Raw genomic sequence first — 121,896 nt, forward strand, 5'->3', positions numbered from 1 at the left:
GAATAAGGCTACTTTTGTGAGCATGAAAGGTTTTCTGTACCATAAGTAAATAAAATAAACCAAAATTATTTGAGTGTATTTTGTGTTTAATTCTTAACACAATATTTAAATATTTTCATTGCTGCGTATGTTTTATAATACAAAGGCTATGTTAGCAGAGTCGTATTCATACATAGTTTACAAATGCGTATTGATGCATGAGGGAGGGTGTGGAAATATTTTCACTCACGGGGGTGTGTGATCAACGACGTCAGTGGACCACTGCTCTGAATCTGAGGTCTGACTGTGCTCCGGATGGAACCTCTCACGGGTGTCATCTCATCTGGTTCCCACACCAAGAAGAGGCAAGTCTTACTTGGGAAGTCGTTCTCCCTGGTTGTTGGTTCAGGAAACCTGGGGCTGAGAGAAGGAAGGCAGGAAACACACTTGTGTGGTAAAAGCCGTGAGGGATTTGCCAGAACTGAAAACCGGGTCCTGGGCCTGTTCTGCCAGCTCCCTGGGTCTCACAGCGGACTCCGTGTGACACGGTGTGTCCTAACGTGGGGGCTGAAGTCCTCAAATCAGCGCTCATCCTGAAGGCAGCGTCGCGAATGCCTTCGTGGGCCCGGCGTCTAACACATAGACACGGACCCTGGCGTTTGTCTAACAGCACTTGTAAATATATACCAACAAACAGACAAACAAACAAAAAACCTGTCTGCCTTTCCCCAGAGGATCAAAATCATCCTAATGTGTATACGAGTTATTTGCATATAGTTTGTTCCCTGTGCAAGCTAAAATTATTATTTATTTTCTTTAAAGTTCATTTTTTATTTATTTTCAGAGAGAGAGAGAGAGTGAGAGAGCAAATGGGGGAGGGACAGGGAGAGAGGGAGAGAGGACCCCAAGCAGGCTCCGAGATGTCAGCACAGAGCCCAAACTCACGAACTGTGAGATCATGACCTGAGCCAAAATCGAGTCAGACGCTTAACCGACTGAGCCCCCCAGACGCCCCTAAGATTATTATGCGTAATTATCGCTTTAATTTGCCGAGGACCTTCGCATCCTGGCTCATCCTGCTGCCACAGGCAAGTGTCATCTGGCCTCCACGTTAAGGACGAAGAGATATAGGCGGGCAGAGAGGGGGGTCACAGCGGGAGGCCGCCAGGCCAGCACCCCTCAGATTTCAGCCTCTGGACCCAAGCTCTGTCCAGCAGAGCCCACGCGGCTCCTAACGCTGCAGGGCCCTGGCTGCCCAACTCGATGCACGGCCACATTCAAGGCTCTGCCTTTGGGCGAGTGACATTTGTCCCGGGGAACTCTCGGAAGGCACCGGTGCACTTGGGGGAGAGGAGTCTGTCACCCCCTGATTAGGCCGGGGTATTATTTATCCTAGTAGATTGCTTCCCAGATGGTGTAGAAAGTGGTCTAGTTTCATCCTTCCGCATGTCGCTGTCCGGTTCTCCCAACACCACTTGCTGAAGAGACTGTCTTTTTTCCATTGGATGCTCTTTGCTGCTTTGCCAAAGATTAGTTGGCCATACTTTTGTGGGTCCAATTCTGGAGGCTTCCCAGATGGTCAAATGAAAGAGATTTTGTGCCAGAGAAAACGGGACACCGTGGGCCAGTTCCACACGGCATGGGCGGGGTGGGGAGAGGCAGGGCAGCCTGCGTGGGGCCATCTGTGGGGCTCAGGGGTTTCAAAAGCCATCTCATGGGTGCGGACGTGTTTGGTGTTTGCACCGACCAAAGTGAGGAAGGAAGACAGGTGATTCCGAACCCCCATTCTGCAGACGGATTGACTGAGGCTCAGGAGGGGGAATCAGAGAACTTGCTTGAAGTCACGCAACTTGTGAGTGGTGCCTCCAAGACCTAGACCTCCAAGACCTATTCTGAATCAGCTTTTCCTTTTCATCTGTTACCAATACCTCATCTCCATGGTCCTGACGGGGGTGGGGGTGTTCTGCCTCTGAGGGGCTGTTGTGGATGCCTGTGGGGACACTTTGCTCATCTCAGTGGATGCCAGCACCTCGGTATTTAGCAGGCAAGGGCCAGGGATGGTAAGGGTTCCACAAAGTGCAGGCGCTCCCACATAATAAGTGCCTCCTGCACCTTCACAGAAAATGGTCTTACTACGTGGTTGTCATTATCTGAGCCTAGAATGCAAGTGCTACCACACAGGTGCCGAGCCAGACCGCCGCAGAGATGTGTCACCCCTGCCCCTGTGGGTGGCAGTTGGTTCCCTGGGACAGGATGCTGGGAAGGTGGATGGGGGGCTCGGCATACATTTCCCCTTTTCACATTCTCGGGGGTCCTGGGAGCTGCCTCGGCATTGGAAGGACCCGCTCTTTGCCTCTCCGCCCACGTGCAAAAGTACTTTTTAAAAAGCTATCATGGTGTCTTGGGAACTTTTGTAATCAGACATCCCTGGGCTCGAATCCTAGTTCCTCCCCTTTCTTGGGCAAGTTCCTGAACTTCTGGGCCTTGGTTTCTTTGTGTGTAAAATGGAAAACGCCTGCTTTACTTGGTCGTCCAGAAAGTCAAATGAGATAGTGCATGTGCATAAAGCACAGAAACCTGCTTATGTCCCACTCTGTTCCCTTCCCTCCTCCCTCTTCTCCCTTCTTTCAGCTGAAGGAACATTCCAGTTTGCTTCCTGTAACTCCACCTTCATTTAAACAAGAGGAGTGTAGGGGCGCCTGGGTGGCTCAGTCAGTTAAGCGTCTGACTTCAGCTCAGGTCATGATCTCGCAGTTGGTCGGTTTGAGCCCTGCATCGGGTTCTGTGCTGACAGCTCGGAACCTGGAACCTGCTTCGGATTCTGTGTCTCCTTCTCTCTGCCCATCTCTCGTTTGTGCTCTTTCTCAAAAATAAATAAATAAATGTAAAAAAAAAATTTTAAACGAGACGAGTGTATTTCTTTTTTTAATTAAAAAAATTTTTAATGCTCATTTATTTTTGAGAGAGAGAGAGAGAGTGCACATGAGCAGGGGAGGGGCAGAGAGAGAGGGAGACACAGAATCTGAAGCAGGCTCCATCCGAGCTGTCAACACAGAGCCTGACACAGGCCTTGAACCCATGGGCTGAGCCACCCAGGTGTCCCAAGAGGAGTGTATTTAGTATCAAGAATCTCTTTCTCTCTGGAGCTGTCCTTGTTTGCACCAACAAAAATCAATAAGTGCATGCCTAGCTTTCTGAGCATCTCAGGGGTGTGGGCTGCTTTAAGATTCCAAGGCAAGCCTCTGCCAGGGGCACAGGCACAGACCACCCATGCGGTCTTACAGGTAAGGCTGGAAGGCGGGCAGACAGGGTGGCCGTGGCTCCAGAGGCCACGTGAAGCTCTATCCAACCCTGGGAAGCCTGCCCAGCAGTGCTGAGCTGTGGCTGCCCCAGGACCTGGCGTGGAACCCCGGACCCCAGGCGCAGGCAGGGTGGGCAATGGGCTGACTGGCTGAGGCCACGTGGCCTGGAGAGGTAGGCTACTGTCCAGCGGACCTGAGCACGCCTACTGTCGCCTGGATTGCCAAGGCTGAACCCCACTGCCCTCCAGCTTCTGTTACTGAAGGCTTTCCTGAGGCTTCTTCTGGGACAAAGAAGACAGTGGTGCCCAGAGAAGGAGGACCCTGTGTGGCCAGGGTGAGCAGGGAGCTGTCACCTCCATTGGGAGTCCTGTCGCTAAGAGTCCCTGTCATTAAGTCAAGCTCTCGAGGGTGACCAGGCAGAATGATTTCCTTTGGGGATGCCCGGCGGGGTCTGTGTCGACCACAACAAAAGAAAGTCGTGCCAACGACAAGCCCCACGCGTGAGTTTTCCCATTTAAACAATTACTTTTAGGCAGAAGTCGTGATGTTCTTTCCAAGGAATGGGCTGTATGATGTGGTCCAAACCACAGTAATTTTCCAAGGGAACACTGGACCGCGGTGCTGCCTCGTGGGCCGGGCCTGGCTCAGACAGAGAAAGAAGAGAAAATGTGCCGTCAAAGTTAAGCTCTGGCATAACTCAGAAAAAGTAACCCCGAAGCATGGCTGAGCCTCCGTATTGATTTTCCAGGGTCTTTCCAGGGAAAGAAGTCGAGGATTGAGGTGTTTTCCCCCAAAACGAGTCAGAGTTCTTGTCTGTCTTTCACATACTTGCTGCCATCACTGGCGGCCCATGGCACGGGCTGCTGGACATCTCAGTAGAGCATGAGCTAAAGGAATCAGCGGGCAGGACCCATCAGGGTCACAGTCTGGCACAGTGTGTCTGAGAACACAGCTGGGACAGAGGGACATTCCAGTCAAGCACGCCGAGCGTCCTCTCACAACCAGGGTCCTAGAGACACTGGGAGAAGTCCTCAGGTGGACAGATGTGAGCCTGCAAAGCTGGGGTGAGCACTGCCGACTCTCAGTCATGGTGGTGGAAACAGGACGGGGTGAGGGGGGAGCCAACCAAGCTCTGCTCTGCCGTCTTCCGAGGTCACAGCATGGAAGCGGGTCACCTGACCCCATGCCCCCAGAAGCCAGGGCAGTGGTGTCACTACGTTCTTGCCGCATGATTGTGAAGAGGGGTGAAGTGTTCCTCATCCAGGTGTGAGACCTCTGACGTCTGAGCCTTCTCCTCTGCTTTCCTCTGGCCGGAAGCCAGCGTTGACCATCGGGTGATGGCCATGGCCAGAGCGGAGGGCTGAGCAGTGACTTCCTCCTGCGCAGGGCAGAGGAAGGAAAGCTCCGTCCTGGACTGTCCACTTTGAGACTGTTCCACAAGCAGGTGGTGGATGCATATGGTCTCCAGGTCTTTTTGTTGTAATGGCTTAGCTCCACCCTTACCAAGGCATGGGTGTTCACTCTATTCCCTTATTGCTTAGCATGGTACTTTATTTTTAAATGTTTGCTTATTTATCTCAAGAGAGAGAGAATGAGCACACAAGCAGGGGAGGGGCAGAGAGAGACGGAGAGAGAGAGAGAATCTCAAGCAGCCTTCACACTGTCAGTGTAGAGCCCTATGTGGGGCTCGAAGTCATGAACCATGAGATCATGACCTGAGCCGAAATCAAGAGTCGGATGCTTAACCGACTGAGCCACCCAGGCACCTGGCATGGTACTTTAGATGTAATGAGAGAGGAAAGTCTTTTTCCTTTAAGTTTATTTATTTATTTTGAGTGATAGAGAGCAAGCAGGGGAGAGGCAGAGAGAGAAGGAGAGAGAGAGAATCCCAAGCAGGCTCCACCCTATCAGCGCAGAGCCCGATGGGGGGCTTGAACCCACAAACTGTGAGATCATGACCTGAGCTGAAACCAAGACTCAAGATGCTCAACTGACCAAGCCACCCAGGTGCCCCTAAGAGAGGAAAGTCTTAATTAATTATTAAGGGTGTGCAGAATCAACGCATTTCTGTGCTCTACCCAAGGAGAAACAAGAACTTACCAAAAAAACAGTCACATAACCAAGAAATTGTTTTGTGTGCAGCCAGTTGGTTCAGTTGAACCAGAAGAATGTCCCTTCACTCGGTACAGCAGGAAATCTCAGCAGACAATGCTCGTGATGAGGAAGATAGAGGATGACGTGGTTGGTCAGATGATAAATGCCTGTCCTGGAGAGACCTGCCACCAGTAGAGTTCTCAGAGGGCCTCAGCTAGTGCTAACTGGAGACAGATGGTGCCACCCCCCCGCCCCAAACCCTCCTGTGTCACAGATGAAGGCAGCAAAGACTGGCCACTCCCTCTGATAGTGAAATGACCAGAAGTGGTCATTCTTCCACCACTAGCAAACTGATAACTTATTAAACAGTATCCTCCTGCAGGATTAAAGATTTTGCTTCCAGATAATACCATGTAAACACATGATTGGATGTTTTAATTAATTACAAACCATTAATTCTGGGGGAAAAAAAACAACCTGAACACACCAGGGAATGACCACAAATAGGCCTGTTCTGGAGGGGAGCTGACGTGTGGGTAAAGGACACACCACTGGGAGAGTCTCCTGTTTTCATGGTTTCTAGCCTGAGGTCAGGACCCAGACTGTGCCATCTGGGGCAGCTGAAAGCTGAAAATTGGCAGCCTCTCTTGTTTGAAGAACCAAAGAAGAGTTTGGGACAACCACAGCCTCTGGAAAGAAAGGAAAAGTTCTGGAAAGAGAGACACAGAGGGAGAGAAGCCCCAAGTTTTGTGCATAAACTCTGCTCCAATCTCTCACTGACCCCCAAACCAAGTACACACGGAACAAACACAAACAACTCAGATCAGAATAAAAGAACTGAATTGAGATTGGGGCCAATATCCAAGAGACAGCATTGGCAGTTTTAGTTCAACAGAGTGAATCTGTTATTAAAACATAAAGCAAAAAAAAAAAAAAAAAAAAAAAAAATCAACACTCTTCAGAGGAATATAACAGAACGCTGGGTCTCCTTGACAAAACATTCACAATTCCCAGGATACAATCCCAAACTTTACTATTTGAATGGCTCTCATCTGGGGGGCGTTTTGCTGCCAATGGGGACATTTGGCATTCTGGAGAGATATCTGATTGCTGTGACAATGGGGGTTGCTACAGGCAAGGTAGAGACCAGGAATAAACATGGTATGAGGCACAGGACAGTCCCCATGACAAAGAATTAGCTGGTCCAAAGTGTCCATAAGGCTGATGTGTTTGAAATAAAAGGAAAATATGATCCATTCTCAAGAAAATAAAACAGGCAGTGAAGACTCACCTCAAGATAACCGAGATGCTAGAATGAGCAGATAAGCATTTTAAACAGTTATTATAAATATTCTCAATGATATAAAGGGAAATATACTCATGATTAGTTTTTTAAATCTCAGCATAGAAAGAGAAAAAAAAAGGAATCTAATGGAAATTCTAGAAAAGCAAAAGATAATATCGAAATTTCAGAATTTCTTCTTAACCCTAGGGTCTTCCTACTCTGCCACCATCTTCCCTCTACCTTCAATTTCAGAATTTTTATCTGAAATTAAAAGTTTACTAAATGAGATTAACGGTAGGATGGCGATGACAGAAAGAAGAGACCGTAATCGCGAGGGCAGACTGATAGAAATTATGTGATGAATGGAGTCAGAAAGAGGCTTATAAATAAATAAATTAGAGTCTAAAGGCCCTGTGGACAAGAGCAAAAGGTCTAGTATATAAGTAATTGGAATCCCAGAAGGAAAAGAGAGAGAGGCACAGGCATATAATTGAAGAACTATGGCTGGATTTTTCTTATGCTTGCTAAAATCGCACGTGAACAAAGTGAAGAAACTCAGCAACCCCCAAGCAGGATAAATACAAAGAAAACCATGTCTGGACACATCCTAGTCAAGGTGGTGGAAACCTGATCCCCCAGGAGGGTGAGCAGGGCTCATCTGTGCACCAGAGGGGCTCTGTGATGCAAGGCCCCCAAGAGGACCTGTGATCTGTGTGGCACATGGCTTTTGGAGCAGACCGTCAGCAAGGTGCTGTCTTGTCCGGGAAGCGGTCACCCTTGTCTGTTTGCTCCTGCTCCCCAACACAGGAGGCATTAGATACCCGGAAGGGCAACTCGTTTTATTTAGAATTCCATGCAACTGGAGAATTGAATGAGGTGTGGACTGCCTCACTCATATACAGAAATTAATAACTTTCACTTATAAAGAAAAATCTGATGGAGTAAGGGATACATTTATTTTTTTTTAATTTTTTTTTCAACGTTTATTTATTTTTGGGACAGAGAGAGACAGAGCATGAACGGGGGAGGGGCAGAGAGAGAGGGAGACACAGAATCGGAAACAGGCTCCAGGCTCTGAGCCATCAGCCCAGAGCCCGACGTGGGGCTCGAACTCCTGGACCGCGAGATCGTGACCTGGCTGAAGTCGGACACTTAACCGACTGCGCCACCCAGGCACCCCTAGATACATTTATGACAACAACAACAACTCTGCTTGCTGCCAGACACAGAAGAAAACATGTAGATGGAGACGGAGTAGATGTTAGTGGGAAAGAATTCACCTTCTCATAAAGACACCAATACTCTAGTTTACTTATATAGCGAGCTCGATCCCATTTAAGATATTAGCAGCATTGGGGAATTAAAAAAAAATGGGACAAGTAGATTAGAAGGCTTATAAGGAACACACATGTGATGGGGCACCTGGGTGGCTTAGTCGGTTGAGCATCCGACTTCAGCTCAGCTCGTGATCTTGCGGTCCGTGAGTTCGAGCCCCGCGTCAGGCTCTGTGCTGACAGCTCAGAGCCTGGAGCCTGCTTCAGATTCTGTGTCTCCCTCTCTCCCTCTGCACCTCCCCTGCTCATGCTCTCAAGTTTGGATAATAAAACACTAAAAAAAAAAAAAAAAGGAAAAAGAAACACACATGTGAAATTGCTATGAACTGTTTCTGGAAAGAAAGTGATAACGCTGGTTGCCCCTGGGAGGAAGTGGTGCGCCTGGGTGCCAGAGGCTGCTGACTCACTTCACTGTATCTCGCGATGTTTCTTTATCATTTTGAGCTACGTGAAAACAAAACTTTTGAAAAAAATAAAGTTATTTTAAACACTAGTTCGGGGAGATAGTACACCTCTAAGAAAGCCCAGGGAAATACTGAAAAAGAAAAATAATATAATTTCCCATATACTAAAACATGTTACAATGTGGTGTGTGTTCATGAACAGATTGATGGAATGACCTTTAAAGTCCAGAAAACAAATACAATATTATTACATAAGTAAGTAGTATTTCAAATCGGTGAGAAAGTGTGTAATCACCTGAAAAAAAAATTTCCAGCTACCCACCCAAATTTACCAGAGTAAATACCATATGGGTAGAAGATCTGAACATGACTAACGGAATATTATAAGTAATAGAAGAAATATGGGAGGATTATCAAACCATCTCTGATTCGGAAAGACATTTTTAACTCTGACACAAAGTCTGGAGGCCAGAAAAGATCGATACATTTGACCAACCCCGCTCCCCCACCAACCACGGTATATTAGCTGGCAAACACCGCCATAAACAAAGTTCGATGATAATCAATAAATTAGAAGAAATGCTTGTGCCTCAAATAACAGAAAAATGGCTAATATATTTCATGATACGAATTTCTAACAATCAGTCTTTCAAAAGGCCAGGGATTTAATCGGAAGGTGGGAAAAGCATACGAAGAGTTTACGGGGAAAAGCATGGCTGGTTCCTTCGTGCTCAGACTCCCTGCAAGAAGGTGCAAATTGAAACAACGCCGAAATGTGATTTCTTTATTTCGCGGGTTGGCAAGGATGATTACGAACAAGGTTTGCATTCACACCGCGTTCGTGAAAGTGAGGAGGAGACAGGCAGCTTGTACGCGGCTGCAGGGGGCGTGCATTGGAACAGCCGCTGGGAAGCAGTTTTTGAGGGTACCCGGCGCGGCTGAAAGCGCACGAATTGAAAAGCCCGCAGCAATACCCGCTCCATGCGCAAAACCGCCCCTGCCCGAGCATATTTGGCATGGCATTGTTTGCCAATGAGAAACAATGGAAATAATTTGGTGTCTGTTGGCGGGGGGCCTGGTTAACTAAATAAATGTTGGTGCAGCCACGCGATAGAATACATAAAACCATTTCAAAGAACAGGGACACTCTCCGTGTACTGAAGCGAAACCGTCCCCAACATGCAAAGTAGGAGAATGAAAACCACGTGAGGAGGTGTGTGTCATGTGCCCTCATTTGCAGAAAATATGCTGTAAACGTGTATACGTACTGTGCATATCTACGCGAGTGTGTTTTTCACGCAGAATACGTCATGTCGTCAGGAAGCCGCTCAGTCTCTGGGCAGAAGGAACAACAGCCTGACAGATGGAGGTGGTGTCAGCACACGTGTGAGACATAGTCAAAGAACGACACAGAAATAAATGGAAGGGCAAAGTAAAAGAATTCTAAAATTTTCACTTACTCCTTGAGCGGTGTTTGCTTACCTTGTGTGAAGTGACCAAGTAGAGAGCGAACATACCAGGCTTAGAGCAAAAGCAAGACCAGGAGACCCGAAATGGAGCCCCGGGTGGAAGTTTTACTGCGAAGCCCGGGGCCCAATCCAGCGCGGCCTGTGGCTCTGGGATGAGGTCCAGCAGAGGGGACGTGGGTGGCCCCTGAGAACCCAGAGACCATGCAGTTCTCTGTCCCAGGTCGGGAAGCTGTCTCTGACGTGTGGCAGATTGGTGGCTATCTCTGCACCCCTGCTGGGGGGCACAGGGCTGGCTGGGGGTCTCTACGCTTGCGGATTCCCACCTCAGGAACCTGGCGTCCCTCTGGTCCACACCGCTGTCGGCAGGCCAGGCGCCCAGGGGAGTCCTGGCACCACATCTCTGCTTTCAGGGGGCTTCGGTGCTGGCACCCAGTTCAAGAGAAGCTGTTTTTCACAGCCCGGGAAGGACCAAAGGCCGAATGTGTCACTGGTCTGTTGGTCTCGTGTTTGTCTGTAATGAATGCAGGGTGACTAGGGGAAGGGGTCAGGCTGACTGGCAGAATATTCTAGTGAGGAGAAAGGTTTTCCTTGCATGCATTAATTGCCAATTTGCAAAGAATGTCATCTTGCTCTGATGATTCTGAAGGCACCTTAGGGTATCATTAGAAACACGGTTTTATGGGGAGACAAAAGACTGAGTAACAAAACATTTGCCAGGAAGTGGGGTCTCCCGCCTCAGCGTCCTCTGTACGGACTGCGGGGAGTGGCCCCTGCCTGGGCTCACAGCGAGAAGGGGCAGACTTCCTTGTCTCAAAGTCTGTGCTGTGACCAACGCTCCCCAAGGCAGGCCAGCATCGGCCCATCAGTTTTATTTTTATTTTTTAAGTTTATTTATTTATTTAGAGAGAGAGAGATGGAAAGAGAGAGAATCCCAGGCAGGCTCTGTCTGCACTGTCGGCGTGGAGCCCGACTCGGGGCTCGAATCCAGGATGGAGAGATCATGACCTGAGTCGAAATCAAGAGTCTGATGTTTAACCAACTAAGCCACCCAGTCCCTCAATTGAAGGCACAGCATTGTGGATCCCTGGACTGGACGTGCGTGGACAGGCAGCGGTTGCCAAGCTCTGAAACAAAGGAAGCAGGGCTGTTCCTGGCCCTGCCCTGTGGGGGGCCCGGTGGCTCACAGGTGCGGCTCCAGGGCAGCAAGCTGAGTGGCCCTGGCGACAGGGGCACTTAACGATCTGCTCCCCGAGAAGCTCAACATTCCCCTCTCTGAATCTATGGTATGCAGTTTTATTCATCGGGTTTGCCTCACAGGAATTAGTTAATTAAGTGAAATGAGGTTGGAGGAAGTGCTCTGAGCACTGAGAGTAACAAAAATACTACCCTGCCTTGGACGGGTCTCCCCACTTAGCCCGGGCACTGGCCCCTGTGGGAAAGGTGACGATGTCTTCTTAGCGCTCCGCAAAATCCTCCACGTGATCCCTCAACGATTCCCCGAAGTGGGGGTTGGGGTCTCCTCCACGTGGCGGGGGGAAGACTATTTGGGAAGGTCGAGCCATTGTCTGAGCCTCACAGCTGGAGAGCAGTGGCGCCCCCATTTGACCCAACACATCTGAGGCCCTTGGGAGTCTAACTGTGACGTTTATCGATAAACAGGGCCACGCACCTTAAGGTGATCAGAACACGCACGTCCACTCTTTCCATGGCACTGGCAGTCATAGCCTGTCCCCCTGTGGCCTGGGACAGTGGCACAAACCCTGGGGCCTCCAACAAACACAGCAAAGCCCAGCTCCCTGGCCCTGGTTCTCAGACACAGCCATCTCCACTGAGCAGGGCCTTCTGCTGGTCAGGGGCTGCCTCAGTTAAGAGTCAGCTCAGGGCCTCCAGGCCCATGTGTGGCCTAAGCACGGCTGGCCACCAGCATTCATGGAGGTCCCTGAGCCTGTGCATTTAAACCCAGCTGGGAAAAACATCCCATGCTCATGGATTGGAAGAATAAATGTTAAAATGTCAACACTACCCAAAGCAGTCTACACATTCAATGCAATCCCAATCAAAATCGCACCGGCATTTTTCTCGAAGCTAGAACAAGCAATCCTAAAATTTGTATGGAACCACAAAAGACCCCAAATAGACAAAGTAATATTGAAGAAGAAGACCAAAGCGGGAGGCATCACAATCCCAGACTTTAGCCTCTGCTACAAAGCTGTCATCATCAAGACAGCATGGTATTGGCACAAAAACAGACACATAGACCAACGGAATAGAATAGAGACTCCAGAATTGGACCCACAAAAGTACGGCCAACTAATCTTTGACAAAGCAGGAAAGAGCATCCAGTGGAAAAAAGACAGTCTCTTCAGCAAGTGGTGTTGGGAGAACTGGACGGCAACATGCAGAAGAGTGAACCTGGACCACTTTCTTACACCTGACACAAAAATAAACTCAAAATGGATGAAAGACCTAAATGTGAGACAGGAAACCATCAAACCCTAGGGGAGAAAACAGGCAACAACTTCTCTGACCTCAGCCACAGCAATTTCTTACTCAACACATCTCCAAAGGCAAGGGAATTAAAAGCAAAAATGAACTATTGGGATCTCATCAAAATAAAAAGGAAACAATCAACAAAACTAAAAGGCAACTGACAGAATGGGAAAGGATATTTGCAAATGACATATCAGATAAAGGGTAGGTATCCAAAATCTATAAAGAACTCACTAAACTCAACACCCGAAAACAAATAATCCAGTGAAGAAATGGGCAGAAAACATGACTAGACACTTTTCCAAAGAAGACACCCAGATGGCCAATAGACACATGAAAAGATGCTCAACGTCACTCCTCATCAGGGAAATAGAAATCAAAGCCACACTGAGATACCACCTCACACCAGTCAGAGTGGCTAAAATGAACAAGTCAGGAGACTATAGATGCTGGTGAGGATGTGGAGAAATGGGAACGCTTTTGCACTGTTGGTGGGAATGCAAACTGGTGCAGCTACTCTGGAAATCAGTGCGGAGGTTCCTCAAAAAATTAAAAATAGATCTACCCTATGACCCAGCAATAGCATTGCTAGGAATTTACCCAAGGGATACAGGAGTACTGATGCATAGGGGCACTTGTACCCCAATGTTTATAGCAGCACTCTCAACAATAGCCAAATTATGGAAAGAGTCTAAGTGTCCATCAACTGATGAATGGATAAAGAATATGTGGTTTATATACACAATGGAATACTACTTGGCAACGAGAAAGAATGAAATCATGCCATTTTCAGCAACGTGGATGGAACTGGAGGGTATTATGCTGAGTGAAATAAGTCAGAGAAGGACTGATATCATATGTTTTCACGCATACGTGGATCTTGAGAAACTTAACAGAAGACCATGCGGGAAAGGGAAGGGGAAAAATAGTTTCAAACAGAAAGGGAGGCAAACCCTAAGAGACTCTTCAATACAGAGAAGAAAGTGAGGGTGGACGGAGGGGTGGGGGAGAGGGAAAATGGGTGATGGGCATTGAAGAGGGCATTTGTTGGGATGAGCCCTGGGTGTTGTACATAAGCCAACTTGACAATGAATTATATTAAAAAAATAAACCCGGGCTGGCTTATTGAGGTGTTGATTCTTCTTTACCCAGAGTTCCCCTCCATGCTCACATTTACCCATTTTCCCTCATTCCAGGCCATTCCATTCCATTCCATTCCATTCCATTCCATTCCATTCCACTTTATTCCATTCCATTCCGTTCGATTCTGTTACTTTCCATTTCGTTCCATTCCATTCTGTTCCATTCTGTTCTGTTCCACTCTCTTCCATTCCATTCCACTTTATTCCATCCCATCCCATCCCATCCCATCCCATTCCACCATGCTATGCTATTCTCATTCCTGTTTTGATAAGGACTGAGGTGAACAACCAACTAGTGAGATTTTCTTCCTCTGGTAGGGATGCTCTCAGCTCACTTTTATGCTCTATTCTCTTGCCTCTGCCTCCTGGAGTTTGTTCTTCCACAGAGGCCACTGTGACAGTGCTCCTCCAGTAGCACACATTTGCTGTCCCCCCTGTCCTGCAGTTTAAGGGCAGATAAAGGGAACAGGCCCAGAGGAATATCCAGAATCTGAAACAAAATGGGCCCAGGGCCAATAGGGGAGGTGCAGTCACAGGTGGGGAGTAGGAGGGAGGCAAATTGGAAGCTAGGTAGGGGGAGGGTCAGCTGGGGGAGGCCAAGGCAGGCAGCTGGGGGGCAGCAGCGCAGAGGCAGGAAGAGCTGACAGTACAAGGGGGGGCTGAGAGCCAGGGAGCCCTGAGAGGCACCCCTCTTACAATAAGCCCCTCGGGGCAGGATTACCCCATGGCTCTCCAGGGTGTCTTCTCGGTGGTTCCTTCTCTTTAATTCTAAACACTCCTGCCTCTAGAGTAGAATATTCCCAGAAGCTCAAAGGACCAACTGTCTTACAGGTGTGGAAACTGAGGCTCAGAGAGATAAAGCAACCATCCAGGGTCACCCAGCTTGGCACATCTGGGACTTGACAGCGGGTCTCCCAGCTCCTGGCACCCATGGGTTCCACCGCAGTGCCGGGCTGCCCCCCGCACAGAGGGATGGCTTCCATAGGGGTGGGACTCCTTTTCTTCCACTGTGTGCAAAGTGCCACAGCTTGGCGGCCTGAAAATAACACACCACTGGTCACAGTTTCTGTAGGTTTGGAAGCCTGGGCACGGCTTTGGGGGTGCTGGCCACTCTGGCCACTATGTTTCCTTAGTTTCTCCTTTTTCCCCTTGCCGTCAGAGGTCTTTTGTTCCCAACCCCATGGGAAGTGGCTGCGGGCCCCTGGGCTCAGACAGCACCCCCGCTGCATTGCATGCCGGGACGGACTCCGGGAGGAAGTCCACAGGGTTAACAATTGCATTTTTACAACATCACTCAATAGCCCCCTTCCCACAGGGGACTTTCAATCAGTTCTTACTGGGAAGTCTTTAGGCCATGTCATAGTTAAGTAGCCAAGTGGCTGTCCAGAAAGGTCAAAGGACAGAAGGACTAGTAAATGTGCTGCTTTGCGGAACTTTTGTGGCCTTGCTGGTAAAAGGGAGGGGAGAGCTTTATTTCTGAGTGTTGTGTGTTCTTTCCCTGTGGCCACAACAGTGTGAACGCATCCATTTCGATTTACTTAAGGAACAGTACTGCTCGAGGAAATGACAGAATAACATTCCAAGCAACATTTTTCAATCTGTTTAACCTAGCACTTGAAATGAAATTCTCAAGGCAGAGGAGGGAACGATACAAAAACAAGAAAACTGGTCTATGCAGGAGCATTTCCATAATGCAGTCACACCAAAAATTGTCCGAGTGACAAAGCTTTGCAGTGTGGACAGCCCAGAATAAATGGCGGACTCGCCTGTCTCCTGAAGGAATCTTATTTGTGCTTGTTTTCCCCATTTATGTAGCCAGAGACGCGACATCTGATTAAACAGCAACAAAAAACCCCATACCTAAGCATGTCAGAAATAGCTGTTTTGACAAGTATAAAATAAAAATACTGAATGTTGGGGTGCCCGGGTGGCTCAGTCGGTTGAGTGACCAATTCTTGATCCCAGGGTCATGGGATTGAGCCCGAGTTGGGCTCCGCACTAAGCATGGAGACCAAGATTCTCTCTCTCCTTCCGCCCCTCTGCCCAACTCACGCTCTCATTGTCTCTCTTAAAAAAACAAAACAAAACAAAAACCCCCACACCTAAATGTTGAGAGAACAAAGTTTTTGCATTTAATTGTAAACAATTTTGTTTTGTCTTTACTGGATCTAGAACAATGACACGTCTCCATTCTCTGAAGTGCCCGTTCAGGTGTCTGGGGATGGGTAGATCCGGGGACACAGGTTAGTGCTGACTAGCCCTGGGCGGGTGGGGGTGGGGGGCTCCTGCTTTGGGGGAGGTGGTCCATTCTGATGGATTTCCTGGCTCACGGCAGGGGGAGGGGCGGGAAGCCCCTTCCTCTCCCCAGGGAATTGGGGACTGGCTGTGGTTTTGCTTTTAATTCTCACACAGAGTTATCAGTGACTTCCCCTAATTACCACACCCAGATTAATTGAAGTTTTATATTGTTTTAAATAGCACATATATTATTTTCTCAGGAATATCCCCAATGTTAATTTTGCATCCAATTCCCTTCCTTTGGGATGTGGACTGCTGGGGGGCGGGGGTGGTCAGCGGGTGGCCAGGAAGGGGATAAGGACAGCATTGCTGCCCCCTGCTGGTGGAGGCAGACATCATAAAGCCAGTGCAAAGACCACAGGGGTTCACATCCCAGGGGTACCTTCCCCACGCGCCACACAGCTCGTCACATGCAGATGCTGGGGTTTTTCTGGAGCACCTGACATTTGAAGTGAATACTTTCTGGATACACCACTCTAGAGCATTACCGCTAGATTCAGGCTGGTTTCAAGCAGGTTTTACTTTTTCCTTCCTGCATACCCGGTATCAAATATTTACTGAAATTTTTGTTTTTCCTGGATACCTGACATTGTAACTATTCCAAATGTATTATTTTGTTCTTTCCCGCGTATTCATGTTTATTAGAGTATATTTATTTTTGAAGTTTACTTATTTATTTTGAGAGAGAGACAGAGAGAGAAGAGTGCAGGGGAGGGGCATAGAGAGAGGGAGAAAGAGAATCCCAAGCAGGCTGCACACTGTCGGCACAGAGCCTGATGCAGGGTTGGATCTCACAAACTGTGAGATCGTGACCTGAGCCGAAATCAAGAGTTGGACGTTTAACCAACGGAGCCACCCAGGCGCCCCTAGACTATACTTACTGATTAATCTGTTTAAAGCAAATCCTGAGGCTGGTTTAGGACGAGCTCCTGCAACAGATTGCCTATGATGAACAGGAGTGGAGATTTAATCTGACAGTCGTGGTGGTGAATGTGATTTTCTCCCTGTTGGGACTGGGCACGGTCACAGTGGTGAGGGATGGCACTCGTACTGAGCAGCCCCGGCGAGCGCTGGAGCCCTGCAGCCTCTTTGGCAATTGTGCGGGATGTAAGCAGATGTCCAGGCTTCTCAGATCTCAGCCCCGAAGGGGGGCACCTGTTGGACCATGGCTCACCTTCTTCCCGGGGTGCCCTGGCTGACATCAGTGACACTTGGAAGGAGATCTGCTTTCCAAGTGCTTGGTTTCTCCAAGCGAGTTTTCACGCCAATGGGGAAGAGCACCCAGTCATTCATCCCTGTGACTGTCAGACCCCAGCAGGTACAGCTTCAGCTTTTTGGGGTGGGGGAGGGGAGGAGGGCGTGAGGGTTCACCCAGACAATAACGGCTTCTTATCCTTGGCAATAAGCCAACCACACACGTTAGCAGACGCCTCTTTATATTGTGTCCCCAGTGGAAGATGGGTGTGCAAAGGCTGATGGTGACTTTGACAATGTGGGGTCTGGGGATTCACCCATTCAGATGGGGACTCTCAAACCCGAGGCTAGCTGGGACTAACGGAGGAGCCAGGCTCTGGCATCTCACTGCCACCTCTTGCAGGGGAGGGCCAGTTAAAGGCCATAAAGCCTATGAACGTGCCAAAAACATTAAAAAATAAAAATTTGATTTACATGAACATTATCTTCCTTCCTCCTTTACGTGGATAGTACTACAGACACTACCGAGACCAAATCTAAATGAGCAAACGTGAACCGGGGGGGAGTTTACGACCTGATGGAAAGAGGGGTGAGGTCGGGCCGAGGGGCGCTGCCAGCCTGTGACACGCCTGCACTGGCTCCCGCTTTCCCGCGTGGGGCATCAGGAGGGTCAGGTCTAGGGACAACGTCCTGCCCAAAGCAAGGCCGGGGTCCCACAAGACCTTTGCCGCCGGCTGGCAGTTGCTCCGGGCTCAACACTGCCCTGCCTGCTTGGGGGGTGCACGTGCCCCCGGGGAGGCTCCCCAGCGAGGCCCTGGAGGCTCAAGTGTGGCCTCGCCAGCTCCACCCCTCCAGACCCAGGGGCCTGAGGGCAGAGGCACCCAGGCCTGGCCGGTCTTCTGTCTCTAGAACACCCCAGTCCCTCCGGGAGGCCTCGGGAGGGACATCAGCCCACAGTGCCCCCTCCTGCCAGAAACCCTCCCCTGCTGCAGGGCTGCAGGGCTGCACGCACCCCGCTCCCCACTCCCCCCCCCCCCCCCCCACCCCGGCAAGCCAGGCTCAGAGGAAGACACTGTAGCCCCTTCAGGCAAAGCGCTTGCGGTCCTGGTCAGAAGGCGCCCCTGTGCACCAAGGGGACTTTTTCTAGACTGGAGGCTCCATGGGGGCCGGCACCGTGTTGCCTTGTGCGTTCTGGTGTCGCCAGCACGGGGACAGTGTGGACCCGCGCCAGGTGCTGGCTGAATACTGAGGGTGCGCGCCCAGGTGGGGAGGGGTGGAGTCTGTGTGCCCTGGCGCTCCCTTTGCTCTGCCAGTTTCCAAGCCTGCAAAGCCCACCCCCTGCTCGCCCGGCCAGGGCTCCACACGGCGATGCCCAGAGGACCGCAGGGCCCCAAACTTTTGGGTTTCCAGCTGGCGATTTCCGGAAGGGAATTTTTCGGGTTGACAGAGACAAGGATCAGGTTTCATGGCTCGTGACTAATTGCGTGAAGGTATTTACGCTTCCAGCCGATTCGCTGATCCAACGGGAGTCTCACTCGACACCTCATTAAAAATGAAAACCAGTAGAAAATACACTCGGTCTGAGGATGGCAGCTTGGGACGGTGACGGGTCTCCGAGCAGTTATTTCTTACAGCCGCCACACCCACAAGGCCATCGCTGTGGGGCACCAGAGTCACCCCAGCGAGACCTCTCTGGCATGTCACCTGCCCTTTACTTCCCAGAGTCCAGACGCTGGTCTGTTGCTGATGCAAAGGAGCCTGCTCCTCCCCTGCCTCAGAGGCCTGATGGTCGGGCGAGCCTGCCGGCAGGGCCCGGGAGAACAAGGTGCCTCACGTCAGCTGGCGGGAGCCACCACAGGCTGTTGTCCCATCTGAGGACTGTGCCTGTGGTCCAGCGGTGGTAGTTGTCCAGCGTCAGGACACCAGGCCGTGGGTCCAAACCCATCCCCCTCCCCCACTGAAAACAGTGACGTGGGACAAGTTACTTCTCTCTGCCCCCGATCTCTGAAACCACTGCTCGCGGTTGCGGTCAGGATGAAGTGAGTTAGTATGGTAAGGCCGTGGAACGCAGTCTGCACAGAATGGCACAGAATAGGCAGTGGCCACTGGCTCATCCACCCCCTAGGTGAGCACACCGGGCTTTGACAGGGTCACAGATTCACCCAAGGCTACGCCTGCGTGCCAGGAGGCAGCATCGAGGCTCCAACTCTGTCTTCACATACCCCGTGGTCGGTCAGACCCCGCAGATCTCCCCACCCCGCCCAGTAGACATCCACAGGCGCGGCCTGGACACGTCCTCTAATCTGCTGCACATCCTGTGAGCGAAATGGCAGGGCTGGGGGAGCCAGGAGGTGCGGAGTCTTTAACACACAAGGCAACAGGTCCAGCTGGAATCTTAACAATATTTAGACCGGGAATTGGCTGGATTGCCTCGACCCAAAATTAGGTTGTTTTCAGATGAGTGCATCATTCTGGAATGTTTTCATAAAGGTCACAGGGACACAAAACAGAGAGAGGGCTTTTTTCTTTATATTTCTTCTATTTTTCTGTCTTCCAAGCTTTGTGACATCATCCACTATAGTGGATTCAATAGTGTCTCGCTCAAAGTCACGTCTACCCAGAATCTCAGGATGTGACTTTACAAGGAAACAGGGTTTTTACAGGTGAAATTAGTTAAGATGAGGTCATGCTGCATAGACTGGGCCCCAAGTCCAATGACGGGTCCCTACCAGAGGAGAGGACGCAGAGGGAGATGGCCAGGGACAATGGAGGCAGGGATGGGAATGTGTCACAAGCCAAGGCCACCAAGAAGTACCGGGCCACCAGGAGCTGGAGAAGTAGGAAGGACCTCCCAGAGCCTTCAGAGGGAATTCAGCCCTGCAACACCGTGGTCTCAAGCTTCTGGCTGCAGGGCTGTGAGCCGCCAATCCGGTTGTTGGAGCGGCCTGGCGTGTGGCACTTTGCTCCACGCTGGGCGAGCTCAGACCTGCACCAGGACCACCAGAAGGTTGTGGAAGACCCAAGGTGCTTGCTGCTCAGAATTGTCTTCTCGGGCTGCCACTCACCGGGCTGGGTGAGACGGGACGGAGGCCACCGGCTTCTCAGCATTTCCCTCTCCCGTTCGTCAAACCCTGAGACGCCAGACAGTTTTTTTTCGTTCAGAGAAAGGGCCAGAAAATCAAGTGTCAGAGCCCCCACCTGACTCCTGCCAGGCAGACACCGGCCATGGGGCACCTCCACTGTAGGCAACAGTCATCTGGGGACGCGCACTCGGCATCCACTGGGAGTCGGGGACCCGGAGGCACACTGATGCAGGGCATTTGAGCCCGCCAGGCTCCCTGCCGTCCCGGGGCCTCGCTCATTCTCTCTGCTGCCCGTCACCGCGTCTCACGCTGAATGAGGCGCCTGGTAACCACCCACTGAGCTGAACACAGAAAGTTAGGTGAGTCCCGAACTACACACGGCACACACACAGGGACAGTGTCCTGCTTCCTCACTTCCGGTGGGGCCCCAGTGCACCGCCCCACCCCCGTCCCCGGCCAGACCCCTTTTTAGATCCTTCTCCCCATGCAGCCCCGCCCAACCCACCACCATCAGGGGCTCTGAGTCCCCTCCCCCCACCACTGTTGGGGTGAGAAGGGCTCCGCGTCCCCTCCCCACACCGCCATGGGGTGGGGGGCTCCGTGTCCCCTCCCCCCACTGCCATGGGGGCTCCAGGTCCCCTCTGCCCATCGCCATCAGGGGCTCCCTATCCCCTTCCCCCTAGGGGCAGTAGGTGCTACCAGACCCTGCCTGCAAGGGGCTGCCGGGACCCGTCCTCCTGGGCTGCAGCAATGGTTCATGGCTATGGACAAGAGCCTGGTGTCCTGGCCCTGCCACTGTGGGACCCCCTAAGCCCCAGGCTTCCCTGGCAGTTGGAGCCCCAGAAGGGCCACAGGACGGAAGCTGAGCTGCCGGGGACACAGTGAGGGAAGAGGGGGCAGCCTCCCCGAGGGGCTGTCCCACCCCAAAAGTGTGTCACCATTTCCTGTAACAACCCAGGTGGAGTTTGGCTCTGGGGCTTGACTGACAGGGATGGGTGTGAGCGCATGGTCCCCTGACCCCGCGGAAAATGTGTCCAGCCACAGGGCCCAGGGTGCGGGGTGACAGAGGGCCGTGGCAGGCGGAACAGAGCACAGCATTCCCAGGACAAGCAAGACAGCACGGGGACAAGATCACAGAGTGCGTTGTGGGCAGAGGTGCTGGGTTCAGGGGAGAGAAGACAGGGTCTGAACGGACGAGCGTCTGCCGAGATGGCCAAAGAGCTCCCCTCGGGCGTGCTCAGGAGAGTCCCTCCCAGTGGTGCGGTGGCTGAGGACCTGGGTCCTCCGGGAACCACGGCAGCACTGGGTTTGGGGGGTCACACGTGCTACCTGCAAAGGCTGAGTTGGTTATGGGCGAACTGTGTCCCCCAAAGAGTATGTCAAAGCCCTACCCCCGGGACCCCATGGGCGTGACCTTTTGCGGAGACAGGCTCTTTGCACATGTGATGACGGGAACGTGGGGTCTGCATGAGGGGCTTGTGCGGTGCTGGTGTCCTTGGAAGAGGGGATGCCATGTGAAGACAGACCACGGGGAGAACGCCCGGGGAAGACCGAGGAAGATGCTGGGGTGATGCATCTACGAGCCAGGGAACAAGGCCCGCTGGCCACCCCAGAAGGCAGAGGAAGAACTCTGAGAGTCTCAGGGAGTGAGCCCCAAGACCATGGGTCACCCCGAAACCAGGGGTGTGCACCAGGTGCCCTGGGCAGACGCCAGGCCTCAAGGCTTCCGGGGGCCTGCAGCTCCTGCCACCCCCTCCCCCACCCGTCCTTCAGCTGAGCCCTCGGGGCCGAGGGGGGCTGGGGCGGGTCCCCGCCCGGAGGACGCTCTCTGTCCCTCCAGGATTCTTCTACTCACTCCCATCTAGTGTCTGCTTCGGGACGAGGCTCAAGGGCCAGGATTTTGCCACTTTTGTCTCCGGTTTAGGAGGGATTCCCCCCCCTCCACCGCTGCTCACATGTGGGACAATGGCATGAGGGACGGACAGCGGAAGGCACCAGTCCATGCCGGGTGCCACCGTCCTCCAACCTCCACACCATCTGGTGTCACTCAGGCAACTCAGAGCACCTGGCGCAGCTGGTGGAGCTGGGGTGCTCCGAAACCCTACTCACACTCTGGCACCTTCCACGGGAGTCTGGGGCCACTTTCAGAGATGCCGCCAACCCCTACTCCTCAGGTGTAAGCATAGCTCTGTGGCAGCCAAGCACCTGTCCTGCTGGCAGTCTAACCACACGGTGGGGGAGGGGCCCCAGCCCAGAACAGCCGGGTGGCGGGTCAGCTGAGGGCAGTGTGCCGCAGCCTAGGGAAGGCACCCACACCTGCAGACGGGGGCTCACGCTGCTCAGGGTGTCCGTCACCAGGCCGGGGTTGGAGGGCGGGGTGACAGCATTCAACGTGGTGACATTCCCTCCCATGGTTGTCAGGCCTGTCCCCACGGATGGCACCAGAGCCCCAGGGAGGGACGAAGACCTGGGCTCCCCCGCACAGGTCCCACCAGAGGGCATTTTATTAGCACAGATCCTACAAGCTGTCAATAGTATTCCCCCTGGTAGTGTGACATGTGACAGATACGAAATAATGGTACATGGCGTCTGGAAGCAGTCTCGCACAAAGTGGGCCATTTGGCTAAAATGACATATAATAGGAACAGAGACACCGCCATTTATCTACACGCTTTTGTCTACACCTACATAAGCTTCTTCAATTGTTTGATGAAGGATCCGAGAACCAAAATGATGGGGAAAAGGTAAAAACATTTATTTAAGCACAGATTTTCATCTCCGACCCAAGTGCAAATAAAATCGCTCCAGGGGAGCCTGGGTGGCTCAGTCAGTTAAGCATCCGACTTCGCCTCAGGTCATGACCTCGAGGTTCATGGGTTAGAGTCCTTCATGCTCTGTGCTGACAGCTTGGAGCCTGGAGCCTGCTTCAGATTCTGTGTCTCCATCGCTCTCTGCCCCTCCCCCTCTCACGCTGTGTGTGTGTGTGTGTGTGTGTGTGTGTGTGTGTGTGTGTGTCTCTCTCTCCAAAATAAATAAATGTTAAAAAATTAAAAGAAAATCACTCCAGTGACATCGTGTTTCAGGGCCAAGCACCGCACAGTTCACCTTCTCTGTCACATCGAGTGCAAAGCATTTTGCCAGAAACGTCTGTAACCTAAGATCCAACGATGACAGCTCAATTACGTTATTAGCCTTGCAGTGAAAAACAGAAATAATGGTTCGGAGAAAGTGTTCCAAATTACAGACCCTCCGTGGTGGACCAAAGCTTATTAGGACATTTTCTTCTAAAGACAAGGTAGTTCGGGCGCCTGGGTGGCTCAGTCAGTTGAGCATCCGACTTCAGCTCAGGTCATGATCTCACGGTTGGTGGGTTTGAGCCCCACATCAGGCTGTGTGCTGACAGCTCTGAGCCTGGAACCTGCTTCAGATTCTGTGTCTCCCTCTCTCTCTGCCCCTTCCCCACTCATGTTCTGTCTCTGTCTCTCAAAAATGAATAAACGTTAAAAAAACTAAAAAAAAAAAAAAAAGACAAGGTAGTTCAAGACCGCTGTGGAGCTGTTTCAACCAATCAGGCTGGGGGCGCTTGGAAGCCTCCGGGCTGGCGGAGAGGAGGTGTGCAGCTGCTGGAAAACACTGCTTCTCTGGTGTGTGTGTGTGTTGTGCGGCTCTGTGTGTCTTATGCGTTGTGGGTCTGTGTTCTATGTGTGTTGTGTATATGTGTGTTGTGCATACAGTATGTTGTATGTGTGTGTGCGTGTTTGGGTGGCTCCTGCGTGTCCGGGTGTGTGCTGTGTGTGTGTGTACATGTGTGTGCACGCATCTAAGCGAGGTGGGGACAGGCACACACGTGTCTTAGAAAGTTCGATCAAGAATCGTTTCCAGAACCCAGGTCAGCTCCCCGCCCACTCTTTCAGCTTATGGACGTGTTGCCTAATTTACTCATCGCTGGGCAGAAAGGCAGAAATTTGAGAGTTTTAAAAAATGTTTACTTATTTTAGAGAGAGAGCAAGAGAGTGGGGGAAGGGGCAGAGAGAGAGGGAGAGGGAGAATCCTAATCCATGCTATCAGCTTGGAGCCCGACATGGAGCTCGACCCCACGGACCCTGAGATCGTAACCTGACCTGAAATCAAGAGTTGGACGCTTAACCGACTGAGCCACCCGGGGGCCCCAGAAACTGGAGATTTTTAAAATCCTCATAAAAGCGGTGCAGTCGTGGCTAACGAGGCAGTCAGTGTGCCCCGAGGGCAGAACGCTGCAGATGTGCCCACGCGACCCCAAACATGGCCACCTTGGAGCTGTGGCCCTCCACCCCCAGCCTCCCGAAGGGCCCCCTCCTGGTGGAGGAGGGGCGGGGCAAGGAGGCTGAGCAGAGTGTGCTGACACCTACTTCCCCGGCACCAAGATTCAACCTTTGAGGAAAAGTCGCACATGATAAGACAGTTCCAAGGACAAAGAGCGCTGGAGCCCCGAGACTCGTCTTTGAACTGCGACTTTGGATTCTACAACCACAAGAGGCCCGATGTTGGTCCCAATCCCCCGCCCTCCTGCCGTCCCTGCTTCATGGACCGCTAGAGCAAGATGGGGTTTTAGTTATGAAGTATACAGCAAGTCCTATTTGGGGTCACCTCTGTAAATGTGTCCTGCTGCAGTCACATGGGAGCGAGCGTTTTCGAAGGATCCGTCAGGAGCTGGTGTCTGTTTCCCGGCCACTGGTCCCGGCACCAAGAATGTGTTCCCATCCTCCGCCCCGACACAAGACCTTTGGCTACCCCAGTGACCTGCCTCAAACTGATCACGACCAAAGTGACAGCTGAGCTGGCCTGTGGTCCGGCGTGGGTGATGGGCAGGGCTGCTGGCCGGTGCGGGTCCCGAATCTGGTCGCTCTGTGTACATCAACTTAGCTCCCTCCCTGGAAACTGGCCACCGCACTTCCATTTAGGTTTGACTTCCCTAGTCTCGAAGGCATTCGGTCTGCAGGGTGTCCCTCGCGTCCCCTGTGGGTTGGAGTCTTTCCTCAGCTAATCTCTTTCCCCTCCAGATGTAAGCACGCCCTGCATCTCGAACCCCCCATGCACACATGCAGTACACATACGCAAGCATGCAGTACACACAGACTCACAGGCACACACACACAGCACACCCACATACACACTCACACCTGCACGCAGTGCACATACGGACACACACGTACACACACACATGCATACAGTGCACACACACATCCATGCAGTGCACACACTTACACACTCAGTGCAACATGCATACACCCACACATGCAGTGCACACACACGCACACACGCAGTGCACACACATACACATTCATGCACACACACGCAGTGCACACACACATATACACGTGTACACTCTCACACTCACACACGCACACACGCAGTGCACACACGTACACACTCATGCATGCACATACACACAGGCACCCCTCCCCATGTGATCTTTCTGGCCACCGTCCCACCCAGGTCCCGTGAGAGCTGACCGTGACACCAGCAGCCTGAACTCACCCTTTTCCCTTCAGCTTGTGTTGTCAGCCTCAGCCTGCTGCCCCCCCGCTCCGCTACCCCACTGCTGTGAGCGTCCCCTTCGCTCCCAGGTTGGGTGGACGCTTTTCCACTTCTTACCCTCTTTCCTGGAACCCCTCTCGCGAGTCCCACGTGCTCCCGCTCCCGGTTTCCACGGGACACGTCTGCTCGTGTGTCTTCCCACCAGACTCCCACCCGCTGCCCTTCCTCTGGCTGTCCTTCAGGGGAGGGATGCTTCTCTTCTCTTCTCTGTGTGCCCCACCCCGGGGGAGCGCACCCACGCCTCTACACCTGGCGCCGACAACACCTAAACCTAGTGCCTTCTCAGGTCTTCTCGGGTCCCAGACTAACGTTCTCACTCATTCACTCATCAACTGGACGTTTCCACGTGGATGTCCTGCTGTGGGTTCAACTGTGTCCCCCAGAGCCCCGGTTCCCACCGTAGAGAGGGAGCAGGCTGCCTCAGCTTGGAGGGGACCCCACCAGCAGCTGGGGCCCTGGGTGCCCCACTGTCTCCACCCGGAGGAGCCGGGGAGGTGCCGTAGGAGGCGCCATGGACCGAGTGGGAGGCCCCGGGGAAGAGGCTTCCTGCGTGCGGGGTGATCAGTCTCGGGAGGCAGAACCAGGCAAGCTCCCCCCACACCCAGCCGGCTCCTGGCCCTGGTGTTCATGCCCTGCTCCACGGGGGCCCCCACTGGCCTCCTGGCAACTCCACCCCTCCCTGGGGGGAGGTGCAGGGGCGCTGGCACCCTCCTCGGACCCTCCCTGTGACCTGGCATTTCTTGAGGCCACAGGCTTCCACTGGACAGGACCTGTGGTCCAGGAAGAGTTCCCTGAGCACCAAGCACGGGGGGTGGTGGTGGTGGGGAGGCCGAGGGGGGGGGCTGGGCCACCGCAGGAGCCCAGAGGACGCAGGCTACTCCAGTCTACACCCCGGCAAACCACGAGGGCCTGTGGCTCCTCCAGGGAGTGACTCTGCACGTACTTGTCAAACACAGTCTGTACCTTTATGGCAGAAGGAACGGTCCTCCCGGGAGCCACGGCCAGTCCTCCGCTGAGTAAACACCAGGACCCTCTCCTAACACTGAGAAGGATCCAGCTCCGTGTGCCCGGCTTGGGGGAACTGTCACACCACAGAGGCACTGCACCAGCTTTGCGCAGGCTTTACGTTTTCACAGGGTGGTGACCGCTCACCGGAAAATGCGCAAATCACCGGCGGTGGCTTGGGGAACGACCACAGAGTGAATACCTGTGAAACTACCGTCCTCGTCAGGAAACCGCATCACCCCAGAACACCCCGTCCTCCCTCTCAGTCACTCGGCTTAGATCAAAAAGGAAGCAAAACGAAAAAGAATTATTTTATGAGACAGTCCGAAATATATGAAAGAAATAAGATAAAAATAAGACCAAACCAAAACAAAAGAACAGGCAGGTGCAAACACCAGAGAAGCCGGCAAAGTGGAACTTAAGGCCCGAAGCAGAGGCAGCAGGGGATACACGCGCCCTCACAGCCTGAGGCTTGAGGGGGGCTCAGGAATAGGACTGCTCACGAAGGTGGGGGGTGTCTCAGCCGCGGGCATGACAGTCGGGGGCTGGCGACCACAGGGCTGTTCCTTCCCTGAGTTTGGAAGGTGTCAGGGAGGGAGTGGCTCCTGACGCAGGAGGGAATCAGCGGAAGGGCCGCCACAAGAGGCAAAGCCACGGAAATGAGCAAGGGTATGAAGGTGGGGACTCCACCCTCCAATGTGCCCGGCCCACCACTGGCAGAGACTGACCGAGGCCGTCCAGGGGAGCCGGCAGGGGCGGGGTCTGCGGGGAACCAAGGTAGCATCCGGGCATCGGCCGTGCAAAGGGGCGTGTGACAAAGTTAAAAAGAACAGTCCACTTAAAAAGGTAAAACAGTCGATGTGCCAGAACACACGAAGGCAAATAAATCAAAAATACAAGGCGAAAAGGGGCGCCTGGGGGGGCTCAGTCGGTTGAGTGTCCAACTTCCGCTCAGGTCATGATCTCATGGCTCGTGAGTTCGAGCCCCGCGTTGGGCTCTGTGCTGACGGCTCAGAGCCTGGAGCCTGCTTTGGATTCCATCTCCCTCTCTCTCTGCCCCTGCCCCGCTCGTGCTCTCTTTTTCTCTCAAAAATAAAAACATTAAAAAAAATTTTAAAATAAATAAAAAATACAAGAAGAATTTGTTAGAATCGTAATCCCAGCAGGAAGCTTTGATACCCCTCTCTCAGAATCAGACCCTTCAAGGAGGGAATGAATGAACAGATATTCAGGATTCAAATAAGAATTAACTGTGTGTGTGTGTGTGTGTATGTGCGTGCGTGGATTACACATTCCTTTCTTAGGACAGTACAAATTTCCCCAAACTTCTTCCTGTTCTTGGTACTCCCGGGGGTCAGGAGTTTTTTCATAAATTATGAAAAGTAGAGTTCTTACAGATAGTCCTACCTGATCTGGAAATTAATAATATGAAATGAAGACATTCATCCCCTTGGAAATTTGAAAAACATTTTTAAAGATGATTCTCAGATCAAAAGACATGTGACTGGTAAGTGATTAGTTACGTAGAAATCAATAAAATAAGCACATTTCATCTAAAGATGAAGTTAAAGTCATAGCCAGAAGAAAATTTATAGTTTTACCCATAATTAGTCTTACTGTTGAACAAGAAAGTGTGAAATGAACAAGTTAAGCATTCAACAGAAGAAACCAGAACAGAAGAGAATAAGGATAAAATTAAAAGTGATAAAATTGAAATTAATGAAGTAGAATACAAAACAAATTAACTAATAATACCAAAAGCTGGTTGTTTAAAAAATATATTTGGGGGGTCATCTGGGTGGCTTAGTTGGCTAAGCGTCCGATTTCGGCTCAGGTCATGATCTCACAGATTATGGGTTCAAGCCCTGCATCGGGCTCTGTGCTGACAGCTCAGAGCCTGGAGCCTGCTTTGGATTCTGTATCTCCCTCTCTCTCTGCCCTTCCCCTGCTTGTGCTCCCTCTCTGTCTCAAAAATAAATAAACATTATAAAATACACACACACACACACACACACACACACACACACACACACACACACACAAGAAAGCCAGGCTCCTGGTGAGCCTTTAGGAAAAGTGATGGGCAACACAGACACCCGGATTTTGGAGGTAGACAGCAGACAAAGGAGACAGAAATGACCGTAAAAATTGTTTGCACAACTTCTGTTAATCAACTTTAAGGTATGGATGAAATCTGTGACTTTGTAGAAACATTCACCCACAAGGTGCAAGTGGCCTGAACAGGCCGATGGCCTTTGAGTCCTACAGCGAGAACAGCCAAGACTCGCCCCTAAAAAAAGATGCAAAGTTGCCAGAGCCAGACAGCTTTTCAAGTGATTTTACCAAATATCCAGGGAACACGTAATCCCTATTTACACAAACTGTTCTAGAACAGAGACAAATAGAGACAAACGACCCGTTGTTTCATAAAACCTTCACGAAGGCCCTAATAATGATGCTTCCCCCACCCCCCCATGCTCCCAGTTACAGACATTCCTTCTGGATGAGCGCAGATGTGAGCACACCAAGCAGAAATACTGGCAACTGAGCTCGGCAGCATACTAGAAACATAAGCTGTGGTCAAGCTGGGCTTATCCCAAGAATATGGGGATGCTTCATCATTAAGAGATCTGTGGACACGAGTCATTACACCCCGCATACCAAAGGAGAAAAATCACGTGATTTTATCATTATGGGACCAAAAGGCGCTTGATAAAATCCAGCCCATTTCCTAACCAGAAACTCGATGCAAACAGAAATGGAAGAGAGCTTTAAAAAATAGAACGATGGCTATTTTCCAGAAACCAACAACAGATATGATCTTAAGCGATGAAATACTGAAGGCATTAAGGACAGAAACAATTTAGAAATGCCATTGTGTAACATTGCCTCAGACAGTTCAATCAAAGCAATAAAGGAAGCAAACCGAGTACGTAGATTCTGCCCAAGAAAAGCCAAACTAGCATTAGTTTTACTTTTTTTTTAAGTGGCTAAAATTTAACACTGTTTTTTCCAGCTTTGTTGAGGTACAACTAGTACGTAAAAATGCACACAATTAACGTGTCTACAATCTGGTGAGTCTGGACATATGTATACACTCATGTTACTCTCACCGCAATCAAAGTGACAAACATATTCATTCTCTCAAAAAATTTCCTTGTGTATCTTCTTTGCTTCTTGTTTTGGTCATAACACTTAACCTGAAAGCTACCTTCGTAACCAATTTCTAGGACCACAGTATCTTCTCGCTAGCTATAGGTACCGTAAAACAGCAGGTCTCTACTCTGTACTCTTGGAACCACTACCCCCCACCTTGCCCTTCCCCTGCCCCCTGCTAACCAGCCTTCTGGTGTCTACACCTGTACATCCGACTATTCTAGATGCCTCACGTAAGAGGAACAAGCAGTATTTGTTCTAGACGCCTTCTGTGTCTGGGTTATTTCCCTTAGGTAGCACCTTCCAGGTCCAGCCACATTGTTGCCAGTGGTAGGACCCTCCCCCCCGCCCCGCCCACCGCCTTTCTGCCAGGCTGAATAATATTCCAGTGCACATACATTCCACATTTTCTTTTTTTTTTTTCCAACGTTTTTTATTTATTTTTGGGACAGAGAGAGACAGAGCATGAACGGGGGAGGGGCAGAGAGAGAGGGAGACACAGAATCGGAAACAGGCTCCAGGCTCCGAGCCATCAGCCCAGAGCCTGACACGGGGCTCGAACCCACGGACCGCGAGATCGTGACCTGGCTGAAGTCGGACGCTTAACCGACTGCGCCACCCAGGCGCCCCCACATTTTCTTTATCTGCTCATTTGTCGATGGACGCTGGGGCTGCTTCCATATCCTGGCTATTGCAAACAGCACTGGGTCGAGCATGAGAGTGAAGTATGTCTTTGAGAGATCCTTATCTCATTTCCTTTGCATATATACCCACAAGTGGGATAGGTGGATCGCGAGGCAGGTCCACTTTTAATTTTCTGAGGAGCCTCCATCCACGCTGTTTTCCGTGGCGGCTGCACCAGTTTACAAGGGTTTCACTTTCTCCACATCTTTGCCAATGCCTTTTTTTTTTTTTTTTGGAAACATTAGTCATCCTAACAGTGTGAGGTGATATCTCACTGGAGTTTTGATTTGCATTTCTTGACGATTAATGGAAAACGTTAGGCATCTTTTCACCCACCTGTTGGAGACTTGTTTGTCTTCTCTGGAGAAACGTCTATTCAGGTCCTTTGCCCATTTTTTAATTGGGTTATTTGGCTTTTTGTTATTAAGTTGTAGCAGCTCCTTATGTATTTTGGAAATTAACCTCTAATCAGATATATGGTTTGCAAATATTTTCCTCCCATTCTGTATGTTGCCTTCTCCCTTGGAGTCTCCTCTGTGGTGCAGCTTTTTAGATGTGCCTTCACTCGTCCGTTTTTGCTTTGGGTGTCAGATCTCAGAAACCATCGCTGGAACATCAGGGAGCTTTTCCCTTTTTTTTCTCCTAGGAGTTTTATAGTTTCGGATCTTACATTCAACCTTTAATCCATTTTGAGTGCAAATTTTTGTGCCCAGTGTAAGATAAGGTATGAGTAGAAAACTGAAAAGCCTCACCAAAAAAGTGTTAGGAGAACTCAGCAAGCTGACCGGATAGGAGTCAAATTTATACAATAAAAAATGCTCTTATATGGACATTGTTAGAAAATGAAATGGAAAGGAAAAATCACATCATAATGGTAGAACAAATTGAGAAACATCCAGGAATGAGTATGGCACACATCTATGTCATGTGTGTATACAAAAAAACAGCATTACTTGGGGCGCCTGGGTGGCTCAGTCAGTTGTGTCCGACTTCGGCTTAGGGCATGATCTCACGGTCTGTGAGTTCGAGCCCCGCATTGGGCTCTGTGCTGACAGCTCGGAGCCTGGAGCCTGCTTCATATTCCGTGTCTCCCTCTCTCTCTGCCCCTCCCCCACTCACACTTTTTCCCTTTCTCAAAAGTAAATAAATATTTAAAAAAATAGCATTACCAAAGACCCAAATAAAACAGAACACAGTACCATGAAAATGCCAGTCCTTTTTAAATTAACACAGAAGTGCATCAATTCTAATGTTCAGCAGGAAGAATTAATGTACGGGGTAGTAAGAACATCACAGAAAACAGTGGGGAACTGCCACAAACACAGTGGAACAAACAGAGAGAGGAACAGAACAGAGCCCAGAGGCTTCTCCAAGCACACACGGGAATTCACTAGATGAGCAGGTGGCTTCAAAACTGAAAAGAAGCTGTTCATACAAACTGGGGGGAGTAGTACCTACACATTCAGGTATATTTAGAAGAAAATACAAGTTGGGGTGCCTGGGTGGTTCAGCTGGTTGAGCGTCTGACTCTCGATTTTGGCTCAGGTCATGATCTCAGGGTTCATGAGTTCAAGCCCCATGTCGGGCTCTGTGCTGACAGTGTGGAGTCTGCTTGGGATTCTCTCTCTCTCTCTGCCCTTCATCTCTTTATGCTGTCTCTCTCCCTCTCTCTCTCTCTCTCTCATTCAAACTAACTAAACTTAAAAAAAAAGAAAGGATCATAAAAGAATTAAAAGGCTAACAGAATATTTTTGAAATTCTGTGGTTGGGAAAGCAATTTTACAGAAGAGATTAAATTCAGAAACCATCAAGGAGGAGAACAGATTTGACAAAAATGTTCTGTGGGTTAATGACACTAGAACAAAATTTAAAAACAAGGGACAGAAAGGCAAAACGATGGGGCATGCATTGACAAGGTCTGACCGTATACAAAAGGTTGTATCAATCGATAAAAACAGCAATCCAGCAGAAAAATGGACAGAGCATACAAAGAAGTCACAGGAAAATAATTTAGATGACAAATAAGCATATAAAAGATCATAACTGAGGGCTACCTGGGTGGCCCAGTCGGTTAAGCGTCTGACTTCGGCTCAGGTCGTGATCTCACAGTTCGTGAGTTCGAGCCCCACGTCGGGCTCCGTGCTGATGGCTCGGAGCCTGGAGCTGCTTCCAATTCTGTGTCTCCCTCTCTCTCTGCCCCTCCCCTGCTCATGCTCTCTCTCTCTCTCTGTCTCTCAAAAATAAATAAATGTTAATTTTTTTTTTTTTTAAATAAAAGATTGTAACTGAAACGTCTCTGTATCGAGATTGGCTTAAAATTATCGTCAAACCCTTGTTTAAATGATGTTGAAAATGTTTTGTCCCATAAAAAGATACTGAAACTTTACGAAATTGATTCTGAAAACTCGGTCGGAAGCACTTCATGCTGTGGGGCAGCCACAGTCACTCACCCCTGATCCATGTTATCTCACTTTTCCTTTTTGGTCCAAGTCTGACGGGCACTAACCACCATTCTTATTTTTTAAAGTTTGCATATCTTTATTCAATATGCAGATGGGTCAGCTGAGTTGTCCTATATCTTTAAGGGTACACTTTTTTTTTATATGTTTATTTATCTATTTTGAGAGACAGAGGGATAGAGGCACGAACGGAGGAGGGGCAGAAAGAGAGAGAATCCCAAGCAGGCTCCTTGCTGACGTGGCGCAGAGTCACAAACTGCGAGACCGTGACCTGAGCCGAAATCAAGAGTCGGACTGAGCCACCCAGGCCCCAGGGTACACTCTCGATTTGGGGGGAAACACATGCTGTCATCTTTCACAAATAAAATAAGTTTCAGAGAAAACGCTCTGTTCTTTATGAACAGAAATTAGAAGCAGGGTTGGAGGAGTGGGCTGGAGACTTCCCGGGTGTCCCTGCACCAGATTGGATGGTCTGACCTACACTGCATTTTAAATTCTTTTTAAGTGTGTTTCTAGCTGTGCGCCCCATGGGCTGCCTCTCTCAAGGTGAGATGAATTATGCCCTTTCCAGTTTCAAAAATAGCCACTAATATTTTAAACATCATCGTTGTTGCTCTAAAAAGCCACACACAGTCAGGGGGCCACCTTAATTAAAACTGGTTTCCAGGACTGATATCTGCAGTAATTTGAATAGAATGATGAAATCAAAGGCAGGCCGGGCTGTGGTGGGCACGGGATGGGGGTTGTCAGAGAAGCCTCAGCTTCCCCGAGGCCTTCTGGGCAGAGCCGTGGCCAGAGGGACACTCCCCACTGGCGGGTCTCGTCCTTGACTCCACGCCTGGAAGCAAAGTCTCCTGGCTCCATCCGGCCCCAGACTTCCTATGAAATGCTAATTCTTCCGTCATCCTGTTCCGCTCTCTGTGTGCAGTTTTCAGTGTCTCTTTAAAAGAGATTGTTATAACTTGGCTGTATACAGCCAATGTTTTTCATTAGACAGATGAGCCAACTGTGTCTGGGGGGGATGAGGAATTCGTAGCCTCTTTTTCAGCCGTAAATATCTGCGTTATGCCCATCAGCCCGTGTCACTCAGTTTCAACAACAGACGCCAGGCAGGTGTGGGGCAGGACGTGCCGTGTTCCCGGTATCTGAGAAAGGGAGATTCTGCTGTCACCCTCTCCGGGAACCCCACAGGCATAAACCTAAGCCTTCGCTTAAAACCGCCTTCTGCAGTCTGCACCAAAATTACCTCCCCCACGCCTCTGTGCCCAACCCCTCCCCTGCACAAACACTTAAGTAAAAAATCCTGTCTCCTTTTGGAGACTGAGTTGGCCAGGCGTGTCCAGAGCCCTGCAGATATTCATAAACCATGACCCAATTACTTTACTTCCAGGATTCTATCTTAAGGAGGTGATACTGAATCTGGAGAAAGCCACACACTCGAAGATATAAATGCATCATCGTTTAGGCAGCAAGATGGGATTATCCGCCCTCCTCTCCCTTCTGAGGCAGGGCACACACCCACCCGTCTACTACGGATATGGGTCACACCGAACAAGGAAGACGGTCGGTCCCCAACTAATGACGGTTCTACTGTGTGATGATGCACACCGATCCCCGTCCAGGACAGGCCGTGCTGGGTGTGGGATTTGGGTCTTGTGCTGGGCTGCTGAGCCGCGGTTCTGTCCTTCCTGCTGATGCTGGGCACAGAGTCTCGAGGACAAGCAGCCCCCGTCTCCCCGTACGACCAGGCTGTGTGCCACTCCTGGTACAGACTTCAGTACCTTCCACCGGATGACCCACCAGACATGTGACTTCCACCAGACTGTCACATAGGCTCTGGGCTGGATGATCTGCCCAACTGCCGGCTGACGGCAGCATGCTGAGCACGCATAGGCCGGGCCACACTCCGCTGTTCCGCAGGGCAGGCGTGTGGAATGCATTTGCGACTTCCCATTTTTCCCCACCAGGACGTAATGTCCACGAAAGACGGAACTGTCCCCAGTGCACTGACTCCATTTTACCACACGGCTCTTCCTCGGCTTAGGATGGGGTGACTTCCAGTGTTTTGTGACGGACAAACAATGTCGCCGTGGTCACTGCTGTTCGTACGTTTTGTGTGCGCGGGGGACTGTTTCTGCCCAAAACTCCTCCCGCGAGGGGCCTGCGGTTGAAGGCTCTGAACACTTTAATTGGTAATAGATGCTGACACACTGTTCTCAAAGCAACAGTCTGCAGCCCTCACCTGCCGGACAGCAGCCCCTTGCCACACCTTCAGTGCCGTGCACCCAAACGTCTCAGCATGGATCTAACGGTTACACGCAACTCGTAACCAGGTAAAGAGCACAGAACCCTCCACACTTAGTTACGCTTTCCAGACACAATCATTCCTGCGTCTTACTTCCATAAACAACGATTTTTTGTCTTCTATGATTTTTTTAAGTGTTTATTTTTGAGAGAGAGACAGAGAGAGAGACAGAGAGACAGAGCATGAGGAGAGGAGGGGCAGAGGGAGAGGGAGACACGGAATCCGAAGCAGGCTCCGGGCTCCGAGCTGTCGGCACAGAGCCCGACGCGGGGCTCAAACTCACAAACTGTGAGATCATGACTGGAGTCGAAGTCAGACGCTCAACCGGCTGAGCCACCCAGGCGCCCCGAAACACACATCTATTTTAAGTCACTCTGATTTGGTGGTTTTGGGTTATACACACCCCAATCTAATCCTACGTGATATACTGCCATTATAACCTCAAACAGTGTGCTTGAGTTTCTGTTGTTCTCTGCTCCGCTCCTCCTTCCCAAGGGGATACTGTTGGCTTCCTGTCAAGCACCCGCACCCCTCCCCATCACGCCCACGTGCCATTCTCTTTACAGCTACAGCTGAGCAGTCGATGCCTTGCCCACAAGCTGAGTCCAAAGACACATGGACACCAACGCATCACTACGAACTTTGTTTTTCGAGTAGTGTCTGGAGAGCAAGCATCCTTAGCCCCGCACCAGGTAAGAAAGTCAGTGCTTCTTTCCACTGTACCCCACACCCATCACCCGTTACGAGATAACCTGAGACTCTGGTCCCACAGTCAGATAATGATGTGTTGTATTGATACAAACAACAGCTATATGGACCACGTTAAACATTCCTTGTTTCCTCACTCATACTGTTGCTATCATGGATTCTTTGGGGGGTAAGGGATCTGGTGAAGTTAGGGTGACCGATTCACCCTGGTTTGGGATTGTCTTTGCTTTAGCATTAGAAGTCCTGTTAGCTTGGTTGGTAACAGGGTTCTAGGTTCAACACCACTTTCCTTTCAAACCTTTGGAGTAATTTTTCATTAGTGGGAACGTCCATTACCTTACTGGAAGGCGTGCCTGGCTGTCCCCCATGTGACAGGGTCCCCAGGGCAGGTTCCTACATCTCACTCTCCTCGACCTGAGGGCCAGGTCCATGGCCACCTGAGGCACATCCTGCAAATGTTAGCAGTTTTTACAGAACCCACCTGATTTTTTGGAATAGTCTTACATTACAGGAAACTTGCAAAGATACTACAGACCCCCATATGACACCTCTATTATTAACATCTTGTATTAGTGTGGTACGTCTGTTAGAATTAAGAAACCGACACTGACACAGAGTATAATGAAGTTCTCTACTTTATTCAAGATTTCCTTAGTTTTTTTAAAGTTTATTTACTTGAGAGAGAGGGAGTGCGCATGAGCAGGGGAGGGGCAGAGAGAGAGAGAGAGAGAGAGAGAGAGAGAGAGAGAGAGAGGATCCCAAGCAGGCTCTGTGCCACCAGCACAGAGTTCCAGCTGGGGCTCGAACGCACAGACCGTGAGATCATGACCTGAGTCGTAATCCAGAGTGAGATGCTTAACCGACTGAGCCACTGAGGCGCCCCCAGATTTCCTTAACTTTTAGCGAATGCCCTTTTTCTGTTCCTGGGTCCCGCATTACGTTACTTGTGTCCCCTTATGCCCCTGGCTGAGAGTTTCCCAGACTTTGCTCTGACCACATCGACAACCCTATGCCCACTGTGCACCTGCTGGCATGCCCTCCCGTTCGGCCAGTGAGGTCACGACTCTTGTGTCAACGAAACCGCAGAAGTGAGTGAACACCGGGGAGGTCTGTGAGCAAGCATGACTCACCGAGGTAAATTCTAGGTAAACAAACAAACAAACCTGTTTTGCCTGGTCGGGACAAAATACCCCTCCCCCCCCCCCCCCCCCCCCGCCCAGTGCTTGTCCATGTCTACATCTGGCCCCTCTGCCTGTCGCACGGAGTACTGGCTGTCAGCCGCTGGGGCTGAACCCTTCGCACTTTAAAACCATCGTCTGGTGCCGCTCGTATGGTTCTGTCTTCTCCCTCTTCCCGCTGCTCTTGTCTGGAGCGTCAGGTGTGATGGCGTGACCTCCCCGTCCCCGTGGGCCCCAGAGAGCAGCGCCCAGGAGACGTCAGGTTCAGGGTCCCGTCCGCGGCCGCGGAAGCCGTCACGCATCAGAGAGGCGTCGGGGCTCTCATTGACCGCGACCGCGCATGGCAGACGTCACCTCGACAAATCCGCGTCTTGCTTCAAAGCCTCTATTCCGTCCGGAACTAAGAGTGGCTTGTTGTAGCCTGACAGGCTGGGAGGCTGGGGGGATTTCATGTTTCTGGAAGGCGGGCCTCCAGCGCAGGCGGGAGCGACCCCGCAGGGTCTGTTGGAAGAAATCACTGGACAGGACGGTCACCAGGTGGGAGCTGTCGGCTAGATTAGCAGTCAGCACCCGTCCCCAAGGCTCCGGTCAGGTGTCCCCCTGCCAGCCTGGCCCCGGGCCTGTCTCCCCTCCACGAGCCAGGAGCCACCTCGGCCCCCTTGGTCACAGGATCTCGCCACCGTTACTCCCCGGGAGGCCCACGGGTGGCGGAGAGGGCAGTGGGCCCCGTGAGTGGCCTGCACATGGTCTGCTCTCCCCGTGAAGCCCCTCGAGAGCACGTCGAACGCTGCATTTTAATCCTGCTTCCCTGCCTGCTGGCACAGGCCCCTGCCGCCGGGACGGGACTGGTCTCTCCCACACTTCCCTCCTCCTTCCCTTCCGGAGACAATTTCAAATCTACTCAAACGAGGCAAGGGTCACTGTTGGGCACTGAAACTTAATGTGCTATTTGGTGTCACAGCCCGTGTTGTTTCGCCCACAAAACTGGCTTAGATTATTGTGAACGGTAGAAACTGTCAGAAGAGCCTCGGCGGCAAGCGGCAGAAACGAGGGATCTTGTAGCAGAGGGAGCAGGACCGGCTGCCGGTGCATCCCAGCTGCCCCTCTGGTGGCGTTTCTACAAACACGTTGATCAAATTCCCTGGTGGTGGCGCCGTGGCGGTCACAGGTGGTAGGGAGCGAGACCCGTCATTTTCCGAGTTGCGGGGACCCTGCCGCTCAGGGAGCGGGGAGAGGCCGAGCTGTTCCGACCCCACCTTCCTTACCTTGTCCTGAAAACGGGTTTCACCTGAATGTATTTGTTTCAGCTGTGCCCCCCAAACAGCAGGGGCAGGGGAGAAGTCCACGTCTCGGTGGCCCCCTCCCCTGTCCCTGACTCTCACGAAGGTGGTGTCCCACTCCTGTCCCCGCGGCTCCGTGCTCCTGCCACACCCACACTCGTGCCCACAGACAACACATGATCGTCGTGTTCTGAAGCTGGGATACCCGGACTCGTAGCGTGCACGCCACTCTGCGGCACGGGCCCCTCACACGGCTTCACGTTAGACACCCCCCCTGCCGCTCCGGGAAGACCCTCGGGGGCTGCCAGCTGCACTCTGGCGCAGCCTTTCAGGCCCGCACACTCGTTCGTGCAGCCTGCCCCGACAGCTGGGAGTTCATCTCGTGTCTGCTGGTACGCAGCGTCCGAGATGCCCGGGGACCCGAGTCCTTCCGTTCACACCCTTCCCCTTCGGGGTGGGCTCCACGTACCGACTTGCTTCCGAGTCTGGCAAACAGTCTCCCACACCCTCCTTTACCCACCTGGGGGGAAGGCGGCTGCTGTGACGTGAGAGGCCCACATGGCAGGGACGCAGTTAGGCCACGGCCCGCAGCCCAGGGGGAGCCGGAGCACCCTGACCGTGAGGGAGCCAGGAGGCGGAGCCCGGATGCTCCGTGTGGTTCCCACGCGGCCGCGCCGCCCTGGTGCCTGTTGCTCCAAGGCTCGGAGCTTCGGGACCGCGTGTTACACAGCAGCAGGCGACTGACACCACGCACGGTGAGAACCCAGGGACGTCCCAGAGCACCGCCAGATCTGGGTTTCCATGTCGTCTTTACCGCAACTGTCAAGGAGCATCATGCGAACATCCTGTGTTAGAAACACGGCCGGCCAGGCATTAAGACTCCGCCGTGACTCTCATACCAGGAATTTTTCATCTGTGTAAGATTACCGTAACCCTGCCTGCATTCTCAGTGCTCCTCGCTGTTTCATTTCGTGAGCACCTGCCAGTCCTGAGCGCCACACTCTGGTTAGACGGTGACTCCTGCTCTCTGCAGTGGCCGGGCTCCAGAGCTGCAAACCCTGCGTCAGCACGTGCTGACCCGCTGCTCTAGGGGGGTGGGGGGGGCGGGGCGCGGGGGATGCAATCAGGTCCCTGCGAGCGTCTGGTCCCAACATCTTCCCCAACCATCAACTCGTAACCTTGTTTCACGTGTGTCTCTGTTTAAAGACACCCCGCTTGCCACACGTTGTTGGCGCGTAACCTCTGACCCCGCAGACACCAGCAGGGCACCTCACGCCTGAAGGAAGCATTTTCTCTGCAAGGCGCAGCTCAGCCTCCCTGCACCAGGGGCGCTCGGCCCGACCCCTGTGGCCACTTCACAGTGAAGCCACCAGCCAAAAGCACAGACACGTGAAAAACGTGGCACAAAACGCACTGGGAAGAGGACCCCCGACCCCCCCCCACCCCCCGCAGAGTCTGAGCGTTGGGACACGGGGCACAGAACACGGTCTCACGGTCTCTGCTGGCGCCGTGGGTGCTACGATGGGACTGGACGAAAGATCTGCACGGAGCCCCGAGGGCTGATTTGGGGTCTGGACACACTTCAGCAAGTAGGTGGTTTCCCAAGTTGGGAGTCTGCAAACATGAGGGCTGGCTGCACAGACACCTGCCTGAGTCTGGGTCCCACGATAAGGCAGTGCCTCGATCGGCCGCTTCCCGGCTTGCCCCAACGGCACGTGTCCTCTTTCTGGCTCATGGTCCAGACAGGGCACCGCACCAGCCCAGGCCCACCCTTCCACACCGTGGGGATAACCAACCGGACCCCAAGCATCTCCCCTGCACGGCGGGCACGGCCTGAGCTTTGCCTGTGCGGGCACTGGGGGAACATGGTGGGGAGGGTGGGGAGGGGGTCTCTCCCTGGCTGGGTGTGCATTTTTGCACATTCCAGCACCTGCCACACACCCCCGGTAGCGTGTGTGCGGAGGCTGTGGGCGCGTGCAGGGGCGTCGTGCCCCACGTCAGTCCTCAGTGACACTGCTGCCTCGGCCAGGGCCTGGTGACCACCTTGCCACGACCCTCCTGGGGGCTGCGACCCCCTGGGGACCCCGCCAGCCTTGGCCAGCCCTCGTCGGGCCCGGAACCGTCGTCACCCGGGGGGCTGTGACCACAGCTCCTGCCCACGAGGCCCGAACTGCAAAGCACTCCTTTGCGAATGCCTGCGGCCTGGGTCTCCTCCCTCAGCCCCGCGGGGCCCTGTCACAGCTCCCTTCCCGTCCCTGTAATTACCCTCCTGTCCTAGTTCAGGGATTTTCAGAGCAAGCGTTGCTCTGAGTCTCTGTCTCTCCTGATCACCTGGGCGGCCTCTTTATCCCTTTCGACTTGGGGTGCTTCCCGATTTCCCATCTCAGTCTCCCTTCTGAATCACCCCCAGAATCTTGAATCCCTACCTTCAGAATTACCTGACAGAGAGGTTATACAAAGTCTGTTTCAGGACGGTTTCTAAGACCTAACCAAATCTTAGTTTCCCACCCTACGAAACCCCGGAACAAAGCCGCAGAGGCCTGCGTCACCGGTGACAGAGAAAAATAAGACGCTGTAAACATCCCACTGACCCGGGTCAGGTTCACTGGTCTGAGTTGTTTCTCAGCAGTGACCTCGGGGCCTCGTAGAGAGGAGGTCCGGCCAACACACCCCAGTAAGTCTTCACGTCTGTTCCCAACGTCTCCTGACTCATCCCAGCTCCCTCTCTGCACACCCCCTGCCCTCACCCCCCTGGGCCCCGCTGGCTGTCCTCCTGAAGGCAGAGCTGCCAGTGAAGACCGTGGCCTCTGGACCCTTATGTCCCCTCAGCGCCCACACCGCGGCCTCCCTCCCACCACACGCCCTGTCTGTCTGACCCTTCGTGACTCGGTCACAGCTCGGATGGTGTCACCGTCTGCCCAGATTCTCATCGCAGACCAAGTCTAACGCGAGCTCTCCCCCTGCCCGGTGTCACTCGGGCTCGTGGTCATTGAGTGCGGGAAACCAGGCCCGTGGAGCCGCACCACGTGTCCGGACACCCCCTGGCCCTCCTGCTCCCCCACACAGCCCCCCAGGGTGAAGGTCCCCACCTGCCTCCCGTCCTCACTCACAGAGCCCATCTGGAAGCATCCCCTCCTTCCTGTCTTCCCATCTGCAGACTCTTCAGGAGGCACGGCCCCTTCTTCCTATGGACTCCTTCTTGGTTCTCCATTGCAGGAGAACTCTTCAGAAATTTCCTAGTTTCCGTCTCCAATTAATCTACTCCCATTCTCTGCCTCCTCATTATGAAAACATTCGATCTACAGACAAGCTAGAGAATGCCCAGGCACACCTGTCTAGATTCCCAGTATCTATCATTTAGTCCCTGAGGTCTCACTGCCCCAAACATCAGGGCATCGTACACCCAACACGGGGCTCGAACTCATGACCCCGAGATCCGGTCGGAAGCTCTACCGACCGAGCCAGCCAGGTGCCCCTCTTCCAGCAGTTCTTAAACTGTGACCTGCAGGCCCTTGGGGACCCTGGGGCATTTCCGGGCACCCCAGATGTCATAACCGTACAACCAAGGAGGCAGGACTTCTTCCCGTGTTGACAAGTACGTTGATGGTTCACAAGAAATGCTACCAGTCTCAGCAACAATTTCCCAGCTACTATTCTATTTTTCAGCACTGCAGTTTTTAAAAAGCCAATTCCACTTAAGAATGTCCTTGACACAGTGAAAATAATTTTATTAAGATCTCGACCGCCAAGTACGTATTCTGCGTGATGGAACAGAAGGCACACATAAAGGATTTCTGCCGCACGGTGGGGGCGGTCTCTAGGAAAAGCACGTGTCTGCGTCACAGTGTAACTAGTTGCTTTTTTCTGGAAACATCGTTTTGACTTGAAAGCATGATTGAGAAACTCCAGTTACTAAGACCTGGGTGTCTGACAGATAACGTTCTGTAGAATTTCACCAGGTGACCCTAGCCACTTCAAGAGAAACGACTGAGTCTGAAGAGGAAGTTTGAGCTTTCGAGCAAAAATTAGAATTTCCAAACTTGTATCCACCACCATGCACTTGACAGTTTCCAGCTGTGAACTTTTATGAGACTGTTATTGATATTAAGGTGATTTTTTATAATAAATACAGTGTTTCAGCATTTGGAAGATCTGCAAAACTCAGTTAAAGAGTATTTTCCAGCCCCCTGGGTGGCTCAGTCAGTTGAGCATCTGACTTTGGCTCAGGTCGTGATCTCACGGTTCGTGGGTTTGAGCCGCGCATCAGGCTCTGTGCTGACAGCTCAGAGCCTGGAGCCTGCTTCGGATTCTGTGTCTCCCTCTCCCTCTCTGCGCCTCCCTGATTCACACTCTTGACTCTCTTAAAAATAAATGTAAAAAAAAAAGAAAGAAAGAAAGAAAGAAAGAAAGAAAGAAAGAAAGAAATTCACTGATATGGTCTGATTCAACACTGCAACTAACCTTGAAGAAACTACCACTGTAGAGTTCTGGTGTATCAATTACCTGTTTGAGGCCATATTTTCTTTACATACTTCAACCAAAACATTTATTTAAACCTTTCTCTTTCAAATGTTTTATAGTTTTCAGTGTAGGGTTTTGAGTATCTTTTTCTTAAATACAATTAACATACAGTGTTACATTAGTTTCAGGTGTACAATGGGATTCAGCAATTCTATACATTTCTCAGTGCTCATCAAGGTAAGTGTGCTCTTCATTCCCTTTATCCGTCTCGTCCATACCGATCCACCTCCCCTGTTAACCACCAGTTTGTTCTCTGTACTTAAGTCTGGTTTTGGTTGGTCTCTTTTGTTTGTTTTGCTTCTTAAATTCTACATACGAATGAGATCATACGGTATCTGTCTTTCTCTAACTTATTTCACCCAGCATTATACCCTCTAGGTCCATCCATGTCATGTCAAATGGCAAAACTTCATTCTATTTTATGACTGAACAATATTCCACTGTATATATACATACATATACACACCACCTCTTCTCTATCCTTCATGTATTGATGGGCACTTGGGCTGCTTCCATATCTTGGCTGTTGCAAATAATGCTGCAGTAAAGACAGGGGGCATGTATCCTTTCGAATTAGTGTTTTCATTTTTTAGGGGGGTTAATAGTAGTGGAATTACTGGGTCGTATGGTAATTCTGTTTTTAATTTTTGAAGAACCTTCATATTTTCATAGTGGCTGCAGTGATTTGCATTCCCACCAAGAAGTTCATTTTTTTCCACCTCCTCACCAACACTTGTTTCTTGTGTTTATTTTAGCCATTCCGACAGGTGTGAGGTGATATCTCAGTGTGATTTGGATGTGTATCTCCCTGACGATGAGGGATGTTGAACATCTTTTCATGTGTCTGTTGGCCACCTATAGGCCTACTCTGACACTCTATCCATTTTTTTTAAACTTGAAGTTTATTTATTTGAGAGCGAGCGAGCACAGGAGTAGGGAAAGGACAGAGAGAGGAGAGAGAGAATTCCAAGCAGGCTCTGCACTGTCAGTGTGGAGCCCAATGCAAGACGCAAACTCATGAACCATGAGATCATGACCTGAGAGGAAATCAAGAGTCAGACGCTTACCCAACTGAGCCACCCAGGTGCCCCTCCTCTGTCCATTTTTAACTGGACCGTTTTGTGTAGAGTTATGTAAGTTCTTTATATATTTTGGATACTAATCCCTTGCCAAATATATCAGTTGCAAATATCTTCTCCCAGCCAGCTGATTGCCTTGTTTTACGGTGGCTTCCTTTGCTGTGGTAAAGCTTTTTTTTTTTTTTCCTTGGTGTAGTCCTAATAGTTTAACTTTGCTTTTATTTCCCTTGCCAGAGGAGACATATGTAGAAAAATGTTTCCATGGCTGATGTCAAAGAAATGACTGCCTTTGTTTTCTTCTAAGATTTTTATGGCTTCAGGTCTTACATTTAGCTCATTCATTTTGAATTTATTTTTGTGTGTGGTGTGATAAAGTGGTCCATTTTCATTCTTTTGCACATAACGCAGTTTTCCCAACACCAGTATCTGAAGAGACTTTCCCCATCATATAGTCTTGCCTCTTTTGCTGTAGATAACTGACTATATAAGCATAGGTTTACTTTGGGGCTCCCTGTTCCGTTGATCTGTGTCTATTTTTGGGCCACTACCATACTGTTTTGATTACTATAGTTCTATGATATAACTTGAAGTCCAGAATTTTGATGCCTCATTTTGTTCTCTTTTTCAAGATTGCTTTGGCTATTTGAAGTCCTTTGGGGTTCCAACAAATTTTTAGTATTATTTGTTCTAGCCCTGTGAAAAATGCTGGTGGTATGTTGATAGGGATTGCATTAAGTCTGTAGATTGCTTTGGGTAGTGTAGACATTTTAACAAGATTTGTTCTTCCAATCCTTGAGCATGGGATGTCGTCCCGTCTGTTTGTGTCTCCTTCAATTACTTTCACCAGTGTTTTATAGTTTTCAGAGTATAGAGCTTTCAAGTCCTTGGTTAAATGTTATTCCTAGGTATTTTATCGTATTGGGTGCAATTGTAAGTGGGATTTTCTTAATGTCTCTTTTTTGTTATTTCATTAATGTATTTCATTATGTATAGATTTCTGCTTATTAATTTTGTATTCTGCAACCTTACTGAATTCATTCATCCGTGCTAGTTTTCTGGTGGAGTCTTTAGGGCTTTCTGTATATTTATCATGTCATCTGCAAACAGATTTTCTTTCCATAGTTCAACCAAAACATTCACTTGAACCTTTTTTCTCTGAAATGTTTTACAGTTTTCAGTGTGGAGGTCTTGAATATCTTTTAAGATATATCCCTAGGTATTTTATGGTTTTTGGTGTTACTGTAAATGGACTTTTTAAAGTCTAATTTACCGGGGCGCCTGGGTGGCTTGGTCGGTTAAGCGTCCGACTTCAGCTCAGGTCATGATCTCACGGTCCGTGAGTTCGAGCCCCGCGTCAGGCTCTGTGCTGACAGCTCAAAGCCTGGAGCCTGTTTCGGATTCTGTGTCTCCCTCTCTCTCTGCCCCTCCCCTGTTCATGCTCTGTCTCTCTCTGTCTCAAAAATAAATAAACGTTAAAAAAAAAATTTAAAAAAAAAGTCCAATTCACCAATTGTTTGCCACTAGTATTTAAGTATACAAGCACCTAACAGGGTCTTCAGACCAAAAAAAGTTAAGAACCAGTTAACTATTATAATAGTTTAGGATGCACTTAATTTTGGTGAGACATGCAGAGCAAAATTTAAGCTTATTCTTGGTCAATGTTAAAATGACATCCATATGTTTTTAAAGTACTAGATCATTCTTTGTCTTCTTAAAGTCTTAATTTAAAAAAATTTCCTGGGAATGCAAGCTGGTGCAGCCACTCAGGAAAACAGTGTGGAGGTTCCTCAAAAAACTAAAAATAGAACTACCCTATGACCCAGCAATTGCACTACTAGGCATTTATCCACGGGATACAGATGTGCTGTTTCGAAGGGGCACATGCACCCCCATGTTTATAGCAGTACTATCTCGACAATAGCCAAAGTATGGAAAGAGCTCAAATGTCCATCAATGGATGAATGGATAAAGAAGATGTGGTCTATATATACAATGGAGTATTACTCGGCAATCAAAAAGAATGAAATCTTGCCATTTGCAACTACGTGGATAGAACTGGAGGATACTATGCTAAGTGAAATTAGTCAGTGAAAGACAAAAATCATATGACTTCACTCATATGAGGACTTCAAGATCCAAACAGATGAACATAAGGGAAGGGAAGCAAAAATAATATAAAAACAGGGAGGGGGGGGATAAAACACAAGAGACTCATAAATATGGAGAACAAACTGAGGGTTGCTGGAGGGGTTGTGGGAGAGGGGAGGGCCTAAATGGGGGATGGGCACTAAGGAATCTACTCTTGAAATCATTGTTGAGCCATATGCTAACTTGGATGTAAATTATAAAAAATAATAAAATTAAAAATTAAAAAAAAATTCCCCCAAATATATACAAAGTACACAGAACAATGAACATTTACATACCCAGTGTCAATATCAGCTCACATCCAGGCTTGTTTGAGGTTTGTCTCCACTCACTTTACCACTCCTGTTTCAGTTTTTTTAATGTTTTATTTTATTTATGAGACAGAGAGAGACAGATATGAATGAGGGAGGGTCAGAGAGAGAGGGAGACACAGAATCTGAAGCAGGCTCCAGGCTCTGGCTGTCAGCACAGAGCCCGACAGACGGCTCGAACTTGTGAACTGAGAGATCATGACCTGAGCTGAAGTCAGACACTTAACCGACTGAGCCGCCCAGGAGCCTCTTGGGTTGCTGTCTTTTATGAAAATAAGCACGCAGGGACATTACTGTTGGCTGACAGCAATTTAGACCCCTAAGAGCCACCTAGTGAGACCAAGTATCCATACAACTAGAGCACACATGTTAACAAATCAAACAGTGGTAAGAAATAGCTACATGGGCAGGATCAGGGGAGTCAAGTAAAATCTTACAAGCAAAATAAAAGGCAATACTGAACTTGAACCTCCCTTCCTGTTTCCTGCACAGATGCGCCCTACGGGCCCTCACACCTTGGAAAGAAAGAACACCCTAGGAACAACTCGAGTGTGAGAGTTTTTTATTCAATTTGTAAAGAACAGTTTAAAAACAACATGTTAGTTACACTCTTAGAACATTGGTTTGTTCATCTGACATTTTCTCGATCTTCACCAATTTTTATTACAAAAATCAGAAAAGTAAAAATTCATTACAATATTTGCACAGTGTGACCACTAGTTGCCTAAACAAAAGCTAATTTCTATAAAACCATAAAGTTAGTGCAGTTTTATTAAGAGAGATCTGAAATTCTCTCAGTTGACTGGATATACATAGTGGTATACATTTTAAAGCAGAAAACCCCAAAAAACAAAAACGAGGAAAAAAGAAAATATAAGTCAAAAAGTCAGTTAAACATTCTGACCTGGCAGTTCCTACAAAGAGTAATTTCCACTACCTATAAAGGAAACCGTTATCTGTGGGAAAAGATGTAGAGACAAAGCAAGAAATGTGGAATAATATCATAGGTCAGTCCCGGGCTGCATGTATTTTCAATGAAATCCAGGGCAGGGAGCCACGGCTTTAAAGAAGGGGCCGCTCACACCCCTGAACCACTACGTGTGGCTCTAAGCAAGACCTCACCACACGGCAAGTCGCAAAGTTTCCATGAAAAGACTGAAAAATCAAACGTTCTCTTCAAGAAATCTTTGTAAGGCTATACTTTGCATAGGGAAAGAGCTGTCTTCTGTCACAAATTCTACAGGAAAGAGTAAAAGCAAGCTCTTCAAAATCACTATGTGCAAGGAGTTGAATCACCAGGCACCTCATTTTCTGGCCCCAATTTATGTTGATCAGATATAATTTAATTTGACTGAAGGAATAATGGCAATTAAGGTGACGGTATTCAAAAGAAAACACTGCGGCTGGCGCGAGAAAAATTAAACTCCAGAAGAGGCTCACCATCCTGTGAAAGAAACAGCTATGCACTTAATAAGCCCTACGCGTGCATACAATAGGGACTCGGGAGGAACTTTTCCAATAAAAGCTTATTTTTTCCAGAAAGCTAAAGTATAAAAAAATAGTACAAGTCGCAGCATTCCCTCAAATCGATGCCACTTCAGGACTGAGCTGGCTGCTGCAGGGGGGTGGGGGCGAGTGCATCTCTAAGAGCCGTGGTACAGGTGCATGGCCCCCAGGGCGCTGCTGCTGTGTCTGTCTCCCCCCTTCGCGGAGCCGGGGCACTCTGCCACGCTGTGGAGCTCGGGGATGCTTTCGGCAGTGTCCCCAAAGCCATGGTAGTGCCCATAGTGCAGACTCTCATCGATGTCCTCCACCCACGAAGGTCTATTAGCTACGCAGCTACTCGGACTCCCGTTCAGGTGCAGAGAGCCGCACATCTCCGCGTTAACGCTCACGGTCTTTTCCGGTTCCTCGGTCCCATTAATACAAACAGAACCCTGACTACTCGGAAAAGGCCGTCCTGGCACTAATCCGTTGCTAATTCCATTAGATCCTGTCAAGCACTGGTCATTCCTGCTTTCCATCCCACTGAGCTGTGTCGTGGAGGGGAAGTCCAAGTGTCCATTGATGGCACATCCGTTTGTCAATGTATTCGACACGGAGCTACTGTTTTTCACATCTGCATTAAGAAATACACCTGTCACCAAAATTCAGAACCAGGGGGGGAAGGAGAAAGTGCAAAAAATGTTTCACTGCTGCTACAATTGTAAAGGGTTTATTTAGCTTTTGTTTTTTCTCTCAAACAGACCGGTTCCTTCGCCGAAGTAGAAAACTGTGCACTGGCAGATTTAAAAATAGAACACAACAGTGCCACTTGCCTGGTAAGATAGGAAACATTTATGAATTTCAGTAGCATCGAGTAGCTGAGTTTAAAAACCTAAGCTGACAAATAACACGGCACGAAAAATACCAGCAGTACTGAAAAGCTGTCAAAAAAAAAACCTGTTCTCATTTTAAGACTACTTTCAGAAAGAAGTTTTAAAAATCACCCGAGAAAAAAGTCCAGCAGAACTAAACGGAAGGATTTCCACGGAGCTAAAATAAAACCCCACACCTCTGCAGCTCTTAAGGGAAAAAGAGAAGGGTCCGTGAAGCCAGGCCTGGGGCAGCTCCTGGGACCAGGCGAGACAGTGGCGCAGAGCTCCGTGGAGGCCGCCCGCCTCTCAAGCCGGGGAGGTGGACACAAGAGGTCACGTCTTAGCGCCACTCGCATCCACCTGGCACTTCTGCGAGATGCCACACGGCGGCGCAGGCACAGCGCAGAGCGGCGACGAGAGAACGAGTCGCTAAGTGTTTTCCCGCGTCCGCCCTGGGGCCAGCGGCACATTGGCACTGACTGGCGGGCTCCTCCAAGTTCAGCATTTACAGGGACAACGGGGTCCAAGGCTTCACCTAATTGGACTGCTGTAAAAAATCACTTACGGTGGAAAAACGTTGATTGTTTAGACATCCATTAAGAGGAGGATGCCTTATGGGGGGAGGGGGGAAGAGTCAGTCACAACACGTGCGGACCCATGGGAAGAGCCAGTACGAGGTATTTTTCGGTACGAGGAGACTCAAGACTACCATTTGTGTTCGTGGGGATTCGCTCAACAGCACAGAGGATCATCTACGATCAGGTCTTGCTTGTGACACTGAATTTAATCTCAATGGCCTGGGCTATTAAAGAAAGGTATTAAATACAGAGGAGAGGAGTCCCACTGCCTTCCCAGCAAGGACGCGTCTCTGCCCCCCAGCAGGGCTTGCTGTCCGCTGCGCCACCTGCCATCTGTGCGCCTCTGACTGGCGTCTGGACACCAGGCTTCTGTGTGATCCACAAATCTTCCCGCCAACAAAAAGATCACGGCTTGTTCAGTGAACAAAAACACCTTCCAAACATTCCATTAACCATCCATTTTTCTGGCAATTTAAGTGATAATCATAGTTTGGAAACTGCTATAAATTCTTCAGAGGATAAGGGATTATTATTTTTTTTTTTTCAAATTAAATGGCAGCTTTTCCATTTAGTAAACACTCAAGGCCAGAGAACAAGTGTCTCAAGAACCTAATAAAAAGAAATGAAACAAGATATTCCCAGAGAAACATTTATATCAGTTATTTTTCAAAAATAAAGTATAGACAACGTTTCCTGGGTGGTCAAACTCCCGACTATGATGGCAACCTTGACAGTGATTAGGACAAATAACGATGCACTTTTCACAAAGATGGATAGTACGTTTCCAGGTGACTGGACCTGAAAAGGTAAACAGGCATGACCTTGGAAATCCGAGTTACCCAGACGCACTGTTCCCATGTAGTGTTCCCCGTGTGTGTGTGTGTGCATGTGTGCGTGTTGTTTCTCTTCGGTGCCCAGTTAGTGTAAATTAGCTCCATTATGCAATCTCAAAATCGAGGCCAGTTGATAACCTCACGTCGTCATGGAGTATCTAATAAAACTGAGCCTGAAACTAGCAGGTATCCCAGAGACTGGCTGAGCTGTGACCCCTGCATGGCCGGGACTGTGTCCTCCTGGCCGTCCTCACTTGGCTCCAGGCGCCCCTTGGGGCCCGCGCTCCTGCTCCCCGTCTGCCCACCCACCGTGGGGGATCCCTGGCAGCCCAGTACCCTGTGTGTGTGCCGGCACACAGTGCCGTAAGCTGAGGGGAAATGTGGCATCTGCTCCGTTGGATGAGCTGGGCTTGAAACGAAGCGTGGCCTTTTCAATCTACGCCCAAGCCTGGCATTAAGTTCAGCCCGAAAACCCAGGGAATTAGTGCGTGAAGAGTAAAGAGTGATTACTCCTGCCTTTTTGAAAGCATGTAGCAATGCCATTTATTTATTTATTTATTTTTTGAAGAGCTTTGAGTTTTGTTTTTCGTCTTTGGCCAAGGTCTTTAAATGTGTTATCCAATCAAAATTTCCCTTAGAAAATCTACCCACTGAATTCTTTGGCAAAAAGGCGAATCCACCCGTAACAACCCTGTACGCTTCTAGAAAGATGTGCACATTTCCCTCTCATTTTAGTAAATAGAAATGATTTCTTCACGTACGTCTGGGAAACCGTACACATAATCTCCTACCCCGCTGAAGAATTTAGCACAGAGATACACTAACAAAGCCTTAAAAACCAACCAAGCAACCAACCAGTATCTCCTTCTAAACGTATCAACACAGGAGGAAACAGCTAATGTGTTTTCAGGGTCACCTGAAGAATGGCAGAGCAAAGTGTTAACTGAAAGGATAAATCTCGAGAGATTCTAAATGCTAAGAAGAAATGGAGCCTTCGACTTTTAAAAACTGAAAATGACTATCAACCGTTTGAACATGTTAACCCACTGGGCACGCAAAACGTGTTTCGTGAGGCGCGGTGTTCAGCGACGCCCCAGAAGCCAGAGCAACCGGGAGCGGCGAGCAGGAGAGTCCACAGCGGCGTGACCGGTCACGAGTGAGAACCACGCGTCGGCTGGAGCTCCTTGTCTACAGCGGGTCACGCTCCCCGCCCTTTATCCCGCTGAGATTACCGGCAACGGACGCCCGTCCGGTGCGTTCACCCAAAGGTCACATGTCAGAAAGGGACGCATGCAAAACCCAGGAGAATTAAACAAGGCACGTTAAGCAAAAGTTTCAAATCAAAATAGGAAGACTGCACTTAACAGCTTTCACAGCTATACAACGTGCACCCAAAACACTCGTATCCTTGTTGTCTACAAACTCGCCCAAGATATGCACACGGCAGAACATTCTTTAAAATGCTGGACAACAGAGTGCAAACGTTGTGAGAGAAACTCATGTTAGAAATAATACGCATACTGGTTCTTGCAACGACAAGGGGTCTGCATTGCGGACACAGTATATATTTCTATTTCTTTTGGTCCGACAGAACCACCCTCCTGCTGTGTGGTGTCTTCGACCATGGGGCTGTTGCCGCAGCTAACAGGAAACTGTCCACCCCCACCTGTTACAGCAGCACACTCTCTGTCGACGAGCATTCTGTCTGCATCGTCTTCCGTCTCGCCATTCTCCAGCGGCACGCAGTAGTCCGAGCTCTGAGCTGCACAGAACACAAAGGCGATTTTAGATCCCCGGACCTAAGAGCCTTCAAGATAATCCTGTTGCCTCAAGAGCACTAGCTGCTGTGAAACTGCCAACAACTTGGTGATCCACAGACGGCTGATAAATCAAGTACACTCCTGGGAAACCCCCTTTTCCATAATAAAGAACATCTCCTCAAGTGTGCGGTTTCAATGAAAAGTCACAGGATTCCAGGTACTCATTCTACGTATGCTCGATGGTACAAATTCTCCTTTAAGACTGTCACCTGGACAAAATACAACAGGTGTACAACCCAGAGATGTTTCTAAATAGGTTTTTAAGGTCAGCATATTCTATTATGCCCCCAAATGTTCTTTCAGTTGTGTTTCATAAATACTAAGATAATTCTTGAATAGCATCAACCATTAAAACTATCTTCAAATTTCAAAACAAAAATCACTAATTTCAGTAGCAGAAAATGAGGTTCAAGTCAAGACTCAATAGTGTCCTGGTGAGGCACAGGCCTGTGCACCAACACACGATAAAACTGGAAACAAACCTTAAGAGTCTTAGTTTCAAGACATTTGAAAGGAAGTTACAAATGCACATTCCTCAGAAAATGATCATTCTCTGTGTCTTGGAGAAAAACTAGCGTGCACGTTCAATCGTGTCTCCTCCAAGTATCGCCTTTGCGCACACTTCCCCTAGGAGCCCCGTCGACAGGAACAGTCACAGTCACTGGACATTTGGCTTTCTAGTCTTCATAAGTATGTGTTGTTATAAAAATGGATCCCAAAGTCACTTTTATGCCTTGCCTTCTTATTCATTGACCATGGCATGAACGCATCTCATCAACTAAGTTCAAAAGAATTCATTAAAGTCGAATCGTCATCCACTGCATGGCTGTGTTATAAATCACCCACCACCAAATCCCCACCGCTGTCTGGCTTTGCTTCAGCTTTCTTTCCTGTCATGAACACCATAATCAACATCCTTATAGACACAGCTCTGTGTCCATTTCTGGTTCTTTAGTCAGAGAAATACTGAGAATTATTGAGTCCAAGGATATACAACAAACAGTAACTTTCAGAACTAAATATTTCTTTCAAATAAACATTTAAAAACTGACACGAACTCTGCAGCTCTAATTACTACTAATTCTAGAGGCACATGAGTCATTTTCAATATACATAACAGGAATGAGCATCAGGGCACCTGGGGGGCTCAGTTGGTCAAGCATGTGACTTCGGCTCAGGTCATGATCTCGCGGTTCGTGGGTTTGAGCCCCGCGTTGGGCTCTGTGCTGTCAGCTCGGAGCCTGGAGCCTGCTTTGGAATCTGTGTCTCCCTCTCTCTCTGGCCCTCCCCTGCTCATGCTCTCTCTCAAAAATGAACATTAAAAAAAAAAAAAAAGAAATGAGCATCAAGGCCCCTGGGTGGCTCAGTCAGTTAAGTGTCTGACTTTGGCTCCGTCATGATCTTGCCATCTGTGGGTTGGAGCCCTGTGTCAGACTCTGCTGACAGCTCAGAGCCTAGAGCCTGCTTGGGGTTCTCTCTCTCCCTCTGTTCTCTGCCTCTTCCCTGCTCACACTCTGTCTCTCAAAAATGAATAAACATTAAAAGAAAAAACAGGAATGAACATGCCACGTCTAGATTCTTACTAACCCTAACCCAAACTATGAAGACCAAAGATAATAATGTATGGTCTTCATGAAAGAGGCACACATTCTGAGTGGTGAGTATGTGGGGAAAACAGAAAGTGAACAGTGTGGTTTGTGTAGCTGGGCAAAAACCTGAGCGAACAGGCACGGGGCCAAGAGAACTCCACAAGAGAGGGGCTTGCAAACCGGAGGCGTTAAACGGTGGGTCTCAGTCTTTCCCACTGAGAGCTTTCCTTCCTCCTCTAAGGGCCTACGTCAGCGACAGGCAAGGCTCTACCTTCACTGTGAAACAAGGTACTTTCAGGAAATCAGCAGTAAACAGGCCACCTTCAAAAGCCGGGTGGGTGGCCCGGGCATCCGGGGTGCAAGTGGACGAAGTAAGTCCTCATGACCTTCAGGGAGACCTCAGCTAGTTGCTTGGGGGATGAGGAGTGTGCAGTGGGCGGGCTCTGCCCCTCCCTCTCCTATGCCTGAGAAGTCAGGCAGGTGCTCAGGTGGCTGGAGGAGAACTGTGCGGGCCAGCACGGCAAAGCCACAAGTGTCCTTGCAAACAGGAAGGAAGATTCCACTGGGATACAACGCAGCTTTTGGTATGCATACTTGTAACGTCCGCTCTTCAGAATTCAGGGGCCAGAGTCCCTCCGGAAAAGTGACAGCTAGGCTATCTGTACAATTTCAGATTTCTGAAAAGCAGGTTTAAAAAAAAAAAAAAAAAAAACTGACAGAGGACAAAAAAAAACAACAACAACAAAAAAAAAAAACAAAGAAAAAAAACCCCAAACAACGAAACAACAGTGCTTCATAAAAGCAGGGAAATTTGTCTCCTCATCCCCTAAGCCCAGGGCCTGGGAGAGCGCCCATCTCAGTGCATGAAGCCCACGGGCTAGCCTGGAATGGCTCCGACACAGCAATCCAACAAAAAGTCTCAATAGTAAGCAGAGTAGCTAGTAATGAAGCCGGGAGAATTCCCTCCGATGAGACCGGCTGTAAAGTGGAGTGGGACACGAGGGCACACCTGCCACTAGGGGGCCAGAAGGGCCGCTGGCAAAGGAGTCTGGGGACCTCCGAGGGAAAACTGTGTCCAAGGGGAGGGGCCAGGGCCCGATGCCACTTCACAGCAAAAACGACTCCCTGAACCTGAGACCCAGGCTCCGCACTAGGGACTACTCGGCAACGGTCCCATCTCACAGGCATCACTTTGTGAATGCTGATAGTACCTCATTAACACGGCAGGAGAAAAATGAAACAGACCAAGGGCTTGCGTATTTTAGTAGGCAAGGAACTCTTTAATGTGGGCAGCAGGTGCCGATGCAGCCAGCCTAGAATTTTCATTCTCTACAGACAGGCAATCTTTGTAGTGCATTGTTCCCGTAGAATGTCTGCAAGGATTTTTAACTCCTTGGCTGATAATCCGGCTGGTCCAGAACCCTGGGTAGTACTATTTTATACTTCATTTATTTCTAGCACCTCTAAGTAGGAAGTGCTTAATCACTCAGAGGAAGGCATTAAACTTGCAACTTGCTTTTTAAAACTGTATTTTAGAAACCATGATGTTAATATTGGCCTCTCAGAATTTTAAGAGCACTGGATCTGACTTCACTCTTTTCTCCCACACGTACCCACTTTGTCTTTGCCAGAGGAACCGATGAAATATTCCACACTGTATCTGAGAAAGGTAGACTTACAGAAATTTCAGAAAAAACAAAATGCCTTTTTTCCAAGTTACCCATTTTGATCTTATTTACACTTTGGAAAAGAAGAGACTCCCTTCCATTTTCCTACTGACCTCCACAGTTAAAAGGAAAAAACTTACTGAACATTTTATTAAAAAATGTCCTTACCTTTTACTTGGTCAAAGCAGGCATTTGAGAAGATTCTAGAACACGTTAGATGTTGAATAGTTGTGATAGAAAACTGGCTAGGCTTCACTCAAAATAAACCCTCCCAGCTTCCTTCCTGCAGAAGCAAGTCCTAACCAACTGTGACCATTGAACACAGAAATCTGCCTTTGTACTTCCATCTAAAATCCCTAAAGCCAGTTCTTAGCAAGGCTCTAAAACTACAGATTTATTTTATGACCAAGCCATTTGAAAACATGGGAAACATACTATACTTTGCTTTTGGAAACCAGGCAACACCTATCTGCTGCATTACAGAAACCGTGCCATCGAGGAAGCTGGCTGCTGCGCTGGCTGTCAAGTCTGGAAGGTGCGCACTTACTGTGCAACCAGCATGCCACCTGTACAGACATGTACACAAAAACTAGATTTATTTTTTATTATTTTTAAAAGTAAGCTCTATGCCCAACATGGAGCTTGAACCCAACGAGCCTGAGATCAAGTGTCCACGCTCCACTGACTGAGCCAGCTGGGCGCCACCAAAAACAAGATTTCAATTGCCAAGGGCACTGAAGGACTTACCCAGGGCTCACAAAAATAAACCTAACCTGGCTTAACTTTAAAAGCAGAGAAATCTCTTAAAAGGCAAAAACCAATCTGTACGGTCACATACTTCTAAGATGTGAGGACTTCCAGGGGGGGCTCAGTCAGTTAAGCGTCTGATTTCAGCTGAGGTCATGATCAGGTCATGAGTTCGAGCCCTGCGTTAGGCTCTGTGCTGACAGCTCAGAGCCTGGAGCCTGCTTCAGATCCTGTGTCTCCCTCTCTCTCTGCCCCTCCCCTCCCCACACTCTCTCAAAAAAAAAAAAAAAAAAGTGAGTGCCCCAGCTCGCTAGTGGGGTGCTAACCCCCCCCCCCCCGACACCTTCCACACAGGTGAGACCACCTGATGTGCAAATACTGCCAAGCTGTTCACACAACGGACCTCAGTGAGGTTGGGGGCAGGGCACGGACTAGTGATCTCCTTCCTCTGTGCATCTTTCAGGTGCCAGTGCTGGGGGGGGTCCCAGGTCCACCTCACCCCCCTGCGGTCTTCCCCTTGGAACCAGGAGCTCTGACCGCCAGGGAAGCCATCAGTGCCCCTTTAACAAAGCCAGGAAGGAAATGTCCCCTTTTGGTAGTTTCCCACCAGCCCTAATTAATCAGAACTATTCTTGATTCCACTACAGAGCACATTTTACTCAAATAATTACTTTTTAAAAGAAAGGTGCTATTAACATCAGAGCAGTACTAAGGCCAAAGTGAGGGTGGTTCTACTGTGAGGTGACCTTTCATAGGACTTTAGCTCCTGCCACGGCCCCAAGTCAGGCCCTGGGGGAAGTCAGGCAGGGGAGCGGAGATGTCAAGGGCACGGAGCAGCAGTGATGGTTCTGGAAACACTGAGGTGGGACTTGGGATTTTGTTAAAAGGACAGGGAAGGGAAGGTGCATGAGAAGAGACAGTTCTGAAGAAGGTGCGCCAGGACGGAGTCCCGCTGGTTCCTGCCACAGCCGCGGCTCGGGAGGTCTGAATTCGGGAGTGCGCATCACAGAAACCTCCTGGTGTCGAAGTGGGACTCATTCACATTGCAGGTACATGACACTAAGTCTTTAGGGACTAAGACGAAACAATCACCTGTTATTCAAACCAGTGTTCTCCTCCTCTGGTCAAACAACGGAAGACAAGTAGTCCTTTTCTGCAAACATGAGGACGCTTAGCACACCTGATGTCATGTGTATGTATAGGACAGACAGAATCAAACGAGGAAGCAAATTACAGATTTACTCCTGGGGAGGCATTTGATTTCCTGAATCTCGGGCTCAAATTACTTAGATGTATCATGTAACAAATCACACCCTCTCCTTTCCCCGCTGCCCCTCTTTAAGTGTGGTCCAGACAGATAATTAAAAGGTGGAGACTCTTCAATGTCAAATACACCCTGGGCACGAGTGTACTGAGAAACTTCTCATTGCTGATTTTTTTTTAAACTAGGCTCCACACCCAGTGCAGGCCCTGAACTCACGACCCTGAGATCAAGAGTCACATGCTCTGACTGACCCAGTGAAGGGACCCCCTCATTGCTAATTTTAAACTGAGTCATAGTACTGTAGACACTCTCCCTAAAAGGTATTTTTATAAACTACTTAATACATTATGAGATTCTAAAATCAGTAATATATCTTTGATTAAAAAACAAAACCGTGAAGTCAATTTAACGAGAGATCTGGTATCACCACGGCCTACTTCCTATGGCAATGGTTTCCAATTATAGAACCCTGGGCTACTGGGCCAGTGTATAACTCACACCGCCTTGCCCAACTCAGACTCCGGGATTGCACCCAAAGCACTTCCTGATTAAAACAACGTGGAAGCTTCTCTCCCGGATGGGACTGGCGTTCTTTTCCAACCAGTCTCCCTGGTAAGTTTGGCCGAGTTTCCGAGGACTACACACATCTGAGAAACTGTACTGAATGTTATTCCTGAAGATTAACAGAAATGCTAACAAACCTGAACCGTTAGAGCAGCTGTAACTGAAGGCCATCTGCCACTCCATCTTGGGCGAATGGCTGATAAATGGGGCGGGGGGACACCTCAAAACCCACTTACATACTGATGCTTCCTTAATACAACCCCAAATGAATAAAATCCCTTCTAAGGCCAAATACTTTTAATCGAAATCAGCTGTTTAAATGACTTTGGATTTTACTTCGCCCTCCATAGTTCACGGCCGCGTCCACCAGGTCTGTGCTCTGAGCAGTAGACAATGGTGTCAACGGTCGAAGCTGGGCACCTCCCCTGGGACCACCTTTGTCGTGCACTTGTTCCCACAGGGCAGTTTATGTGGCCACATGGAAAGGCTGAGGCATTCTTAACCCTTCAAGTCCTTTTCCATCGGTAATTTCCAAGGGAAAACCACACCAATAACCTTAAAATACTTGAAAATTGTTTATTGAAAGCACAGACAGAGGCTACTTTCTGTGGAGAAGAGTAGAGCACTTTCAGACTCAGGATTCCAAAGTTAAAAAAAAAAGTTAAAAAATAAAATTTACAAGGCACATCTTTAAAAGCTGGCTGAGCCAGAAAAATTTCTGTAAGTACCTGCTTTTATGAACATAGATTGCACACCAAAACACAAGTATGTGTAATCCTTAAGCTGTAGAAAGACAGAATGGACTGAGTTTTATTAATAAGGTCCAAGCTATGCATTTATACAGAAAAGATATTCCTGGCACCTATTTAAAAAAAAAGAAAAAAAAAAATAAAAAAATCAGCAGCCAAACTTATACTGGGGGTGGGAGGGGGGAGAGGGAGAGAGACAATTTTAAACTCTTTTAAATACTTTTACATGTGAAGTTATTCAAAAAGGCATTTTATATCATGTATTGCATATGGAAAAAAACACTTATTTTTACTCTGGCATGAAAATCAAAAACTTGTCTACAAAATGAATAATTCAGAGTGAGCAAAAATTTAAGCTCACACATTTAAAGAGCAAATCAAAACAAGACGCCAGAAATTAAATGAAAAGTAACTTGAACATATCTTGAATTGCATAATAAAACCCGATCAAAGAATGGAAATGGCTATATAGCTACCGAAGGCAAAAAGAACCTCACTTAGAAAATCCAGGCAGCTGGGGAAACATCTTTAGTAGTGGAGACACCCCCGCTCACAGTGAGTATGTAAGAATAAAATGCAAAAAATCCCATCTCTTTCCTCAGAGGAAAGACGGGCAGGGGACGGCATGGGATGGAGGCACCTGCCTGTGCTCCGGACAGAAATCCATGCACACACATGCTCGAGTGACACGTGGGCCATCCTCAGGACCACCACCGCTCGCAGGGCTGCGGTGTCCCAAGCGCCAGGTGCACAGAACTGCGATACGGCTCAGCACACAGCTGAGCACACTCGAGAGGAGCGGCGAAGTCAGGGCATCTGGAGTCGAGCCGAGATTTCTCCTGTGGTGGTGACAGAACAGGACCACTCCGGGTGTGTGCAGCAGAGCCCGACCGTGGGGCCGTATCCCCGAAGCACCAGGCTCCGGCCGCGTCTGCCTCTGAGCTGGCACCCGGCTGAGCAGGAACGGGCAATTCGGGAAAGCCGCACAGGGAGTTTGGTGGGCAAAATGTGAGCCCCTAACCCTGGTCAAGCAAAACAAGTCCGTGTCTGGAAGAGGGAAATAAAAGCCCCTGAACATCGCATGATTCTTCAAACCCAATCCGTGTTTGGAAACAAGGTTTAGGAAACTTAAATTCAAGTTCCAGGAATCCTGGAAAGTCTTTTCAGGATACTTCAACAATGAGATACCGGCCAATTCAACTGACCCAAAAACCCTGACACTGGTTTTACGAACTCCTCAGGTACATTTCTGAGCCTTATTAGAATGTTAAGTGATGTCCTTAGGTACTAAACAGAATTTAAGATTTATCCTACATGACTCTCGCTTGAGGGCACAATGAAGCTAACACTTTATATCATTCCAAAATATTAAACCAGGCATTTAATAGAATGAAAAGGACTATATTTAAAAAGCGGTTGCTCTTAAAGGGCCTTAAAAATACATTAAAAAGAATATTGGGACGTGGCACAAATGAATGACAATACTGGACAACACTTCACCATTAAAAACACCACTTCTCAAGTTTAGACACACCTTCCTGTTGTGCTTAGGACTGTTATAGCACCTTTCTAGAAAGCATGTATAATTATAAAAGTTACGAATTTGGTAAAACATTTAGGCTCATGCATTCATTCCTACAAAAAAAGTCACAGACTTCACGATAAGCATTTAAAAGTAGATAATACAACTTTATCAGCTTTATAGTAAAAAAAACAAAAACAAAAAAACCCCAAAACCAAACCCGTTTTCATCTGGACACAGTCCAGTTCAACTAAAAAGGTGCAGGATCATATGCTGACCCACACCAAATTTAGTCAATGCAGACCTCCGGCCACTCAGGGTTCCTCATACTACCCTTGGAGAGGTGATCTGTTCTCAGTCAAAGGGCACAACTTTGCATTTCTGCTCAGCAAGTCTTATCTAAGTTCATAATTTCAAGATGACTACTTTTCGTTGCCATCTCTAAATCTCTAAGTTCATTAAATATTCTTACCAAGCTATGAATCTATCTTGTAAGATATCTTATAGGCAGGAATCTACACACAATTTTGTTTCCTAGACCAAGGGGAGGGTTTTCATCTCCCAGGGACTGGGTGACTGCTTATCTGCAAACTCCACCAGAGTTATCTGAAGACAAAAAGGTGGGAGAATACTTACAACTAAAATAACTTACCTTAGAGACTTCTCCTCACCGTCCACCTGACACCCCAGGTCTTGCTGTGACACACACACCACCCTGTGGGGCGTGGGGACCGGCTGTGGCCAGGGCACAGCACGGGTGAGGCAGGGGGGCAAACCTCTACCTGCTCAGATGTCAAACTGTGTTTTGCACCCAGACCAACAATGTCAGTCACAAGCTCAGGAACATTCACAGGAAATAAAAAAAAAAATCAGGCACAGTGGCAGATTTTTTTAATAGTTATATTTCAAACAGGTACAAGAAACGAGAAAAATCTTTCTAACTCATGGCAGGTGGGCCTGGGTGTGCAGAAAGTTACACCGGCACATCCACACCTGGGCTGTCGACATTCCCTCTCATCCACTCCTGGGAAAATCACCACCACTGCACCAGGACCCTCGGGGCACACTGCCCCTCAAGTGAAGGTCTCATCTGGAAGGCGCTTCCAGCCGTAAAAAAGAAAACGTGTTACAGAAAGCAGGAGCGTCTGCCCCCCTCGCCCACCAAGGGGTCTCACCTTCGGTCCTAGCCTTCTTTACTCCAAAGGGTTCCGGGTCTTCCAAGCATCTCTTGCGATGTGCTCCCACACTAGTATGATTAGGAAATATGTTCTGCTGGCCCCCATTTAAGGTGCCATTATTATAGAAACGGTTCAGATGACAATTCTGCAGGTTCGAGAGAAACTGGGTGCACTCTTGGAAACCCTGGGTGTGGGCAATGTCTGCTGCAGTCAGGCCACTGGCGTTCCTCAGGCTGTGTGACACAAAACACCGAGTTACACCCCGTCGGCGTCCTCGCCTGCTCTCTGCCCCTGCTGACCTGACTACCTCACGGGGCAGCGAGAAAATACACGTTACGGCGAGGCTCCCTTACAGGGAGCTCCTCGCCCCAGCTGCATAACTAACTTCTCTCTTAAGCACGTCTGATTATGAAGCACGATTTGGGAGATAGGCATTTCAAAATCAATACGCTAAACTTTAAAAAGGCATCTTCCTATTCAACTTCTCAAAATCATTTTTTTATGTCAGTCTGAAGAACCTAAATTTATGCCAACTTCAGACTTACCCTGAAGCAGAATTCTATATTATCTGCACTTAAGTTTAATAATCCATTCCTTTAGCTTCAGTAAAATCATAACAAACAAACATGTACTGAAATTGTCCATGGCATTCATAACAATCGGCTCTCTCAAAAGAGTGCACTGACAAGCCAGATTTTATGCTAACGTGTGACACTGTAAGTGGAAGTTTAGAAGGCTGTCCTGACATTAAAATCACTTCTCCGCGTGGCCGGAGACGTGAAGTGCTAAGTTCCCGTGTGTTTCAGGTCGGTTTCTGGCCCTGCCTGGAGCACCCCACAACACGTGCACGGGCCTCCCGGCGGAAGGCCCTCCGAAGGGCCCGCAGCATCTCTCATGGCGGAGGGGGGATTTTCCACAGCAGCTCCCATCAGACTCAAGTACGAAGTGGTGGCAGAGCGTCATGTGAACAATCTCAATGACACAAACAGGAAGGAACCACCTGTGAAGCTCAATTAGGAAAGAATAAATATGAGAGGAACAAAAGCAACTCCCTGTTGAGGTTCCCCTGAAAGACCAGAAAAACACGCACTCTGTGAAGTCAACCTGTGAACGAGCGAAACAGGCCGACAAACCGAGAACAGAGGCCCCACATCGCCTACTCCTCCACAGAGCGAGGCCAGGGCCCGGTACAGGCGGACCGGATGCGTGAGGCTTGCTTCCCGGGCTAACGTCCGTGCAGAGACACCAGAGTGAAAACCACAGATCCGGGACGCACAGGGGTTCCCACCGAGCCTTGTACCCATACTTCCAGCCATCATACTCCCAGAGCTCCAACCTCAGGAATGAAAAAAATCTATTTTGGAATCATAACCTGTCTCCACTCTAAAGCATAAGATAAAGAAACGTGTTACAGTTTGAAGAAAGGAGAAAGCCCAAACTTGGGTTGAACACAAATAAAAGACACAAGACTCAAGAATCCCAGAACCAGCAATGTTTTCTTAAAAGTGTGTAAGGCAGTTGTGTGCAGGGCTAACGGGGACTAAAACTGACTTCTTGATTTCATGGCTGTAAATTCTGATGAGTGCTATTCTACAATTTGGTATTACTTTTAATATATGAATTCAATAGAAAAGAAACGCCGAAGATTGGACAGTGTGGTTACGTTAATCTCACACACATAAAATGATCAGACGCTTGGTTTTTGAAATCATGTTATTGATGTAAAAGTGTTAAAATGAGTGGTTGGCTGGATGGTTTTCTGAAACGGTGTATTTCATCTCTAGGAGCTATCCCAAGTGCAGAGAGTCCGAAAAGGTCTACTCTATCAAAAATGTTAACAGAATAGGTAGCTACATGGAAGGAAACATCTAACTTCTCAAAATTTGAAAAAACGTAGGCCTAGAACATATGCCAAAGTTTATAAAATGATCACTCCTGTAAAGAAACACAGACTTGCTCTCCAAAATCATAAACGGAAATGAGAAGCTGCTGCCTGAAATCAGGACAGACGACGTCGGCAGGAAAGATCCGAGTGAGGAAGAAAAGCACACGAGTTTCTGGATGGTTCATTCGCCACCCGGGACTTCACCGAGGAAAGCAGAGACGCTTAAGGAGACTCCAGTTGCTGAAGAGAACAATTTCCCAGACACACTCAAGGGCTTCACTTTCCTCTCAGAAACACAACACCAGGCTGGACTGGGGTTAGAACAGAGAGCTTACTGCTTTCCCAGGAAACAACCTTAACACAAGTAAGCGACAAATCAGCACCAACATCCAGAGAGACCACGGAGCCTGCAGACGCCTGAGAGCAGGAGCGCACAGAGACCTGAGCAGGAAGGCACGATCTCCTCCCCCGCAAACGCAGTCACTCGCCCGCACACCACGTTTCCAGATGGCAGGAGGGATCACCTTCAAAACTCAAAAGGACCGTAGCCAACTCACGCCATGTGCTCCCCACGTGGGACCCCACGTGCGGACCAAGCAGAGAAGAACGAGCAGCCACGGGTCTGGACTGATGCTGGTTCCGCACACGCTTCTGTGGGGCCAGGAGTCAGAGTGATGTGAAAGGGAGAGAAGACGTGCTAGAAGATGTTAAGGACAGAACCTAGGACACACGGTGACTGTGGAAGAACTAACCGGGAGAGAACAACTTTGGCACGATCGCTATGGTATTACCAGAAATGGGGACGTTCACCATCTTTACTTTGTTCCCACTGAGCTACAGAAGATTCCAACTACAGCAGACCCTTGGACAATGAGGGGATGGGGTGCCTCCCGCCCACCCCCCGCCCGGGTGCAGTGGAAAACTCACACTAACTCTGACTCGCCCAGAATTTAACTACTGATAGCCTACTGTTGTCCACAAGCCTTACTGAAAACATGAAGAGTTGATGAACACCTATTTTGTATGTCATATGTATGATGTGTTGTATTCCTACCATAAAGCCAGAAAAAAACACATTAAGGAAATTGTAAGGAAAATACATGTACAGTATGTACTGTATTTATCAAAAACAAATCCACATAGGAACGGCCGTGCAGTTTGAGGGTCAACTGTATATTCCCTCTTCTGTTACCAAGGACTGAATGTATACAACACATGGTTTATTTAACAGCATTTATACTCCTCTTGGGCAAAAGGGTCCGTTTATACCTGAGTCTGGTACCCAACAGAATCCCGTTTATCTGCCTTCACTCTTCCATTCTGTACTCTGTCAGATGTTCAAGTCCCTAATCCTGCTCTGCTTACATTTAAGAGTGTGGCTTCTCCACGGCAGAGCGCACATTACACAAACTGCCTGAGAAGGAACGCGGGCTCGCTGATGCTGGGCAGGGGCTTTCTCTAGAAATGGCTGGACGGTAAATACTGCAGGCTCCACAGGCCACACCCTTGCTCACAACCACTCAGGCCTGTCCTCGTGGCCTGAAAGCAGCCTCGAACAATACGTACACAGTAGAGCACATCTACGTTCCAGTGAAATTTTGCTGATGGACATTAAAATGAGAATTTCATATAAATTTAACTTGTCACAGAATAATGGTTCTTCTCCTGATTTTTGTTCAACCATTTAAGAATGTAAAAATCATTCTTAGTTTACGGGCCATACAAAAACCAGCAGCACAGTAGACCCACTGAGTTAACATCTGACCAGCAGACGGTACTACTAACTAGTCCCCTATTTTTATAAAACACGTCTGACCATGCGTTCGTTCCTCAAAGCTGTCTTTCCAGTAATTTTATGTACTATCCAAGCAAACAAACTTTTTTTTAAAAAAGTTGCCAAATTGATTACACCACAAAATGTTAAAGGGAAACTTTAAAAGCATGTGAAAGCCCAAGAGAGCATGTGGAAAGAAGTAAGACCATCATTCCTACTCCACCTGAGTGTTTTGTTAGATGTTCTGGTGTCTTGCGATCAGGCAATATGCTTACTCTGAAGGAGACGAAAACTGTCTCTGTAAGTCTAAATTCCACAACCATTTTTCATAGTTTCATAAAGAGGGAACTTTCACATGTCCTACAGAGGCTGGAGCCCACATGGGGTTTCCATCAAAGACTAGAATAAATGATCACTAAACAGAAGAGTTCTCAAGGCCTGAAATTTTAACGAAAGAGGCTCATGTCTTCAAATCCTTTCTTCATATATGCTTTCCCACTTGTTCAAGCATGTTTCAAGTTTGATGTTTTACGAGTTAAAACAGTAATCCTGGTTAAAATGTACCACCAATTCACCGAGCCTTTAAACCTCTGTGTTGCAAGGTCATGTAGGTATTCTACCTAAGCTCTCTCTGCTATGTTCCTGACTGTCAGTGCAAGCCAGGCATGGACCAGGACTGCATGCTGGCAGGTGGCTACTCTCACCTCCCAGTGCAGCACTGGGTCTGGTCCCACGCTCTCTGAAAGCCAAGCCTTCCCCCTCTGGTCCACAGGTGTTCAGGCCACGTGGGGCTATATAGCCATGTGCACTGCTGACCCCCTAACAAGTTCAAGGGAGGCACTGATACAGATGTTAATCAGAACTGCTGTCTACACACGCTAGTCCAGAGGGAAAGTACCAATATCTGGAAAATTATTTAAATATACTCTCAAAAGCTGTATTCTGCATGAAAACTGGGGTGGTCCTGAAAGCACACGTTACTGTTAGCCTCACCTTGAAAACAACACATACTCTCGGCATCTCCATGTTGATGCACTTGGGTGAAGGTAGATGACGTGTGACCTAAAATTCACCTCTGTCCATTTGTGCAGACAAGAACCCCTGTGGACATGCTGTCATGTCATTCTAAAAGCTCTCCATTCACCCTCTGATTCCAGTTGAAAAATCTCCGAAAACGGGCAGAGATTTGAAAAATGAGACATCAATCAACTTGATGCTCAAACTGGGTCAGTTTGTTGAACTTTCAAAGTTAATTTCCTTTTAAAAAGAGTGGACAGGACAGGATTTTTAGGCTGGTGAGACCAGTCTGCTAAAATTTCTTACGGCAGCCATGCCGACAGTGCCTGAACCTGCAGATTCTAGTTCCTGTGACACTCACCGCGACCGTGAAAAGCGATCTTTGAGCAGGCCACCGGTTTCCTCCCGGGAGGGTGGGGAGGGAGTCCTGGTACTCGTTTAAAATCGCAACACAGGGGCGCCTGGGTGGCTCAGTCGGTTAAACGTCTGACTTCGGCTCAGGTCATGATCTCACGGTCCGTGAGTTCGAGCCCCGCGTCGGGCTCTGTGCTGACAGCTCAGAGCCTGGAGCCCGTTTCAGATTCTGTGTCTCCCTCTCTCTCTGACCCTCCCCTGTTCATGCTCTGTCTCTGTCTCAAAAATAAATAAACGTTAAAAAAAAAAAATTTAAAATCGCAACACAGAAATACGAAAGACATCAAATCATCTTCACTGTGAATTATTTGTTCTGCTGGAGTAACTGGCAAAATAAAGTGCTATTTTTTTTAAACTCTACTGAACTTAAAGAGGTAAATGCTTGGAGACTGTATTTCCTGCAGTAAAGTTCTGAACAGAATATTAACACTTACTGTACTGAAGGATGTCTCCCCAAAGCATTTAAAAAAAAAACAACTCCACCCTGCTGCCAGCTGGTCCTCCGTCTATTTTCCACTTACAGTGTCACACCATGGGAATGTACGAGAAGCCGTTCTAGCAACAACAGTTTTCGCTTTAATTTGAAAAACCACGGATCAGGAAATCACTGAAATAGAATTTTTAGAATCTGAGCTGTCACATCACCTTCAGGATGTTTTCTTTATGTTAATGCCATGTGACAATACAAAAATAACCACAATTTTTATATAAATAGTATTTCTGTTAAAATTCTGATCTCAACTTAACTATTGTTAGTTACAAATAAAAGGTAGGTATCATAAATTAGGGTAAGCAGAGCATGCAAATCTACAGAGTCTATGTCTGAGTTCCTAGATTAGCATGAAAACCAATCACCGCAACAAATACCTCAACATATGCCTCGTGTGGAGAGAGGAGGCCACACTGAGCGCTCACTGCCACAACCGTAAGGTTTTCGGAGAGGCCCCTGTGGCAGTTTCAGTGGTTTCTATATGGAGTGCTCCCCCTTTCTAGGGTTACTTGAAAAATCAAGTCAATTCGAATTACGTAGCTGGAAAACATTGACACGCGTAGTTTTTACAGATTCAGAACCTTCTTTGTGATTTAAAACGGGCAATGGTTCATAACACAGGAAACTTAAAATATTTGCAGGCAACATTTGGATTAAAAATACATATACATACATGAGGTGCAGAAGCACATGTACTGAGCGTAAGCCACTGGCGTGTGACCACCTTGATTGACCAAGAGCTGCCGCTCCCCAGCACTGCCTCCTGAATTACCGCTAGTAAGTACTGTGTAGCATGGAGCCAATTTAAATATGCCAACAGTTCAGCAAAAGTTTAACAGTACGGACTAAAACCGTTAACTCACGATTCTGGTTACTTTAAAATTTGGTATGCTGTATCTCAAATACATTAGTAACTATTCCTAGATGGAAATAAGCAAATACATGGAATCGTTAAAAAAAAAAAAAAAAAAGATAAAAAAAGCATCACTAAATGTCCATTTGTACAGACAACATTAGCAAACATCTAAAATTTCTTCAGCAAAAGAAAAACATGTGTATTTTTAACCCTTTGGTATCCAAACTCTTAAATTTTGAAGACTTTCTTAAATACAGTCTTCAAGTAACAATAGGAAGAAACTTTTTTAAAGTATTTACCTGAATAAATTTGGTGCCAAGTTTTCATTTCAAGGTCAATATTACTGAGGATAGTTTTATACTGCAACTGAATCCCAATTATGTTTCCATACATTAAAGGATGAGAGCATCATTCAAAGAGTCAGATAAAATTAACTTAATATGCTCCCACTATAATTTAGCAAAGGAAAAAGATCTCTGGCTATAGAAATCATCAGTTATTTGAAAGCACTATTTATAAAGGCAGTAATTACACAATTATCAAAATCTAGGTGCTAGTCAAGGTATTATGAGATTAATCAAACTTCTAAACTAAGTCTGTCGACAACTCTACAATACTGTCAGTCCACCTTTGCTCCCGTCTGGCAGGAGCCATCTCAGGAAGGATTTCATCCACGGTGTCTGTAGCACCTCAGCAAAAGGGGAAAGAGCCAGCAGAGAGCAAGATCAGACCAGTTGACCGCAGGGACAATGAGCTAGGGGAGGCAAGCGCAGGAGGGGAGCAGGACTGGAATGCAGAGGATACAAAATCAGAAACTAATTCAGAGTTCCAATTCCGGTAAATTTCATAGACTGTTATTCTTAAGGGCAAATAAGTGAACAAATGAATAGAAACCACAAATTTCAAACATGAATGAATGGCTAATAAAATAATTCTGGGCAAGAGTTGCAAACAAACTTGCCACAAGGAACATCCAATCTGCTCATCACACGTAAATGCCCTAAGGGGAATTCTGCTTCCAGACAGGGCTCTACAGGCAAGGACGCAGGCTGGGTCACATAGATATGACCACCACTTTGGAGCCAAACTAAACCAACTGAATTTTAGTTAAGGGCGTCTGGAAGTTCGGTAGTATGTATACAGTTTTTGTAACATTAAACAAAAACCTATCAAGACCACAGTGCAGACTTTTGTTCCTACAGCCGACTGTGCCTGTTTTCTAAATTAGGCAAGAGAGATTTTTTTAGAGTGAGTCACTGAACTTGCTTACATAAGGCTATTGGTGCTTCTCCAGTTATCTGATGACCACAGTTAAGTTCCTCTTGGGATCAAAACAATTAAGTTAAAATATATGCAGCCCATTAGAAGGTCTGGTCACCATGGAATCAGTGGCCTCCCCGGAAACACTCTCTTATCCGAAGCCACGGAGACCCTGCCATGACCTAATTACACACTAGTGCCCGTATGTCATGGCATGGAAAGGACCAGCAAATGTGCCTGAGACCCAAGCACATCTAGATGCACTCGAAGTCCCGCAGAGTCCCTTCAGGTCTACTCAGAGGCAGGAAAAAAGCTATCTCAATATGTGGTTGACACGGAAAGGTTTTCCACTTTACCTCTCAAGAAAACACTGGTGCCAAAATACTGAAAGTAAAGATAATCCAAGGCTTGAAATGTCAGTTTACAACGTCAGCAGTAAGAAGGTGTCCTTAATTATCCACAGGCAGTCGGCAAGTTTTCAAGTCTGTCTCTAAAATCACATGAAGACTTAATCTTATACTATTACTTATTTGAGTGTCGAAAAGAAAAATGGGGTAGTGACTGTTCACATGCCCTCCATGTGGGCAGCGTTCAGGTTTGGCCTGCAAGACAAAGTCAACTGTCAGGTAAGCAAGGCTGGGGACAGGGACAAGTAACTGACGTATGGACACCCCACACCTGACATACTGGAGGAGGATGGGGCTGAGGACAATCTGCAGAGATGCTGGTAATTTAAAGTCCACACACACGCAGTGTGCTCACAGAACTGCCACTTACTCCCACGTTATTTTTCTTTTTGGACGTAAACAGTGGTAAATAACAATGACCATCATCTAAGCCAGATAACAAAACCTCACGAGAAAAAGAAAACTTGGCACCAAAACTCAAGATGTAAAATAAGAGAAGGAAAAAAAAAAAACTCCATCAACATACTCACGTGTGGTGCTAGAAAATGTAACACACGATGCACAGCAGCTGACATGCGTTATCTTACAGATGCGGCCTATATTGACAAGTAAGTTATAGAACAAACCATTCTAGCCACAGACGCCTGGTACGCTTGCCCTCACCATTATCTACCCAATGACCAAAAAAGCAGCAACTTAAGACTTTGGCCACTTTATGCAGCTGATACATAAAAAAAAAAAAAAAAAAAAAAAAAAAAAAGTAGGAATTAATAACAAAATTAATAATTACCACCAAGTGTGACAAAATACTGACATGAGACAGCTTTTAATCTATTTGCAGGAAAAGGAAAAGTTTATATCATCTCCTAAATATCATAGCATGTAGTATGAAGAATTAAGAATCTGGCCCATTCTGAACTGGAAAAAACATAAGTAACTTTAGGTAAGTAAATTAATACTGTCCCCCGTGATTGTCTTTAAAAAAACCAAACAAACAAAAGGCATTTTATTTGCCACGACTACTCTTTACCATGAGGAGCATTACAGGAAACAAGTAAAATAGATCTAAGTACCATAATTTGGGGGACACAAACTGTTATTTGTTGGTAGGCTGTGTTAAACTTTATAGTTTAGTGTGCAAAACAGATATCAAAAAGCAATTTACAAATTAGCTTACTAGCAAAACTGGCAATTTATCCAGATGTTAAACTAAATAACCACATAAACAACAGCAATAAATAATGATTACTTGTGTGCTCTGTCTCCAGGCCAAAGACTTAGAATTTTAAGAATCGCTTTTGGCTAGGTGGCTCAGGCTAAATATTTCTTCTAAAAACCATCTGAAGGTTCAGGCAAGGGAGATCACCATAATGCAGGGTCTCGAGGGAGAGGCTCTTATACTGAGAAGGAAAAACAGACTGGCACTCGAGGCTGTGCTCAGTCACACTTGGTGGAAAAGAGACACTCGAGGGTCCTGTAACCAAGGACAGAATTATAAATAAAAGGTTCTCATTTTAAAAAGACACCTATTAAAAAAAAGATATTATTTACGATAAATATTTATTGGCTCAAAGGATTAAGCTATTCACTGAAATGAAGAAAACTAACATCTTAGTAATAAAATGTTCAGGATCGATTAGACTATAGTTTAGAAAAATAAGTCGTTAAAGAGGTCAACTTCTAATTATTCATCATTTCAATAAATGACAAGTGATTTAATCATTTATTTTATGACTCTGTATTTCATAATCAAAGCTTCTGTTATTAAAGATTTTAGTTTTTAATCTAAACACAGCTAAGAAAACTATGAATATAACTTCACTGTGAAGCAATCCACTGAGCATCGTCTCAAATTGTATAATATATATTCATATTATCAATTGTTTCTACATTACCTTAAATCATAATTACATATGAAGTCACGAGGTTCCCTGCAACGTAACAGTTAACACAGGGCATATTTATCATACTAAATTTCTATGTAAGTAAAAATTCCAAGCCCAAACTAATGACTTGGCTTAATAATATAATACTTAATGAAACAGAAGCTCAGACACTAGGAGTCTAACGACAGCTCCTGAGATTACAGCCTATAATAGGCTTCGCATTAATCTATATGGTTTTGCTGTCCAGGATCCAATTTCAATAAATGTATTATAACACAGAGTCAAAACAATGAAGTGGAAACCAAAGGGTTAAACTAAGTTAGTTTTGTGGGTTTATTTCTCCCAAAGTCTAAATTTTCACATTTCCAATTAGAATAAAGTGGTTTGTAATTAATTCTTATGAGATATTCTAGACAGGGTAAAACAAAAAAGCTGATATTATAGTTATTTTGGTTATTACAGCTCTATAGCTTACACTCAACATTTAAGGGTGAAAACCGCATCCATTTTGTTAATGCTGTGAACTGCAGAAGAAAAATTTTTACAATATAAATCTTTAAGAGAAAGTTAATACAAATGAATTTAATATCTAAACTAAATGCCCACTGCCATGACTAGCTAATGATGTTTGCATATAAGATCACATCTTCAAATTAATACACTCAAATATTAACACTGTTCTATCAAACCATAAATAAACTAGCTGATGTAAACTGGGAGAAAACACGATTGCAATAATGTCATCAGTGTGAAGAACTCAGAATGAGTCTCAAGTCTTTAACGTATATGGTTCCATTTTATGAGAAGTTATAAATCATTAAAAGTCAAAATAGGCTTTAAAACATCTCACATCTGCTAAAAGATGAGAAAATCACAACTTAGAAAAGCAAACTGTCTGCAAGAATTTTGGGACCGGAGAGGCTGGAAAAGATTCTCTAACCCAATCCAAGGCCCCCATTTTGAAATTAACACTGGCAAAAAGAAGTCTGAAGACTTGCCCATGGTGACACAACTAGTTGGTGGCCAAGTCAACAATGCCAGGTTCCAAATTTAAGGAGTTAACTGCCATTTCCACCCTGGCATCCTGTCGTGGCAACAGTTCTGCGGCTGCTGTGATGAAGCTCCCTCTGCTAGTCGTCAACCCGCAGCGAAACCTCGCTCACTAACACCAACTGGTCTACAAAGCACAGTTCCATTGCTAATATAAACACAAACTTGAGGACTGCTGCTTGCCCTCAGTGGTGCTTTCTGAAAGCACAGCGCCCTGACTACATCTTCGGGGGAGGAATGTGCGGAGGCACTTACTCGACGTGAGCCCCGTTAGCCACCAGGGCGCTGACGCAGTCCAGGCTCCCAGAGCGGGCCGCCTTGTGAATGGGGGTCTCGCCCTCACAGTCCTGAAACAAGAAAGAGCACACGCAAAATATCAGCTCCAACAAGACTCTGACATTTGGAATAAAATACGTGCCTCATTCACCTCTGAAACCAAGCAACATGGTGAGTCAAAGCGCAAGCAGGGCACAAAGAAATGTGGCTAGAGATGCGGGAGGGAAAACACAGTCCGCCAGGGAAGGGGTAGGTTCGCCTTGATTCCTCGGTCAGCAGGGACGGCACGTATGTGCAGGACAGAAGTTTAGAAATGATCTTATGCTAGATCTTAGCACAAATGTGTCGTATGTAAAACCCCAAACAACCATCCTCTAACAGGTTAAAGAGAAAAGAGTAACCAAGGCCAAGAACACAGGACATAATGTCAAACGTCTGGTCTGGTCCACGTCTACCACAGGGCTGGCCTGAGCTGGGGCATCACCAGTGGCTCCTTTGCATTTTCTGCCTTGAACTTGAATTCAGACCGTGATGGCGGAGGCTAAAGGGTCAGGAATGAGGAGAGAGAGAGAACACAGGGCCGCACACAGCCAGCTTCACATCCAAACTCAGGATGCGTGTGATGGGCAACTTTAACTTTGTCCAAGGACTGGGAGAAAGTCTGTGTCAGAGAGATTCACGCTGGAGACAGCAGAGAGAGACCAGACCCTGGGGAAGGACTCTGAGGAGGAGTTAGTTCATAGTTCACACTGTATGAATGGGAAGAAATCCGAAACACAATTTCATTCATAGGTTCTCGGGTACAGAGGAGGTAGAGAAAGATACAGCAGAGAAGGAAGTCGTTTCTGTTGTAGGACTTCCTGGCGGGGAAATGCTGACCAAGTCCTCACACTTCACCGTCCCTGGAAGCTGAACTTGGCAGCAGACGACCGCACGTAACAAAGGGGGGGCCGCTGTGCACCTGGCGTGGCGCTCAGAGAGCAGCTCATTCACCAGCGAGACACAGCAGGGGGCCACTTCTTCCGGTGTACACGGGCTTGCACATGGGATCGCAGGGGACACTCCAGGGTGCGGGGCGGTAGCTTATTTTCCAGAAAGATGTGCTCTGAAAGACTCCGGTGTGCAGTGGGGAGAAAAAGTATGCACATTACTTTAAAAAAAAGAAAAAAAGAAAAAAAAGCTCAAAGGGGGTGTAGAGTTCTAAACAGAACAAGCCCATTTTTGAAGCAAAAAACACAGAATCTCATGTGGCTACACAGGAAACCATCTAGTGAATGGAGACCCTTAATAAAGCAGAAACCCATCTCTATCCTCCCAGAAAGGTGGGAAGGGGGGATGGGAGGCACATGACAAGGACAAATAAAGATGACACAGAGGTATGGCCAGGAAGAGTGGAATGGAGATGTGGGAGGGGGCGGGGGGGGGGGTCGTGCCACCCCTGACTCCCTCCCCCAAGAAAACAGGAAAGGGTTTTTTCAGCTCTCTTTGCAGCAAGGAGAAAAGGCAAAGGTTTGCTCTATTACTTCAAGACGGCAGGACAGCAACAGACAGGACAGAGCAAACCAGCTCCTGCTCTGTGCCCTGCGAGGCCAGCACCGTCCAGCCGGGCAGGAAGAGCAGACACCACAGAGAAGTGCAGCCAGAGAGGAAGACTGAAGAGCCATTTTAAGGCTACTCAAGGCTCAGGTTCAGGCCAGTCACATTCCAAAAATATCAAATATGGTGTCGTCTGATTCCGGAACTATTGTGGGCAAACTGAGTAAGAGAGGAAAGTGGGAGAGGCACCAGGAGTGCAAAGACAGATGAGTCACCTTGCATTTTAAAGAAAAGTCTAGTTCTAATCCAGTTACAAGAAACTAAAAGGGGTATCAAATTCCACCAAAGTTCTAGGAAGACATTAAAGGCATGGCCTGTAAATAATACGAAAAGTGATGCCCGTGGGTAGTCCACACAAAAGTGACCAAGAACAAATCCCCTGAAAACTTGCCTCACTCCCTCTCTGGGTAAATGCACGACTCTGAGCCTTCAGACAGGACATCTGAGTCCAGTAACCCCATGTGCCAAGTTCACAGATAGCAAAGGAAGTCTGTGAAACTCGAGAAAAATGAATTTAGAACAGGTAGGAACTAATATGCCACAAGATTAGGTTAGAAGATGGGTCAAAACGGGGGCATCCAATTTTGGCCTAGGTCACGATCTCGAGGTTTGTGGGTTTGAGCCCGACGTCAGGCTCTATGCAAACAGCTCAGAACCTGGAGCCTGTTCCACACTGTCTGTCTCTCTCTCTCTCTCTCTGCCCCTCCCCTGCTCATGCTCTAAGATAAACATTAAAAAAGAAAAAAAAAAAAGATGGGTCAAAACTAATAAAACAGTTGTAAGAAGAAATGCTTGGGGAGGTTCAAATCCACTACACACACAAACAGAAAACTTTAGAGAACCCTGGACCTGATTTTCTGACCGTCTGTGTGGGAGATGAGAAAGTGTCTACCTTAGGGTGAGTCAACACTTGCTGGGGGTGGCTAACGAAAGGGCTGTGTGTCCTCAGAGGTCGCTGGGTGCCTGTCCCAGCAGGCCAGCCGCTAATCCAGAGCAAGCCAGCATCTGAGACTCAGCCCGCAGCCTAACACATGCGTAACACGGGAGACCACAACTGAGACCCTTTCAAGAACAAGGGCAGGACGCTGGTAACCCCAGGTGACCACCTCGGAAGGGAGAGGACTTGAGGGGAGCGATAGGGAGTGAGGTCTGGGGACTCCTGTCCTGGGAGCAGGACGCCAGAGGGTGTCCACACAGGACTATCTAGAGCAGTCCTGTCGTCCAGGGTAAGGACTGCGCTGCTGTAACACGTTACCTGAAAACGGACTCTTCTAGATTTAAAAAGATCTGAAAGGCAGTGCCAATTTCTTTAGATTTTCTTCAGATCTCTGTAAATTAGATGCTATGTCACAACTGAATGAAAATTAACCCAATGTTTTAAATTCCACATTAACATTAGTTATTAATCACTACCATTTGTGGATGATCCACATTCTGTCAACAAGGAGACTGAGCCACAGAACAAGGAGCTGCCCCAGGCCAGAGAGTGGGGGAGGTGGCCACCCCCAGGGTTCTGCCAGGAGGTTGGGGAGGAGAGAAACAGCACCGGGACAGGCAGGTTGGGACAGGCGACTCCTGGCGCCATAACCGTGTGGAGCAGACAGCCAGAGCCTCTGGTAAGAGCAGCGGCATGTGCGGTCACCCCCTGTCCCCCGATCCCTGCTCTACAGCACCGATACAAAAGCCTTTCCTCAATCATGGGCTTGGAGGTGTGCAGCTGAGTTACTGAGAAGAGAGGGCTCACAAGCTGTTACACCTGCTTCCCATCAAGGGATGAATCTTCAGACAGAAACGTGGAGAAGAAATAAAAATGGTTTTGCACACAGTAGGCCCCGATGATGATTAGTAGAAAAAACATATAAAACCAGGGTAAAGAGAAAACTAGGAAGGCATAAAGGCATCCCCACAGAGCCTGAGGCACAAGCCCCTTAGACGAACTGACCCTCAGGGCCTGGGGACCACTTTGGTCAGACTAGCCTGAGTCATCTACACCTGTTCACCCATGAGTCCCCAGTAAGCAAAACTCTCTCCTTGAGGTTTTTTCAAGGAAGTGAAAGGAGTAGTGAGAACACACCATGAAGTACACGCACGTGCACACTCATGCTTGCACACTTCAACACACAATCCCTGCACGCCTGCTGTCCGGGTGACCACACGACACCTGCTACTTAACTGCGTCCAATCTCCACCCCCGACTGCTCCCTGAAGCAGTCCTGACTCAACGCTGGTCGGCTCGCTCACCATAACTTAACCACGCACAAGATTTAATAGCCACTTCTTTGCCAGCACGGGTGTGTTTCACAAGGATCTGTGCACATGAAGCGAAGGCAGCTGTGAGCAGGGGAGCCAGGAAACCCGGGCTCCAGGCCAGACTCCTTCAGTCACCAGCTGTAACTGGGGGCAAATCACCTGGGGTCACCAAGGCTCTAAGTCCCCGAGCAGGTGAAAGCACTCTGTAAACAGAAAGCCCTGCTCTGTGAAGGGCCTATTATCCACAAGTAACTCAATAAACAGAAATTCCAGTTAGCCCAAAGGTTAAGATATCAAACTCTAATTAAGGCCTCACTTTAAAACTCAACACCATGTAATTACAAGTAGAAAAAGAAAATAAAAACCAAGTTAATCATCGGCACTCCCTTACCGGTTTGTTAATGCTGGCTCCAGCTTGGATCAACCAGATGAGGCACTGAGGGTGTCCCCCAAAAGCGGCGATGTGGGCTGGGGTCTGTGCGTAGCGCGTCGTGGACACGTCCAGAGTGGCCCCAGCTCTCACCAACTGGATCAGGCAGTCCAACTTTGAAAACAGCAGAAGGGGGAAAGACACGTGTAAGTGTCGTACACTATTAAACACCACACACGCCATTTCAATTCTATGATGCAGATAAGTGGCATTTTTTTGTTACCATTTTTTTTTTCCGTTTAAGGGAACACAAGCCGTTCCTTTGCAATACAAATTGTAAAAAAGCATTTAAAAGAGTTATTTTTCCTTGTCCTGGTTAAAAAAAAGTTCGTACACAGGAAGAAAAGTAAAAACTATTGATGTCACACAAACTTAAATAAAGACCTCTCTGCAGTCTGCACATGTCCATACGATGCAGCTTCGGGGACTCGGGTGAGAGGCCCATCCTCCAGACAAGTCAGGAACAAGATGTGCAGAGTGAGAGGTGGCACTCAGTCCCCCACCCCCGCCTGGGGGAGAAAAGGGCCTCACGAGTGACTAGGAGACCACACTCCACAGCCAGGCGCCCATATCATCCTAGCTCATCATACTCAACAGATGTGCAACACATGCCTACCGCGAGCCAGGCCTGCGGTCCCAGATGGCCTGCGGTCCACAGACTCACACTGACACCAACCCCCCCCCCCCCCCCCGGTGTGTCCTCAGACCGAGGGGCCGGCTCCCTTTACCCTCTTGAGGCACAGGGCAGAGCTCACAAAAGAGCTCTCCCTGCCAACGGCTGTATTCCGGGAGACAGCCCTCAGAGAAGGACAAACGGCCACACCCCAACCTCACTCCACAGCTCTTATCGTCTTTCTGCGACTTAAGGTCAGGTCACTGTGATCACCCTGTGCAGGAGATGAGCCCTCATACTTTGGAGCACCCAGATTTAAAACACGCTCTCTCAGTCTTCTAGGAACTGAAAATCTGGGAGTGACGGCTCATAAAGAGACACACCGTTGGTATACTTTCACACACCGGCTTTATTGATGGACCCAGTGAAAAGTGACAGTGCCAACAGAGACAAACAGGTGTCAAACCCCAAAAACGGCAGAAACAAGGATGAAAATCAGCTGGTGTGCCAAAACCGGTTAATCCCATAACATCAAGAGCTCCTTAGACTTAACTCTGTCACCTATGCGTTCACTTTGGCAAACTGGGTTTGGAATGCTGGAAAGATACTGTTCCATGCGACAACTTATAAAAGCAAAGTGTAATTAGGGATTTTAAATAATGCCTAGTTCTCGAGGAAAAAATAAGCCTCACAAAAGGTCAGGCAGCGTGCATAATTAGCACATTGATAGGAACACCAGCTTGAAAGTTGGGAATAGTTCATAACGTGCAGGCCTGAGCACAGCAGAGGCTTAAATGTACAAAAAGCAAGGAAGCTGCAGGCGATGGGGCAGGAGGGACTGGACTGAGAACCCAGAGCCCTGACTCCTGGCCTCATTTCTGCCCCAACAGCTTTCTCACACTGAAGTAACTAACTGCCTCCAGCTATATTTGGTATCCAAGGTTAACCGACAGGAGGTGGAGACTTTCAAAAAGTGAATTCAGTGGGTTTTACTTCTTACTGCTCATAAAATATACATAACACGCAACTTACAATTTTTAAAGCATGTTCAAGCCCTTATAGCTACTTGTATTCCCTAGAGATACCTAGGGGCACCCGTGGGTTGGTAAATAAATACTCTGAATGAATGTCTGTAAGGCTGTTTTAAACACCGTCCGGAATGTACCAGATTGTCATGCTCAACTGGAGAATAAATCAACAGAGGAGCCTTTTCGAAAAACGCTGTCCTTGCCTGTTACGGGGTAGTCTTCCCCCAAAACACTGAGGGACAAAAGACGTGGAGAACCAACGCTCCGAGTTACCCACCATGTAAACATAAAGCAGAGCAAGACGCACTGGACAGGGGACAGAGCCTCAGATGGGGACACACAGGGCTAGGGGGGGTTGGGGGAGAAGGGCCAGAGAGGCTCCTGTACTTGCGCCTGCTATCAGGTACGGACGGGGCGCTGGCACGGGGACCCCCAGCGGGCACGCTCTTCCAGACCCGGGCTGGGGTCCTAAACGCTGTCCTAACCCCCTCTCGTTTCCTCCACCAAAACCACTCTGACTCTCCCATTTCGTGAATCACAAGCGCTGTCCCAGGAGATACACCTGTACTGTGAATGTAGCCGCAAGGAAAGCAGCCTCACCGACTAGTGACAAAAACACGTTCCTGAAAGGAAATAACTCACTTCACGTCACTGCACGCTTCTCCACAAAACCCTTTCTCCATTTCGGCCCCGGCTCCTCGCTTCACGGGGAAAGCATTTTTTTTACACGTCCGGAATTCTGGTACATCAATCTCTACCATTAAAGCGCTGAAATGCAGCTTGGACCTCAGTCGCTGACTCGCCCTGAGCCAGTGATTACGAAGCGACGGAGAAGGAGACGCAGAGGACCCCCCCGCCCGGAGGACTCCCAGCAGCCCGGTGCAGCCCCACACCAGCCCCGGGTCCAGACAGCTCGCGCCCCGCGGCTGTCCGCCCCCATGGCGCCGGCAGCACGGCTCGCAGCTGACCGCGGAGGCGCGAGCTGCCCAGCCCGCCCCAGCCACCAACAGCCTCCGCCGGGCGCGGCGCCCCCGCGAAGCCGGCGCCGTTTGAAACTTGCGCCGCCGCACATGCGCCCGGGGCCCCTCGGGGCGCCGTCGCCTCGGGGCCTGCTTCCGCCTCGCGCTCCCGGCACGCCCTGCGCCCCCCTTGGGGCCCCGACCGTCCGCGCCGCCGCACATGCGCCCGGGACCCCTCGGGGCGCGGGCGCCGCCAAGACCCCGCTTCCGCCCCGCGCTCCCGGCACGCCCCGCGCCTCAGCCCCCACCTTCCCCGACCCACCACGGGAAAGCTGCGGAAAATGGCGCCTTAAAGCGCCCGCGCCCACCTTGCCGAAGTGCGCGGCCCAGTGCACGGGCGTCCAGCCGTAGAAGGAGTCTTCGGCGGCCAGGTGGGCGCGCGGCGTCTGCTGCAACAGAGAGCAGAGCGCGGCCAGGTCCCCGTCGCGGCAGGCGCGGTGCAGCGGGAAGCGGAGCGACAACAGCTCCTCGCTGGAGAAGCCCGCCTCCACGCCTGCGCCCGCTCCTGCCGTCGACATGGTCCGTCACCGGAGAGCGCGGGCTAGCTGGCCGAGAGGACGCGCGGGTGAGGACCCGAGAGGCCGTCGCCTGAGCACAAAGGAGCGAGAGTGCCGCCGCCGCCGCGTCCCGCCGGCTGCCGAGCCGAGCCCAGCCGAGCGCGTACAGGGGGCGGGGTGGGGGCGGGGCCTACCGCGGGCAGGTCTGAGGCCCGTGCCCGCGGACGCCGGGTCTGAAGGTGGGGCCTGCAGTGCCAGGGGGCGGGGCCTGGTGGGGCCGGGGCTGACTCGTGGAGCAAGAGCGGGCCAGGGAGCAGGGGGCGTGGCCTAAGCGGAGGCGGAGCCTGGAGAGCAGGCGAAGTGGCCTGGAGCAGGGGGAGGTGCCCAGCTGGTCCTGGGTAGCGGGCCTGGACCAGGAGGCCGGCCGGGAGTGGGGCGGAGCCTGGGGAGTCCGTGATGAGGCCGGGGGCAGAGGGCGGGGCCTAGTGGGGTCCCGGATGCGGCAGACGCCTGGAGCGGGAGGTAGGTCGGGAGAGGGCGGGGCCTGGGAGCGGGCGACGAGCCCGGGGGCAGGGGGCGGGGCCTAGCGCGGTCGGAATGGGGCTGATGCTCCGAGCCCGAGGCTGGCCGGAACCTGGAGCAGGGGGCTGGGAATGGGGAACCTGGAGCCGGGAACGGAGGGAGGGGACTCGGGAACCCGGAACGGGGACTTAGGACCCGGGAACGGGGAGTGCGGGGGCGGAGAGCCCGGGGGCCCGGACTGGGAGGCGGGGAGCGGGGAGCTGCGCCGAGGCGGATCCCCGGCCGCGCGGGTGGGGTCGGCTCTCAGCCGCGTGCCCCACCCAGACCCCAGGCCCCGCAGTCCAGACCAGCCTCCGCCCGGCTCCGTCCTCTCCAGGCGCCTGCCTGTCGGGCGAGCTTCGAGAGCAGCCAGCAAAACCCTGGAAAATCCTGTCCGTGACAATCACAATGGGAATCACAGTTTTCTTAACAGATTTTTTCCTCTTATGAGTAATACGTGAATATCAATAATTTCACTATCGAGGAATAACTACTATCAACGTTTATGGGTAGTTCCTTACAGTACCTTTACCACATAGTTTCGTTATATATATTATTTTTCCTTGTATATATTGCCTTTTTTCCTTTTTTTTTTTTTTTTTTTTTTTACAGAATTCTGAATCACAGTAATTCAACTTTAAGTAGGTAACCAGATGTCTGGGAAAATAATGGTGCATGAGATAGCACCTGGCAGCATTAGTTAATAAGAAATTAGGCACCTCGTGCCTAACAAAGGAAATTGTTAATTTATGGTATGAACGTACAACACATTCCTCTATTCGTTAAACAAACATGTTGATTACAATGCGAATGGAGCACTTTGGGAGGTGCCCCAGATGCAGTGAGGGAAAGCAGCAGTATATCAATTCAGGGGGTGATTAGTAATGCATGGGAAATATGAATGAGGCAGGTTCTGTTTCCTTTCCAGGAATTTATAATCTAGTAGATGAGGCAGGGAGGAATATTTCAGTAGGCGGAACAGTACCTTTTTTGTTTGGACCAGAAAGGTAGAACTATGCTGTAAACTCATTGCAAGCTTGAATTCTGGAGCAGACAGAATTCAACCATTTTTCTTTTCATACACCAGGCTGATTTTAATCTCATTATGTCTGTGAGATGTGCACCATAATGACTTCCATCCTTCCTGGGAAAGCAGCACCCCATTTTGTAAGATGCCTTGTCATCTGTAATAACTAGAGGGAGGGATTACTTATGCCTCTTTATAGTGCCTGCTGCAGTGGACAGAACTGAGACACAGATAAGCTGAGAACTTGCACAAGGACAAACGGTGTGCCTGGGGCAGAGCTGAGAATAATTGCCAGACCTAGTTTCCAATCCAGTTAGATTTTTTTAACTTTGGAATATATTTTGCATAAAGAGCCTTTAGGCCTAGGAAAATAAAGTAGGTTATAGTGGCACCATACTTAGAATGCCGTCTTTCCTCAATTAAGGTTACTTTCTGGTTTTCAGAGTTGCTAGGAGTATGTAGATATTTATTTATTTTTATGTACATATTTAAGTAGCTGAAATAGATCGTCAACCTAGATATGATGATGGGTCCCTAAGATAGCCTGCATGATAATTGTGGATGGAACAGTTATAAAGGGTGTCCAATGAGTACTCCAAATTCCAGTGTTCTGGTTGGTTGGTCCCAAGTTTTGCCCAACTCATTATTACCAATTATGGATTTTCTTTGGGATTCTTGTTTTTACAAAGCTCTGGGGCAAAGGGAGGAAACCAGATTCATCACTCATGTGCTTTGATTTATTTGACAAAGCAACCATAAATAAGTGACAGAACATTCTATTCTTGACCAAACTACTCTGTCTCCCCCAAATTTTGACTAGGCTTAAATGTTCGGATTTGTGTATTTGTCTCTGCATTGTCCAGTTTTAGCAAGACTCCTGCTAAGTTGGTTGAGCTAGAATTCCCATCCCCCATATCAGATCGTCTTTGATATCTAATCAGTTTCTTCACCCCCCAGCCACCCCCAAGTGGTGTTGTCTCAACCCAGCCTGCCTTCAGCAAGAATCCTGCTGGGTCAGTTTAGCCAGAACCTGATGGTTAGCTGACCCTGCTGTTTTGTCATAGTAATTTTCCACCCTCCATCGCCCACCCAGGGTAAAGAAGTTGCCCATGCTGTTCTCAGAGCCGAGTCCGATCTCTCTCCCCAGAGTCCGATCTCTCTCCCCACTGCAAGCAAAAGTGGGGTCCTGGTTCCCACTTGCTGTAGCCTCCTTGGAGTACAGTCCATCTTACTATGCTTTAACACGTCTCACTAAACGATGTTTTTGACTAATAATCTTTTTCTTTAACATAAGCAAACTTGTGTATTTGAAGAGGTGATTCGGAAATATGAAAGAAAAGAGGAAGACCCAAAATCCCAAAGTATCAAAATAAGGTAACACAACCCCCACGCCCCCCCCCCCCCCCCCCCGCCCCGCACTTAGGATTGCATTGTGTGAGAATTGCTTAAATGGGCTCAGGTGAAGGCACGTCCCAGTCAGAGGTGCGCAGAACTGCCCACACGCTGTGGAGACATCAGTGGGGCTGTTTTCACACTTGGAACAGGACATAGTCAACGCCGTGTCATGGGAGGGGAGACTGCAGAAGAAAGCAGGACCCAGGCTATGCACCACGCTAAGACACTGTCCTTCATTACTGCAAGTGAGAGGCTTTGCTGTGATGCCAGGTGATGGGTAAGGGCTCAGAGGAAGACCCACATCCGATTTGCAGCTGGCTGTGTGTGGGTAGCCCACTGGGACGGTGCCCTCAGCCTGGGCTGCAAAGTGGGAGCATAGCCTTACTGTTCTCTCTCGTCCATGACCCCCCATCTACCTCCCTCCATGGGGCTAGATCCATCTTTTAAGAAGGCAAATACACTTAAAATTGGATACCGAGCAGTGTCTCGGTCTGTTCCAGCCTACAAAACAAAGTACCACAGACTGGGGGGTTGAAACAACAAACTGGAAGACTGCGAGTCTGAGATCAGGATGCTAGCAGGGACCCTCTTCCTGGATCACAGATGACATCTTCTTTCTGTGAACCCACTCAGTGCAGAGGGAACCACCTCTCTGGTGTCTCTTCTCTGCAGGGCACTGACCCCATCATAGATGTTATCCCACCCTAACCACCTCCCAAAGGCCCCACCTCCAGATAGCATCACGTTGGCCTGAATTTCGGGGACACAGGCATTCAGTCCGTAGCAAACGACTTCCCAGACTCCTGTCATTCAGATACCACTTCCACGTGGATTTTTACCACTTCTGCGTGGACTTTTGTATCCACAGAGGATCTGTGCTATTAATAATTTTCTTAAAATAACTTAATTTTTTGGAATTACTGACTTTACGTTCTCTTTATTAAGAAAACACCAATGAGTTTATGGTGCCAACTACATTTTCCTCATTTAAGCAAATCCACAATAAAATAACACATGTTCACATGCTTCCCAAATCAGTTCCCATGGTTGGTGGTGCTACACCACACTTTGGAAATTGCTCCTTGGGAGCAAAATCCCAGATCTGTTCCTTGGCCTGTTGACATGCCTACAGCCAGGGCCTGCCTGCCTCTCTGGACTTGTCTGTCCTCCTCACAGGCTGTCCAGGGAGCCCTTGAAACCAAGGGTGCTTCTGCTGAAGGCTCCCACCCCATCCCCAGCGCTTCTTTCCCCTGTTGTGACCAAATCATGCCTCCCTGAGTGCTTCAGAATGGACCTGATTTGGAAATGGAATCATTGTAGATGTAACTAGTTAAGATGAAGTCATAGTGGGGCAGGCCAGCCCCAAACCCAGTGTGACTGGTGTCCTTATAAAAAGGGGCATCTGGACACAGATGCACACGTGGGGAGAACACCATGAGGCAGAGATGGAGGGGTGCAGCAGAAGTCAAAGAACCCCAAGGATGGCCAGCAACACCAGAGGCAGGGGGACACCTGGGGCAGGTCCCCTGTCACGACCTCCTTGGGAGGTCCAGCCCTGCCCACACCCGGCCTCCAGAGCGAGAGGGCTTAGATTCAGGTTGCCCAAGCCCGGTTTGCTGGGCTTGATTGTGGCAGCCTCAAGACAATTGCCCAGGACACAGGCTTTGCTGGGGAGGCTCCCCCACTGCCCACTGCCCCCTGCCCCCTGCCCACAATCCAATCCAAGTGCCTCTCCTTCCAGAAGCCTCCACCAGGCAACAGCTGGAGCCTCCTTCCCCTCTACTCCAGGGTTCCCAGGTGTCTGGCATTTTACTTTCCTCCCACCCTTGGATGAAAACATTCAAAAACCCAGCAAGTAAATGTTACTCATTTTTAGTCATAAAAACTTGATTGTTAACAGGCCTTTTCTGAGATGGCCTCTCCACTTCCAACAGGCCTCTTGATGAGTAGAAACATGCTCCAAGCTTGCTTCTGGTGGCTCCAGGTGGGAAGGCAGAGAGAGGTGGCCTCTCTCTGCTCTGAAAGGGAGTCCCCAGGCAGGGCCCAGAGCTTGCTCTGCAAACCAGTGTCCTGTTGAATAAAGTACTGGACGGATGCCTTTCTCTCTCGCTTCCTCCACCTCTGTCTCTATGTCTGTCTGTCTCTCCATATTTCCATCATTGTCTCTCTGTCTCTGTCTCTTACTCTCCATCATCACTGTATCTTTCCTGTGAGGACAGAGCCCCACCCATGCTGAGCCTACAATACAAATTTGTTGAGTGACAGGAGGCTAAAGGCTGAAACTCAGATCAGTTGGCAGCTCCTTGTCAGGAAGGGAAGACCTGCTGTGGACCAAGGATGTCAGTTATTGAGCATCAAGATTCTGGAATCTTACTGATTGTCCTGCATCTTACTCCTGTCTTGTGAAAAAAGTGATTAGTACTGTAATGGGAAAAATTCATTTTTTTTTTCCTTCTGATGTAGAAAAAAACCCAGTTCTTCCTCACTGTGTTTCTTCCCCATGTGTCTCCTTTGCCTTCACAGAGAACACTTCGCTTCTGATGCTTGTGGTCACCAAATGCGTGGAGGTTTTTTCCCCCACACAATTCTCTCTAACACCAGCTCAAGTCTGACACCATCAACCCGGAGATGGGACCAGACCCCACAGGTTAAGGGCTCAGCCCCACAGGACTGCCCCGACCTCCACTTCAGCTGCCACTGTCCCCTGTGCTTCTGACTGACTCACTACAGACGGGAGGCTCCCACGAGCCCCTCCTAAGGTTAGTTTGCTAAAGCAGCTCACATAATTCAAGGGAACACTTAGAAGTTTATTAAAGGACATGAAAAAAAACCCCACAAATCAACCTCCAGGTGAAGGGATGACAGGAAAAGGTCAGGAAGGGGCTCAAATCCACAAACCGTGAGATCATGACCTGAGCCAAAACCAAGAGTCGGATGCTTAACCAACTGAGCCACCCAGGTGCCCCAATGACTTCAACCGAACAAAAAGGACCAGAAATAAAGTAAAAGATAAGCTATAGGTCCACGGAAATAGACTGCAAGTCATTTAACAAAGGACTTATATTCAGCATATACAAAGAACTTCTACAAATCAAGAAGAAAGACATGAACAACAAAAATGGGCAAAGATATGAATAGGCAATTCACTGGAAGGAAACACGAATATCCAATAACCAAGACATTCAGTAACCAGTGATTTCTCCTGTCCTACTGAATGGATTAATCCTGTCCACCGGCAAAAATTTGCATGGATGCTCTACCTTAGGACAACAGCTCTCTTTCCCATATGTATCTTTCCAGCGACTGTGCATATTTCTATTTCCCTTCTTCCCTAATGTCAAAGAATTTATATATAGTTGACACTTGAGCAATGGATCTTGGGCACTGACCACCACCACACAGCTGAAAATCCACATATGACATTGACTGCCCCCCTCTGCAACTTTACTACTAATAGCCTACTGCTGATCAGAAGCTTAACCAGTAACATAAACAACACAGATTTTGTGTCCTATGTACTATATACTTTATTCTTACGATAAAGTAAGCCAGAGAAAAGAAAACCTTCTTAAGAAAATCACAAGGAGGAGGAAATACATTTACAGTGCTGTGCTGCAAAAGACCTGTATGTAAGTGCACCAGTGCAGTTCAAGCCTGTGGTGTTCAAGGGTCAGCTGTAGTTTTTGCCTTGCACTCCAGCAGGGCATCAGTCCCCAACAGTCCTGTGGAATAGCTCCTGGCAAACTCATCACAGCCTCCGGGTTTGCCAACCCACAGTCTCTGCTAATCTTGTGTTTCAGGGTGTGGAGTGGCTGGGCAGCTGGCTCCTCTTGGGAACATGATGTCCTGGCTTCTGTGACTCTGCAGCTTTCCTGTGCAACCTCCAAATGCTCAAGGGCCCCAGGCCTCAGTCCTAGGCCCTTTACTCTCTTTACTTTCTTCCTGGGCAATCACATCGAATCCCATACCTTCAAGTACTGTTTACATACTGATGATTCCTAAATTCATGTCTCCGGCCTGGACCTTTCCTGCAGCCCAGACTCATAAACCCAGCAGCTTAGTCCTTATCTCCATTAGGATCTCTCCTAGACAACTCCACTGATGCCCCAAATGGAATTCCTGAGTCACCCCTACACCTGTTACTCCCACTCACCACCCCACCCCCACTCTCTGTCTCTGTGAAAGACCCAGACATGTCTACCCAGGGGCTCACGTCCAGCACCCAGGGGCCAACGCTATGCTCACAGTAGATCTCAGTGGCTCTACCTCAAATATGTCTTCAGTGCACACGCTTCTTTCCATCCCTACCACCCCAAGCCATGCTTTCCTGCTTAAACCAGTGTGACTGCCTCTTGGCTTTTCTTGTTCAGGATATAAATCCAACAATGGCTCTGGCTTAAAACCTGCCAGTATCTTTTCACTAATAGTAAAAGAATATCCACATGGCACAGACTTGAATGTCGTTAGTAAGATTGTGGAACTGAATTTAACACTTTATTTATATTTTAAAAATGTTTTAATGTTTATTTATTTTGAGAGAGAGAGAGAGAGTGCTTGCGCAAGTGGGGGAGGGGCAGAGAGAGAGGGAGAGAGAATCCCAAGCAGACTCCATGCCGTCAGTGCACAGCCCAACGTGGGGCTCAATCTCATGAACCATGAAATGATAACCTGAGCTGAAATCAAGAGTCAGACACTTAACCAACTGAGCCACCCAATCCCCTCAATTTGACACTTTATTTAATTTTAACTTATTTAGATTTGGATTTAAAAGCAATTATTGGCAAAAATTTAAGAGTCTAAACAACTTAAAATCAACTTGGATATGAGTACCTGCTCTTTCTACTGTAACCATTGTGAAATGTAAACGCAGATCAAATATTCCCAGGGAAAATGTAGCACTCCCATTGAGACATGCCGTACCTGTAAAATGGACCCCGGATTGGTAAGAGTAAAAGAATACAAAACTCTTCATGAATGATTTTTAATATGGAGTGCATATTCAATTTGTAACATTTTGGATACGTTGGGTTAAATAAATTATATCGGTCAAATGATTTTCACCTGTTTATTTTTACTTTTTTTTTAGCGTGGCTCATGGAAAAATCTTCCTTATATACGTAATTCTCACATTTTGTTTCTATTGGTCAGCTTGGCATGTATTATCTATCCATAAATCAATGTAAGTAGTTAGTTTTTTGTTTTTTTTTTTTTTTTTTCTCTTCTGGGGAATACCAGCAGTTTCTTTGTCTGAGTGCTGGGCTTGACCTAAGGCCTATTTTGAAGAAAGGAATGAGTATCTTTGAAGAGTAGGATCACCAGCAGATGGTAAATGCTCCTGAGGACTCGGGAGGAATGAGAGCCTGAGCCCAGGCCAACCAACTGCTCTGCCCCACGGTGGGCACCTTCTCCCCTCCCCCAGGCGGCACAGGCAGCATCCTGGACTGTTCACAAGGTGTTTCTCTTTCTCTTCCTCCCTCTCTTTTTGCTAAGTATGTGTGGTTGAAATTATATAAGCTAAATGCAAGTAAGTTAAATATGCATGGGATATGAGGCAACTTTCAGTTTAAAATAACTATAATGTAATCTTGTAACTGTTTATACTTCTAAACAGAAGTATAAATAGACATACCTATTTTCGCCCTATAAATCGATGTGAGAAATGGTTTTTCACCTGTGAGTTTCTGGGGGGTGAGATGTTAGGGACAAATATTTTTTAATATGTCTATAGTACTTGACTTTTCAATGTTTATTTTTGAGAGCGAGAGAGACAGAGCACGAGTGGGGGAGGGGCAGAGAGAGGGGGAGACACAGAATCCAAAGCAGGCTCCAGGCTCTGAGCTGTCGGTACAGAGCCTGACGTGGGGCTCAAACTCACAAGCCATGAGATCATGACCTGAGCCGAAATCGGATGCTCAACTGACTGAGCCACCCAGGCTCCCCAAGTACCTGACTTTTTAAATGAGCATTTTCCGGTGGGGTGATTAATGGTTCTTGTAACAAAGTCTAGACATTACAGAAATACATAAAGTAGATAGTGAGATGAAGGTCCCTCATAATTCCACCCCAGTGATGGTCACACGTGTTGTATATGTTTACACACACACACACAAATATAAGTATTGTTACACATTAATCTACCCATGGTGTTTCCGGTAAAATAGACTCCTCTTACCCACAGTGTCTGCACCTAAACTTGGTAAATTTTAGGCAGCTTTCCATGCTGGCGGTAGGCATCCCTGCTGCCCTTTCTAAAAGCCACGTGGTTTGCCCGTGTGTGTCTGAGCATGATTTAGCTTCCTATCCTTTATAGATGAATGCATCTTTTTTTTTCTTTTTTCCAATTATGAGAGATGTTGCAGTGAATACATTTATATACAATTCTTGGCATACTTGCCCAGTTTTCTGAGATGGAATCCTGGTGGATTTTCTGCACAGTTTAATGGCTTTACATACATTTCCAAGTTACCATTCAGAAAATGTGGGCAAATTTACACTCCCACCAACGATATTTGAGCCTGCCTGTTTCCTCACACCTTGGCCAATACTAGGTATTAATCGTATTTTTAACTTGAGGAAATCTGATATGCAGAAGCGATTCATCCAGCAAGTATGTACATCATTAACTTACAATTCTAAAAATATGAATGAGACTGCTACGGAGGGTCTATGTGTTTTAGGTTCCTGTGTGTTACGTATTCCTGCCGAGTTGCCAATTGGTTCGCTTGGGTTATTTGTAAATGTTCTGTTAATTTATTATTTTAAAAAAAAATTTTAACATTTATTTATTTTTGAGAGAGGGAGGGGGAGAGAGAGAGAGAGAGAGAGAGCGCTAAGAAAGGGCAGAGAGAGAGGGAGACACAGAATCTGAAGCAGGTTCCAGGCACCAAGATGTCAGCACAGAGCCCGATGTGGGGCTTGAACCCACAAACCGTGAGATTATGACCTGAGCACTCAACGAACACAGCCACCCAGGCACCTCTGTTCTGCTAATTTATAAGAGCCTTTTTTTTATATTTAAGAATACTGACTCTGTCATGTTACAGGGTTGTCTTCGCTATTTTAATGTCTCCCTTTCCTTGGCCAGACTCGTCTGCTTTATGCAGTCAAGTCTGACCACGTATTTTTCTTCATAGTTGCTGTCCTTGGAGTTGTGCTAAGAAAAGAATGCTGAGATTATGACAATATCCCTGTGCTAGCGATCGATTTATTGTGCTTCTGCTGTGGCGTCCACTCTGTCACAGTGGGTGGGACGTCCTGACGGGTTTTTGGTTGCCATAGACACAGCGCCCAGCTTCAGGAGTCGGGGCTGCTGGAGGGCACGTGACAAGGGACACCGCCCGTCCTGGTCTGGGAGGGCCCTGTTTGTTCCTTCACCCTTGCTCTGCGGGGTCTGTGGCGGTAGGACGATGGGCACACGCAGAGGGACAAGCCGGCCTCTCAGCTCCGCCCAGACCCCCGCGGACCATCTTTCCTGCCGCCCTGCACCTGGGGCCGACTGGTTGGGCACCTTCTCAGGGACAGGCCCTTCTGAGTCTGAGGGTACCCTCCCTCAGCCCTGGGGTCCCCTTCACTGCTTTCTCTCCACCTTCACCCTTGCTCCCCAACCACGTGGACTGTTGTAGTTCAAGTTCCTCTGTTTAAATGACTGGCTGGACCCAGGCCGGCACCGTTGCCTCCTGTGTTCTCCCAGGCTTTGTGGTGCTGATATCCTTGATATTTACATCTTGAACCCATCCTGGGCGGCGTGTGTTAAAGCTCTGACTTCGTGCTTTCCCAGGGGGCTCGTGCACTGTCCCCAAACCTCCCGTGTGGCTCTGCATTGACCGTCTGTCGTGTGCACCGCACATCACGACTCTCAGGATTTCTGGACACCCCACTCTGTTCCGCTGAGGTTCTGTCTGTTCCTGAGCCACAAGTCTAGAGCCCGTAGCTTCATAACACACCACTTGCCAGACCCCCTCTCATGTCTGTGTTCCGAGAGGACATCTCAACAACCACCACCCACTCCCTTTCTCCCCAACATAGATGATCTCGGTCCACAACAACGTTTAAAGATAGCAATACAAAGACCGACGTCCTGGAAAACTAAAAATTCTAACTTCCCAGGAGCAGAAAGGAATAAATGAAGGCACGCAACGGTTGGGGATTATCCCCAAGAGCCTGCTGTATAAAACCCGACGTGTTGTGCACCTTCCCAAGCCACGGCTCTTGCACCCAAAACACACATGACGACTACTTATTTTAATTTGCAGAATTAACGTCCCAAATGCAGCTTCAAACCAGGAAATGATGCACCGAGACTGGTTTGGAACAACAGGAGCAGCCCCCTCCGCTCTGCAGAGAACGGGACGGGGCAAAGCGGCAGAAGCCCCATCGTGGAATCGCACGTGGGAGCCTCACTCTCACCCTCACCCTCCTCCAGTGGCCTGTATCGTCCTTCTCTCCTCCTTCACTGGTTACTCAGAAGACGTGGGGTCTTCCCCTCCCGGCCAGGGCTAACCGGCCCTCCCCGCACTCTTGACCTCAGGCTGCCACCTGTGGGGGGTGGACCCTGGGCATATATATCCTGCGGGTTCTGTTTCTCTGGGGAATCCCGATGGGTCCATAGGCTGTGAGGTTACGTTTCTTCAAAGTTCATCCTGTTAGACAACAGTAAGGTTTGGACACTCATTTTTCAGGCTCAATTAGACTTTCATTTTTTGGTGGGAGTATAAGGGAAAAAACCACATCACCTCTAAGTTAATATTCAAATATGTTCATTTTATTTGGCACTCCCTGAATAAAGAGATTCTTCTTTATAGAAAATAGTGATTCTATTTTATTTTTCCTCCTAGTGGTGGGGTGAGTGGATGTCCCCTCAGGCGGTCTTGGCTTCTCAGTTCCGGCTCCATTTCCCCTTGTGGTGTTTGGCTCCTTTGAACAAACGCCTGTGCTTCTGCAGTCCTTGCTTGAGAGTGTTGCCTATTTGGAAAGAGGAGATTTTCTTGAGAAATCCTCTGTGTTCCTAGGAAGCTGGTTTCACACCCTCCTGTGGTTCGCTCACACGGGTGTGTACTGGGCCGAGCCCTGGGCTGAGAGACTGAGGGGCACCTGACCTACCACAAGAGACTTCCTCGGGGTCGTCCCGGGTGTGGCCCTCCCCCAGGTCCAGGGCGGTGGGAATGTGTGTGGGCACCTCAGTCTGCCCCCGGCACCCCCGTGGGGCAGGTGCTCTGAGCACCCCACTTAAGAGAACAAAGAAGCTGAGGCTTAGGATGTGCTGTCCCCTGCCCTGGGTCACCCCAAGTCGACACAGCTTTTTGGGAGTCAGTTGGGGATCTGAACCCAGGTCAGGCCGACTCCAAATCCTGCACTCTGAGCTGCTGTCCAGCCCGTGGCAGGGAGCCTGACCCTATGTGCACTGAGTGTGCACATAGATGAGCCACTCAGTGAGGGGGACTGTCCTCAGTTTCCCAAAGGAGCCATGAGAGGAGGGAGTCCGGGTGGGGGGAATGGGCTTGCAGGGATGCAGAGGACAGCAGGGGGCAAGCCAGAGCCCCGAGAGGTCAGGGCGAACTCGGAGGCACTGTTTGCAGGAGGGAGAGGGGGAAGGTGTGGGTTCGGGTGAGGGTGGCAGTGGGCCAGGTGGGGAGAGCCCTGGCAGGATCTTGGGGAGCCCAGGCCAGGATGCAGAGAGGGGAGGAGCTGTGGGGAGGCGGTCGCGGAGGTAGGACCGGGTGGGGGCCAGGCTGCACCCTTTAATGCCTCACTGCCACGGCCTTCTGCCTCCAAACCCAGTGAGGGCTCCTCTGGGCACTACTGGGCTGGGCTGGGGGTGTCCCCTCCCCTCGGGGGCACCCCCTGTGGACGCAGTCCTGTGATGTCAGGCTCTGGGAGGTCAAGGACCTCAGTCCCTCCCGTGCAGGCACTGCTGGGCCCCCAGCCCTGGCACCAGAGGAGTGCCCGTCGTCCATCCCCCAGACAGGCAGGCCCAGGGCCAACGTGCAGGAGCCACAGCAGGTGGAAAGGCCCTGCCTCAGACACTGGACCCATAGGGACGTTCCTGTTCTCACGACAGAACTCTCAGGGCCCGGGGACTGGGGATTTGGCAAAGTCTCCCTGACACCTGACTAAAGCAGCAGAAAGTGGCTGGATGTCAGTACCGGTCGGTAAGTTTGTGGCGGGCGGGGCAACCGCTCACCCCCCCTTTCAACCCCCGACTGCACTGGGCTGTCCCACTGGGGGGAGGTGCAGACTGTGGGGGGCCTGCAATTTCGGGGCCCCAGGGCTGGCTCTGGCCCCGCACAGAGTGGCTCCTGGCTGCTTGGTGACCAGTCACACAATGCAAGGTCTCTAGTGACCCGTCTGTGGTTCCACCCTGCTGGGCATTTAAACAAAGGACAAAATAGCAGGCTGGCTGCAAGAGGCTGACGGGGGTGGGAGGGGGTGGGGGGGGGTGGGAGGTGGGGTTTGAAGGAGCGGCTGACCGCAAGACGCCGGACCCAGAAGTGTCCCAGCAGGCTGGAGCGGAGGGCGATCTAACCTTCCCCTGGAATGTGGGCGCCTCGAGGGCAGGGGTCCGTGTCCACGGTGCTCAGTCCCCAGAACTGGGAAGGGTGTGGGCCCGTGGTAGGTGCCCAGTGAGCACTGATGGAGGCGAATGAAGGTGGCCAGGTGTAAGTGTTTGGTCCTGCACTTGGCTCTACGAGGACCCAACTAATGGGGCTGCACCGAGGCCCGTTTACAAACCCCCGGAAGTCTTCGCTAACACTAGCTTGAAATGTGGGCATGATGCGCCCCCAAACCCGGCGGTCTCAGGGTGCGTGGACCGGTGTGTGGTAGAAAGAACGCAGGAGGTGCTGATTCGAACCGTCTACGGGACTACAGAGTCTACCTGGGAGAGGCCAGGAGGAGGACTGGCCTGGAGAAGAGGCTCAGGAGTGTTCTGGAAAGTTCCAGGAAGAAGCATGGGGCTGGGGCAGAAGCCACCAGAGGAAATTCGTGGACCAACTTCAGCGATTAGGAAGTTGTCTGAAAGGGCAGGGGTGGGAGGAGTGGGGAGGGCGGAGGGCGGGGGCGCTCAAAGGTGTGGGACTCCCCGGGTGGGAGGCTTGGGGACCTTGTGGGCCTGGTCCTGTGGCATGTGGTGGTGGGCCCACAGGTCCCAGGGACAGCTGAGAAGGGAGGGGACACCCACACGTGGCCCAGGACTCGTGGAATTTGGACTCAATGGGCCAGGAGTCCTGCACTGACAACACAGGAAACCCGCGGGGGTCCCTGCCAGTCTGCCCAGGGACTGAGTCACCTGCCCCTCCAGAGAGCTGTCCCCTGGAGCAGACGGTTTACTTCTCTCCACGGCGGGGGCAGGAGCAGCCGTCCTCCACACTTATCTGTCACCAAGATGGCCCCAAGTTCCGTTTACCTAAAGCTCTTCGAAGGCTGTCAATGATTTTTTCCAGAACTGATTGGCTTTTAATCTGATAAAGTGTCTCTTTCTCCTCTTCTGTGGGAAAAATTAAGCACAATGATCAAGATTTAACACACAACTGTGGTCCAATTCCAAACTCCTGTTTTTCCTTTCAACCAGGCTGTCTGGAGCTCAGCTGGGGCTCTGGGCCTGTCCCCTGCACTGCCTCCTCAGGGCCCGTGGCCCCGTGGTTCGTGGCCCTGCATGGACCTTTCATTCCCTCCCGTCAGCTCAGAAAGGGGCCGGGATGGTCAACACACACACTCCGTCTGTTCTTCAACCAGCTCACAATGGGGCTGCATGAGCCGCTTTCCTTTACCATCCCCCATGCCGTGCAATGTCTCTTAGCACGTGACAGGTGTCATCACGAAGTCAAACATAAGACTGTGCTACAGAAGATCAGCCATTGGGAAGAGGAGAAATTCCACCGGCAGTCCCACCATGGCACTTAGCGGGAGAGAAGGGCTCCAGCCCAGGAAGGAGAGCCCGTCAGTTTCCCAGAGGTGCCCTGCTGTGGCGGCCAGAATTTCACATTAGAGATTCATTCCTTGGAGCCTACTTTAAACCCTCTCTGCCGCGCTGTCCCCAGGTGTGGCGTAGGAGGACGACGTGGTGGTGTCTATACTTTTTTGTCTCTGGGGCAGTCGGTGGTGGAGCTCAGGGTAGCCCTGAGCAATGAGTCCTCAACACATGGGGTTGCTTGCCCGCCCGCTGAGAGCCCGCCCATGTGCCCGCCGGGGGCGGGGGCTGGAGCTCCAGGAAATGCCTCGCCTGTGGCCACAGGCCCAGGATGCACACCTGCTCCCAGGGGGGACTGCGTGTTGCGTGGGCTTGGAGAGAAGGGACGCCTGGGGGTGCCCAGCTACGCTGAGCCGCAGGGGCCCCGAAAGTTTCCCGGGAGCGGGTATCGGACCGTCTTTGATCTGCACGGTCATTTCTAGCGGCTCAGCCTAAGACCCTAGTCCTCGGGGAGGTGTTCTGATAGGACGCTGTCACGCATGCTCCTGGAGGGGCCACCCCAGCGTGGCAGGGCCCCACTGAGGCTCGTGGAGACCACCTGCCATGTGTCCCACTGTGGGAGTTACAAGGCATGTCCCCACCTTCCCGCATGGGACCCTCCGCCTGCTCCCCGTTGAGACAGCAGGGTGAAGGAGACCACAGCCGCAGGCCAGCTGGGGCAGGTGGGGCAGAACCCGGGCTGTCCCAGGTCCCCCTTCTTTTCCAGCTCCTTGTGTCCCAGTGATGCCCCTGGGCAGAGGGGTTGGGGGCACAGCGACCTTGCGTAGCCCATCTATGCAGGTGCTGTTGCTGTGATTTGAAAGGAGACTTTCAGAGTCCCCCCTCTCTCTGGCTTCCCAGGATGAGTGGTGGGGCTCCCCTCTCGCCCACCGTCACCCCCACTTCCAGCCTTCCCTGCTGGGGGCCCTGGTGCCCCTATGCTTCCCTCTCCTTCATTCCCTCTGTCCCATTGGTTGCCAACATCTTAAGAAACTTTCCTACAGGGAGGAAGAGAAATCAGATGGATTCTGATGTTTGTAACATGTGGGTATTCTAAGTGGGGACCCAGAGCTGGAGCTCTGCCTGGGCCCGAGGGTGCTGTGGCTCCCGGGTGGGCAGGTGGCCTTCATCCTGCTCCTGGGCCATGGGGTGGACTCTGGGCGTGCAGCCAAAGGGCCCCCGAGGCTGGTTCGTTTCCTGGGAGGTGTGGTGGCTGCAGATTTTCAAACCACCTGCCAAGTGTGGCTGGTGGACCTGAGAGTCAGCCCCACCCGACCTGGGCCCCGGCCCAGCCCTCTGCCCAAAGGGCCCGAGTTCCACCATTAGAGATCCATTCCTTTGAAAGACTCCCCTTGCCAAACTTTGCCTGCTCAAACACTAATAAGCAGCAACAGAACAGCCCCCTGCATGTTGGGGGCCAATGGCAGCCATCCTAGGCCATCGTGGGACACACCACTGACCTGACAATCAGACTCAGAATGATCCCGTGTGTTCCTTATTCCCCGGGGAGGAGACAACTGAAGTACCTAAGTGTCCCAGTGAGGTCATTGGTTGAAAGGGGAAAAGGGAAGAGGAGGGCCCCAAGGAAAGGAGGGCACACGCACAGAAAAGGACGTTAAAGCTGTTGATGTTATCCCAGAGCCGATGACAGATTTCAGGAGGTGGGCACGGCCCAGGACAGGCAGCCTGAGCCTGAACAGGCCGCCGCCTCCACCTGGTCCACCTCCACTGTCGTGCGCTGGGACAGGGGCTGCCTAACCCTCCGGGTCGGCTTTCCCAGATCAAGCAGATGGCTCAGGCCTGAGGACAGAGGAGCTCGAGGTGAGGCGGTAAGGGTCAGGTGGGAGGTCACCGGGGAAGAAGGGTCACTTTATCCTGCCTCAGGCTGCATTTCTGTTAGTATTTTCTCGTGGCTGGAAGGTCTGCATTTCATGGAATTTAAAAAAACAAAAACTCTACGTGGGAATTCTGGCGCCCTCTTGCTAGCGTGAGCCCCCCACCCAACCCAAACCTTTGCACGAAGTCACACGGGAGCCACCTGAGGCTCCTGGAAAGAGATCACACGCAGGAGGTTGTGGAGGTGTGGATTTCACGCGTCTGTGTTTGTTGCCTTCCTGGCTTCGACCTGGGTGTCAGCCCAGTGCGCTGCGACGCAGTGGCAAGGGCCCCGGAGCTCTGATAGAAACTCCATGTTTCTGGCCTCAGGGAGAGGAACCCCTGGGAGCAGAGCGTGCATGAGGGGGCTCGGGAGGGGAGAATGCCGGAAAGACGGCTTTCCTGATTCGGGGTGTGAAACCCCACCCGTCTCAGCCTCCCCCTTTAGCTGGTGGATACACAGGACCCTCAAACCAGCAGAGAAGAGACAGACTCAAACCACCACTCCCAAATGGCAAGATCAAGTACACTGCGGAAGCCTAACCAGGTGGGATGGCTTGCTAAAATAAGAACATTAATGTTCTCCAGAGGGTTCAATCGAAAACAGCATAATACTTACAATGCCCAGGAATACACACGCCATAATTCAATGTATAGAGAATCAGAAAAATATCACCAAATGTCAAGGGAAAATGTAATTGACAATACCAGCTTCTAGATGACTCAGATGTAGAATTATAGGCAAAGACTTTAAAGCAGCTATTATAAACCTGCTCCGTGAGGTATAGAAAAGCACTAGAAGCGAGTGAAAAGATATTCTCTGAGAATAGCAGGGAAATAACTATGGTAAAGAGTCGAAGGAGAATTACAGAGCTACGATATACAACACCTGAAATGAAAATTTTACTGATGGGCTCAACAGTAGACAGAGATACTGTGGAGGAGCGAGAGAGAGAAGTTATACAAATGGAAAGGGAAAGGAAAATATGTAAAAAATGAACAGAGTCTCAAAGACCCACGGGACAACATCACAAGGTATAATGCATGTGTGTAATTTGAGTCCTGGAAGAATAAGAGAAAAATTTTGGAGCAGAAAAAATATTTAAAGAAAAATATCCAAATAGTCATATAGATATTTAAATTCTTAAATTTTTTTTTTAACGTTTATTTATTTTTGGGACAGAGAGAGACAGAGCATGAACGGGGGAGGGGCAGAGAGAGAGGGAGACACAGAATCGGAAGCAGGCTCCAGGCTCTGAGCCATCAGCCCAGAGCCCGACGCGGGGCTCGAACTCCCGGACCGCGAGATCGTGACCTGAGCTGAAGTTGGACGCTTAACCCACTGAGCCACCCAGGCGCCCCTAAATTTTTTAATTTATCAGAAACTTTTCCAAAAGATGCAAAGTAATGGTTTTACTGGTGAATTCTATCAAACATACAAGGAAGAAATGATACCAACCTTACTCAAACTTTTACAGGAAATAAGAGGCATTACTGCCTGACTCATTAAATGGGGTTAGCTTAACTTTAACCAGAATTTGACAGTAATGTTACAAAAAAAATAAATGAAAAAATTACAAACCAATATTTCTTATGAACATAGATGCAAAACCCTTAGCGATATTTGGACATAAGTGAAAAATACTGAGCAAATATTCGCAAGTTAAGTAGCACAAAACTGAAAAGGATAATACGTCATGACCAAGTAGGTCTTATCCCAGGAATGCAAGGTTGGTTTAGCATCTAAAAATCAATGTAATGCACGATTGTAACATAATAAAGAAAAAGAAGTGTCCAATCATTTAAATATATGCAGAAAAAGCGTTGGACAAAAGCCATAATAAAACCCCTCAGCAAAATAAGAAGTGAGAAACTTTCTCAGGCAGATGACGTGCATTTACGAGAAACCTACAGCCAACCTCATTCTTAATGAGAAAGGACTGAACTGCTTCCTCCTGAGGCCTGGAAGGTGAAGGCGCTCCCTTTCTCCACTTCTTTTTAAGACCTTACTCCTATAGTATCGGTGTGAGTCAGGGGTCCAAGACAGTTTCTAGTTCATTTCCGCGTGGCCCCCAGCAGAAGCCGGTCATCACATACACACCTCCACCTGCCCCCAGAGCAAGCGCTTGCTCTGTCTCCTGTCCCGCTCCCTGTCCCAGGTGAGCCCTGTGGAAAAGAGCTGAAGAACAGAATTAAGATCCTGAGTCTGGGGCCCAGCTACGCAAAACTGACCTACAGCCCACACTTGGCCTTTAAGAATTAGCAAAACATTGGCTGATTTCTTCTTACCCACTTGCATGGTGGCCACCTGTCTTTCCCATGCTCCGTCAAAGCTGACACGGACCTGTGTCCCGTCCCTCCATGGAGATGCTCATCCCTTGTGGGAATTCAGCCCACCTGGTCGCCTTTTGACTTCGGCTCTCTGCTGGGCTCAAGAGAAGTCGTGGTTTTGTTGGTTATTTGCCTTTTTGTCATTGTTAGGGTGCGAACAATGTTCTTGGCAGCTTTCTTCCTAAATAGAAAAGTCCTAATGTGTGCTTATTCTATACTTTGAGGTTGTTCTGTTACGTGCTGTTTTTAGTGTGTGTGTCTCCTCACACGTTCCGCAGGTGAACCGGAGGCTCACCTCTGGGAGGGCAGTGGGCTAAGATCATCACATGCAGCCCGGTGGAGGGTATGTTCCTTTGCTTCTACCAAGCGTCTCAGCAGTGTCAATGCCAGACCCTAAAACTATGTTTCTCAGCCTGATGTGCGGAAAGGACTGATTCAAACCATAACCCCCCATGAGCCTGTGTTTATAAATTTTCAGGCAATGTCAATAGGCAGTTGACTAACTGGAGGAAGATATATATTAGTGACATACATCGCAGACAAAAGACTAATATCCTTAACATATAAAGAGTTCTTAAAAACTAAGATATAGGGGCACCTGGGTGGCTCAGTTGGTTAAGGGTCCAACTTCGACTCAGGTCATGATCTCACAGTTTGTGAGTTTGAGCCCCATGTTGGGCTTTGTGCTGACAGTGTGGAACCTGCTTGGGATTCTCTCTCTCCCTCTCTCTCTGCCCCTCCTCTGCTCTTTCTCTCTCAAAAATAAATAAACATTTAAAAAATTAAGGTATAGAAAAATGAGAAAAAGGTATGAACAGATCACAAAAATACATTAAAATGACCCATAAACAGGGGCACCTGGGCTCAGTTGGTTAAGCATTGGACTTTGGCTCAGGTCATGATCTCGTGGTCTGGGGTTTAAGCCCCACATCAGACCCTGTGCTAACAACTCAAAGCCTGGAGCCTGCTTTGGATTCTGTGTCTCCCTCTTTCTCTGTTCCTCCCCTACTCACGCTGTCTCTCTCTCTCTCAAAAATAAATAAATATTTTTTAAAAATGGCCCATAAACATTTGAGAAGCTGTTCCAACTCATTTATCTGATCGTCAAAGTTGCAAAAGTAGGAAGACTTACTGTCACCAAGGCTGCAGGGGAACAGGCCCTCACACACACCGCCGGTGGGAGCACAAACGGGCACAGCCTCCTGTGGGTTATTGGTGGTTCAAATGTGACCACATACACACTCCTGATTTCACTCAGCAGACCATGTGTAGACGTCTACCCTGAAGATGCACATCCAACAACATGAAAAGACATGTGCGAAGCATACCCACTGCAGCACTGTCGGAGAAGTGTTGGAAACAACCCGAAAGCCCATGGGCAGGAGAGCGGTTGGATAAGCTGTACTCTGTCCACACGATGCAGATCTAGACAAGTGTAAAAACCAGGAATGAGGAAGCTTCTGTAAACAGACGTGGAATAATTTATAGCACAGATTGTTAGGTTAAGAGAGGGAAGTGCCAGATATCCATACTGTGCTACCTTTCACGCACAGAAAAAGAGTTATAAGAAAATACACATGATCAGACCTCAGTGAAGTGGCTTAAAAACATTTAACACACGATATAAAACAGTAAACTGAGTAATCTTTTACCAAAAAAGGGTCATATACATGTACCTGCTCATTTGTGCCCAAGGAAGCACGGGAAGGATAAGGCAGGAAATGATGAGGCTGATCCCTGTGGGACGTGAGGCAGCGGGTGGACAGAAGCAGGGTGGCACCGATGTTAGGGGCACAGCGGAAGTGGAATTCTTAGATGCAAGACTTTTTGTATTAGAATCATGGCTATATACTTCAAAAGAAGGAAGTGACATCAACCACAATGAAAAGGGACCCAAAGCAGAATAGTACAAGTCAGTAACTAGGAGAGCAGGAAGAAAAGAGCCTGACGAGGAAGTTTGGAAGGAAGTACCTTGACGACATAGTCTAAGGCTTAACATGAAAGGCGGTATACAAATCTTGCCTGCTAGTTAGTAAATCTGTGTTTCGCAGGGTGGGGCTACACCAGCAATTCTTGGGCTACTTCTGTGTTTTCTGGGACTGAGCAAATGCACGGACTCTGGTGGGACAGGAGGCCCAGGATTCTCACAGACAAAAGGAAGGAGGTAGGATGAGCCTCACGGGCAGGTCTGGGACCAGTGGAATGAGTCTGAATTCAGGATGCCCAACATCTGAGCAGATAGGTGTGGAAACACAGGTATGTGCCCACACACATCTGTCTTGGCTCTGTCCACTGGGGGGCCTGGAAACAACACCCCACCAGAGCAGCAAACACATCCAACTCTGACTTTGGCTTCTAACTACCCCTCTCCAGCATGGGGGAGCAGGGCTCTATGCAGACCTGGCTGCTCCCAGGGCTGGGGCAGGGAAAGTGTGCAAAAGCAATGCCAATGTGTCGAGCTCCAAATAAGAAAACCAAAGAAACAAAATGCGCAATGGTAGTGGTTTGTAACTCATTGAATAAAGTAAAGACCAGTATGTTACACGGATCTAAACATAATGGAATCAACACGTAGATAAAGTCCTTTTAAGAAAGTACAGCTCTTCCTTGCAAATGTAGAAGGAATGGTAGAACTAGAAAATCACCTTTTGGCAAATACTACAGTGATAATTCTTGCAGTTAAGAGGTGATGGATGCTGGGGCGCCTGGGGGGCTCAGTCGGTTCAATGGCTGCCTCTTGATTTTGGCTCATGTCATGATCTCATGTTTCATGGGGTTGAGCCCCATGTTGGGCTCTGCTCGGAGGACGGAACCTGCTTGGGATTCTCTCTCTCTCTCCCTCCCCCGTCCACACGCATGTATGCATGAGCGTGTGCTCTCTCTCTCTCAAAATAAAGAAACAATTTTTAAAAAGGAACAATGGATGCTAAATTAGTGGTGAAAATATGGTGAAAAGCAGGGTATTTTTACAGTCTGAAAGTATCTCCCCCCAAAATACTAATTGTTTACACATGGAAAAAAAAATCAAGTTGATTATGGAGACACCGGGTATACAGTACCTTGAATAAGTGATCAAAGTGAACACCCCCCACCCCGGGTAATGAGATAGTCTACATCAGGCACATCCTCATGGGACACACGAAGGAAGACATAACATCACTTCTTTAACATTCTCGCCCCGAAGGCAACCTGAATCTAGTCGTGGGGAGAATTCAGACAAACCCAAATTGAAAGAGATTGTATTAAGTAGCTGGCCAGTACTCCCCAAAGTCATGAAAGACAGAGACCGGGTAACCCCCCCAGGCGGGAACGACAGATGTGACGTCACCGGTAGCTGCCATGAGGAATCTGAATGGATCCTGGAGCCAAAAAATGGCATTGGGAAGATAATTGACAAAATTTGGACCAGGTCTGTAGGTTACCGGGCAGGACTGCATCAGCGTGGACGTCCCGGTTTTAGTAATTGTACTCGAGTTACGTAAGACGTTACCACTGGGGAAAGCTGGGTGGAAGGAACACGGGAAACTCTACCACTTTCCTAGGTTGTAAGTCTAAACTGGTTTCACAATGGAGCCGTTTTAGATGTTGCATCCTGCACGTTTCACCCATCCCGTCGCTTTCCTGTTACCAGACACATGAGCCTCGCTCCCGCACACGCCACGGCAGCACCTGCCTCCCTGTACAAGTCGCCAGAGACAGTCGCCCGTCTGCACCAGTTTGCAAACAGAGATCTTTATTGAGGTGGACCATCATTAAGTTTGCTGAGAACGTGGCACTCCGTGCGCTCAGCGGTTTGGGTCTTGTCCCCTGGGTGGGTAGTGAGGGCGCCTTAGGTCCAGGGTGGTGGGGGTGGGTGGGGGGAGACAGCTATGGTGTCCCCCCACCCCAAAGAGGACGGTGCTCCTCCAGGGATGGCTGGCTCAGAGACTCTTCTGCACCCAGTGGAAATGTCCCTCCTAGGCTGACCGGCGGGTCTGGCACCATGCCTTCTTGCCCCCTCAGTCAGTCCTGCCTGGGGCTGGCTCCCAATCTACCTCCAGCCTGCCACCTGATACGGGCAGTCTCTGAGCCGAGCCGTGCCTCAGTTTCTCCATCGGAACAGCACTCTCGAGCCAAGGGGGGGCACAGACAACTTCTGCCGCACGAAGCTGTTGCTGACACAGGGAGAAGGCCTTTATGTTAAACGGTGGCGTTTGCCTGGAACCCGGGGAAGGCTGGGGTGCGTCCCAGCAGCAGAGGGGCGGTGTGGGGAGGGTGGGGTTCTCTGCCGAGCCCTCAGGCGAGTTTCAGGGTGCAGCCCGGGATGGGCACAGGGGTGGCCTGCAGCGTCGTCTGCAGCTGTCCGTGCATGCACCATGAGTCTGGGAATTGCACGGTCTCTCTGAGGGTGGGCCTGGGCCCCAGGACCCTGGAGGGCTGGTGGCTTCTCTGATGCCCCCACCCCAGACTCAGTCCCTTCCCCCTGGCTCTCATTCTCACTGGCTCAGGTTTTCCTGTCCATTCTTATTTCCTCCTGCTTCTCCAGTGAGCCTGATGGGTGTGATGCAGGGAGAGTGTGTCCCTGAAGCTGCTCCAGGTCACGGTGGTCCTTCAGTGGAGACACACCCATCCTCCAGTATAGACCCTTCCTTAACTTCTCCTATCTGTAGCCCCCCTGCAACAAAGGCTTCTGGCTGTATTCATGCCCATTAGGCACTTTGAGTCAGTCAGTGGGTGGGACAACCCCAGAGGGGCTAGAAATGTTCCTTGCCATGAAAATCCTACTCTCGTTCTATCCTTCCAAACACCAGAGGCTGGCTCCCTGGGGAAGAGTCTCTGTGGAATGGACTGAAATGTAGGTTTCAGGGCCCGGCCTGCAGATATGCTCAGCTCCCCTCCACTGTGCCTGGTACACAGGACCTGGTCTCTCCTCTAGGGCCCGCCACAACCCTTCACAGGCCAGGCATCCCGCGAGCTACATGGGCACCTTTCTTTTGCGTCATCTTTAGGGTGAGGAAAAGATCTGTCACCCCGTGGGGGGCTAGCTCCTCAGCCTCAGAGCCTGAACATGGAGTTCATTTCAGCAACCTTGGCCGTTGGAGGGACACTTTCCCTCACTCCGGGGAACCTCCCTGGTGGCGGGGGTGACACTGGCTCTCCCTGCCCAACCCCTGACCCCCAGGGAGGGGCAGGTACCCAGCTGACATGTGGGAGGGGCGGGCAGTGTGGCGGCCCTTCCTCCCGGCTAGTGGCCACCCACCTGCCGGGACCTTCCTGCCAGGCTCTGCTTCTCCAGGGTGAGTAAAGCAGGGGTGGTGGGCAGGCAGTTCCTCGACGGAGACGGGAAATCAGCCCCACTGGGGTGAAGCAGCCTTAAGCTCTCTCCAGCCACGCTTTCATCCGCCGTGACGGGGACGTCCCCGTGTACATCTGCCTGGCTCCTCTGTCCTCCCCACCACCTTCTCCTAAGGCAGGGGCATTACCGGGTTGCATTTACCATCAAAGAAAGGCCTTTTTTCTTTCCCAGAAGAGAATTTCTTTTTATGATGCTTCTTATTAATATCCATCTTATAATCCGTTTGAGTATAGGTTTCTTTGATGAAGACCATGAAAAAATAAGGAAAAGATTTTTTGGTTACATACACGTGAACATTTGGGTCCACACTGTATCTTATGGAACGCTAACAGTTGTCAAGGTCTACTGAGAACGTGCCTTGGAAAGTTGACATGTACCGGAGTCAGGCGTCATCTGACCGCCTTGAACCCAGCAGTTTGGGCCCCAGCAGATGCTGGGTGGTGTTCGTCCCAGGAACCGGAATTCACATCTGGGCGCACAATTGCAAGAAAGAGCTGAACTTCCCGGCTGCTGAATGCAGTTCACGCACTGCTTGTGGATTTCTGCTCCGGGCCTCCCCTTAGCAACTGTCAGCCAAGTACTGGGTCTTGGTTCTCAGCGAGCTGTTTCACTGATCGACACGCACCCCGGACACCACGGAACCGCCCTTTGGAAAAGCGCCTTTTCTCCCCACATTCACTACTAGCGGTGTGGCCTCGGGTAGGTTCTTCAGACCTTTGTTCTGTCCCGCGTGCAATGGGGTCAATGTCACTGCCTGCGCTCTCAGAACGCTTAGCTATGTGTCAGTGAGCGGGTGCTCGCAAGTCCCCGTTTCCATGTGTCCCCCCCCGTTCCCACAGTAGCTAAGCCGCCTTTGCATCCTAAGCACAAGAGCCTGCTTGCGTGTGCACCCCGAGACCACCCCAAAATAAGAGGAACTCGTCTCTGCCAGCCTCGGCTTGGCCGCCTCAATCTCGGGAAGGTTACAGAGAAGGTTCCGGACACCTGTTTCTTGCACACCGCCATTTGCTTTTGCCCCAGAAGTAAGCTGGCCTTAAAGAATGTAAACTGGTAGGATTGTGTCTTCACAACCACAGACCTCTAGGAGTACACGCAATCACAGGTGTAAAAAATGTATACTTGCTTTTTTTCTTCATAATCGTTGTTGATTTTGGTAGTGGTCTTTGTGTCATAAGCAATGATGAATTACTTGGATCCAATATCTCTTGGACTAGAATTTCATCTTGGGAAAAGCACATAAGGACACGTCAGAACCAGCGGAGCAGGACAGGTACCCTCTTGTTCTACCTGGACCGAAGGCAGTCTGTGAAGCAGGACTAGAAACCGGAACTCAAGGGGCACCGTGGAGACGGACGGGGGTGGGCTCTCTAAAGAGCCCTGTCTGGGGTGGGAGACCACTGACCCCCTCAACAGCTCCTGAAAACCTGAGGGCGTCCAGATGCCCTGGACAATAAACTTTGTTCCCCAAAGACACGAGACTAGAAAGCCTGGCCCAGGTGCCGTCTCACCTCTACTCTCTGCCCCTCTCTCCTTCTGTCCCCTCTGAGACTTTCCCCAAGCCGTCCCCTTGGAAGCACACGGTCTTTCCTGATTTCTGCAGAACGCAGCATTGTTTTCTCTCTCCCTCTACGTCTCCCTGACAGCTCCTAGGAAGCTTCTAATGTAAGTGCACTGGGTTTTGCATCAGACAGATGGGACCCACGTCCTGGGTTCGCTCTCACTGGATCACAACCCAGGCAGCTTCCACTTGGACCCTCAGTTTTCTCCTCTGTAAAATGGGTCTGTCTCATCTCATCAGGCATGTTTTGAGGGTCACATAAAGCCGTGTATGTGGAAAGCCCTTAGTACAGTCGGGGACTGAGATGGAGGCCTCCCTCAGGGCTCCCCTAAGCTGTCTGTCCCCCTGCATGCACCTCCCCCCAGCTGTCCTGGGCCAGCACCTCCCCCAGGGTCCCTGCCCCCAGCCACCTCTTTTCCACCCTGAGCTCTCCCCGCCCCACCCACCTGAGTCTCTGCCACACGCACGTGGCGGTGGCCTGGCAGATGCCCTGCTACAGGGAGCTCTGAATGGGCAGTCCCTGCTGTTCTCACGCGGTGGCCTCACTTATCTCCAGAGACGCGGATGTCTTACTCTCCCGCCCCCATCCGGGGGAAGTATGGGGTGGGTGGAGAGGGAGCCTCAGCTCCCCTTCCGGGCTTAGTTGATCAGAAATCCCAGTGACTCATCCTTTCTTTCTCCACAGTGGCTGGGACTTTGGGGGGTCGGCCCATGGGATGAAGGGGGTGCTGGTGTCAGGACTATCGTCCTGCGGGGCCTGGGACGGTCAGAGCCCCCAGGAAACTTGGGAGCGTTTGTCTCCACCACTCGCGGACCTGCTGGTGCCCCGTTCTTGCTGGAAAGTTCACCTGACGAGGCCTCGCCCTTCCAGGTCTGGCTAAGCTCACACCTGTGTGGGGCCACAGGCGTGTGATTGTAGCTTCAAACCAAATCGCACGTCTCCACCTTGTGTGACGAGCCACGCCTCCAAATACAGACCAGACATTTGATACAAGGAGTTTCCTTACCAAATAGTGCAGCCACGTTGTCATTAAAATTTTTTAAATTTGGTGGCAGTACCGTACGTGGACCTAGAAAAGAAATAGAAAAGTTAACAGTTTAACAATTCATTGAATTTGCACTGATCTCTCTCTCTGCGGCGCCCACCAGCCCGCTGCAGGGGGAGAGGCCTGCAAGGGGTTCCCAGGACTGGGTTCTCATCTGGAAAGTGGCGGGCAAGGTGGCCGTGTGGTGGACGTGCCCTGTGCTCTGACTCCTGCCGCGTGGGGCAGTGCTCGCTGGCACCGTCCCTCGGAAGGGAACACGCGTCCTGGCACAGGGATGACTGCCCTTGCACGTGCTCCGCGGACAGCCAACCAAGAGGGACGCGCACATCCTTTCTGAAGGGCTCCAGAGGCCAGTGCCTCTGGGAGCTTAGGGACGTGATTTGGGGAACGGTGGGGGTTCTCTGGTCGGGAGGGGGTCCCAGAGAGACTCCCCTTCAGAAGCAGAGTGATGCCAGGTGGTCTGTTTACAGGGAAGGCACGGGGTCTCAGGGGTGAGCCGGCCGGGCCAGACGGCAGACTTCCGTGGGATCCCTGGATGCCCGACCCCCAGCCTCCCCGGCCTCGCTGGGGGCCCGGCAGTGCATGGAGTGAGGGTTTCCGCATGGCGGCACCAGCCGGGGGCTCCCTACTACTCCTTTTGCTCAGAGCTGGGTGTCCTCGTCCATTTCCTCGACTCAGGGTCAAGGTCAGCCTCCCCTCCCGCCCCCAGGGAGGGGAGAGGGCACGCCCGGGACCCGCTGGGCAGCGCCACCTTGCCAGGCTGCACAGAGCTCGCAGGCGTCTGCAGACTCTCCTTCCAACAGTAAACCAGTGACGACGCTGATTTTCAAATGGTTTTAATGACGGACAATCTGCATACCAATGGCCTCATCTGCACGCGGGGCTTAGAACAATGCGGAAATCTCTGCAAGGAGGTCTGCACGGAGATGACAATCGCTTCCCAGTGTGCTGACCTCCCGGCAACGAGGCAAACAAAAGTACAGTTCGCCAAGGATGAGGCATTAATGAGTCATTAAGAATGGGCACAGCTGCGTCGAGCGAGCACTTTGTCAAAAATACTCTTTTCATTCTGTGTCTGTCCCGTGATTATAATGGGAGTATTGTGCCAGTCAGGCAGCAAGCGTGTGCAGAAAAATATTTATGCTCTAGAATACCCGCACGATTTTCAAAGTGCATTGTCAACGGTGGCGGCTGTGGCGTGTTTCGCCTGTTGTCACCTCCGACTGACAGTCTCTCAGCTTCAAACCGCCGGGCGCCGGAGTTACCAGGATCCCTGACTACTCCTCCATATTTGCACAGTGCGCATCCCGGACACCGGGAAGGGCTCGCTGCTGACCTCTGCGGCTGTGCTCTGGTTAATTTGGGGAAAACAAGGCAAACCAGGCCCATGTCTGCCGTTCCCGTCTCTCCTCATGGTCAGGGCGACTCACGTTGGCCAACGGCACCAGTGCCCTTGAGGCGGTAAGCCCCCAGAGCGGGGAGGGTGGGGGGAACTTCAACCATCCCCGTTTTGACTGCCAACTTTCTAATAGATGAGGTTCTCATTTCCAGCTTCTCCCTTAACTCAAGCAAGACTCGGAAGGCAAAGCCTCCTCCGATGGGAATGGAAACTGCCTGAGCCGGCTGGAGCCCACACGTGATGGACCCCATGACAATGATGCACATGACCCTTCCTGTCCATCTGCCTGTGCCCTGGCCTCTGTCCCACATCTCTGCAGATAAACCTGGAAGGGTCTTTGCATTTGGAGACAGTCTTGGGGACGCCAGTCCGCCCTGTCTTCTGGCTGTCGGCCTCACCGAAATGAACTCCTTTCTCGTGTCACCACCAGTGTCTCCACCTTTGGATTTTGTCAGCGGCCGGAGCTGGTCTGCTTGGGACCCCCGGAGACGGGTACTCCCGCGCCCCTGCGCCCCAGCCGCAAGCCCATAAGGAAATCCACTGTTTCCTTTCAGAAAATGATTTAGAGACTGCTCTCAACTGGCCTTTCAAGCCGGGAAGACCATGACGGTCACCCAAGGGTGTCCCTGTCTGGACAGGAGACCAGGTCGGGGAGGGGCGGGCTGGCTTAGGGCTGGAGGAGTGCTCTGTCCCTGGGCGCTGGGAGCAACTCCCGAGGGCACTGGCCCGTGACAGTCTGAGCAGGAAGGAGCAGCCTGGAGGGACGCGCCCTCCCATGGGGGACACACGGCCCCACCTGTTACAGCCCCGTCCGCACCCACGGCGTCGCAAAGGACACTGTACTTGGGAAGCGCCTCAGAGCTCAGTTTGCTGAAGAAAAGGAAGTTGGGGATGTTCAGTCCTTTCAGGACCACCTGACTTCTGGCCCAACTGCAGCCAGCTGGCCCATCCCCCCCCTGGGACGTGTGGGCGTGGCAAGGGTGGGAGGGGACACAGAACCGGCTCGGGCAGCACCCATGGTCCTGCTCTCAGAGAAGCCCCTCAAACCCTGTGAGTGAGCCTTCAGGGTCCACTCTGCCATCCTTGGGAGCTGGGGCTGGGGGACCATCTTGGCCCCGTTCCTTTCATCTGTGGTGACCTGTGCGGCAGGTGTAAGAGTGGCCGGGTGGCCTGAGAATAGAGCTTCCTGGCAGGAAGTGGGGTAGGGGGGGTCACGGAGCACCTCCTCCCTGCCGTCCTTTGCTGGGGAGTCACAGAGTCCCATCCCGTCCCGGCCGGCCTGTCCCCGCTCAGATCCTGCATGCGGAAGGGGCCAACATGGGAGGGCTGGGGCCAGAGGCACGCGGGGGCCATCCTGGGTGTGATCGGCACCCTCCCTGACAAGGGCATTCGGGGACCACAGCGGATCGGGTGCAGCCGGGATGAGCTGCTGTGCAGGCTTCCGTTAATTTTGTCCGGGTCTTCACGACACCGGCGTGTAAGGGACAACCGCCTCACGTTAGCAAGAAAAGGTTTACGTGAAGCAGTAAGACCATTTGGACAGGACTACAAGGTCCCGGGGACAGCAGCAGTGTGTGTGTGCAGGAAGTGCGGGGTGGTGGACGGTGGGGGGCGGCAGGGTCTCTGTGCTGCCCCTCGACTTTCGGGAGGTTAGAAATTGTCTTTGTTTCCTTAGTTTAGGGGGAGAGGGAGAGAGAGAGAGAGAGAGAGAGCAAGCATGTGCATGAGCAGGGGAGAGGGGCAGAGAGGGGAGAGAGAGAAAACCCCCAGCAGGCTCCACACTCAGCACGGAGCCCAATGCGGGGCTGGATCCCATGACCCTGGGGTCAAGACCTGGGCCCAAATCAAGAGTCGGCCGCTCAACCGACTGAACCCCCAGGCGCCCTAGAAATCATCTGTGATAAAAAGTGAAACTACATCGCATATGCTCCTTCCCCATGGGGTTCTGGAGTATGAAAAGGACTTTCAAGGTAGAAGAGTGTTCAACTCGCTTCACTCTCTCCCAGAAATGGATGGGAAACTGGGGAGGTGGGGAGGGGCCTGACTCAGCCCCAGGGAGACGTGCGTTTCCCACCTGTGACTGTACCTGAAGTCGTGTTGATGGGCTGGGGCTCTGTGTGGCACCAGCAGGACAGCAGCAGGACAAACAGGGTCACTCCTCTGTCTCCTGCCATGTTCCCTCCGGCTGAAGGAGGAAGACCATGCCCTGAAGACCTTGGTCTCCAGGATACCCTGGAATGTCCAGAGTCCTGTGACATCACGGCAGGAAGTACACAGGATCCCGTCCCTTATGCAGGAGGGTGGTGTCCAGGGCCTTGTGACGTCACGCAGGAAGTGAGTGGCGTACTGCCCCGTGTGCGGGGAGGGCCGTGTCCGGGGACGTGTGACGTCAGGGCAGGAAGTGAGCTAGGCCCTCCTGTGTACAGAGAGGGTGGTGTCCATGGACCTGTGACGCTACGGCGGGAAGTGAACCAGATCCTGCCACGTGTGCCGGGAAGGGAGTGTCATGCTCAGGGTCTGTGCCCTGGGAAGGTGTGGGAGATTGGCTGGGCCTTGGGGAGCCCATCTACTTACACCTGTTTTGGGCTCCGCTTCCTTCTTCAGTCCTGCATATCCTTCATCTGTGTCCACCTCGCCCCTGGACGCCCGTTAGGAACGCATTCTCTGCGCCCAGCTCTGATCTCCTCAATTAGAATCTGAGTTTGCCCCAGATCCCAGGGAGATACCTGTGCACAAGAAATTTGGGAAGCCCTGGGCTACAGCGGTGGTCACTCTGGCCCTTGTAGGTGGAAGAAAGTATTCCTTGACTCTTTTGTGGTTCCTGGCTGTGTCTGAAAATGAAACCGAAAGTCACAGGTTAATAGGAGAAAGATTTATTCAAGATAGATTTCGTGTGAAGACACAAAGACACAGAAGACGGCATATGGAAATGAAGTCAAGAAGACAGTTTTGTAATGCCCCCGATTTCAAATGTGAGAGACCACCAAGGAGCCGATACCGATGCAAAAGCACAAGGGTTTATTTGCAAGCTCGAGCTTGGGCCCAAGTATACCCGACACAGCAGAGCAGGGACTTGGACCCCTAGGTTAAGAGGCATAGCGGATTTATAGGGGCCAGTGGCCAATGAGATTGTAACACACACAGAAAGTTGCATAGTCATGTCAGTCCACACGCAGGTGGCCAATTGAATTACAATTTACGCTATAGTAACTGTTTGAACTAGCCCATCACTCTGGTCAGAATTGGCACGCAAGTTTGGCGGGCAAAAGGCGGGGTTTAAGAATTGGCGTGCAAGTTTCGCGGGCAAAAGGCGGGGTTTACATTCTTTGGCGGTTAGGGGTTCGGCATTCCTATATGAGCCGGTTTCCAGTAAGGGTGTGCTCAATGGCTTGACTAGGGTGGGGGAGTGTCTTAAGCAATAAGTAGGTCATGTGGGGGTTATACATGAGATGGTGGGTGTAGCACAAAATGGAGTTAGTCTTGCTCTGCTTGTCCAGGGGTAGGGGATTTTTGTTAAATTCCTTGGGTCCCACAGTTTGTTGAGTGTTTTATGCTGGGTTGGATGAGGAGTGGGCAGTGCGGGAGGAACAGGACAGGTGTAGGCATGGGAGAGCAGTGACCCCTGGGAAACAGTGAGGCATGCTTGTTGGGGTTCTTATTGGGCTTCCCTTTGTCTTCAGAGTTAGAGACACTCCTTTCCTCTGGGTGTAAGGAGGATGCTTCTCATATGACGTTCTTATGACCTGTTTTAGGGGGCAAGGGTGAGGCAGGTAGAGGTCAGACTGACCTACCTGCCTTGGCCATTTTCTCAAACTCCTTCAGCTTAAGTTAGTCAATGTGCCAGAGTGACATAGTTTGGAGTGGTTTGTCTGGAGCCTCATCTTTCTCCCGTCTGAAACTTTCCCAAGGTTCACGTCCAGAGAAGATTGTCACATACCCATTGAACCAAGTCCTGGGTATTTGAATGGAAACAAAAACAAAGGTTAATGGTTAGAACAAACTACAGGCGGTTTCGGAGTCCAGCGGGCAGTCGTTGGAGATTTTTAGGCTTCGCGCTCAAAGCATCTTCAGAAGGAGTGACGCCAGCTGCTGGCAATCTGACGGATTTTCCTGGCTTGTAGTTTTTCATCATCTCTGGTGATGTCATCAGATGTTCCAGTGAACACGAACTTTCTGAGTGGCCCCCACAGCAGCAGATGGGAAGGCTGTCCAGTTAGTCTCTCAGTTTCAAGGGAAGAGTGGTAAGAGCAGAAGAGGTGTTCAGCCTTGCCTAGGTTAAATTCGTGTACCTGAAATGTAATTAATTAATATACACATATTGCAGAACTGGAAGTCTCGGTGGGCAGTCCCTGGGCATCTGTCAGGACCTCGCCAACCACAGTGTCCTCTAACACGGCCCCGTTTTAACGAATGGTTGGAGTTCTGGGCTATCAGGTGACAGCAGGCTGCTGTTCTCAGCCGGGTTTCAGGCATCATCTCAAATGTTCATGGGCCACAGTCTTTAATTTAAACCCAGCATCTTCTAAGTCAGTGGCCTTCAATGCAAGATGCACATGAGACTTAAAAAATGGAGTTTTTTTCTACATTAATAGATAGAATCGTATGATTTTTCTTCTTTAGCCTGTTGATGTGACAGATTGTATGGATAGATTTTTGAATGTTGAATCAGCCTTGCATACCTGGGGTAAATCCTACTTGCCCATAGTATATAGTTCTTTTAAAAAATTTAAAAAAATTTTTTTTAATAATTTTTTTTAACATTTATTCATTTTTGAGAGACAGAGAGCGCGAGGGGGGGAGGGGCAGAGAGAGAGGGTGACACAGAATCTGAAGCAGCTCCAGGCTCTGAGCTGACAGCACAGAACCTGACGTAGGGCTTGAACCCACAGACCGTGAGATCAAGACCTGAGCTGAAGTCAAATGTTTAACCAACTGAGCCACCTAGTCGCCCCTAATATTTTTTTAGTGTTTATTTTTGAGAGGGAGAGAAAGAAAGACAGAGTGTGAGCGGGGGGAGAAGCAGAGAGAGAGGGAGACAAAGAATCTGAAGCAGGCTCCAGGCTCTGAGCTGTCAGCACAAAGCCCGACTCGGGGCTTGAACTCACAGATTGTGAGATCAGGACCTGAACCGAAGTCTGATGCTTAACTGACTGAGCCACCCAGGTGCCCCATGTTGTTCTTTTCAAGCATAGTTAGATTTGGCTCGCTAATATTTTGTTGGGGATTTGTGTATCTGTGTTCATGAGAAATGTTGGTCTGTAGCTTTCCTTTCTTAAAATGTCTCTACCTGGCTTTGGTCTTATGGTGACGCTGACCTTCTAGAATCGGTTCTATTTTCTGGAAGAGATTGTGCAGAAATGCTATCCTTTCTTTCTTAAATTGTGATAGAATCTGTCAGTGAAACCGTCTGGACCTGGTGTTGTCTTCTGTGGTGGGTTGCTAATTTCTGATTCAATTTTATCATGGCCCGTTGACAAGGCAAATTAACACACTTGCTGCAACAGTATAAACAGTCAGGCCAAGCCTAATGAGACCAACCTGACCTTGTGACTGGCAGTAATCTTTGGTGATATTATTATGATCACAAGGAAGACTGTAGGGAAAGATTCAGAAAGACTTTGAAATGGGTTAAAAAATAAAAGCGGGATTGGTGGGTGCTGGTCTAGTTCGCCATTCAGGCGATCTCACTGTTTTACTGGCTTTGAGCTATTTTACAACTCTGTAACTTTACAGAAAACCGAGAGAATGCAGATAATTCTTACCAGTAGAAATGCATATTCTGTTGGGTGGGGTGCCATTGATTATTGCCCTGTAGATATTGGTCGGTTTTGCTAGTTTTGCATCTATTTGTGACTACTTCTCAGTATTCCTTTATTACCATAAATGTGTTGTACTTCAAATTTTTGTTAAATTCCTCCTTAAATTTCTCCTCAACATCTTACTGGTTCCCTCATTAATTGATGAATTAAATAGAATATGTGTCATGTGTTCATTTGATACTTTCTATGTGAGTCATGCTTTTACTTTTAAAAATTGTCCTTTAGCAAACATACTAGGATTTCTTCCCAGAAAATGCACATTGACGGCTGGTACCACACGCAGTTTAGGGGTTTACAGCCCCGTAAGCCCATCTGTGGGACCCTGTCTGTTCTCAGAGGGCAGGCTGCGATGCCTCCGTCTAATATGCTACAGTGATCATGCTTTTTCACCCGTGAGCTGATGACAAGTGTCAGGAGTTACAGCTCACACATTTGAGTGTCCCTCGCGGAGGCTAGCACAGTGTCCACTCAGCAGGTGCGCTCACCTGAATGACAGGACAGCTTTCTCTGCAGGCCGGGCTTGTGGCGAATGGTGATTGGTGGGTGGTGGGTGGTGGGTGGAGGCTGGCGGGTGATGGATGGTGGAGCTCCATGGCCGAGTTGGAGGCCAGAGTGCGCACGCTGGTGAAAGCGTGCAGGTGAACTTCAGGGCTTGGTGGCAGGCGGGACTCCAGTGACGCCAGGCTGCACCTCACTGCAGGGGAGGCTTGTCAACAAGTCCTTCTCCGCATTTCTGGGCGGTCTTAACTCATGTTTCCCTGACACTCAGAGAGATGGGGGTTAGGGTTATTCCACTGGCACAGTGTCAGGAAGGGATTTTTGATAGAAAATTCAACGGAATTTTCAAATTCAACGGAATTCAACGGAAACTTCAAAAATCACCTGCTAAATTGTCTTCAAGAATCTTGATTTTCAGTGTAGCCTCAGGATAGAAGTTAACAATAGTAAGTTATAACGTACATCAAGGAGTGCCTTGGAAAGGACCCAGGGTGGAAACTCACATGACCTAATTCTGGTGTTGATCCTGATCGTCAGGTGGGTCCTTTGAAGTTTTGTGTCTTTCAGGACACAGAGGGGTGCCTGCCCCACACTCCTTGTGGCTTCTGTGTGTGTGTGTTGGGGGGGGGGGTCAAAGCTTAAATATCTTCAAATATTGTGGAAATAAACTCTACCCAGATGAGAAAAGCAAAGGCTGTTTATTCAGAAGCGGCTACAGAGGAGGGCATTGGCCATCATCACCTGCACGGGGGACAGACTGAAGGCGGGCAGGGAGGGGAGGGCTTACAGTGGACCAGGGGACAGCCCTAGTGTGCTCTGATGGAGGCAGGTGCTAGCCCGGAGACCTCGGAAGTGGTATGTAGGAGTAGGCATGCCATGTGATTGGTTAGGGGATCGTATCTGGCTTTCCCTGGTTGGTCCTGAGTTGAAACAGGGACACAAGTCAGGGAGGCTGTCAGTTATTATTTACTTTTGGTTTTTTTTTAATTTTTTTTAACGTTTTATTTATTTTTGAGACAGGGAGAGACAGAGCATGAACAGGGGAGGGTCAGAGAGAGGGAGACACAGAATGTGAAACAGGCTCCAGGCTCTGAGCTGTTAGCACAGAGCCCGACGCGGGGCTCGAACTCACGGACCGCGAGATCATGACCTGAGCCGAAGTCGGCCGCTTAACCGACTGAGCCACCCAGGCGCCCCAGTTATTATTTACTTTTGTATTTATTTTAATTTTTTAATCTTTATTTTTATTTTTGAGAGAGAGAGAGAGAGAGCACGTGTGCAGGTGGGGGAGGGGCAGAGAGAGAGAGGGAGACACAGAATCTGAAGCAGGCTCCAGGATCTGAACTGTCAGCACAGGGCCTGACATGGGGCTCGAACTCACAGACTGGGAGATCATGACCTGAGCTGAAGTCGGTCGCTCAACTGACTGAGCCCCCCAGGCGCCCTGGAAGCTGTCAGTTATTGATCAAGCCCTGGCCATTTGGGGCTGATCGTTCCAGAAGTTACTGTTTACCTTCCTGGATTGTCACTAGAGATGGCCATCTGGCCCCTTCAGGTCTGACTCACAGCATGCTGGCTTCCGGGGGTGTTTATTGTAGTTAATGGGTTGGTTTCCTGGGCAGGCTGCTGCAGGTTGTGGGTCAAAGTTCTATTTTTATATACATTCTGGCCACTGTCCATTTGTATATTCCATTTCTCTATGTGTACGAAAGACATCAAATTCTGAATGTGACCGAACTGATTTATGAGACTAGCGTTCGGTGTTTCTCAAGAGGGTAGTCCTAAAGAAAACCTCCAAATCTGACTTGAACTGAGTAGACAATTCCACAGAAACTGCCGGAGGAGGCGACAGGAGCTCCTGTTTAAAGGCTTCCCTTAAATCCACTGCCCGGAAAGCTGAGTTGGGTCAAGTGTGGAGCTCTCTTTCCAGCCCCTTCCTTGTTTGGAGCAGGTGGATGGGGGAGGGGAAGCAGCTGACAGGAATTAATATCCCCAAGACACTCATTACCTAATTTTTATATCCAGAATCGCAGAGATGGAAGGGGCTCACAAAGTCACTGGTCCAGCCCCGCCCTGGACTAGCATTTCTCAATTGTTTTTGAAAAAGTTCAGCTGAGACCAGGACACCATAATCTTACTTGGCAGCTGATCATGGGATTCAAGCTGCCGGAAAAGTCAAGTGCAAAAGGCAGCCATGAAAGCAGCAGACAAGAAGCCGTGCCTGGTGGGGCTGAGTGCACACAGGGCTGTTCTGGAGCCATCACTACCTGACCAACAGGCTGGGGGAGACGGCGTTGAGTTAGCTAGTGGTCCCCTCACCTGCAGGCATCCTCACTTTTCTGAATTGGCAACTAGCACCGTTACATGGATTTGAAAACCTCTCGGCTGAAAGATTTCATTGCTGCCTTCCGTTTCAGTCTTCACTTCGTTGGAAGCAGGCATGTCCAAATGCTTTCTAATAAACTAAAAAAAATCGTAAGCTTATATAAAATTGCAAGTAACTGTACATATGACAAAACATTTTTCCTGAACCGTTTTAGAGTAAGTTGAGGGCTTGACAACTCCCCCAAATATTTCAGTATGTAGTTTTTGCAAACAATGGCTTCCTCCTACACGAGTATGAAATATATACCAAATATATACCAAATATATACCATACCATATCAAGAACACAATATGGGTGCATTGTACCTTACGTAATAAAACATTCCAAAAGATTACCACTATCTAATCTTTATATTCCAATAGCATTAATCCTTACCCCCAAATTTAGCAAGATGATGGATATAAAATTAATAGACTCAAATACGTAGCTTTTCTATCTGTTAGTAATAACCAACTATAGGATGTGATAAAAGATATTCTTCATGTTATAGCAAAAACTATCTTTTTTGTTTATTTTTGAGAGACAGAGAGCACAAGTGGGGAGAGGCAGACAGAGAGGGAGAGGGAAGATTCTTGGCGGGTTCCCCTCCCCGACGTGGGGCTTCATCCCACAAACCATGAGATCGTGACCTGAGCCGAAGTCGGATACTCAACCAACTGAGCCACACAGGCGCCCTGGCACTACGTGGTTTAACTACCACGTGTGTTTTCTATGAGAGCAGAGACTCAGGCATAAAAGACCCGAAGAGATCATGTCCAGTCTATAAGAGAGCAGGGATGGGGAGGTGTCCAAGGGGAACGCTGGTGTATCTAGGGTGTTTTAGTGTGTTTCGGAATTGCCTTTTTTTTTTTTAATGTTTGTTTATTTTGAGAGAGAGAGAGAGAGAGAGAGAGTGGGGAAGGGGCAGAGGGAGGGATAGAGAATCCAAGCAGGCTCCCAACGTGGGGCTCGATCCCGTGAACCGTGAGATCATGACCTGAGCCGAAATCAAGAACTGGAGGCTTAACCAACTGAGCCAGGCACCCCTGGAATTGCTTTAAAATGCCTCCGTATCGCTTATTTAACTAAAATTTGATGAAAAAACCCAACTTAAAGTATTACTGGAGTCTGTCTTCTGTTGTCAAACAAAAGAGATCAGACCAGGCTGAGTTCTTTTCCTGTCTGTGTCTCCAACTGACTTCAACTTACAGAAGCTGGAGACAATCATGATCTGAAGCTGTTAAATAAGAGCCATAGGAAAGAATCCTCTTTTAACTGGGGATATAATTACAGCCACATCCACGTCCAAAACAATCGATAGCTCAGATAAAGGTGAGGGCCGCGTGCAAAGGCACTTTGACAGAAGTTTAGAAACTGGTGGGCTTGTTTGGGATTCGTCAGAGCATGGTGGCCGCGTTCCCAGAGCAAGCGTCCCCAAAGAGCCAGGTAGAAACGCATGACTTGCTTCCGGCATCATCCGGCCTCAGAGGTCACATGGCGTCAGCTCAGCCACACTCTTTTGGTCAAGACTGTGGCAAAGTCTGCCCGGAGTCCAGTGGCGGGAACCACTGGTTTGATAGAAGAGGTGTCACCGTCACCCAGTTTAAGGGAGAAAAAAAAAAAAGCACGTGCAACGGGAGACACGGTTGTGGCCGTCTTTGGAAATCACCCCCTGGGACCAAGCCACGTGCAAAAGGCACTCGCAAACCTTGCAGATACCTGGCTTCACGGGAAACGGGAGACACCAGATCCTCCTTTGGGACATGCGTCAGGAATCACGGGCGTTTCACCCGACATGTAGTAATTTGCTAACTTAGTAGACAGGGTCATCTAGGACAGTGTGTACGCGTCCCGTTGAGGTCTTTGATGTGAGTAATAAGGGTCTCCCGGCGATTTTTAGTTTTGCAATGTTGTACATTGATTGGACATAACTGTGACTGAAGTATAACTAGAAGTTTCTTTCTTTGCTTTGAGCGGGAATGTGTGCTAACTCAGAATCGTGCTTCTCAGTCCCCCGGTTGAGCCCGGAGAGGAGGGAAATTGCAGGGGCTGTCTGGGGTTGGACCGCAGATTGCATGTGAATGAAGACACAGATCCCTTCACTGCTTAGAGGACTGTGGTGCCAGGAACTGAAATAGGAAGTCGTAGGGAAGAGCTGGTCGGGCAGGAGTTACGTACCCACTGTTGCTCAGCCTCTCTGTTCACCCCTTTCTTCCCTGCTTTGTGGCGACGGAGCCGGACGGCTGAGTCACATCCCAGGTATGCAGGGTCTTGTTGGGTTCTCCTGACAGGGGAGGGGTCGGAAGGCAGGAGGAGGGAGGGGGGCTTGCTTCTGGTTCTCTCAGGCCCCCTTAGCCAGCAGCTGTGGCTTCTCCATCCTTCCCCTGTCCTGGTCTGGCCACATGTCAGTCGCCCTGCATGCTACCAGGCTGCTGGGTCACTGCCCCCCCTCTCCTGGGTCCCCAGCTCCTGGGGGTGGCAGACGCTTCCCGCAACTACCAATCTTACCTTCTGCTCATCTGCCTTTCTGGCCTCCGTCGCCTGCAGAACTGGGTCCCCGAACTGAAACAGTCGGTGTGGTTTCTGCCTGCCTGACTGGACGTGTTGAGTTTGCACGCAGGCCGTTTATGTTCTATGGGCTTCAGGACTTTCCGTGTCGCTCACTTCTCCACTGCAGGGAAGCACGGGAAGTACTCGAGAGTGTTCTTTGATCAGCGAACCTGGACTCACAGGAAAGCAAGTAGAAATTGCAGTGCTTGAGCTCAGGAAAGAATTGGGGTCTAGGAAGACAGATTTAAGAACTGGGGTACCTGGGTGGCTCAATCAGTTGAGCGTCTGGCTCTTGATTTTGGCTCCGGTCATGATCTCACGGTTCATGAGTTCGAGCCCCGCGTCAGACTCTGTGCTGACAGCTCAGAGTTGGCTTTGGATTCTCTCTCTCCCTCCCTCTTTGCCCCTCCTTGAATCACACTCTTTCTCTCAAAATAAATAAATATTAAAAAAAAAAAAAGAACCTACAGGAAGATAGATTTAAGAGTTATCTGTGTGGTGAGGATAATCACGAGCCATCAGCACAGGAAGGAAAGAGGAGTGAGGTGCTTTGGGGGAAAGTCTAATGTGAGCCAGACTGTTTTATTTGCCTGGAGAGAGGCTAAACTCAAAACGGAACAAAATCAAACCAAAGAAGTCATCAGTTATAGTTCCGTGGCTAACTCCCCTCCCTAGATGTTACAAAACGTGTCAAAAAAGTTGTGGGGCTATAAAGACAATGTTGTATTTCTGCAGCTGGGACCGTACGGGGCCGGCTTCTTGCTGGGGTCGGAGAGGCGGACGGAGCTCACCCCGGTCGCCGGATAGAAAAGCACCGAAGAAGTACCAGCCTGTATCGTTTACAATCTGGGTTTGGTTCTTGATAGGTTAAAACAAGATCACAGTCTGAATGCCACATCAGATGTGACCGCTGCGCGCGTGGCCGGGTCATACAGTGTGTCATGGCACAGAGGAAGAGCGCTCCGGGGACACACAGGCCTCCGGGCCGGACGCGCTCAGCTGTGCCCGCGGCTCGGGTCTGAATCGCGTTCGTGCTACGGGTTCCCACTGTTCTCGCTTTTCCCGGGCTCAGGGGCGCTTCCCCACCCGCAAAGCCCCCGTTCACCCCGCTGCTTCTCTTCGCGGCTCTTCATTTTCTTTGACAAGCGCTTTGTGGCCCGCTCTGCCGGCCCCTTCCCTGCACTGCCCGAGGAAGAGTGGCTCTCCCACTCGGAGCGCTTACGCTGGCTAGCACGCTGGGGTTTCCTAAGTGAAATTCTGGCTACAGTCCCAGCGTGTGTTTGAGTCCTCCTGTGCTCTGAGGTGTGAGTCTGCACACCGGCACGCGGTCTGTGTGTCTGTGTCCCGCGCCTCCCTGGTGGCACCGTGGGTCCCTGCTGCCGTCCCCTGGCACATACGCCCAGCACAGCTGCTGCCCCAGGCGCCGGCTGCATTCAGCTGTCCGGAAGGTCACTCTGTGCCGCCCCCACACCTCCTCTGCCGTTTCCAGGATACATCTCCGTGTGTTCTCTGCCGAGGGCTCCGCGGACTCGTCCCCTCTGTGAAATCGAATTGTAATGGTGTGACTGGGAGCGGTCCACTGGCCCAGTGAGAAGCCCCGTGTCCTTCCTTGCCTGGCTCCCAGGCTGCAGGGTTGACCGGGATTTCTGTGGGCACCGTGGCCTCTCACTTGACAGGGGCCCAGGCCGCCAGGGGAACCCTTGAGGAAAGACAGCATCAGTGGGCGTGGTCGTTAGGGCAGCCCCTCATCTCTACCTCTTCCTGTTTGTCTCACAGCAGAAAGATGAACTGATCCAAGTCGCCCGTGTGGACGACTTTCAGAACTCACGCCGAGCCTCAGAACGATTTCCAAAGTCCTCTCAGTGGATACTGCTGTCACATTTGAGATGTTTTTGCAGATGTAGCTCCTAAATCCTCTGCCTCTCGACTCCGCCCTACCCCCCCCCCCCCAACACAAATGACAACTGTGGTCAAAAGGTAAAGTCCTGCTCGTGAATAAAGCAACTAACTGGTTTTGGCCATCTGGAAACTAGCAGAAATCAGACCTCTGGAATGAATCATGGAATAGACCAAATGAATTTAAATCGATCGC

At 49.6% G+C, this 121,896-nt stretch overlaps 2 protein-coding genes and 1 long non-coding RNA gene across 7 annotated transcripts; 1 reads left to right on the forward strand and 2 right to left on the reverse strand.

Moving 5' to 3' along the window:
* Positions 1-47,030: 47,030 nt before the first annotated feature.
* ANKRD10 (ankyrin repeat domain 10) lies at positions 47,031-80,260 on the reverse strand. The gene is made up of 6 exons (XM_027065226.2): positions 79,913-80,260; positions 76,906-77,058; positions 72,648-72,739; positions 61,351-61,586; positions 51,920-52,015; positions 47,031-48,604 (listed from the first exon to the last, which is right to left on the reverse strand). Exons 1-6 carry the CDS (start codon positions 80,120-80,122, stop codon positions 48,129-48,131), a joined length of 1,263 nt encoding a protein of 420 aa, XP_026921027.1. The 5' UTR covers positions 80,123-80,260; the 3' UTR covers positions 47,031-48,128.
* Positions 80,261-80,284: 24 nt separating this feature from the next.
* On the forward strand, positions 80,285-88,139 carry LOC113601129 (uncharacterized). Its single transcript, XR_003422282.2, has 2 exons — positions 80,285-80,623; positions 85,608-88,139. It is a non-coding gene; the product is annotated as an uncharacterized LOC113601129 (long non-coding RNA).
* Positions 88,140-91,823: 3,684 nt separating this feature from the next.
* LOC106986363 (sperm acrosome-associated protein 7-like) lies at positions 91,824-110,827 on the reverse strand. Of its 5 annotated transcripts, none has more exons than XM_053217887.1 (6): positions 110,647-110,827; positions 107,135-107,197; positions 105,693-105,791; positions 104,711-104,806; positions 94,486-94,563; positions 91,824-92,045 (listed from the first exon to the last, which is right to left on the reverse strand). In XM_053217887.1, exons 1-6 carry the CDS (start codon positions 110,744-110,746, stop codon positions 91,960-91,962), a joined length of 522 nt encoding a protein of 173 aa, XP_053073862.1. In that variant the 5' UTR covers positions 110,747-110,827; the 3' UTR covers positions 91,824-91,959. The 5 variants fall into 5 exon arrangements, with proteins under 5 accessions (XP_053073862.1, XP_053073854.1, XP_026921028.1 ...); XM_053217879.1 differs by having other exon boundaries at positions 94,486-94,566; positions 110,647-110,824; XM_027065227.2 differs by having other exon boundaries at positions 94,486-94,566; positions 110,659-110,822.
* Positions 110,828-121,896: the final 11,069 nt, after the last annotated feature.

This window comes from Acinonyx jubatus, chromosome A1, assembly GCF_027475565.1.
Source record: "Acinonyx jubatus isolate Ajub_Pintada_27869175 chromosome A1, VMU_Ajub_asm_v1.0, whole genome shotgun sequence".
NCBI lineage: Eukaryota > Metazoa > Chordata > Mammalia > Carnivora > Felidae > Acinonyx > Acinonyx jubatus.

Excerpts from the sequence above, each read along its gene's own strand:
- ANKRD10 (XM_027065226.2), bottom strand. The coding sequence starts at position 80,122 with ATGTCGACGGCAGGAGCGGGCGCAGGCGTGGAGGCGGGCTTCTCCAGC. Across the intron at positions 61,587-72,647 it reads GCTAACGGGGCTCACGTCGA|CCTGAGGAACGCCAGTGGCC; the intron begins GTAAGTGCCTCC and ends TGTGTCACACAG. Across the intron at positions 52,016-61,350 it reads AAAGAAGGCTAGGACCGAAG|CTCAGAGCTCGGACTACTGC; the intron begins GTGAGACCCCTT and ends TGTTCTGTGCAG.
- LOC106986363 (XM_053217879.1), bottom strand. The coding sequence starts at position 110,746 with ATGGCAGGAGACAGAGGAGTGACCCTGTTTGTCCTGCTGCTGTCCTGC. Across the intron at positions 107,198-110,646 it reads GACTTCAGGTACAGTCACAG|GTCCACGTACGGTACTGCCA; the intron begins GTGGGAAACGCA and ends TTTCTTTTCTAG. Across the intron at positions 94,567-104,710 it reads AAAAAGGCCTTTCTTTGATG|AAGAGGAGAAAGAGACACTT; the intron begins GTAAATGCAACC and ends TTTTTCCCACAG.